Below are 144,179 nucleotides of genomic sequence, written 5' to 3' on the forward strand. Positions count from 1 at the left end.
TCCATTGCCTTTCCAGTTTTCCATTAGCCATAATAAACCAATAAATAACCATCTAGGATTTCTTGCCCCAATATTTCAGCTTGGAATAAGTGTCCCATTCAATCGTGGTTGTTATTTTCTTTTATTAACTTTTATTACATGGAATTTTCACGTGGGTTGTTACAAAACCAATGACCAGGGATAAGTGGTGGAACATAATAGTAGTACATCTCCTTTGTGGTTATTGCAGCAAACATCCTAAGCTTTGGGATGAACACTTACACTACATCCAATTACATGCTTACTATCGTGTCAAGCATTCATTGACTCAAACATCTCCATTTGAGGCATGCTTGGGATGCTTACTAAACTCTCCTTTAGATTTTATCTCTGGGAAATATGTTTATATTGATGGACATAGTGACATTGATCAGCCCAAGTGATTCATTGAACAAATTCAATTGGCACATCAAATGGTTCAATAACAGTTGGAAAAGATTCAATCCAAGTACAAGACAAAGACATGATAAGCATCGTGTTGACCACAGTTTTTAGGTTGGAGATGAAGTTTGGCTTTACATTAGCAAGGAGAGTCTTCAAGGAGAAGGTAAAAATTTAAAACCAATCAGATATGGACCTTTTAATTTTTTAGAAAAAATTGGTAATAATGCCTTCCGGTTGGATTTGCCTCAATATACATAAGTCTATGCAGTTGTTAATGTTGAGAACTTGAGATTATATGAGCCTCCTTTGATTGAAGATCAAGGAGATAATGTTCATATTCCTTAAACAAAGATTACTCTCCTGAATATCTTGCATAATTGCAGCTTGATATTATCCTTGATAGAAAAACAAGAACTTCAGAAGAGGGAACATGGAGTACCTTCTTGTGGGGCTCAAAGGAACAGATCCAAGAAAGGCCAAATGGATTGAGATTGGAAGGGTGAGGGAGCTATATATTCACCTATATGTTGGCTGAAATGATTCTTTTTGTGGTCCAAAAGCTTCCAGTGGGGAGAAGTGATCCAATGGATCAGTAAAGTGCTCAAAATGAAAGTGTTCAAAAGTGCTCGAAATTGGTGCCAAAACGTAGATCTAATCACTCAAAACTGACATCATATTCTTGAGATATCGTGTTCTGGTCATTTTCCTAAATAGGTAAAAAAATCAGATTGAAGTACAAGACTACTCATTAGACAGTTCGTGCTGACTGGGCACCATGGGACCAACCACGGCTGATAAGTGGCCTCATCTGATTGGTATACATTAGTGAATTTTGATTGGCTAACAGTTATGATGTGCTCCAAAGGTTGGGTGCCACGTGGCCCAATCATGGGCTACCACCTGGCTACGACGATGTACAAAGATTTGAAAGGTTGGCCAAAGGCCCAGTAGGATCGAAGCCCTGAACTCAGGATTAAAACTGCAGTGCTCTACCATTGTGCTATTGGTGGTACTTAATAACCATAGTCACAAATTTATATATAAAGTTTGCCGCATTTTCAGTTTGGGGATGGGGTCGGGGCTAAGCCCCTGGCCTCGGGTCACTGCACATCCACAAACCTTGGTGGAGCAACCGAGGGCTCGGGGCTTAGCCCCAGCCCGAGGTCATACCATTGATCATATTACAGAGACAGAGGTGTTAGCGCTGACAAGTGACAGGGTTGGGTCGAGGCCTTAACCCCCAGTCCCATAATGAACCACTAGAATGAGACCATAGAGGAAGATGCTAAGGGTTGGTGTGACAGCCATGAGGGATAAGTTTAAGCCGACCCCAAGGAATGTGGGGTCACACAGGACCATGGGCATGAGTAGAGGGAGCCAAAGCGGGGTGCAAGGATTCGGGAGCCAGCCCTAGGTCTTATGGAGCAGTTGGAACCGTGGCCCGTCAGTTAGGGGCTAAGACAGCAAGGGGGGTGGTTAGCCCTAGCCCCCAGCCGCCATGGCCCCATGTGGCCAGGTTTTTCCCACCCATAGGGTCATTGGGAAATTAAAACAGGACAATTTGCACCACATCTGATGCGAATCTCGCTGGCACCAGGCGAAATTGGTGCTCGGCAGTCTCTAGAACCGACATAATTTGTAGAATGGTTAGACAGAGGAGACAGTTGATAGAGCAGTGAGCAGCAAAACTTCTCTAGAGCATAAGTTTTTCATTTTTGGCCAAATTGACCCAACAAGAGACAAATTTAGGGGCTTTGGCTTTTTGAAGCCATTGGAGACATCATTTTTTCATTTTGAGCATTGTAAATCCATAAAATCACATATTTGAGCACTTAATGAAAGAGGCCCAACATTGGAAGCTAGACTAGGAGATGTATCCTAGGAGGGGTGAATCCTTTATCATTTTGTTGTCTTGTGTTGTTGTGTATGGTATATTTGTCTCTATTTTTTATGCTACAAACTGAGTTAAAAACCATAAATTTATTTACTTTTTCAAATTGATCCATTGCCTAAAAGACATAAAAAATTACTTGTAAATTTTCCATAAACCTTCAAGTTTTTAATATAGATCAGCCTATAAAATTGGTATCTTAACACATAAAATTTTCAATTTCCTAGGAGTTCAACCTCTTTAGGTGTATGTTTTGTTGATTTTCCATGATAATGAAGTCTAGGATATAATCTTAAATCACTAACGCTACCAATCCAAGTATCACAACAAGACTACTTTGCACAACATAATAATATACAATAATAAAACTAGTAATGCACTAATCCAGGTCCAAGTGTGATGAAGGACCCTTCCAAGACCTTTTACTTTCGTGATATGTTAAATTGCATATTTAAAGATCATAAATGAATACATCTGCATATTATAAAGAAGAGTAACATGACAATCGTCAGCACATGAAATAACAAGACGTTGATAGCGGAGTTCGTCCAGGAGGGACTACGTCTCCAGGCCCCGGTGTCGAGATGGTGTAGGCTACTGCATTAAGTGCTATCAATAGTGATGATGTACACAAGAGATGATTGTTGCGATCATACAAGGAAAATGCCCTCATGCGGGAGTGGCTCTAAGAGCTGTTCCACTACAGGAACTCTCAGTCAAAAGACTCCTATCAGTATGACACAAAAACATGCATGATGAAACATCCCACCAACATGGCATAAAGGGATTTCAAAAACATGCATGACGACAACAAGAGTATCCCATCAACATGCAGCAAGGGATCTCAACACATAACATGACGAATCACGACAGCAAGTACATCACATAAAAGATTCTGCATCACATCAAGAAGGAATCATGAGAACATGTAAGAAACAAGATCTTGCATCAACATTAATCAATGATTGTGTGAGCACAATGCATAAAGAAGAAGTACATGAACATAGCATATACCTAACCACCAAGGGCCATCTGAAGAATCAAATGTCAAACTGCTGAAGCTGTTCGGACCATCGATCTCACGGCATCAATCACATGGAAATGGCTACTCACACATGAATGTGAACATCTACACTGGCACTTAGAAAAGTGATGGGAAAATGAAATGAGAGAATGACAAATCTGAATGTACCATCAGATTTGTGGCATCGAGTAGTGCAAAATCGACTCTCCAAAATCTAAATTCTGAGAAGTTGAGAATCTGGGGCTCAAGAAATCTTTTAGATTCCCCTTAGATTCCTCAAAGATTCTGCTCCATGGGTGGACTATAAATCTGCATCTCAGATGGCGAATTTGATCACGCCATTGCGATCCCTGTGGAAAACCGTGAAAAACAAGTATAAACTTGAATATATTCTGACATGGCAGAGTTTTACCTCCTTGGGGAAATTTCAAGGCTCATGGTTCTGCTCCCTGTTTTTGCAGCAATCATGGTTCCACCTTCATCCTGAAATGGCTGAAAAATACTAAACTCTAATGAAGAAACAAACAACGCATTGCGTTCGTGGCGACGAGAGGTGTTGAATCCATATAAAATTTGTCAAATTCTCACAAGGTGAAAATTCAGCGCTCCTACAAAATTCATGGTTCCTACATTAAAAATTAATTAATTCGCCTCAATTTGCGTGCCCACTCCTAGTTCCTCCATCTCCCTCTGTGCACTGAATAAATCTAGTTTATTTAAATTTTTGGGCGGATAAACCAAGGAATTAGTTATGGTGCATTGGTAAAGAGGTTAATTGGTTGAGGAGGGGTCGGATGGTCAAACCCTGCCCCTCCTATTTTTCCACTTTATGTTTTTGTTTTAAACAAAATTTGTTTGAAAATGGGGGTCGGGTCTGCATTGGGCAGCCTGCCCCAAAATCCCCACGCGTGTTTTACTGGTCGTATCACATTTAAGGTGGGCGCATAATGTTATATGGTTTAAGTGTTTCAGTTGGTTATGGGGCTCCCCGATGGGCTGGCCCACATGGCCGGGCGGGTTCAACTCTTGCCGGCCTCACCATTAATAGTATGTAGGTTGGTTGGGGGGGTGGTGGGGTTGGTGGCCACCACCCCCTTTTAATATATATATATATATATTATATATATATCTATATATATATTTATATATATATATATATATATATATATATATATATATATATATATATATTTGTTTTATTAAACAATAAAGTCACATTTTTGAAATTCAAATTTTAAGCCGTAGGAGTCAAATTAACAACCCCACAATTTCGCCCGGAATCCGACCCAGGTTGGCTGGAATCCGGTGGCCGGAAAAAGTCCAAATTGTGGCCTCCTTAAGCCTGCCCAGTCATCAAAAAGTCAACCCAACTTTGATTGCTTCTAACTTCCTCATCCGGACTCGGATTGATGAACCATTTGCACCACTGCGATCAGGACGACGAGATCTACGCTCAGGTCCTAGTTCAAGCATAATACAAACACTTTGATTTTTGAGCTTCCCTGAGTCCTCCTTGTCCTCTATGTGTCTCTGGAGCCACCTGGATCAATCCCCCTCACTTAGGAGCTTTCGGTCCTCCAAAAGCATGAAAAATAATTTGCAACTTCTCTGTACCATGTTTGCATCACGGGCGTCCTGAAAAGGTCTCGCTTCCATCTCCTTCAGCTTTTTTCTTCGGAGCCTTAAGCGACGAGCTGACACTTGCTACCTCTGCAACCTGTAGTACATTGTTTTGCAATTTACATGCTTGTCTTAACTGACCAACTAACGACCCAAACGTCCCACACTTACCACAAGTTTATAACACATACTCGGTGGTCAAGCTTGCGTCAAGATGAATGCAAGACCTCAGTTATGACAACAAGGAAAACCTATCATTGTTGCTTCAACAAGTGATGGAAAACACATCATCACTGCAACACATGATTTACAAAGATAAGGCCAAACACTATTTGCTGGACAAGTGATGGAAACACGACATCATTTTCACAGTTTATCATGCAACTCAAAATAATACCAGACATCATTGTTGCTGAACAAGTGATGGAAAACACATCATCACTTTTACATTTTAAAATGAAACAAATGATTTACAAAAGAACGACCATGAAACAACAACATGTCTAGAATCCAATTTTCACTTATCAATGCGAATGGGTCACCTCCTTATGGTGATTTTGCTTGTCGATCAAATGTTTCATCTGGTTCATGCACCGACGCTTTGTCTTTACGACGCTGCTCTAGATGGAGCCTCCAACGAGTGTCTCTTTGATGGCCACTTCTATCGTAAGGACTACAGTAGGTTTTCTTCCTCCATATTTACTTAACCTGTTTCTTTTCATGCTGTTGAGAGGGTCTTTCACGCCTCATCCTTTTGTATGCTGCCATTCGTTTCCAACACTTAGAAAATGTATGGTTATGTAATCCATAAAAGGTGCATGTTTTTTGATGCCATGTTTTACGCTTATTATTATCAACATGATCATAATCGAAATGAACATTCGAAGATCGAAAGTGGTTATACCTTCCCTTGCTGTCTTTGGTGTAAGTATGGCAATGAGAGCTTGCCTTAGCTCTCTCCTTGCAATGGGCACTACCATGGGATGATGGGGATGCGTTCACATCATTCTCTTTCTTTGACGATTTCAACGATGTCTCAGATGACTCTGACACCTTCGAGCACTATCCTTTAGTGTATCTTGAGCCTGCAAATCGATGTTTGTGCACAGCCTCCAAAGGTTGAGTTATGCCTTGGTTATTAACACCAAGTTCTTCTTTCTCCTCGTGCCTCATCCTTGTAAGGAGCCTCATGTTTGTCCCTGTAATTCGGATCTCCAAATCTCCAACAGACATCATACTATGTGAAGGCGGAATCAAAAGGAAAACAACGTCTTTTACCTCCTCTTTCGATTTAGAAAGAACTGATGAGGGTTTCTTATCATCCGTTGTTGGTGGTTCACTAGTTGTCATGGCGCATTTCCCAACTTCCTTTCTGACATACCCAATTCTTGTTCGACACGGTAATTCCTCTACTTTGATGGGATTAACAATGCCTTGGCCATTAACGCCCAATCCTTTCCCTTCATACCCCATTCTCTTCAACAGTTTGGAGCCAATTCCTGTGGTGTGATTTTCAAAAACAACGAAATCATCATCAGGACACATACATGAAGACGGACAACTACTTTTTACCTCACATGGGTCTCACTGCAACTTTTCCAAGGTCTCGTCCTTTGATTGCAGTTGTCGTAGAAAACTTTGTTTTTCCTCTTTCTCTTCATGTAGACGCATCTTCAATTCAGCATTCTCTATTTGAAGATTATGTTTGTTTTGCTTCAGTTCTCCCATGGCCTCTTTTGTGGCTTGCAACTGAAGTTGTAATCGCTCCTTTTCCTCTGTCTCTTTCTATAGAGTTTCATACATTATCTCTACCCTTTTGGAAACGTTGACCATGGTCTCATACATCGCTTTTTCATCCTCTATCGCTGCACGTTCCATTGTTCATGCTGCAATTCACATCAATGCAAAGACCGCTCTGATACCACTTGATCTAGGTCCGGGTGTGTTGAAGGACCCTTACAAGACCTTTTAATTTCATGATGTGTTAAATTGCATCTTTAAAAGATCATAAATGAATACATCTGCATATTGTAAAGAAGAGGAACATGACAATCGTCAGCACATGAAATAACAAGACGTTGTTAACAGAGTTCGTCCAGGAGGGACTATGTCTCCGGGCCCTAGTGTCAAGAAGGTGTAGGCCGCTGCATTAAGTGTTGTCATTAGTGATGATTTACACAAGAGATGATGTCGCGATCATACAAGGAAAATGCCCTCACGCAAGAGTGGCTCTAAGAACTGTTCCACTACAGGAACTCTCAGTAAAAAGAATCCTATCAGTATGACACAAAAACACGCATGTTGAACATTCCGCCAACATGGCATAAAAGGGATTTCAAAAACATGCATGACGACAACAAGAGTATCCCATCAACATGCAACAAGGGATCTCAACACATAACATGACAAATCATGACAGCAAGTACATCACATAGAAGATTCTTCATCACATCAAGCAAGGAATCATGAGAACATGTAAGAAACAAGATCCTGCATCAACATCAAACAAGGATCTATGTAGCACAATGCATAAAGAAGAAGTACATGAACACAACATATACCTAACCACCAAGGGCCATCTAAAGAAGCAGATGTCAAACTGCTGAAGCTGTTTGGACCATCGATCTCACAGCATCAATCGCATGAAAATGGCTGCTCGCACATGAATGTGGACATCTACACTAGCACTTAGAAAAGTGGCTGGAAAATGAAATGAGAGAATGACAAATCTGAATGTGCCATCAAATTTGTGGCGTTGAGTAGTGAAAAATCAACTGTCCAAGATCTGAATTCTGAAAAGTTGAGAATCTGGGGCTCAAGGAATCTTTTAGATTCCCCCTCTATATTCCTCAAAGATTTTGCTCCATGGGTGGACTGGAAATCTGCAACTCATATGGAAAATATGATCTCGCCATTGCGATCCCTGCGGAAAACCGTGAAAAACAAGTATAAACTTGACTATATTCCGACATGGCAAAATTTTACCTCCTTGGGGAAATTTCAAGGCTCATGGTTCCACTCCTTGTTTTTGCAGCAATCATGGTTCCACCTTCATCCTGAAAATGGCCAAAAATGCAGAACTCTGATGAAGAAATGGACAGTGCCATTGTGTTCATGGTGATGAGAGGTGTTGAATCCATATAAAATTTGTCAAATTCCGACAAAGTGAAAATTTAGCCCTCTTGCAAAATTCATGGTTCCTACATTAAAAATTAATTAATTCGCCTCGATTTGCATGCCCACTCCTCGTTCCTCCATCTCCCTCTATGCACTGAATAAATCTGGTTTATGTAAATTTTTGGGTGCATAAACCAAGGAATTAGTTATGGTGCATTGGTAAAGAGGTTAATTGGTTGAGGAGGGGTCGGGTGGTCAAACCCCACCCATCCTATTTTTCCACTTTATGGTTTTGTTTTAAACAAAATTTATTTGAAAATCGGGGTTGGGTCCACATTGGGCAGCCCGCCCCAAAATCCCCACGCGTGTTTTAATGGCCATGTCACATTTAAGGTGGGTGCATAATGTTATATGGTTTAAGTGTTTCAGTTGTTTATGGGGCCGCCTAGTGGGCCGGCCCACGTGGCCGGGTGGGTTCAACTCCCGTCAGTATCACCATTAATAGTACGTAGGTTGGTTGGGGGGGCTAGTGGGGTTGGTGGCCCCCACCCGCTTTTAATATATATTTTTTTTGTTTTATTAAACAACAAAGCCACATTTTTTAAATTCGAATTTTAAGCTGTAGGAGTCAAATTAACGACCCCACAATTTCGCCCAGAATCTGGCCTAGGTTGGCCAGAATTCGGTGGCCAGAAAAAGTCCAAAGATTGGCCTCCTTAAACCTGCCCAGTAATCAAAAAGTCAACCCAACTTTGTTTGCTTCTAACTTCCTCATCCGGACTCGGATTGACGAACCGTTCACAGCACCTTGATCAGGACGACAAGATCTACGCTCTAGTCCTGGTTCGATCATAATCCAAACACTTTGATTTTTGAGCTTCCCTGAGTCCTCCTTGTCATGTGTGTGTCTCTGGAGCCACCTGGATCATGCACAAAATATACACTAACTTTTACAACAACCCAACTTCGTTATATTACTCAAAATGATAATACAACAATATATGGCTCTCATACTAGGGATAATGGCCCTCATACATCTACTAGGAAAATAATACAAGAACAAGATACATTGATCATATAGCTGATGTTGTGCACCATAACAAATTCTCGATCATAACCTGAACAAATTATGGGTCCTTTGCTTTCGTTTTGAAACATTTCCTCTATCAATGCCCAAACTCCTTTAAGTTACTAAACTCGTCTCTCCAATATGCCCTCTAGTTGATCATAAGTCCATCTACAACCAACACATAGGGTCATCACACTCACTAGTTTCTCTTTCATCCCTCAAGGCCACAACACTTTGAGACTTCTTTCCCACTACTTATCCTAAACTAGTTAGGGACTTCTTCTGACTATAGTCTTCCTGTATTGCTCCAATTAAGACCAACATCAGGAAGTAGGGCTTCGACCTATAACTACAAGATATCCTTATCCTACAATGAACACGTGCTTGTACAACAACTGCTCCTAGCTATCTAGACCTTGAGCTACACTTATATACCTCTTCTAGTTGATCTTAATACATCAAGGTGGTACTCTAGGCCACACTCGGTCCAATCTCACTCTACCCTCCAACAAATCACAACTAACCAATATCAATTTCCAAACTAGGACCTCTACATCCAATAGCAACCAACCATCAAGAATAATTCATCTACAACACATTTTTTTGTCCTCTTTCTTTGGTATTTTTACTTCTAGCAGTCTGGTTAGGGCACACCATCAACCCTAAGTCACTACTCCAAATATTGTGTTTTCACTTCCAAACTAGTTTCCCTGCTTCACTGTCCTATCTATGCCTCCAAAGCATTGTTTTTGGCCTAAGGAACCTCCTTAAGGCACCCTACACCACTCCATCTGACAACAACAAATAATATTACCTTTTCTCAAAGGGAAAACACCCATGTTATGACTGTGCCCTGCTCCTAATGTCTGTGATTGGGTGAGAGAGCCCTCACTAGGCCTCTCACCCTTTAAATTATGCCTCCAACATGTTGTTGTAGTAGCCTTTCCCTGCGGCCTAGAACAAAGTACCAAGACACATTAAAACAAGAATAGAACAATCCCAAACTCACCTCAGATTTTTGGCTTAGCTCTGCAAGAAATTCTCTCCACAAATAGTGCCAAGAACACTCCCAAAACTCATCTTCCTTGCTTCCATGTTAGCCTCAGACTTCGTTGTAATTTTTAGAGGTGTATCTTTGATGTTAGATGCACATTGTATGGGATGGAATACCTCTCACACACCTTATATTTAAATGTTAATATGTGGCTCCATGTGGTGTCATCTAACTTCCCTTATGGCACTCTTAAACCCAAAGCTAATGTATCTTGTGTGCCACAAAAACCACCAACAACATAGAAAAATTAATGTCTCCACTTCTAGATCTCTGATTTGAGTGATTTTTTCTACCCCTTTCTCCTCTATGGGTCCTCTAACACCTCCATGTATAAAATCACCAAACCTCCTCATAGTTTCACGCCCACCATCTTAGGTGAAAAGCCCACATGCTTAGGTTCTAAGTCCATAATTCCATTTTTGGTGCTCCAACCTCCAAACACTGAACCTTAGGGCTTGGAGTACCTCCCAAGCTACCAAATCTCAACACTCCCTCTTATCGAAGGAGGTACTTCCAATACTAGGAAGTAACTCATCATCATCACTAGCATTGCTCGTAACACTTGCCCAACTCCTAACGCCCATAATTGTAGCATGGACTATGTCTCTCTCGAAAGTTTCGTTGTCACTGGAAGCCTCTTGCTTCTTCTTCTTCTCCTAAAATTTCTTCCAATCTTTCCATGAATCCCTCTTGCTAAATGTGGAAGCACCCTTGCTCCCCACTAACACTTTATTTTACTCAAGTCCTTCTTCTGATTTCCCTTCATTCTTGCTACAAGTGCCACATCATCATACGACGCCTTCTTATTTGGATGAAGATCCTTGTTTCATAAATCTTCCTGAGTGAAGTCTTCCCATAACCTATTCCAGTCTGGCAGCTTATCCCTGGAAACAATCCCCTTAATGAAAAACTTCCACTTCGGAGTAAACCATTCAATGTAACCCTCACCATCTCAGAATATTACGATGGCAAGATCATCCCAAACTTGATACAACCTTGTCAGATATGAAGTCACCCCTTGATCTAATTTAAAATATTAGATTGTTGTGCTAAGACCCTCCTCACATTAGAAACAAAATGCTTTCATTGTGCTTAAGGATTCATGAATTTTTTAATTTTTTTTGCAAGTGAAAAATGAGTTTTTATGTTAATTTTATGAGAAATTAAACATAAATAAGAGACTGAACAACAGTATAAACATGTACATAACATCATCAAAAACACATTATCACAGGTACATGATAAAGGAGTTCACCCCTCCTAGGTCACGTCTCCTTGGTCCAGCTTCCAATGGCTTGGGCCTCTCTATTATGCTCAAAATTGTAAAAACATGTGTTTACAATGCTCAAATTCTTCTGAAACCTGCTCCAATGAGTCCAGAATATCCAAAAATGCCCATCTAGCCTCTTTTTGCATCCAATTTGGTGGAAAACTAAAGAAGTTATGACCTCTCCTAGTTTTCCCAATATTCGCTCCACAAATTGCACCATTTCTGGCGTGATCCTACAATTTCGCTCCAAAAATACCTAACTGAGTGAAAATTTTGTCACGTGCCATCCATAAGCTATTGACACCGATAGTTCCATCACAAATCACAATTGGTAAGAACTGGCAAGTCTTATGGTTTGTGAACGCGGTGTGGGTGATATGTGATTGCGATAAACGATGGACCCAACGGAACTATCAACTGAAACCCATAATCTTATCACATCCAGGATCCATCGTAGATTGCAATCGGTGGAGTTGGGGGATAACATATATATGGGACTCTGCATTGTGTGATCTGTGATTTTGATTATCGCATCGCAACCCGAAACACTAAGGGCCGATTTTTGTAGTACTTCCCTTCTAATATGTGCGATTGTTATTATCACATAGCTCCTTGGCTTGTTCTGGGGCCGATTCTTTAATGCCAAACCGCCTACGATATGTCATTTGTGAAATGTGGTGGCCATGGCGGCCTACTGCTTGGCGCTTCCCCATTTGTTGAAGAGTCCTGCCACGTCATCTTCTCCTGCCATCTGTCCAAGTGAAACCTAAACTTTGACTTGATCTAACTTCTTCATATGAGCTTGGATTCGAGTGTCATTCACACCATTCGAATCAAGATGACGAACACTTCGATTTGAAGCTAAGTTTATCGAGATTCTACCACTTTGAGTTTTGAGCCTAATTTTGAGCACATGATCACTCCTCCCCACTAGAAGCCTTTTGGACCCCAAAACATCACTTTCAATTGTCCAACATGTGAGGGTACAGTTCCCTCACCTTTCCAACCTCTATCCATTTGTCTTTTAAAGGATTTGTACCCTTGAGCCCCACTCGAAGATAATTGACACTTCCCCGTTTTGATATCCTTGTTCTTTTATCAAGTATAGTGTCTTCTTGAAGATAATCAAGGAATTCTAGAGAAAGTCTTCAATAGATGGAATTTGAATATTCTCTCCTTGATCTTCAATCAAAGGAGGCTCATACAACCTTAAATTCTCAACATTAACAACACCATAAATTTGCATATATGAAGGCAAATCCAACCTGAAGGCATTGTTACCAATCTTTTCCAAAATTCTGAATGGACCATATCTAATTGGTTTTAGGATTTTACCTTCTCCTTGGAGCCTCTCTTTGTTAATGTGAAGCCAAATTTCATTACCAACTTGGAACTTGTGATCTTGACAATGCTTGTTGTGCCCTGCTTTATACTTTCCTTGGCTTTCCTCAAGTTGTTCTTGAACCTTTTGGTGTACTAATTGGATTTGTTAAATGAACTTTCTTGCTTTGTCTATGTCGCTATGATCTTCAATAGAAACATCTTTGCAAAAAATAAAATCCAAAGGATATTTAGGCAAGTATCCCAAGAATGCCTCAAATGGCGAAGTTTGAGTTGAAGAGTGCTTTGCTCGGTTGTAAGCATGTTGAATATAGTGCCAATGTTCATCCCACAAATTAGGATGCTTGCTACAATACCCACGAAGAAGATGTATCACTGTTCTGTTCACCACTTATGTTTGACCATCTGTTTGTGGATGAAAAGTTGTACTCTTTTTCAATTTGGTGTCCATGAATCCCCACAAGATTGACCAAAAATTTCCAACCAGGTGAGAATCTCTATCACTAACAATGGATGTGGGCAATCCAAAATGCACCCAAACATTCTGAAAGAATAACTAAGCAGTTTTTTTAGCTGTAACTTTCTTTTTACATGGCATCAAAATACACATTTTACTGAACCTATCCACAACTACATACAAATAATCATGACCTCTTTTTGACATTGGAATACCTCCTACAAAATCCATAGAAACAATCTTCCACGGTCGTGAAGGAATCGGAAGTGGTGTGTACAATCATAACTTCCTATTGTTAGGCTTACTGATTACACATAATTGACATCCTTTAATAAATCGAGACACACTTTCAAGCATACAAGGCCAATAACAGTACCTCTGTAGATGTGTCACAATCTTACTTACACCAAAATTACCAGAAATAAGAGAAGTGTGTGCCTCTCTTATGATGTTAACTCTTTCTCCCTGTGGAATGCAAAGCTTTCCAAGATGGTACGAGAAGTTATCATGAAAATGATTCCAATTCCTCTACTTGGTTACCTTGACTCAATCTTGCATAAACATTTTGAAAGTCATTATCTAATGCATATTTCTCAAGATAACTTTCATGTAAAAGATAATTATGCTTGAGTAAAGTAGCTACACTAACAATAGGCCTAGAAAGCATATCAGTGACTTTATTGTAGATACCTTTCCTATACCTAATTACCAAGTGGAATTGTTGAAGAAAACTCATCCACCGGAAGTGCCTTGATTGCTACAACTTTGATTATGATTGCAGGTATTGCAATGGTTGATGATTGGTGTGAATGAATGTTTCCTTACCCATCAAGTAGTGTTTCCATTTTTTCACACTTTGCACCAATGCATACAATTCCTTGCCATATGTAGGATAGTTAATCACTACATCATTAAAATTTTCTGAATGAAAACATATAGGCTTACCATGTTGCATGAGGACTGCACCCATGGTGTAGTCGTTAGCATCAGTCTGAATCTCAAATGACTATCTCAATTCTGGAAGTGCAAGCATTGTATTTGTACTAATCTTTTCCTTCAATGCATCAAAGGCCTTTTGTTGTTTGCCTCCCCACTGAAAAACCTTTTCCACACTTGTCAACGCATGCAAAGGAGAGGCTATAAGAGAAAAATTAGCAATGAAATTCCTCCAATATTGGGCTGCTCCCAAAAAACTTCTTACCTTAGTAACTATCTTGGGCCTTGGCCAATTTACAATTACATCAACATTGGAGGGATATATTTTCAACTCACCTCCTCCAACAATATGACCCAAATAAACTAAAGAAGTGTTTCCAAACTCGCACTTTGACATCTTAAGATACAACTGTTCTTTTTTCAAGACATCAAGTACTTTTCTTACATGCATGACATGTTCATCACGAGATTTACTAAAAATTAAGATGTCATCTAAGTAGACTGTGACAAAGTCATCAAGAAATGGCCTCAACACATAATTCATCACACGCATGAATGTAGCAAGAGCATTACATAAAAAAAATGCATAACTATCCATTCAAACAATCCATGTTTTGTTTTGAATGATGTATTCCAAATGTCTCCTTTAGCTATTCTAATTTGATGGTAGCCACTTCTTAAGTCCATCTTAGTAAAATACTTTTCATATTTCAATTGATAAAGTAAATAATCTATTCTAGGCAGTGGGTAACGGTTCTTTACCGTAATTTTGTTCAATGCACAAAATTCCACACACATTCACTATCTTCCATCCTTCTTTGGAACCAAGACAATAGGTGAACCATATGGCGAGGAAGATGATCTGATGATCCCTTTATTCAACAACTCTTGAATTTTCTTCTTAATTTCTGCGCTTTCCATCACTGACATCCTGTACATGCTAATGTTAGGAAGAGGACATTCTTGCTACAACTGTATCTCATGCTAGATTCCTCTCTTTGGAGGTAATCCCTTTGGTTCCTAAAACATCTCATCATATTGTGTTAGGCCCCTATACTACTAGTGTAACCCCTTATTGTTATTAGTACAACCCACTTATTATATTGATGTACCCATGTAGTGTCCATATTGTTACTATTGTGCCCCATAGAAGCCCATTATTATTATTATTGTGCCCTTACATTATTATTGTTATGTCGGCTCTGATTATGTTATGACCCCTTAGACTCCTATATATAGAAAGGAGGTCTTTTCATTTGTATCATCCAAGAATTGTTCATTTATGTAATGTAAAGGAGGTTTCCCCCTCGAAGAGGCTGAATTTTAAGGCGTTGATCTATCTTTTCTATATTTTTCTTGAGCTGGTTTCATAACATTTGGTATCAGAGCTGATTATCTTTCCCGGTTTCCCTGCAATACCCCTTAATTCAACTTCCTTTCCTTCCACAGAAAATTTCATGAAAAGTTCTTGAAAATTAAAAGCTATTGTACCCAAGGATTGTAGCCATTGGACTCCTAATACAACATCAACACCTCCCATTGGAATGGAAAGCATTGGGCTAGTCAATACATATTCTCCCATGGATAGCTTGATATTATGGCACTTTCCAGAGCAATTTATTGTTCCTCCATTTGCAACCATCACTTGACACTCTGGTGCTGGATATAAGAAGCAATTCAATTCTTTTGCTACCTTACAATGAATAAAATTGTGGGTACTTCCTAAATCAATCAACACTAATACCTTTTTCTTCTTGATTTGTCCTTCTATCTTGATGGTTTGAGGAGTGGTAATTCCCGCCAATGCATTACAAGATATGGTCGGATTCATTTGGTCTTCATCTAGGCTTTGTTCCTGGAGTATATCCTCTTCTTTTGACCTTTCTTGCTCCTTTTCTTCTTCCTCTTCACAATCTATGTAGAATAATTTCTTCTCAGCACACTTATGACCTTTAGTGTATTTGCTATCACAACTGTAACAAAGCCCTTTTGCTCTTTTTTCTTCCAATTGTTGTGGTGTCAACCTTATAGGTTGTGGAAGACTAGCGGCAACAACACTTCCGTCTTTATAGTTGTGAGTGGTATGCTTCCTGGTTGCCATAATTTTGCTTTCCATTTTTCTTGCTAACCTAAATGCCTTCTTTAATGAATTAGGTTCCCAAAGGCGAACATCATGTTGGATATTATCCTTTAAAGACCCTATGAACACATCAATCCTATGCTCCTCTGGAATATTTTTTACCCTTATGTTCAATTTTTGAAACTCCTCAATGTGCTACATTATTGAACCCTTTTGTTTGAGACTTATCAATTGGCTAAAAAAAGTGTTGTTTTTTGTATCCTCATAATGTGCTATCAATTCTTCCGTAAAAATTGCCCAAGTGATAAATTGTTTACGAGCGCAAAGCCATTGATACCATACAAACTGATTTCGTTCCAAATATAAAGTTGCAATACGTACCTTTTGTGTGTTTTGCACATTATTGAGATCGAAAAATTGCTCCATTTGTAATATCCATGTTGCGGGATCCTTGCCATCAAACTTCCTCATATCTATTTTTGGAATATGGTGCGTCTTCAATCCAGCATTAGAGTCTATGAAATCATGATTAACATTTCTTTTTTTCTCATCATGAGTTTCCTTTAGTACCCTTTCACCATTAGTGACCATTTCTTGTAGCAACTTATTCATATTTATCTTCAATTCTTCCATCTTATCATACATGCCATCAATTTTAGCGTCCATGCCATTCACCTTAGCTTCCATGCCATCCATCTTAGATTCTATGCCTTTCTTTAAACAATCCATCTTAGCTTCTACACCTTTCTTTAGACCATCCATCTTAGCTTCTACATCTTTCCTTAAACCATCCATCTTAGATTCTGTTGCTTTTTATGCAAGTGACACTTGTTGCACTTGTTCTTGTAATTTTGATATATCATATAGCATTTCTTCTTCTTCTTCATGAGTCGTGCTAGAGCTTTCAGGTTCCTTACTAGTTGTTTGCATTTTCTTTCCTCGGGGCATCAGTTACCGATAATAATGCTGTACTAGCCCTTTGAATTCCTTCAAAATAAATTTTCAAACCACTCTTAAGCAAAAATTTAAAAGAATCTACACACCTTTTTTTCACTTTGTAGGAGCTCGATATTTCCTTTGATGTATCTCTGTACTTTCAGATCATCCAGTTCTAAAATTTCAACCTGTGGTAGCCCTCTATGTCCTCTTTCCAATGCCACCAATTTGATCCAATTTCGATTCTCCAAGGAAAAGTTATGCGAAATCTCCCACAGTGACCTGATTATAGACTAGTTCAGTAGAGTGAACTTGTACGACATGCCACGAGTCACTGTTTCATCCTTTGGCTCTGAAAAATATACACAAGAAACTACAGTCCGTCCTCGTTCTGCACCTTCTTATGAAATTTCAATCCAATGCTCAGGGAAAAAGCTATGATGATTTTCCCCAGGTCACCTGTTTGGAATGTAATTCAGGAGTCCGCAAAAATACCAACTTCCTCGGATCATATCTCTGAAAATGCAGAGCAAAAAGCTCTGAAATTCAGACCCAAGATTCAGCGTGATGTCTTCTCAAATGGGTTTTTTTTTTAGCTTTTGAAACGTCATAGAAAAAATTTATAGCGAAAATTCCACGATGACCTGTTTGGAGCAGCGAAACCCTAGAATCCAAAGCTCTGATACCAAATGTTATGAAACCAGCTCAAGAAAAGATAGAAAAGATAGATCAACACCTTAGAATTCAGCCTCTTCGAGGGGGCAACCTCCTTTACATTACATAAATGAACAATTCTTGGATGATTCAAATGACAAAACCTCCTTTCTATACATAGGAGTCTAAGGAGTCACAATATAACCCAGCCGACTTAACCATAATAATATAAAGCCACAAAAATAACAATAGAGGGATTCTATGGGGCACATTAATAACAATATGGGGGAAATAGGGGCACAACAATATTAATAAGGGGTATAACTACAATAGTAATTGGTTAATCACTAGCATTATAGGGAACAACAAGATTCCAGCACATCGGATACATTTAGCTGGAAAAATGATTCGTTATGGTACAAAGATCGCTTATACCTCTGTAAGAATTCCCAGCTAAAACAAAATATTCTTATGGAATTGCACACTTCTCCCTTAGGAGGGCACTTGGGATTTTTAAAAACTTTCCACAAGGTTAAGAAGGAATTTTTTTGGGATGGCCTTAAATCAGATATTCAAAAGTTTGTGGCGGAATGTTTGGTTTGCCAACAAAATAAGGTTGAAATAATTAAGACAATGGGTATATTACAACCTTTATCCATTCCAAGCCAATGTTGGGAGGAGGTTTCAATGGATTTTATCACAGGTTTACCCAATTCTGAGGGAAAGAGTGTCATCATGGTGGTAGTTGACAAACTTACCAAGTATGCACACTTTTGTGCATTATCACATCCATTTAAATCCAGTACAATTTCTATTGCATTTATGGAAATAATTCAAAAGCTACATGGAAACCCAAAGATTATTGTAAGTGACAGAGATCCCATTTTCACTGGAAATTTTTGGACAGAATTATTTTCTTGTCTTGGTACTCAGTTAGCTCATAGCTCATCTTATCATCCTCAATCTGATGGGAAAACTGAGATAGTAAACAAGTGTTTGCAAGGATATCTTTGTTGCTTTGTATCTGATAAACAGACAATGGGTCAATGGTTTCCTTTAGCTGAATGGTGGTATAACACTTCCCTCCATACAGCAACAAAAATGACCCCATTTATGGCACTTTATGGGTATCAGCCACCATCCATCACATCATATTTAAGAGAAAATTCTAAGGTTCAAGCAGTGGAACATCACATCGAACATCAACAACAAGTCCTCCAACTCTTAAAGGATAACGCCACTTTGGTGCAAAATCAAACGAAACAACAGGTAGATCAACATCGTAGTGAAAAAAATTTTGATGTAGGTGATTGGGTATTTTTACTGCTACATCTCAAGCAAGCTATTTATGAGAAGGAAATGTTGGCAATACTACATGCAATTAAAAAATGGCGACCTTACCGAATGGGAAGACTCTTCAAGGATGAGGATGTGGAAGCATTGTTTTGTGCTATTTCTATTATCCAACCAGATTGGATAAAAGAAGCAAGGGATGAATGGAAGAAGGATGAAGAAGTATGGCCACTTATTCAAAAGTTGCAAAAGATCCCAATTCAAACAATATTGCCAGAAATTGAAGAGGAAGGAAAAATCATATTGGAACCTGGAGCAGTCACAGAAACAAGAACTCGACAGCTACGAAATCAATCAATTTCAGAGTATCTCATCAAGTGGAAGAACTTACCTGTTGAAGATTCCACATGGGAGGACAAGAATTTTATACAGAAGCATCAAGAACTACTCAAGCATTGAGGACAACGCTTTTTGAAGGAGAGGGGCATGTTAGGCCCCTATACTACTAGTGTAACCCCTTATTGTTATTAGTACAACCCACTTATTATATTGATGTACCCATTTAGTGCCCATATTGTTACTATTGTGCCCCATAGAAGCCCACTGTTGTTATTATGGTGCCCTTACATTATTATTGTTATGTCGGCTCTCATTATGTTATGACCCCTTAGACTCCTATATATAGAAAGGATGTCTTTTCATTTGTATCATCCAAGAATTGTTCATTTATGTAATGTAAAGGAGGTTGCCCCCTCAAAGAGGCTGAATTTTATGGCGTTGATCTATCCTTTCTATCTTTTTCTTGAGCTAGTTTCATAACATATTGGTTAACTACGTCAACCAATTCAGATTTCAAATTTGAATCACAACCTTTAAAAGCTTCATTATCAACATCATTCTTGGGTTTGATCATTAGAAGCACAAAATTCTTTCTCGAATTCACTAGTCTTCTCATCTGCCCTGCATTAACAAGCGAAAGATTTTTTTCTTGCTATGATCTCTCACAATATATTCTACTCCAACTTTGAATAAATGATATGTGTTTTCATGTCTATGGAAGATAGATTTTCTATCATAAAGGTACGGGCTGCCCAAAACTATGCCATAGATATCTAACGGCACAACATCAAGCTCCACTTCATCTATGAAATTTGCAGTAATGGAGAATTTCAGTTTACACTTTCTAGTAACTTGCAATTGCGCATTGTCACACACCCATCCAAGTGGATATGGTTTATGATGTGGAACGGTTTCCAAGTTTAAACTTTTGACAATGTTTTCAGAGATAAGATTGGCTTGAGAGCCACTATCGAAAAGCGTATCAATCTTGTTGTGTTTTGAGATCACCCTTATGTGAAAAATTTCTATTCTCCTCTTTTCATTTGGAGTTTCATTTTGTGAGTTTGAAGAACTAGTGCTAGCAATGGATTATTTTCCTTTTAACCCCATGGCTGTAATTTTAGTTTCATCGCCCGAATCGGATCCCAAATCCTGTTGAGTAGTTGCAATTGTCTTTTGTTTTCCCTTGTTGTTGTTTCTTTTTGGTCTCATTTTGGGATGAAGCTTCCAACAATGAGCTTCGTCGTGACCCTCCCTAGAATAATGTTTGCATGTAACTTTCTCTCCTTCTTTTTTGATAGACACATTTTTCTTTTCCTTCCCTTTGAAAGCCTTTTCCTTTCCTTTACTCTTAAATGGCTTTTTACTACCTTCTTCTGAGGTGTTTTTCCCTCTTGCCTCAAGATGAGTGGCTTGCACACACACATCATCTAGATTATTGGGATTAAACATTAAGATAGTATGCCTAAGCTACCTGTGTAAACCCCCTATGTACTTCAACAATGTGTCTTGTGATTTCAAATCTACACCTAACATCAAAGACCTTTTTCTGAATTCTTGGGTTTAATATTGCACATTTTGACCTTTAAGTTGTCTAAAGTTTTGACAATTCATGATGGATTTATTCATATAAGCTAGAGGGTAGAATTGTATTTTGATTGCAGCAATGAAATCATTCCAAGAAATAGAGATCTTACCTTGTTTTTTAATCTCCTCTTGGATCTTTGATTCCCACCATACTAGTGTTGCACCCTTCATTTTCAAGGAAGCTAAATGAATCTTTATGTCATCCTCTTGAAGGTTTTGAATCTTGCAATAGACATCCAACTGATGAATCCAAGTATCAAGCTTCTCTGCATTCACTTCACCATTATACATGGGCAGCTCAAATTTAACATCAAGTTTTTAAAAAGGTGATTTACCAGTTCCTTTTCAAGTATGATGACGACTCAGTATGAGTAAGCATTGTGTTAGTGGAAGAGGGATAAGATTCTTGTGAATAAGAAGATGAAGAATATGGTGGAGAGGGTGGAGTTTTGTCTCCATTTCCATTACCTCCTCCTGAAAAGCCTACTCCTTTGGGAGGTTTGGAACTTTCCCCTTTCAACCTGGTATTCCTCTCTTCATAAAGGACCTTTACCATCTCTTTCATATCAAAGAAAACTTTTCTGAAGGTCTTCTCATCTTCTATCATGTTTGTAGGATGTCCTTCATGAGACATGATCTTTGGAGTCTCAACTACAACTTGAGGTTGAATTGGTCTTCGAGATTGTGGCATCCTTTCTCTCCTTCCCCTTGACCCAACTTCAGGGCTTCCAACCATCTTCCCTTCTCCTCTTTTGAGCTTTAACCTTGTAAGCATGACATAAACTTGCAAACAGTTAAATACTTCATTCACAAAGCAAAAACCCCTAGCTCTGATACCAAAATGATTTGATTTATAATATTAGATTATTGTGCTAAGATCCTCCTCAGATTAGAAACAAAATGCTTTCATTGTGCTTAAGGATTCATGATTTTTTTTTTTGCAAGTGAAAAATGAGTTTTTACGTTAATTTTATGAGAAATTAAACATAAATAAGAGACTGAACAATAGTATAAACATGTACAGAACATCATCAAAAACACATTACAACAGGAACATGATAAAGGAGTTCACTCCTCCTGGGCTACGTCTCCTTGGTCCAGCTTCCAATGGCTTGGGCCTCTCTATTATGCTCAAAATTGTAAAAAGATGTGTTTACAATGCTAAAATGCTTTTGAAACCTACTCCAATGAGTCCAGAATATCCAAAAATTCCCATCTAGCCTCTTTTTGCATCCAATTTGGTGGAAAACTGAAGAAGTTATGACCTCTCCTAGTTTTTCCAATATTCACTCCACAAATTGCACCATTTTTAGCATTATCCTACAATTTCACTCCAAAAAGTGCTAACAGAGCAGAAATTTTGCCACGTGGTAGCCATAAGCTATCAACACCGAGAGTTCCATCGCAAATTACAGTCGGCAAGAATTGGTGGGTCTTATGGTTTGTGAACGTCACATGGGTGATATGCGATTGAGATAAATGACGGACTTGAGGGAACTATCAACTGAAACCGATAATCTTATCTCATCCAGGATCCATCACAGATCATAATCGATGGAGTCAGGGGATAACATATATATGGGACTCTACACTATGCGATCTGCGATTGTGATTATCGCATCGCAACCCGGTACGCTGGGGGCTGATTTCTGTAGTACTTCCCTTCTGCGATGTGCGCTTGTGATTATCACATTGCACGCTGGCTTGTTCTGCGGTCGATTCGTTAACACCGACCTGCCAGTGATTTGTGATTTGTAAAATGCGAGGCCAATGGTGACCTGCCACTTGGTGCTTCCCCATTATCTGAAGAGTCCTGCCACATCATCTTCTCCTGCCATCGTCCAAGTCAAACCTGAACTTTGCCTTTCTCTAACTTCTTCATATGAGCTCGAATTCGAGTGTCGTTCACACCGTTGGAATCAGGATGATGAGCACTTCGATCTGAACCTAAGTTTATCGAGATTCTGCCATTTTGAATTTTGATCCTAATTTTGAGCACCTGATCACCCCTTCACCTTGTACCATCTTGGTGTCCTTCAACTTATCCTCCAATACCAATACTTAGTTTTCGTTCTTATTCTGGAACAAATTCTGAAGATACTCCCACATTTCACGGGAAGTGTTCTTCTTAGACAAATGAGGTATTAAGGAATCTTTAACCCCATCTAGGATGATCAAATTTTCCTTCATATCCAATTCCTCGTACACTTCCAGATCCTTAGAGTATGTTGGATACTTGATTGTTTTCGTGGAAAATTCCCAGATCTTGTTGACCATCAAAACCAACTTGATTTGTTCCTTCCATGGACTAGCTCATATCTGTGGCCTAGCTCGGGAAAAAATTCTCCGCAAATAGTGCTAAGAACACTCCAAAACTCGTCTTCCTTTCCTCCACACTAGCCTCACACTTCATTGTAATTTAGAGGTGTATATTTGATGTTAGATGTAGATTAGATGTGATGAAATGCCTCTCATGTGCATTATATTTATATTCTAAGATGTGGCTCCATGTGGTGTCATCTAATTTCCCTTGTGGCATCCTTAAATGCCAATCCGACCTGAATTGTGTGCCACAAAAACCACTAGTGACATAGAAAATTTAATTCCTCCACTTCTAGAGCTCCGATTTGAGTTATTTTCACTACCCCTTTCTCCTGTAAGGGTCCTCTATCACCTTCATGTGTCAATTCACTCAGCCTTCTCATGGTTTCACACCCACCAGCTTGGGTGCAAAGCCCACATGCTTGGGTTCTAAGCCCATAAATCCATTTTTGGTGCTCCATCCTCAAAACCCTGAACCTAGGGCTTGGAGTAACTCCCAAGCTACCAAAGCTGAACATGTGTCATTTTAATAGTCAATCTCTCAAGGAAATGAGGAATTTGTTGAAGTGCACGTTTCACTTCTTCCTTCTTTTGTTCTTCTTATAGAGAAGGTTGACAAGGTTCCTATTAGATCTTCCTTGATCTAAGGCTTATCTCTTGAACTTTTAGGGAATAAGTTTGTTAATAATTCTCACCATTATAAATAGGTTGTGTCTGCTTATTATTGGGATTTGGGGTAAGTTGGGCAAGAAGTGGAGGTTGATTTGGTGTAGTAGAATTCTGGGTTGTGATAGTCTATTAAGGAGGAGGCATTAAGGCTAGTTTTTTAGCCATAAGGGACCTCTAACCTTGGGAAGAATTGTTCCATTAAGGAGGTTAATTCTGGAATGGTTGGTAAGGAGAGATAACAATCCATTTCGAGTACTATAATGGAGTAAACATGGACCAAGGTGAGGGACAAGGTGGGAACCAAGACTAAGGTTGGAATTATGTAGGGTAATTATTGAAATACTATGAAGAGTTATAACCCAAACCTTGTTGATAATGCCTTGATGTTGCTGGCCTCTTCTGGTTGATGAAGCATACTAACTCCATGCCCTCCTAAGGTCCTTGGTGGAAAAATTCCAATTCTAGCAAGGAAGGAAAATTGTCAATAGAGTGTTGTTCTTCACAAAGTGCACATATTTCTCTATTATTAAGTGGAAATTCATCCTTAGGGTGCCTTTTTGTGCACTTGGGACAAAATACAACTAATTCCCTCTCCACCTCTTCTTTATTTATCTTGGCCTACAATGTGTCCATATGCAAAGCTAGTGAATGCAAGATTTTTGTTCTCATGTCTTCTAACTTTCCTCCAATTATCCTTGTAAGAACAAGGAAAGAAGTAGAAGGACATACCAAGATTATTCTAGATCTATCTTTCTTCTTATTAGCCCTATTATGAGTTTCGAAAATATTCTTGATAGTAGCATAATCGAACTGATAGATGTACCCATTGGCCACAAGATTCAATGTCTCCATTAAGTCTTTTCTTACTCCTCTTAGTACAAGTTTTAGAGAGTCATCATCTAGAGTGAAGTTGTGTGCTCTTTTGTAGCCCAACTGAAATATGTCATTAGAATCCTCGAAGGATTCATTTTCTCCTTGGGTGATATGAAATATCTCATACCTTGTATCTATGTCTCCATAATAATCTCTATATTTTTTCTGAATTCTTGTTTCATTTGTTCCCAAGTGGTAATTTTGTTCTCTTCAAGGTTGATGAACCACCTTAGAGTTGCATCCTTCAAGGTATAAGGGAAGAGCTTGAGTTTATGTTCATCCATAAGGTATTCATAAGTCCTGCACACCACATCAAACTCAAATACAAAAGTTTCAAGATCCTCAGTGATTAGTCCATAGAAGTGACTAAGTATAGATGGATTGATATTTTTCATTCTACCTTTCCCATTGGTTTCACTGGTAGGAAACTCAAAGACTTGAAGAAGGTCTCCATTTTCATCCAATGCATAACAAGATGGCGAGCTACATCCTTCTAAAATGGTTTCATGTGCTATATCCTACTCTTCTAGATAAGTCTCAAAGATCCTTGTTGTGGAAGGAAATATTTCACAATTAGATGAACAATTCTAATTGCTACTTAAAGGCTCGGAAACAATATTTTTTGGCTAAAAAAATTTGTAAGTTTTCTTTGAGTCTACCAGGCATGCATGCATTAAAATAGAATAAAAATATGTTTTATTTTTTCTTCATGATAAGAGAAGAAAAGATAAATTTCAAATTTTGACACCTCCCTAGCAATGATGCCAAATAGTCATGGCCCTTAGTATTTTAGCAATGATGTTATACGCATATGGGTTTCAACTTTAATATGTCAACTTGGATTCGTACAAACTTAAGAGTTATTGTGCATTGTATATGCAATTCATACTTTTCCTTTTCTCAATACTAGCAATTGATAAGAATTGTTTGTAATAGTCTTCCATTTTGTTTTTTTCCCAATTTGATGTAAGGTTGCACCCCAAACACAAATTTTATATGAATACAAAATATTTTTACGGTTATTTAAATAAATAAATAAATCACATATTTGTATAAAAAAGTGCAATTTTTATTGATTAGGTCTAACTTGGATGGTTGAGAAGAGAAATTACTATCTTTGCCACTTAAGTTCAAATCTCACTTGTAACATTGTTTGCTCATTGTGAACCAATTGTTAATTGACAATTTTTGTAATTCATGAGAAATATCTCACTATTACTTATGGGTTGGAGGGTGAGATAAGAAATTACATGTAAAACACAAACAAGTGCTACATATAGGGAGGGATATCCAAATTGAATTTAAAGAGACAATAATAAAGAAGATGATTGACGATGAATAAGGTCACTATTTTGTTTAAACAAAAATTAATTTATGGTGTCATCATAACCACTAGCAAACTAGTATTGCATAGGTGCTGTGCGGAGTATATATGGGATGATGTGGTGTAGAGCTATATTTTTTATCATCAAGAGAGATACCAACTACTATGTTGCCACATTTTTTTGGAAGATCTCAGCAAACTTATGTCATGTTACAATGCATGAATAGGTTAAACTACACCTGCCATTCAATGAATTGATAAGCTAGTTTCCATGATTTTGAGGTTACAGAATAGTAGCGGCAACAACATATTGATGTCACTAAGCCATCTTCGAAAAAATGGTAAAAGAGAGGTGGAGATGTTGAGAGTTATGTCTATATGTTTCCATTGTTTTCTTTATTGCCACGTTATTTTCCTTATTGCCACATTTTTTTCCTTCTATGTGCAAGTACTATGTATAACACAAAATTTCAAAGTTGTCCCACACACACACACACACACACACACACACACATATATATATATCTGTGTGTGTGTGTGTGTGTGTGTGATATATTTATGCATTATCGTTGTTAAGTAATATGGTTTTAATGAGTTTGTGTAATTACATAACATTTAAGTGTGGTCATCCACTTGGTTGATTAGATGTATAATTTGTTTTATGTATAATTTCAGTGGGTGTAACAGATTTTTTAGACATTTTAAGTTTAAATAGAAAAAAGTAAAACATTTACACATCGATAAACTAAGCAATAAAAAACTTTATATTAAGAAAATATTATCCCATTAAAACAAATATTTTACATAATTTTGATGTTTAACTAGATCATAATCTTATAATTAGACTAGTATTATTATGCATTTTGTAATACACAATTCGAGATTTTATCTTATATTAGTTTGGTATTTGAATAGTTATACAACTTGAAACAATGATCTCCCTAACAGGACAACTTCAACCCCACAAAACGATGATGAACAGGCACATAGACACACAGACTGTGTAGTACAGAACAACAAATTCAATGATAGTGATTCATAGAGAATATATACCCTTAAATCATTTCCTTTGGCATGTAAAAAAAGTATCTAAGACAATGACAAGAGGCTGACAAAAAGAGCTACAAGTTTTGATGCCACACCCTTCAATAAATGCCTTCAGCCTAAAACTAATATGTAAGAAGATGACAACACACAAAAAGAACTAGTATGCATCAAGAACATAGTTTTCACTCCAAAGGAATAGTAATCAATAAGGATACTCATGTGGAACATCAAATAAATGAGGCATGCATCATAGACTACAAGTGGAGTGGCAAAATCCTCTCAATTTATGCCTAGAAAAAGAGTTATAGATGGTAATGTGTTGCAAGTTAGAAGCTTGAAACCTCTTTGATTCTCCGTAATTTTGTTTTTGTCATTTTTCTTTGTTTCTTTTTTTCATAACATAAACTTGGCAATTTAAACTAGATGTCTATGGATGATGGTAAAAACGTGGAGAGTTATGTAGGTCATTTTGATGCAATAGGACAATGATTGACTTATGAGAGTGCCTGAAAAGCATATAATTATGTATATTTTAATTTCCATTTGAAATATGAATATAGACCCTTTTTATGCTTGGGGCAAAGAAAATTACAACTTAGACACTCATCTAAAACCATGAATAAAATTCCTATATATTTCAAATATAGATAATTCACAAGACTCTTCATTAATATAAGTTGATAAACTAGTTTGTGTTTGTAATGATTAAGGGTTTTGCTCACAAGATAAGTACATAGACTAGGCATCCCAAACTTTGTTTTAGTAAAATAGCAAGTTTCATCTATAAATGCAAGAGCTCAACCATTGAGAAGAAAAAATGTCATGATTAACGATAAATCAATATTTGTTGTTTGTTTTTTTATGTTGTGTAAAATGTCTAATTATGAAGTCAAATAAACCAAATATGGTATTGCATTGTAAGAAGGTGATGTGTTTTTTTATTAGATGAAAAAAACACTAGTTTATATAATGTACCAGTACATTCTTTAGCATAAAACATAATTACATAACTTCTATATACCTATATTTGGAAAGGAACAAATCCTTATATACTAATAAGATAGCATGTTCCAACTATGTATCAAAGTTACATCTCCTACATAATATCATAGAAAAATATGTATCCAACAGAAAATCTGTTAATACAAAAAGTTAAAAACGTCTAGGGCAGAATAATGGATCCTTCATATCTTATGTGATTCTCATCCACATATGTATAGTTCATGTGACCCATACCATTAGATAAACCCTTTTTATATTTTCTCTACAACAGTATTGGTGTCCCTGAAAATGTGTTGGAAAGTGATTGGATGGAAAGTCTATCTGAGACCATTGATATGAGAAATCCACCCACTGATATAGAATGTATTATTTTCCATAATCCCATCTATATATGTATGTTATAAATACCTAGTCTTATGGCAAACCACAGTAGACCCCATAGTGTTAGGACCTTTGCCCACATGTTCGTACCCGCACTTGCATTCCAATAAATTTTGTAGTGCATCTTGTGATCCAATCTGAACTATACACCACATCGACAGTGCCTTCGTTTTGTCTCTCCATCGAAGTAACCGGTAGGAAAATTTGTATGAGGAAAGTTATGGATCGATTAATCCTTAACTCTTTGTGAGCCTGATCCGAGAGTATACAACCACTCACCAAATTTGTAAATGATTATGTAAATTTTGACCCCATAATTCTCAAATATAAATCCATTTCTAGCTTTCCATGTTTCCCAAAAGACAAAGAGTGGAATAGCTTATAGTCGTCCACTACGTTCCATCCACCAATTGTGGCATTGTTTGATGGACAGGAAGTGTCTGAAAGGGATGTTATATTCTAGCGTGATATATCTCCAAACCTATAATGAAATTGGACATTCCAAAAGAAGGTGTGTGTTTGTCTCCATTGATGTTTTACAAAGGGAGTATCTACTAGGCCCCTGTAATCCTTTTGTCCTTAGATTCTCCCACGTCAAGGTTTTATTGTACTAAACAAACCATACATAATTATTTTATAGGGTATATTTAACTTCTGTGTTGTATAGAACCAGCATGACTGTGAAAAAGATTTTATGGAAGTAATAATGTACCTATATGTATCTTTTACAATGATCAAGTTGCCTCTCAAAATACCAACCCATGTGATGCAGTCTCCTTCCTCTTTGCGACATATTCTCGTGCAACTCAGGGTCTATATATATGTGCTCCATTCCTCCATGCAATTTCCAATTAAACCCATATCCTTAGCATCTCTCCATATTGGAAATAGACCACGTCATCCACATATGACCTGTGCCAATATAAAATAACCTCTTGCATGTATTATGTCCATAGTATCCTCAGTAAGTATGAGTTCCTCTTCTACGCCCAAGATCTTATCCATACCGATAATGATATTGTTTCCCATGCTAAAATCCCAAGTAATCCTCTTGAGAAACCATTCTATGATCTTGTGAAATTTGTTCCGTATACATCATCCAGCTTTGAGTCCAATGTGCCTGGTTCTCATCCAGTCGTCTGCTGCCCTGTTGTGCAAATATTTGGAAGAGATAATATCTTTCCAAATAGCATCTTGATATAGTGCTCTCCAAAGAGATTTGATGATGAGTGCCCATCCAAAATATTTAATATATAGTAATCCCCATTCGCCAAATTATTTCAGGACTATAATCTTATCCCACTTAATCAGGTGGTACCTATGACTGGACTTCAAACCCACCCATATGAAATGTGCCATAATAATTTTGATTTTATTTACCACATATGATGTAAGGATAAAAATATGTGCCGAATATACCATTAACTGTCGAAGAACTAATTGTGCCAAAATATATATGCTGCCAAGGGTTAACCATCTGTGTGCCCAACTATATTATTTTCTATGGAATTTGTCCAGTAACCACTGCCAATCTGCAATCCTGTATTTATTTCACTTTAGGCGATAACCCAAGTATGTGAATCCTTCCCCCATGGGATGTGTGCAGAAATGGACAAGATTAGAAATGAAATTAATCTCTTCCTATTCACTGAAAGAATATATAATTAATGATTTCTCTTCATTGATCATCATACCTAAAGCTACCTCGAATCTTTGTATAATATAATGCAGTACCATCCATTGCATTCTGGAAACCATCCTGTAGGAGAAAAAATCATCCATGAAGAAGCTATGAGTGATGTAGGAACGTGTTCCCATCTTAATACCCTCACTAGTACAAAATGGCTAATTAGTTACTAAAACAACTACTAAAATTTGCATATAAATCATTATTTTTCAGTCGATGACCAATAGTAGCTAATTTATAGTATCTTATAATGCTACCAACTTTTAATTGTTTTTAACTTAGTCATTAATTGATTGTCTCAATTTTGTCATCTAGGAATATATTTAGTCATAAATTTGGTCATTAATTTAGTTATTGATTTAGTCATTAATTGCCACAATTAATGACCAAATATACAACAAAATATATTACTGTATGATCATTCGAGAAAACAAATTAATGACCAAATAAATATGACCAAAATGTTGGCCGTGTTATAAGATACTGTAAATTAGCTACTAATAGCCATATATATGCAAATTTTAGTTATTGTTTAAAACCAATTAATGACCAAAGAAATATGACTAAATTTTTGTCGTGTTATAAGATACTGTAAATTAGCTACTAATAGTCGTATATATGCAAAATTTAGTTGTCATTTGTAAGAAAAAATTAATCATTTGCAGTAGTCATTTATATTTTTTGGTAGTTTCATATTCATTTTATAAATGACTAATTTAGTAGTTTATATTCATTTCATTTATTTTCATTAATAATCATTGTAAATGACTAATTTAGTCGTATATTCATTTTATTTGTGTTCATCATTAATCAATATAAACTACTAATTTAGTAGTTTTAGATTGATTTTATGTGTTCATTATTAATCACCATAGGTTAATTAGTATGATTTTGCAATTAAATTAAAAAAACATCATACAATGTGCATTGGTTCATCTAATATGAAAATTCAAAATTACATATGTTAGTTAAAATACTAAACAATATCAAGTGCAACTATAAATAATTTCAACTAGAGAAATTATATTATATGAAATGTCGAGTATTACAATATGAGTTTCCAACTTAACATTGGTTGAACTACAATTTACACATGAAATTTTGTTTCATCACTATAAAACATTATCATTATGTTGTCAAGTCATTGCAGGTGAATTCACCAACTATGAAGACTTGAAGATCAATCTCTATGTGTGTCTTTGTGGGATATTGGCTTTAAGGGTACCACTAGACCGGTTCTCTTCTCTCTCTTTTTGCATTTGTCGCTCCAATGTTAGTGTTCTCTTTCTTCAAATCCTGCTACTTACCATCAATACTAAGTTCCTTTTCTGAAAATAAAATAACATAGAATGCAGAGTGTAAGACATGAAAGATGATGAACACAAGAATATAAATGAAATTAGACTATAAAGGATTTATATTACATATACCTCAACATCAACAGTATTAAAGTCATTCTTCCCCATAAAAGCAAGAAACTCGAACAAGTTTTCTTCAGTTGAGCGATAGTGGCCATTATGTGGCTAGATGACCTGTATAAACAAATTAAAGTCACCATATAAAATAACACCTTAGTAACTTAGTATTCAACCTTCAGGGAAAGCTTAGGCACAATCATGCCAACTAAGTTACATACTAAAAAGCTCAAGCTGTAAATAACTTGTTAAAAAAAATAATCTGAGGTGTGATGTCTAATCCTTGTCATTTTATTCGCAACAACAATTTGTTGTCTAATGCATGAACTTGGTCAAGTATATAAACAACATGTGCTCAAATAACAACATGAAAGTAAAGTTTTCTAATAATCATGAAAATATTTCAACACAAAACAGTTAAAAGGATTTCAATCAATATCATGTAATATTAATTTCATCTCTAAGCTTTGGTTGTTGTTTAAATAAACGTTTGAAATACAATCAAACAATAAAGTGAGGATATCGTGGAATGGACATTGCAATTATAAAAAAATTGTTTACGTTTCCATAAATATCTTATCACGCATTCCTAAAACATTTGCTTGCCCAAAATAACCATGAGGTGAAAGAATCAAACATTAAAAACCATAGGAATACTTACTAGAAATATTTCCAAAGTCGATAGCTGAAGTGCCTGAAGGATTTGCAACAACAAATGAGTCATATCCAAGACATGATCTCTATACTGTATCCCCATCCTTTTTCCAATCACATTTCATATAACCTGCCCACACCAGAGTCAAGTAACAATCAAATGAAGGCATTGACATTTATTTTTATCTTTTAATGTATAAAATTTGAATATAATTTGTTTTGGTAACATATTAATTAGTATTTAAAGCCTTCCTGTCATGAGAATGTATCAATCAAGTAGAACATCAGAAAGATTGACCTCAATGAGGTCCTCTAACAATTTCTACAATATCAATATTTGTCTTGCTCTAATATCTTGGATACAAAAAAGAACATATCTGCAAAAGAAAAAGCCATATATTACTTATGTTCAAAATTTGTATGTGTTGTATTCTTAGGTAACTTTTTAAGATGTCTCTCTACCTTTACCAAAGAGGATTGTAGCTTGGTTAAACTCTATATCCTTTTATTTAGCATGAATTTCTGCAAGATAAATGTCATACATTATTCTTTCCTATTTCTCAACATTCTAGATATGATAAATTGAAAGTCACTTAAAAGCAAGAGAAAACCATTTTCTAACCAAAACAAATAAACAAACAATGCCTCTAGTAAAACTTCACACCTTAGACATTACTCTGCCACGTGCTCAGACAAAAGATGATATTCTTTGAGTCATGTTTAGGTCATATTTAATGGGATATTCATATGTTTACCATGATTTCAATATGGTGCTAAAAGAAATATATAGATCCAAGTTATTATTAGTGAACTTCAAGTATAATTCAAAAAAATAATGTCATTATAAGGTGTGCAGAGAGAAACATCTTCATAACTAGGATTCTCTATTTTAGTTTGGTTTGAGTTGAGTTGGTATTTGAATATATAATTTTCTCTAAAGAAGTGAAATAAAAAGATGAGAATTGAAATAACCCTATGAATTTTTAATTAATTCATATTATATATCTCTAAAATAGCTAGGTCATCCTTCTATGCTATTTGATAGAGATTTATTGTCATAGAATAATAATGAATTAACTATCAAACACAATGATGCAATATATTAACCAAGGAAAGAAAAATGACATGGCTTTGGTATTTGTGTGCTCGAAGGAAATCCAACAATGGTTGTGTTCTTTCTTTATAATGAAATAGTATTGAAGACAAATGTTGGTTCAGAAATTGAACTCCATTACCAATAGGAGATGGTTGTGTTGGGTAAGGAAAGGATGAATTGAAGGGCTCAAGGTCTAGCTCCAATACATAGTTATCCTTGTCACTACAAAATACAAAGTTGTCATCATTTTCTTATCCAGGTAAAAAAAAGTGAGTTTGTATTTGTGCACTTGTGATAGTATATGAAAAAGAGAGCACTAGTGGAAATCAAAGTGTGTTGTCCCATCATCCAACCTAACAGAAAACATATATATTTAGTTGTTGACTACAGTGGAAATCAAATGTAAAACCAACTCAACTTGACCTTTACATGACATAGTCATAATGATCTAGTACAATAGAAGCATGCTAACTCATAAACAAGAGATGATAAAAAAGAATAATGGAACATTATTTCCTGCCACATAATTGGCATGAATGAAATTTCCACATAATTCATCCAAAAAATGAGAACTTATGAAAAAATAACATATCATTAGTGTTTTGTACCCTCTTTAACACATGTAGCCTAGGGAAGAAGAGGATGCCAAATGTAGCAGGATTCTAATTGTGTGGGATATAAAAACAAAAATGTGGGAAAACACGCCTACCAATTCATGAAATCTCACTCTAAATAATAGAACATGTTGAGGATAATAATGATGAAAACAAATCATGTATTAAGATCAAGCGCCTTATTGGTCATCAATTAGCAAGGCGGATGGTAATTTTTACTTGTAAAAGAAATATCATAATTAGTGTAATGACTCTATGGATCATTTTGTGAATTTTTTTACATTTGTATTATGGCGTCTTTGCAAGAGAGAGTGATGAAAGTTCTCCAGGTTTGGTCAAATTGGTTTCTCCTTTCAGATGCTTATGTGAATGGATAGAGAGCTACCTTTCTTCGGTTTGGAAATTCAGGTGTACCTCCTTTTCATTCAATATGTGGAGATGCCCCACCATTGAAGGACCTTGATAGTTCTGAATCCAATATTATGGACATAACAGATGGATCTGGTCCAAATGAAGATGTTTCTATGGCGATTGGAGAGGGAGCAACAACTTGAGAATTGCTTAGTATTCCTCTTGTGGAGCTTGAAAGATAGTGTAGGAAAAATGTTTTATCTATTTGTGGGGGTAGGGATGTAATGTTTTTACGATTACTTAGCTTAGAAGAAGCAGAGAATCATAAGAACCAAGATCAAGACTAGGATATCACGTATGGGTATAACTTTGCAATCAGAATGAAGCATGCAAAAGAAATTGATGCTTATATAAAATTGGGAGGGGGAAGGTGGAGCATGGGTGAAGAAATAAAATCTATACTTGATGATGATAAGGATTGTATATCATTATCATCATCTAGGAAAAATGTTCAGGAAGAATCATCTTTACGGTCACGGGTTGAGGAATGTGAATTAGTGGATGCCTCTTTTAGTGGAACTTTACCAAAAAATTGCTAGTGTGGTGATGGTAGTGTCATGTGATGTGCCCCAAAAGTTAAAAATATTCTAGGCAATGTCAAGGAAAATTTATTTCTCTACTCCTTAACTCATATTTCGCCCCATCCACGTTTTGATAGAACAATTATCAAGATCATAGAATGATCGTTTCTTTAATGAGGGAGTCCAAGGGCTAACAATTTAAGGATATGATCAATTTTTTTTTTTAAATGGACAGTCTTGTCTGACTTGCAAGGACTTGGGTGTCAAACTTGTTGTCGAGCCAATGTTATTCACATTTCAAAATTTCGAGTATGACTTGGGGTTGAGTTTGAATGAGAGGATTTTGCTTAATACTATTTAGTCAAGGAAAAGAACCAAATTCAGAGTCCATTTGAATTATGATTCATGAAGCATAGTAACAGAGTTGGTGAGATTAATAGGGCTCATCCTTGTCGTGATGTGTTACATTCGAATGGCATGAATGCATGAATTTCAAAAGGCTAAGATATGATATAAATCTTGGGAAATTTTGACCAAATAAATAACCCAAACCTGACATTTGAGGTATGATATAAATCTTGGGAAATTTTAACCAAATACATAACCCAAACCTTAAACCTAGTAGTGTGAAATCCATTGTTTGAAGTGTGGCTACTGAAGACAAATTTCTTAAATACTTTAAAAAATTAACATACAAATAATTTATAAAAGCATGGAATTTCCTTGTCAATCAAATGTCAAACCGGATAACAGTTCAAGGGATAACGCAAAATGACAATCCAAAATCGATAAGGCGTATTGGAAAATTGTTCAAAACTCATTGGGAACATCCTAATCCTACAGGTTGCTCATCTAAAGCAACCGAAAATATTACCTTACCTCGGAAACATGGAATGTTAATGATATAAATGAAAAACAGATAAATAATTAAAACTAACTATTAGAACCAGCACAAACAATGAATGATAAACAAAATTAAAATGGGGCAAAATGTTGCATACCCACTCCATGAAACTGCCATCCGCTTCCATACTCTATGTTGCCCAAGGCTAAGCAGGTCACTCCATTGGTGTCCACATCCTCATATCCACGGTATAATTCATCCTCGTTTCCACATACAACCTGCATTGGTCATACCCTTTCGTAAAGAAAAAAAATAAAAGAAAATGAAGCCAGAAATCCTTTTCACTAATCAACGGTTTAAAGATTTTGAAGCCTTTATTTAAAAATAAGATTCTCATACCAATATCCTTGCTTTCTTTGAAAATGTATTCAAATACATCACTTCCTCCAAAAACTTTACATATTGTGGATCGTCATAATTCAAGTCATCAATTAAATGAAGTTCTATCATCTTTAAAGCAGGGGTGCTCTGAAGAAAGAAACTTAATACATTGATTTCCCTATCATGAAATTCAGCTATGTCTACATAAACCTGTATCATAGGGAGAGGAGAGAGTGGGGATCTGAGACGTTGAGGTATGGGATATTTTGCAAGTTCTTGCATTGCATTTCAAAACTAGAATAAGCCAACTCTGCACTCATTTACAAGGTAAAAGACATAAATATTCATTATGAACATCATGGAAAGAAACCATGGAAGAATTTTATGGTTTTTTCACATCTTATAGTAGGTTAACGTTTTTAATTTAGGTAGTGTAGATTTTCATTAAGGAATAGATATCATACAAATTCGTTACTTGATTTTGTTTCATATCTATTGGATATACTGAATCTGCAAACAAGTCATAATAATGAAGCAAAACCTAATAGTCAACCTAAGCTACATCAATATATGCTTTGTATAATTTTTTTTATGCTATACTTGACAACTAAGTAGCAAATGCAAACATTCTTAAACATTGAAACATGTTGTTCGTTGCACATGTAAAAAAAAAGTAGAAATTCTATTTTTACCAAGATAAAATTGTCACCCATTAACAAATGTTGGAGATTAGGAAGCCTCTCGAACAAAAAATTGAGAAGACACATATTTCTTTAAGAAAAGGCACAACACATATGACTAGATCCTTTAATGATTTAAAGCTCCCCATCATCTCAATCAATATTTCCACAAAGAAATTGTATGAATTATCGGGACATGAGTCCATTTCCAGTAGGGTCAAATTACTACCACGTTGCATATTGAGTCTCAAGATAGAGCATGAAATCTCTTGAAACAGTATCCCATTCACTCTCAAATCTTTTATCATGTATGCCTGTTGGGTCCCTATAATACTAGTGATTACCCCATTACTATTGTAGTTATACCCCTTATTTATATTGTTGTGCCCCTATTACCCCCATATTGTTATTTCTGTGCCCCATAGAATCCCTCTATTGTTATTTTTGTGGCTTTATATTATTATTGTTAGGTCGGCTGGATTATATTGTGACTCCTTAGACTCCTATATATAGAAAGGAGGTTTTGTCATTTGTATCATCCAAGAATTGTTCATTTATGTAATGTAAAGGAGGTTTCCCCCTCGAAGAGGCTGAATTCTAAGGCGTTGATCTATCTTTTCTATCTTTTCTTGAGCTGGTTTCATAACATTTGGTATCAGAGCTTTGGATTCTAGGGTTTCGCTGCTCCAAACAGGTCATCGTGGCATTTTCGCTATAACTTTTTTCTGTGACGTTTCAGAAGTCGCAAAAAAAAACCCATTTGAGAAGAAATCGTGCTGAACCTTGGGTCCAAATTTCAGAGCTTTTTGCGCGATATTTGCGGAGATATGATCTGAGGAAGTTGGTCTTTTTGCAGACTCCTGAATTACATTCAAAACAGGTGACCTGGGGAAAATCGTCATAACTTTCTCTCTGGGGATCGGATTGAAATTTCGTAAGAAGGTACAAAAAGAGGACGGACTGTAGTTTCTTGTATGTGTGTTTCAGATTCAAAGGTTGAAACAGTGACTCGTGGCACGTCGTACAAGTTCGCTCTACTGAACCAGTCTAAAATCAAGTCACTGTGGGAGATTTCACATAACTCTTCCTTGGAGAATCCAATTTGGCTCAGACTTGTGGCATTGGAAAGAGGACATAGAAGGCTACTACAGGTAGCAATTTCAGAACTGGATGATCCGAAATTACAGAGATACATCAGATTCAATATCAGGCTTCTATAAAGTGAAAAAAAGGTGTGTAGTTTTTTTTTTAATTTTTGTGTAAGCTTGGTTTAACGGAATTCAAAGGGCATAGTAAAGCATTATTATCGGTAACTGATGCCCCGAGGAAAGAAAATGCAAACACCTAGTAAGGAACCTGAAAGCTCTAGCATGACTCATGAAGAAGAGGAAGAAATGCTACATGATATATCAAAATTACAAGAACAAGTGCAACAAATGTCACGCTCACAAAAGCTAACAGAAGCTAAGATAAGTGGCGTGGAATCTAAGATAAATGGTGTGGAATCTAAGATAAAGGGCATGGAAGCTAAGATGGAGGATTCGATGGTAGATTTGAAGATAGATTTGAAGACAGACATGGAAGAATTGAAGAAGTTGCTACAAGAAAGGGTCACTAATGGTGAAAAGGTAGTAAAGGAAACTCATGATGAGAACAAAAGAAATGTTAATCATGATTCCATAGATCTAATGTTGGATCGAAGAATCACCATATTCCAAAAATCGATATGAGGAAGTTTGATGGCAAGGATCCCGCCACATGGATATTACAGATGGAGCAATTCTTCGATCTCAATAATGTGCAAAACACACAAAAGGTACGTATGGCAACTGTATATTTGGAACCAAATCAGTTTGTATGGTATCAATGGCTTTGCTCTCGTAAACAATTTATCACTTGGGCAATTTTTACGGAAGAATTGATAGCACATTATGAAGATACAAAAAGCAACACTTTTTTTAGCCAATTGATAAGTCTCAAACAAAAGGGTTCAATAATGGAGCACATTGAGGAGTTCCAAAAATTGAACATAAGGGTAAAAGATATTCCAGAGGAGCATAGGATTGATGTGTTCATAGGGTCTTTAAAGGATAATATCCAACATGATGTTCGCCTTTGGGAACCTGATTCATTAGAGAAGGCATTCAGGTTAGCAAGAAAAATGGAAAGCAAAATTATGGCAACTAGGAAGCATACCACTCACAACTATAAAGACGGAAGTGTTGTTGCCCCTAGTCTTCCACAACCTATAAGGTTGACACCACAACAATTGGAAGAAAAAAGAGCAAAAGGGCTTTGTTACAGTTGTGATAGCAAATACACTAAAGGTCATAAGTGTGCTGAGAAGAAATTATTCTACATAGATTGTGAAGAGGAAGAAGAAAAGGAGCAAGAAAGGTCAAAAGAAGAAGATATACTCCAGGAACAAAGCCTAGATGAAGAACAAATAAATCCGACCATATCTTGTAATGCATTGGCGGGAATTACCACTCCTCAAACCATCAAGATAGAAGGACAAATCAAGAAGAAAAAGGTAATAGTGTTGATTGATTCAGGAAGCACCCACAATTTTATTCATTGTAGGGTAGCAAAAGAATTGAATTGCTTCCTATATCCAGCACCAGAGTGTCAAGTGATGATTGCAAATGGAGGAACAATAAATTGCTCTGGAAAGTGCCATAATATCAAGCTATCCATGGGAGAATATGTATTGACTAGCCCAATGCTTTCCATTCCAATGGGAGGTGCTGATGTTGTACTAGGAGTCCAATGGCTACAATCCTTGGGTACAATAGCTTTTAATTTTCAAGAACTTTTCATCAAATTTTCTACGGAAGGAAAGGAAGTTGAATTAAGGGGTATTGCAGGGAAACCAGGAAAGATAATCAGCTCTAATGGCATGACAAAGCTTCTAAAAAAGGAGCAAAGAGGTGTAATTGCACAATTATGTTCGCTAGATGTTTCCACATTGGAATCATCTATTTCTCCAGATCTCCAAAAAGTCCTGGACAATCATTCCAAGGTATTTGAGACTCCCAAAGGTCTCCCACCTATGCGTGATCATGATCATGCTATTCATCTGATTCCAGGAAGTGTTCCTCCAAACATCAGGCCGTACAGATATCCCTATGTCCAAAAAAGTGAAATTGAACGTATGGTTGCAGAAATGCTAGAGGCTGGTATAATTCAACCGAGTCAAAGTTCTTTCTCAGCTCCAGTAGTATTGGTGCACAAGAAGGATGGATCATGGCGCATGTGTCCGGATTATAGGGAGCTCAACAAGCTCACTATTAAAGATAAGTTCCCCATTCCTGTTATTGATGAATTACTGGATGAATTGCATGGATCAATTTACTTCACCAAGTTGGATCTTCGTTCGGGATATCATCAAATCAGAATGAAGATTGAAGACATTCCGAAAACGGCATTTAGAACTCATGAGGGTCATTATGAATTTTTGGTCATGCCTTTTGGCCTTACCAATGCACCTTCAACATTTCAAGGTTTGATGAATTCAATTTTCAAACCATTCCTTAGAAAATTTGTGTTAGTATTTTTTGATGATATACTAATCTACAGCAAGTCTTGGAAGGATCATGTTGAACATGTTGACAGGGTGCTACAACTATTGGAGGAGAAACAATTATATGCAAAAAGATCCAAATGTTTCTTTGGAGTCCAGGAGGTGGAATATTTGGGTCATATTGTATCTCATGAAGGAGTTAAGGTAGACCCTAGCAAAATTAAAGCCATTAAGGAATGGAAAATCCCCACATCCATAAAGCATCTGCGAGGATTTCTTGGGTTGACAGGGTATTATCGCAAGTTTGTTAAGAATTATGGGAGAATAGCAGCACCTCTAACAACATTATTGAAGAAAGATTCATTTTCATGGACTCCGGAAGCAACAAAGGCCTTTGAACATCTTAAAGAGGCAATGTGCCAAGCACCGGTCTTAGCTACACCGGACTTCACAAAAACCTTTATTGTGGAATGTGATGCTTCAGGAAATGGAATTGGTGCTGTTCTAATGCAAGATGAAAGACCCATTGCTTTTGAAAGTCGTCCAATCAAGGGAAAGTTTTTAAGCAAAGCTATTTATGAGAAGGAAATGTTGGCAATACTCCATGCACTTAAGAAATGGCGACCCTACCTAATGGGAAGACACTTCAAGGTAAAAACGGATCATGATAGCCTTAAATACTTTTTAGAACAAAGATTATCCTCTGAAGAGCAACAAAAGTGGGTCACAAAGATGTTGGGTTATGACTTTGAAATCATCTACAAAAAAGGGAAGCAAAATGTGGTGGCAGATGCACTCTCAAGAAAGGATGAGGATGTGGAAGCATTGTTGTGTGCCATTTCTATTATCCAACCAGATTGGATAAACGAAGCAAGGGAGGAATGGAAGAATGACGAAGAAGTGTGGGCACTTATTCGAAAGCTACAACAAGATTCCAGTACTTCTGATACATTTAGCTGGCAAAATGATTCGTTATGGTACAAAGATCGCTTATACCTCTGTAAGAATTCCCAGCTAAAACAAAAGATTCTTATGGAATTGCACACTTCTCCCTTAGGAGGGCACTCAGGATTTTTAAAAACTTACCACAGGGTTAAGAAGGAATTTTTTTGGGATGGCCTTAAATCAGATATTCAAAAGTTTGTGGCGGAATGTTTGGTTTGCCAGCAAAATAAAGTTGAAACAATTAAGACACCGGGTCTATTACAACCTTTATCCATTCCAAGCCAACGTTGGGAGGAGGTTTCAATGGATTTTATCACAGGTTTACCCAAGTCTGAGGGAAAGAGTGTCATCATGGTGGTAGTTGACAGACTTACCAAGTATGCACACTTTTGTGCATTATCACATCCATTTAAAGCCAGTACAGTTTCTACTGCATTTATGGAAACAGTTCAAAAGCTACATGGAAACCCAAAGATTATTGTAAGTGACAGAGATCCCATTTTCACTGGAAATTTTTGGACAGAATTATTTTCTTGTCTTGGTACTCAGTTAGCTCATAGCTCATCTTATCATCCTCAATCTGATGGGCAAACTGAGATAGTAAACAAATGTTTGGAAGGATATCTTCGTTGCTTTGTATCTGATAAACAGACACAATGGGTCAAATGGTTGCCTCTGGCTGAATGGTGGTATAACACTTCCTTCCATACAGCAACAAAAATGACCCCATTTATGGCACTTTATGGGTATCAACCACCATCCATCACATCATATTTAAGAGAAAATTCTAAGGTTCAGGCAGTGGAACATCACATCGAACATCAACAACAAGTCCTCCAACTCTTAAAGGATAACCTCGTGTTGGCACAAAATAGAATGAAACAACAGGCAGATCAACATCGCAGTGAAAGAAGTTTTGATGTAGGTGATTGGGTATTCCTACGGCTACAACCATATAAGCAAATGTCCCTAAAGCAAGCTAAGAAGGATAATAAATTATCACCAAAGTATTATGGTCCGTACAAGGTGTTGCAAAAGATTGGTACTATGGCATACAAATTGGAGCTTCCTGCAGCTTCTCGATTGCACCCAGTTTTCCATGTTTCATGTTTAAAGAAGGTTATAGGTGACAAGCTCCCAATTCAAACAATATTGCCAGAACTTGACGAGGAAGGAAAAATTATATTGGAACCGGAAGCAGTCACAGAAACAAGAACTCGACAGCTACGAAATCGATCAATTTCAGAGTATCTTATCAAGTGGAAGAACTTATCCGCTGAAGATTCCACATGGGAGGATGAGAATTTTATGCAGAAGTATCCAGAACTACTCAAGCGTTGAGGACAACACTTTTTTGAAGGAGAGGGGCATGTTGGGTCCCTATAATACTAGTGATTACCCCATTACTATTGTAGTTATACCCCTTATTTATATTGTTGTGCCCCTATTACCCCCATATTGTTATTTCTGTGCCCCATAGAATCCCTCTATTGTAATTTTTGTGGCTTTATATTATTATTGTTAGGTCGGCTGGATTATATTGTGACTCCTTAGACTCCTATATATAGAAAGGAGGTTTTGTCATTTGTATCATCCAAGAATTGTTCATTTATGTAATGTAAAGGAGGTTGCCCCCTCGAAGAGGCTGAATTCTAAGGCGTTGATCTATCTTTTCTATCTTTTCTTGAGCTGGTTTCATAACAATGCCCCTACATACACATACAAGACAACCTGCATTTACAGTGGTTTATATTTTATCCACACACAACCTGCATTTACTTTGTTTTCACTGTAAAGTGTTGAAAGTAATAGTAAAACCCAGACTTACATGGTTGTAGTTTGAAGTAAAGAAATTGAAGAGGTTTTGTCCATATCTAGCAGTTGTTTGACGAAAATTCACTGATTCCTCTACCGAGGACCACAAACGCGGGGAGTGCACAGAAGGTCGAATACTAACGATCAAATATTCTTTATGGTTTGGCTAATTGAGTGGGGTGTCCAATCAAATTGGATGAGCATACAGCTAAGCTTCAAAATGGGTCCTATACAAGTGCTTTTAAATGATATCCCTTGGAAGCTTCAACATAGTACTTTGTATCATCATACAGAGGACCACCCAAAAATAGACCATTTGATCATGTCGAAGTTTGAAGAACCAAGTCACCCTTTTGTAGAAGACCACTGCTACTATCAAGACCTGGGATTGTTGGAAGCACTGACCCTCAATGTACTTTCCTAGGCACCCCACAAAAGCAGGAATAGCATGTTGGCATCCATCATTTTTAACAGGAATGTGATGACTTCTTGGATAAAACAAGACCTTTTCAAAATTAATTTTCTCACTAGCATTCCTTTTATCTCTTAGAACAAAGACCAGTTCATCTTCAATATTGGCCCGGTGAGTGTACTGATATACAACAATGTTGCTTGGTCCATTAGCACTTGAAATGAGTTTGACATTATTGATCATATCTATATATGCACCCTCCTTTTTCCATATGTCTACAATAATGCTTCGAGACAACTCATTTTCTTTGGGATAAGAACTTGAATCAACATGTAGTTCACCACTCAAAAGATATTTTTCACCAATCAAATATATAGGCTTATGGTTCAATACATGGAATTCTAATGAAGACATTCCAAATAAAATGCATGAGTTCAAGAAATGAAGCATGTGCACACGAGAAGATTCTAAGCAGATTTGCTACCATCCTTTCTCAATCAACAAATTCATGGGTTCATTGTTTGGCTATACGATGTAAGAGGCCACAAGATGAGTAGACATAATACGCAACCAATAGCCTTTTTGGATAAACACTATCTCCGAATGATCAAAAACACCAACATTAACATCAATAACCTTTCTCTCCCAACACCAGTCATCATCCCAATCTAACAAATCAGATGAAGGTCCATGCTTTACCTCAAGACACAATGCACCAGGTAGGACTTTCTCAAATATGAAGTCACTGCTCTCATTTGTTAAACTTAAAGAGTAAAACTTTTCTGAACCTAGAGTTCAATAGCCAGAGAAGTAAGTGATATAGAAACTAAGGAGTCACATCCTTCCTTGCATATCACCGATCCACGGATATCAACAAGGGCCTTTATAAATTCAAAGCCAAACATTGGTCTAGTTATTGTCACATCAATATGTGATGGTGAAAATTGAAGACCAAAATCACTGTCTGCTATAGCCAGTGGGGCTATTTGATATTCACCTGGTTGAACCTCGAAGCAGAAGTTTCCCATATCATCAATCCTCTTTAGTTGAGGCTTAACATTGTTTGGCCCATGTGTTAAGCCTACCTGATGCTTTCCAAAATAGCCATCTGTCACTAATTTTATGGAACCACAAATATTATAATGTGTTGCTTCTATCTTTGGAATTGAATCCATTTTTGGCACAACCATGAAATTCTCCAAACTGCTAAACTCGAAGTGATCCTTCTCAACCTTGATTATGTAGCTGGTTGATGTTACATGATCAAGTTTGTAATATCCCTGGACATTTGTTTTAGCTCTTTCTTTTCCATCAACTAATATCTTTACACCTTCAAACCCAACTCCTTCAAATGTCACGATAAGTCCTCCAGCTGAGAAACCTGTGACACCTAAAATGGCTGAGATATATTAAAATGATTGTGCTCAACAAGAACCTCTATAGATGAAAGTGAAACATCAAATATTGTATTCTCACCCTTGTAGAATGGAAACAACCTTTATTTTCCACATGGAATAAAATAAAGAAAATTTCCCATCTGCATCAGATATTGAATGAGAAAGTGCTTGATTTGGCCAAGGAGCTGCTTTGAGGGAACTTCACCTCATGGACATCATCTCAATAAAGGTATACATGAACACCTAAAATAGGGTTACCCTGAGAAACAACTAAGCCATCCATATCATAACGTGGGACAGAAAAGATGTCATCTACTACCAGATTTCCAAAGCCCAACTCGATCTCTAGAGAGCCTCTTTGGACAATTGTTAAGAGAACATGAGAATCACATATTTGAAAGAGAATATTATAGAAAATATACTCTATAAACCTCAATAATTGTACCTCTTGCATAGCGCCATCCTAGTTAGGATCGACATTAGGTATGACCTTGCATCTTCTTCCTCTGTTTAACAATTGGCTCACAAAGCCTACTCTTTCCAGTGCTTCATGTTTGATTTCACGGAGGGCTACTATCCTCTGGACACTCATCCTTAAGGAATAACTCTGAATTATTTTAGGTTGAAAACATTAGGCTACTATACATGATTAAAATTATCACATGCATGCTTCACATACAAATATTTGATCACTGAACTTTATGCAAAGGATTCTTTCTCGAAGGCAAAGAGAGAAAAATATCACGGCCTTTCCTTTTTGAAAAAAAATGTAGTGGGATTTGATATGACCTGATATTTGTATACTGCTCGAGGATTGATGAAATTTATGTATTCATGATGGAAAGAAACCAGCCTATATTTCACTAGAGTAATATTTGTAAACGTGTAACTGCCTCCCATCGACGTAAACACAACAAGAATGAGATCATTGCTGGTGGAAATGAGTTCAACCTTCATATTTCCAGGACCTCCATTTATATCTAGACAACTTTTTGCTCCAACAGTCCCCATCACTCTCCCAGAAATAGTGAACCTAGTGCAATGAAAATTGATGTCTCCATGGCCATTGAAACCATTCTAATCCACTTATACATATTCACCTGTTTAAGACATATTGACGAAGTCAGAGAATATGAATATTTCTTATATAATTTTTCCACTTGATAATCTTAACATCAAATCTAAAATTGTCTCATTCATATCCAGAGAGCTATTGAAACAATTTTTCAGAATTGTATTGAATCTATACAAATATATTAAAAAAATTATTAATATATGCTGCTTGATTACCAATCAAAATGTTTAAAACAATACAACACCAACAAATTTGTATTTCAACTCCATTACACATAATTCACCTTCCTTTGTAGAGTGCATATGGCTCTTAGATCTTTTCCAGGTGCTTCAATTGTTGTAACATATATTTTGTAGATGATCTTGATAACCCTCATATCTGCAATATGGCTATTAGTTTGCAATGATTCATAACCTCCCTATCTGCAATATGGTTAATAGTTTGCAATGATTCATTTTATGTATTTTTTTTTAATTATGGTGAATCCATAATTATTTAGATTAATTAAACTCCTTGAACATAGATTATATGCAAAGTAAAATTTACGTGAATAAATTTTTAACTTTTCAAATTCCACTTATATTCATCAAAATTTATAGTTGGAAACACAGAGTGTTTGGTGAATTAAGTGTTGTGTCCAGAGCCCATAATTCTCCATAGTATTAACGCAGGTCAATTGCTTCAACAATTTTACTAGGTTTCCTTTGCGATCAATGTAGGGATTACATTTAAAATGTGCAAATATTATTTTTAAAAATTCTTGAATTGTTAGGGAATTTACCACCGAAGAAGCAACCTGATAAACCTGTACGCCATGCTTTCCTACTTGTTTGGCCATGGCTGCTAAAGTTTCATTCGCAACCATGTCTGCAAATTGAATTCAACCAAAAAAACTAACACATTTAAGAGAAAAAGGATAATGGTTTTTTGGGTCGAAGTTTTGAAGATATATATGGAAGATCTGATCTCCCAAGAGAAATAAATAATGTGGAAAAGCTCCAGAAAAATCAAATCAATATGATTTAAATAATTAATATAATTTAAATAATTAAAAAATGTGAAATCTAAATTTGAAACCATCCACTGTCATCTTCAAGATATAGATGAAAAACCTAATCTAATAAATAAAGAATTATATAGAAATACTCTAGAAAATCTAAATAAATAATATAGAAATACTCCAAAAAATCTAAAATTAATTACTAAATGCTTTTTCACACTTTATTAAGAGTTACTCACTAGATCTAGCATAGTATCTGATCGGCCAAGAAGCAAGATAATTTACCTTTGCCATAGTGCCTAACTATTGGATCAATCATTCTACAAGATGAATATTTGATTTAGCTCAACAACAATGTGAGAGTAATCGAGCATCAATCATTCTGCAAGATGAATATTTTATTTAGCTCAACAACAATGTGAGAGTAATCGAGCTTCTGATCCGAAGGCTTCCTCAACTTTGTCAAAGACCAAATTTAGATGACCGTCGGCATTAACAACCAGCTGAAGCACCCACCATGTCTTCATTACAAGGAACTTCAAATCTAAAACCCTACTAGTTTTTTTCCAGGTTTCAGTAGCTCACTGCATCCCTCTTTCTCTAGTTCCCAACTAGTTGTGGCTAGTTCAATGCCGATAGAATCTGAAATCACTCTAATGGTTGAGATGGCGGTTTTTAGGGGCCCCAAACAAGTGGCGGTTTTTAGGGGCGCCAAACAAGTGGATCCACTAAAAATCCAGCCCCGTGATCTAGATCGGTTTTATCCTCCCAGAGATTTGGATAGGTGTTACCCTAGTAGAAACAAATGTAAAACAATGTATTTACATAGCCAATTATCAAGGCAAGATGATCTATTACCCATAGGGTTTAGGGAAAAATCACCTAAAACCCCAAATTTAACCCCTAGGGTTTAGGGCAAAATGACCTAAAACCCCAAATTTACTGCCTTTACACTTTAAATGATTAAATTATTAAGTTATTTGTAATTCAAAGTTTAAATAAAATAATTACAAATCTCTTTACTCTCTTTGAAAATAGAAAGCAATTTTTCATTCAAATAATATTATTTTAACTTGTAATTAATTGAAATTTATTTTATTTTAATTAATATAAAATTGTTTTTGGTTATTTATATGTATTTTTCAAAGTTATTTGTAATTTCAAATTAAAAATAAAATAATTATTGCACCCATGGGGTATATCTCACATAAAAATGTAAACATGTAAAAGTAAATGTAAATGTAAACATAAACGTAAATGTAAACATTAATATTTAATATTTAACATTGTTAATCTAATGTAATGTCGGCCCTATTTTAAAATCAATCTAATTATTATTATGTATTAACACAACATAACTTTAAAATATAAAGAGGTTTAGGAATAGTAAAAGAAAGTGTTATGGTAAATAAATAAAAATATAAATAAACCAGAAGTATGGTAAATAAATAAGACATTTTTTGTATTTACTCCAAATGTATGGTAAATAAAAAAATAAATAAATAAACTAGAGGTATGGTAAATAAATAAAACCTCTTTTTATCTTTACTCCATTAACCTCTTTATATTTATGAAAACTCAAAAAAAGAGGTTTTATTTAGGTGGATCATATGGGACACATAATTATTAATACTATGGTCCAATTACCATATTTATAAAAGAGGTGTGACTGATAAATAAATAAATATAAAAGAGGTATAAAGATGTATGATAAATAAATAAAAACATATCAAATATGATTAGAAATCAACATCTAATTATATACCAAGCCTATGGGCCAAATACCATTGTAAATAAAAGAAATGTGATAAATAAATAAAAATATAAATAAACAAGAGGTATGGTAAATAAATAAAACCTCTTTTTATATTTGCTCCATAAACCTCTTTACACTTACTAACACTCAAAAAAGAGGTTTTATTTAGGTGAAGCCTATGGGCCAAATTATTATTAATACCATGAAAAAAAATACCATTCACCATAATAATAATATTATTATGATTATTATTATTATTATTATTAAATCTAATATTCATATTAATATATCATAATATCGATATTATTAAATCTAATAACTTTGTTTTAATCCAATATTAAATTTGTTATATTATAATATATATTAATTTATCACAATATATATTAACTATGTATATATGGGAGGGAAGAACAAAGACATAAAGTGATAGAGGTAGAGAGATAGGGGGAGTGACAAGGGAGAGATGGAGATAAACTGAAGGAGAGGGGAGAGGAGGAATAAAAAGAGAGAGAGATAGAGAAGGGTAAAAGAGGTAGAGGGAGGCACAAATATGGAGGGGGAAGAGAGAGGAAAGTGGGAGGGAGATCGTGAGAGGATTGGAGGATAGAGAGAGAGAGAGAGAGAGAGAGAGAGGGGAAGAGAGATAAACATAGGAGAGAAAGGGTGAGAGAGGAAGGATGAGATAGAGGAGGAGAGAGGGAGGGATAGAGATATGGAGTTGGGCGGGGGGAGAGGGAGGGAAGAAGAAACACACAGAGAGTGAGAAGTGGAGAGAGAGAGGGAGTGACAAGGGAGAGATGGAGGGAAAGAGTGTATGTTTAGGGGTGGGATAAAGAGATAAAGAAGGAGAGAGAGAGAAGGGAGGAGAGAAAGAAACAAAAGGAGAGAGGGAGGGATATAGTAACATAGCTAGAGAGAGAGAGAAAGAGAGAGATGGGGGAAGAGATAGGATTGGAGGGAAAAGAGAGAGAGAGGGGGGGTAGAGAGAGATAGAAAGAGTGAGAGAGTGAGAGCGAGGATGAATGAGAGATAATACTTGAAAGAGAGAAGGAGAGTGATGGGGTAGGAGAGAGTATTAGAGAGAGAGAGAGAGAGAGAGACAGCCAGAGAGAGAGAGAGAGTGATGGGGGAAGAGAGAGGGAGGTAGGAGAGAAAGGGAGAAAGAGGAAGTACGAGAGAGAAGATTTGAGAGAGAGGAGGAGAGAGGGAGGGAGAGAGGAGTAGAGAGGGAGGGATAGGGAGATGCAGTTGGAGGGGGAAAGAGGGAGGGAAGAAGAAATATATAGAGAGTGAGAAGTGGAGAGAGAGAGAGGGAGTGACAAGGGAGATATGGAGAGAGAGTGTTTATTTTTGGGGGTGAGATAAAGAGACAAATAAGGAGAGATGGAGAAAATGGGGGAGAGAAGGAGAGAGGGAGGGATATAGTAATAGAGTTGGAGGAATAAGAGTGAGAGAGAGAGAGGAAGAGAGGAAGGAAGAGAGAGAGGATGTGAGAGAGTGGAGTGAGGGAGGGAAAGAGAGATGGAGTTGAAGGGGGAGAGAGAGAGAGGTAAAAAGAAAGAAATATGGAGAGAAAGGTGAAGAGAGAGAGAGATGGAGCGATAAAGAGGATGGAGAGAGAGGGAGAGAGGAAATAAGTAGGGAAGAGAGATAGAAGCGGGGGAGAGGGAGAGAAGGGAAGAGAGAGAGAGAGACATGGAGAGGAGGAGGGAGGGATAGGTAGATATATTGAAGAAATAGAGTGTATGTTTTGGCAATGATATAGAGAGGCAAATGGAGATGGACATATAGATGGAAATTGAAGAGAGGAAATAAGAGAGAGATCGAGAGAGGGAGGGAGGGACAAAGAGATTGATAGATATGAAGTGAAATAGCATGTGTGTTTGGGGGGTTGAGATAGAGTGGCAAATAAGGAGAGATGGAGGGAGATATAGATATATATGGAGGGGGGAGAGAGGGAAGAATATTTCTTGCACTAGATACATTGATTTTAGTGTAGACGGTGATTCCTAATCCAATTTGATTTCTTGCACTAGATGCATTCATTTTAGTGTAGATGTCAATTTCTAATGATATTTGATTGCTTTCACTAGATGCATTAATTTCAATGTAGATGATTTCTAATCCTGTTTGATTGCTTACACTAAATGCATTGATTTCAATGTAGATGGTGATTTCTATTCCTATTTGGTTACTTGCACTAGATGCATTAATTTCAATGTAGATGTTGATTTCTAATAATGTTTGATTGCTTGCACTAGATGCAATGATTTCAATGTAGATGGTGATTTCTAATCTTATTTGATTGCTTGCACTAAATGAATTAATTTCAATGTAGATGGTGATTTCTTATCCTATTTAATTGCTTGCACTGGATGGATTGATTCCAGTGTATATGTTACTTTATAATCCTATTTGTTTACTTGCACTAGGTGCATTAATTTCAGTGTAGATGTTGGTTTATAATACAATTTTCTTACGTGAATTAGATGAATTGATTTGAGCATAAATGTTGATTTCTAATCTTATTTGATTTCTTTCATTAGATGCAGTGATTTTGGTGTAAATGTTGTTTTCTAATCTTATTTAATTTTTTGCATTAGATTCATTAATTTCAGTGTAAATGTTGATTTCTGTTTTGATGTAATTGGATGTATGATGGTACATTAATTTTAAAGTGATTGGATTAACATTGTGCATTGATTTCAGTGTAAGCACAAAAACTTATTGACAATGTACATTGATTTTTGTGTTATAGTAATTCAACCTATTAATATTGGAGAGAAGGCGAGACAAGGAATGATGTTTACTACAATAGATTGAGCTAAATATTTACATGGTTTGTGGTTTAACATGTCCTTTTCATATAATCGATATGAAAATATGACAATCAATATGAAAAGATGACAAAAGTAACAAGGGTGACAATAGGAAAATAAGAATAATAGAAGAAAATAGTTTTAGATTAACCACAATGAAGACTATTTGTAATTGATTGTATTCTTATTATTCACATTTTCTATCATTCAACACTATTACATTGTCCCTTTACATTCAAAATTTATATTTCATCATTTTTCATCATTAAAGTTATTATCATCACAACAAACTGATGCAACTAAGAAAATTTAAAATTAAAATATACAGATTAATCTGAGACATATTATCATATTTAAAATGATTATATTAATATTAGATGAATTTGCGTATTATTGATAAAATTAATCATATGTTCGTTAGATTTTCTTTGGCCGCACATGAATGAAACCAACCTAGATCCATCTTAACTTTGGATCTATCAAGCGCCGAGAGGGATCAAATCTCTCGAGGTACAAACCTTTCCTCAAGTTTTGTACTAAAAAAAGAGGTTTTCACCTAGAGAGATGTGATCCCTCTCGTCTCTTGATAGATCCGGAGTTAAGATGGAACTATGTTGGCTTTATTTTAAAATTGAGGAAATTACAAATATTTTTGAAATTGACTTTTCACATAAATTGATATAAAACTAGCTTGGATCTATTTTAATTTTGGATCTTAATTTTGGATTTACCAAGGGCAGGGGGGATCAAATCTCTTTTCACTTTAAAAAAGGTTTGTATATGAAGAGATTTTATGCCTCTGGCACTTGGTAAATTAGGAGTAAGATGATTAAATTATTAATTATAATTATAATTATTAATTTTATATTTCATTTTACTTATTTTTATTTCTATAATTCACCCCAACTTTATTTTTCTTAACATTTTTCAGATTAAATTTTATTTTACAGAGTTTCCTCAAATTAGAAGTTAAAATTGATTTTCAAATAAAATAAATTGGGTATATTTTTTAATATTAAAAGTTATTTTTAATTTTCCCCATGGTGTATATTAGTTGATGATAGAATGTGTTGTTAAGGCATTTCTTATGATGTTATTGGTTTAAAATTTGATTAACTCAGTGTGCCATGTGTTAGGCAATGTGGGTACACTTGGAGGTGATTGTGGTAGTGGATAGAATTGATACTTAAGTACAAACTCATTATAGTTGTCTGTTCTCTCATATACAAAAAAATAACAACAATAATAATAATCTTATTTTTTTTAAATTTTATTGAATTAATTATTTATCAAAATTAGATGTTATTAAAAGAACATGATTTTATTGGAAGTAGTTTAGGTCATGGAAATAAAGGAAACTAATTTTCTTGTAAGAATTTTCTAAATTGTATCTCCACTCAAACACTCTTATAGAAAAAAAAAAGTCTTGACCCCACCCATCAAGCAAGCCACCCAATGTCACCTTGGTGGCCTTCTCTCACTCTTTAGACTACAAGAAGGATATCCTTATCTAGAGGGGAATCCTTAAATATCGAGCTAAGCTAGGTGATTGAGTAATGAAAGGAAGTTCCTTAATGAAGACTAGTGATTTGACACTACTCACTCTCAAAGTAAACGGTCAGGGAAAAGTGTACGAATAGACTAACAAAACATGAATTATTAACAAATTTTGAATTATTTTAATTATACAACTATGCTTATTCATGCAAAGAAATTACACTTGAAAAATGAAAGATAAATCTTGCTCAATTAACCATATAACATGAGATGTTAGTGAAGGATATATACAATGGCACAATAAAAATAGAAAATGAATCATAAATTGTCTATACAAGTAAGGCATTAGATCATTCATTCATCGTATTCATGAGCATTGGAGATTGAGAGTTTATTATCATCATCAAGATACCATTCCACAATTAAGAGATTATACACCAACAGTATTAACTATGTTTGGGACAACAAAGAGTTACGTGTTTGCGATGATAAATAAAGGAAATATTCAAACTTGTCATTGTCACTAAGGACAATGAAGAAAACAAAGTTGAATGTGGACTACTTACACATTTGTAACATTCAAATGTAATCCATTTATCATCAATTTATCACCATTTATAGTTGGGTAGTTTGTAACCATAGAATTGTGACCCAAACGATGTGTTTGTAACATTCCAAAGTGTGTAACTACAACTAATGAACCATGAGCAATACCATTGGTGTGTGAGAAAAATAACCACTATGTATTTAGAACAAATTACCATTAAGACTAGAGATCAATGTAAGTTTTAAAGCACCCCTAAACAATAAGAAATTCCATATGTCAACATCAAATATTTAAGAATTGTGTGCATTGTCTAAATTGTGTGCAAAGTGCACCAATAATAGCACTACTAGGCTTTGATCACTATCTCGTTATGTGTGTTAGGATGTGGCATTTCAAATTATAAAGTGATCATACATCTACAAAAAGGCACGCAAGTAAACCATCAAGACAATCTTAAAAATAATGAATTGTTAGCCTTATGAACCAAGTCATTTCACATTCCCATGCATTGATTTGCATGAGGGTGTGGTTAAAATGTCAAATTTGTTCAAAAAATGTAAGAAATAAATGTATCAAGAACAAAATTTGACCATGATGCAAAGTTGTAAACCCTTTTCACAATTATTTATAAAGAGCTTAAATATCAAGGTGTTTCATGCATTCATGTACTCATGTGAAGCTTAAGAGTGTTTACTATGCCATAGATATGTTACCTAGACCTATCAAATCCAACATGAACAAGTAAAAATATGATATTGTGTCCTTACAAGTAAAGTGCTAATCATTTTTAATTTATGTTAATCATTTTTTATTTTGTCACTTATTATCTAGTCATATATTTTAGTCCTAGACTAAATTAGTCATTTAAGTTAGTCACTTTTAGTTGAGTCACTTAATATCTAGTCATATATTTTATCCCTGGACTAAATTAGTCATTTAAGTTAGTCATTTTTAGTTCGATCACTTAAAATTACTCAAATTTAGTAGTAATTCACTTGAAATAATTGTGGTGACTAACGTTTTTATTCATGTAGTCACTAATGTCTCATTTTGTAATAGTGCCTTGAATAGTCCCAAGGAGCAAGCAATATTTATCTTAAGGCTGAGGCCATCCATCACCGGGATAAAAAGCAAAGGCAAGAGGGAGCATCCCTATCGCAATCCTCTTTGATCTTTGAATAAGTTGAATGGGTATTCATTCACAAGAATCGAATATTGGACAGTGGTGACACAACCCAATATGATCCATTAGACCATATTGATTGATATACCAATCTTCGAGAGAATGAGACGAATAAGTGACCAATCGATGCATTCATATGCTTTCTTTAAATCAATCTTCATTACCAATGCCTCCAATTTATTTGTGTGGATAGTACGTAAAGCCTCCTATGCTATAGCTATTGCATCATGTATCAACATGTTCTGAAGAAAACAAAATTTCTCCCAAAAGATATAATTCGAGAGTGTCTCCTTTATTTGCTCTACTATAATATTTGAAATGAGTTTGTAACATGTATTGCATAGAGAAATAGGACGAAAATATGAGAAGGTGGATGTATCTGTGACCTTCAGGATCAAAGCAATAAAAGTTGAATTTATGGCACCTGATACAATACCAATAATTCACACTTCTTCCACCATATCCAGTAGTTCCTTACCCATCGGATCAAATAAGTGAAGAAAGACATCAACCGTCCAGCCTTCCGGACCGGGGAATTTATCTTTTTTAAAGGATTTTAGTACCTGTATTATTTCTTTAGAGAGATAGGGTTATATAATATATTATTTTGCTCCTCATTAAACGTCTGAGGGTATTCCATCATTGCCCAATTCTGATCTACAATGTCTATGCCCATCTTTTCTTGATAGAAATTTTCAAAATAATGTACAACTTCTCTTTGAATCTCCCCAGTCGAAAATACCTTTTCACCAAACATATCAAGAATATGCCAGATAGTGTTGATATTTTTTCGTTGGTTTTCATATTTATGGAAGAAGTGTGTGTTCTTATCTCCCTCCCTTAGCCATATAGCTCTGCTTTTCAAACACCAGGTAGTTCCTTGTATCTGTAGAATCTATCTTCGGCTTTGTTCCATGGATTTCATGACATCCCACATGGAATTTGAAGGGATACCCAACTTCATATCCTTCTGGATACGCGCCATCTCCACCACTATATCACTAAGTTCTTTGGTAAGCGCTTTCTTCTTTATTATTTCCCAGGTTCTGACTCTGCTTTTAAGAAGCTTTAATTTCTCCTATATATTAGTCATGGGCGAAGTAATGCCATCCCTCTTAATATAGAGCCAAGTGGTTTTAATCAATTCATTAAATTATGCCTCCTTCAACTAGACTCAATTGAACTTGAATGGAATGCCCAATCGAGAATGTTCCATTCACCATTGAAGAATGACTCGGAGATGGTCAAGAACAAAAGTATTTTCCACCCAGGATCGCCAATTCCCCAGTCTTTCAATGAGATGCTCATGTACCATGAAGCGGTCCAAATGCTTTCTAGGTGGTTCAAGAAATAGAAGAGGCCTTGAAAAATATCAAAAATAAAATTCATTGGATTGAAGTGAAACTAGGAACAGATCGTAGTGCTCGTCGTCCTGATTCCAATGGTGTGAACAACACTCAAATTCAAGTTTGTATGCTCAAGATATAGCTAGTCAAGTTCTCGTCAAACTAGGCCAAGTGGCAGTCACTAATGAGACAACAATTTGGCAAAGGAACGACACACAGAATATAATGGTCAGAACGGGAAAAAATTTCGCCTCTTTAATTTTCCTAGTGACCCTTAAAAACCACCAAAGAAATTTTGTCCATTATTATTATAAAAATAAAAAAATATATAAATTGGGGTGGCGGGCTGCCACCCCTGCCACCCCCCAACAACATTCTTATATATATATATATATATATATATATATATATAATTTGTTTGCCAGGTAATTATCATAAGGGGTCGGCAGGGTTTGAACCCGCCTGTCCCAGTGGGAAAACCTGCCAAACCGGACGGCCCCATCACCATATAAAACCAACTGCGCACCAAAAAAGATAAGAAGGACTCAAAACGGGAGTCTCGGGGTTTGGAACCTCCGACCTCCCAACCAACAACACTTTAATTTAACACTGCTAGCCAACAAGTCGTTAGGCCTTTGTTGGAATTTGTTAGAGTCAGTATTTTTATACTACCATTAGGGATCAAAACTCCTCTTTTATATCATATTAGTGTCCCATGTTGAAATTTTTATCACTCCACCTAGGTCCTTATGTAAAAATTTACTAACTGATGGTAGCCCAAGTTAAAACCCCATTCCCTCTCAAAAATCAATATTTGTTGGCCCACCTTCATGTGTCTTGTTGAGCATACATTGACTATGAAGGCTCATTTCATCATGTTTTGTGTCATCCAAGTCCAGTTGGAGTCCGGTCATTCAAGGTCCCATTAGGTCACTAGGTTTCATTTTCCAAGGTCCAATAAAACACCATTTCACTGCCTAAGGCCAGCAAAGTATGAGAGCGAACTAAATAATATCCCTTTTTCAGTTAAATAACAATTTACAAGCAAGTAACCATGGTTGCTAAAGTTCTAATTTTGATTTTAAGTAAGAATTTCATTCCAGTTTGTAATTTTATTCCAAAAACATAGATGTAATCCTATATATATATATATATATATATATATATATATATATATATATATATATATATATATATATATATATATATATAGATATAGATATAGATATAGATATAGATATAGATATGTAATTTTATGTCATTATATGTAATAAGTGACTTTTCTCAAGCTGTCAACTCAATTCCAAAATGTCAAAGGACCAAAAGTCAAAGGTCAAAGTATTCCAATGTATATCAAGTGATCAATTAGAAAAGGTCAAATGTAAAGATATAGTTTCCAAGAGTAAATTGAATGACAAAAGGAAGAAAGTGGGTCCCAAGGCCCAAAACATCAATTTCATGAAGTATAAAAGCCACCAAGACATCAAAAGAAAATCCATTTGCACTCTCAAAGGTCGAGCTCACACTCCCTTGGCTCACAAAGTCGGTTTTGCAGGTTCAGAGGAGAAAAATTTCTTGGCGTTGCGCTTAGGAAGAAGGTGTTGCACTTAGAAGCCAAGCGCTACACTTAGAGATTTGGGTGTTGTGTTTTTTAACATTAGTGCTGCGCTTTTCCCCGATAAGCCTCCAAAGCACCAAAAAAACCTCCAAATCCTCTCAAAGCTCAAAAATACTGGTTTTTCCTCCTCTACTAAGTAAGTAACTCTATTTTCCACTCATTTTCTCTTCCAAACAACACTTCTTCTTAGTGTTTGATTCCTAAGCAAAATTGGTCCCTAGGCAAGGGAAAAAACCCTAAATTCATTCCTATCTTAAAAATTGCTGCCCACAAACCCTACAACACCTTCCTACATCACTGTTGAAACCATCCCTACCCTTACACTATCTTTCCTTAGTCCCTAAACACTTTTCCTACAAAACCCTAAGACCTAGGTTTCTAAAAATCCTTAGGCAGCCTCTACCATAAACCTGTAAATTAATTTTCATTTCCAACTCCCTTCACATTTTCACCCCCCATCACCTCCCACAGTTCCATAACCCACCACCTCATCTCCCCAAATTTTTGTAGTCCTATCCCCATTCCCTAGACCTATTCCCACTTCCCATTCTCACCTACCTTATCACTAGGGTCTCTTGAACAAACACTATGGAGGAAGACAAAGATTATATGGAAGAAGAGGACACACAAGAAGAAGAAGATAGAGAATAGAGGAGGCCACACAAAGGAGGTAGAATCCTAAGGCTGGAGCCCACTAGCATAAATGAACTTATGGCTTCACCAATGGCAACCTCATGTTTTTAGTATGTGGGTTGCCTTGACTTTTGCAAATTGATTGAAAGAGTTCAACATCACCCAGTTTTGACCAGACTCTTTGCATCACACCTTAAAGACAATCAAGTAACCCTAGCAAGAGTGACCTTCACTTTGTCTACTTCTATCATTGTTGTTGCCACAGGGATTCCAAACATGGGTGAGAGGTGGTTTAAATCAAAGGATTCGGAGGATCAGTATTATGAACCATTTATCAAACCATTGTACAAGAATGAAAGGAGGAGGGTGTTCCCTTTCACTTACCTTCTTAATAGGTATGCCCCCATGATGAAAATCATCATGAAGTACTTCTCTTGTGAAGGTAGGTTATCTAGGCTCTATACCTACCATATCAGACTGCTTATGCACTTCACAAGGGTCAAATTCCTCAATATCGCATACTATCTATTCAGAAGCATAGATAAAATGGCCCCCATTATGAAAAAAAGAGATTATGACCAGCAGATGAACAACCTTTTCCATCACTCATTGATCAAGATCATTGTCCTTCATCACCTTGATGAGTTGCATATCTCACGGGACAATTTCATTGTCAATGACATTTTCACTGCTCCACTAGATCCACATGCTAAAAGTATGCCTTCTTCATCTCATCCCACTGATCATCATGATGAAGCCATACCCCTTTCATCTCAACCCACTACTTCTATTCCTCCATCTAATCAGTCGCCCTCATTTTCACCGCCATCATCACCATTTCATGATCATGCAGGGTCACCTAGCCGAGTTGAGGTCATTAGGTCTAAGAGGACAGATTTGAGCACATTGGCACATATTTATTAGAGAGGCCACAGGAAGGTGTTTTCCCCATATATTTTGGGAGGGGCCTTACCTTCTTCATCAGCAAAGCAGGTACAAAAGGGAAAGGAGAAGATGACAGAGGCAAAGATCCAGCGGCATGAGGAAGACCTCCATGAGACAGAGCAACATTTTAACTTAGTTGACCTAAGTGAGCATGATGACAATGAAAGCACAAGAATTGTAATCAAAGCAAAGGATGCACTCATAGGGGAGCGCCAAGTCAACTTGCAGAGGGAAAAATACATCATTTCATACTATGAGCATGAAACCAAGCAGTTTGAGACCAAACAAGAGCTCATGGAGATTCAACTCATCAAGGCAAAGAGGGAGGTTAAAAAGGCTAAGGCTTTACTTCATGAAGCACATGGAGAATATGGTGAATAGTTGGAGTAACAGGTGCCAAGAAGAAGGCCAAGGACTAGAGGCCTAAAAAGAGCATTGGAGCTAGAAAAACAGAAAGAGGTTGAACTAGCTTATTAGCTCACCCTAAATGAATAGTTTACCAAAATGATAAATGAGAACTGGGAGCATTGGCTCGAGATGGTAAAAAACCATATTGAAAATCTCCTAGACAAGGCCAAAAGGGATAATGAAATTTAGAAGAAGATAGCATAACATTATGCCTACAAAGAAAGGATTTCCAGGGCAAAACTCAAAGCTGCAAAGGAGAAAATTGAAACCCTAACCAATCAAAGGGAGGAAGATAAACTTGACATCCTTGCTGAGGCATCAATGATGGCTTGAAACACATCATAAACATTCCTCAGGCCAAATTTTGGAAAATTTTGAGCAATTTCGGGAAATTTTTAAGTTTTGTGCATTTTTGGCAATTTGTGCACCAGTCACACTACCAAAAGCGTAGAACCCTAGGCAATGTGCTTTTCCTAGGGACCTCCATTTGCAAAATGGCCACCACCATTAGATTCATAAGGCCAATTAAAGTCAGTAAAACCACTTTGCTAAGATTTTTTGGGTCAGCTGGGCAGTCAAAAATTCATAAAAAAACCTAAAAAATCATGTTTCTGCCCTCTTTTGTAGGCTAGCATTGTGCTTTTGACCAATATTGGGAGAATAAACTTTTTTAGGGTCAAAACTTGACCCTTTTAAAAACTAAGGGTATATCTAGAAACTAGACAGGACATGATTTCCAATGAGCTATCTTGGGCTCAATTTGGACTCTGGAACCCCCTCAATAGCGGAGTTGAAGTTAGAGCTGCACTTAGGACAGTGGCGCTGCGCTTTTGATACAAATTTTCTGAGTTTCTCAATTTTGTAAATTTTCTCAGTTTTGAAAATTTCACCTTGACACATCAAGTTTTACCAATTTAATTTATGGATGTAAATGTAATAATGATGTTTTTACTATTACCTAGGGTAAATACATTAGGTGAAAGCTCCTTTTATGGTGTAATGAATCAGTTTCCTAAAGTGAGGGATGAGTCACTTTGACCACCTTACACTCTAGCTATCAGTTTAGTTTTTGGTGGAACTACTCCTCCTCTCATGGATTCGACCTCTGAGGTTGGGAGGAGTTTGTTTTGAGGTCTATATCTTCCCTTTCTTCACTCTTTTCAGTGGTTGGACTCCATTGGATATTGTATTAGTGTTTCATACTTTGGCATGGAATATATTGGATGAGTTGCAACTATTTTGGTGGGATTCCCGTGGCATGGTATTTTGATATTGTTTCTTCCTCAGTTACATGTGTGTGAATGTTTTGTATCTTCCATGATCCATTTCACTTCTAAATATGTTTGATTTTCAAGGTGTGATAAGCAGAATACATCTCCTATGCTATGTTTTGGGAAAATCATCATAATTTGTTTAATTTATTCAGTTTAAAAAGAATTCATTATCTTCATGATCTTTTTAGCACCTCACTAGTCTAAACCATCTCATCACTATACTACCAATTGTTAAAGTAACTTGCCTACCTTGCCCCATCAAATACCTGTAATTCTGATTCTCTTTTGCCTAACCTAGTTCACTCTCTAACCTAATTCACTCATCCAGTGACTACCCCAACCAAATCAAATCAAACAAACCCTGAGCTACTATATCTAGCCTAAAACCCTAATCTATCCAGCCCTCCTGGCTATGATCCTTTGGAGAGAGCCCTCTACGGCTTGGTAGGGATAGCTACCAAGTCAAAAGGTTGGTCTGTGGTTACCTCAGCTGGACTCCTTCTCAGCCTTGGAGATTCGGAGGAGTGATAACATGTTGGCGTCGTTGCCGAGGAACGATAGGTTTATCTTCCCTGGGTGTACAACTAGTTCTCATTGGAGTTTGGTCCTTTGGATGATGGGACTAAGCTTCATAAAGGCTGATTTCATAACTGCAGTCTCGAGATTGTAGAGCTGGCCTCGAGGAGACAAACAAGACAAAATTCTGCATCCTAATCCAGCCGATTCAGTCGAAGACAATTAGAGCCTGTTCAAAAAGCAAAGAAGGTTACAAATCACAAGTTCGATCAGACTTCATTCCATTGGTAATCTCTCAACCATTACCAATTTAAAACTTCTCTATTGAAGAATTTCCTTTGAAGATATCTTTGTTCAACTCAAAGTCTTAGGTCTTTTACCTCGTATAGTTTGTGACCTTGTTAAGATACTGGCTCCGAAAAGATATACTAGGTCAAACCCTGACCCAAATCCTCTGTCTCTGGTTGATAATCTTGAAATATTGTTAAGAAAATCTAAAGTCCCTTTCCCCAAGACTGAAAGCACAAAATTGGAAAGGACCACTTCCTTGCCAAATCAAATACTTAGTATTGAGGATATTCCTTTTGACATTAAATTCGAGCTATCCCTATTTCGTTCAAAATCTGAGTCTTGTCTTACAGAAGAAGTTTTTGAATCCATAAAGTTCGATTCATACCTTCCCTCCTCAAAGTCTTTGTTTAACCAACCTTCTGCTGCTTCTCAGTCTTCAAAACTTGAACACGAGGTTTGGTCTAATTTTGAGAAACTTCAAAGCCTAGCTGATCAATTACAAATCACTGTTGAAAAGGCCTATATCTAGTATCAAATTGAAAGCTTATCTTCAGCCATACCCTCTACAACACCTCCAAAAACATCCATATCGCCTCCTCCATCTTCATCTCAACCAACACAACCCATTGCAGTTCCCATTCACCATTCTCAAGGAGTTATGGCAAGATTTTCACCCTTAGTGTTCCTGGTCAGTTGGCAGCTTTACCTCAGACCTATGGCCATAGACTTCCTCTTTTTGATGGAAGCCCAGGAGTCACTACACAACAACATATTGATAAGATGGTTGATTTCATTGATTTAGAGGAGGTTGATGAAGATGATGCTAAAATGAGACTAATGACCCAAAGTTTTTCTGGAGATGTGAAAAAATGGTTCCGTGGTTTAGCAACATGCTCTATTTATACTCCTCAAAGGTTAAATGAGTTGTTCTTAGCTAGGTGGCAGGAAAAGAATAATCCATTGCAGATCTTGGCGGAATACAATACATTAAAAAGGAATCCTAACGAGACAGTTTAGGAGTTCACTATAAGGTTTAATCAGATCTACAATTCTATTCTGGATAACATGAAACCTACACCTGATTTGGCACTTCAACATTACCTGGATGCTTTTGATCCGGAGATGGCTTATCAACTAAGGGAAAGAGATCCACCAACTCTAGATGAAATGCAGAATAATGCAGTAAGTGTGGAAGCGAACTTGATGATTAAAAAGTCTCAGTTAAAACATGAGAAACTGGAAAAAAGAGTAACCATTAAAGAAGAACCTTCTTCTTCCACCAATCTTAAACTAGATGCACTGATCAGAACCATGGAGAGAATGGACGAACGGATGATAAATTCAGATAGACCTCGGGAGCCACAAGTTAGAAATCCCAACTTCAGAAACTAGCAGCAACCTCAGTACAGGATAAAACAAAGAGAGCAGAAAGCTTCTGAAGCATCGATATCTCAATAGCCAATTTGGACACCCTTGCAGCAGAATTACGATCAAGGAGAATTTGATGATGAAACAAACCTGATTGTTGAGGAAAATCACTTCTTTAGGGAAGATTACCATCCCATTTTCTTGACTGAAAATGAGAAGTATGTCGAGAAGATGGAGGATCCTAAGGATGAAGACTACATACTGGAAAATGACAATGCATTGGAAACTCAATCTGATAATATCAAAGAGGATACTTGAATGCACTCAGCTCTCAGCATAAGCAATATTCCTTGAGAAATAGAGATGTCACAATCACTCCCATTCAGAAAAGAACATCACAATAGAAGGATACTCAACCAAAAATAAATCCTCAACGAAATCAAAGCAAAGGTAAAGAGTTGGTAGCAACAAACCAAAGCAAAGTAAACAAAGAATCTACAAGCAATCCAAGCAAAGACCCTAACAGTCAGAAGAAGGATCAGAAACCAAGAGATCTACTTGAGAAAAGAGATACCATCCAAAAAGAGGTAGAAAAATCCAGCTCATTCGATTTAGAAACTGAAATTTCAAAGTTGAAAGTGTCAACCCCTCTTAGTGAACTTGTCAAAAATAGCCATTACAAGTTTGATATAGTTAAAATGCTAAAATTTGATCATATGTATGATATGGTTAATATTGAAGATGACCAACCTGAATTAATTTTTGGTCCAACCATAGATGGTCAGTCAGGAGATAGTGATGTTCCTCCATTTTACCTGAGTTTAAGAATCCATCAGTTTATTCTTCACAACTCCATGCTTGTCTTCAGAGCCTCCCATAATCTAATTCCCAAGGCCATCATGGAAAGTTTGGGTCTAGATATAACTCGAGAATACCATGACTTGTACTCTTTTGATTCTGGTAAGGTCCATTGTCTTGGTCTAATCAAAGATTTGGTAGTATCCCTAGACCAAATCCCAGAAAAGAATGTTTTAATGGATGTGGTGGTAGATGATATACCACCACGGTTTGGTATGTTATTGTCAAGATCTTGGGGAGCGAAACTAAGAGGCACACTGCAGTTAGACTTCTCCTATGCCACCATCCCGGTTTTCGGGCAATTGAGGAAGTTGTACCGAGAAACCAAAATGAAATTCATGATAACTAGCAAGGAGAAACCCAATAATCATCCTATAAATGTTGTACATATAGATTTAGAGTCATTTATTTTATATAATGATAGTGGGTTGAACGATGTAGATAGTCATCTTGTGGAAATTAAAGATGTACCTGAGGTTTTCAATTGTATAAGGACAGTTTCATATCATGAGAAAGAAAGGTTGCCAAGTTCATCAAAATAGCCATTGGACAAGGTAAAAAAAGGCTCAGATCAACCATCAGAGAAGGTAATATAAAATTCGGAACATTTTGAAGAGAAATTTCCGAAAATTGACCCAAAATAGAAAGAAGATGTACAACCCTTGGAAGAGGAACATGGCCTTTGGACCATGGACTTTGATGGTGCTCTTGGGAAAGATGGAGTAGGTATTGGCATTTGGATTTGAAGTCCACATCATCAGCAAGGTGAGCTCCCTCAGAATGTTAGATTATGCTCATACAAGTTAGCTTTTGATTGCACTAACAATGAGGCAGAGTATGAAGCGCTGATCACAGGTTTAAAGATCTTGAAAAGGTTAGGTGCACGAAAAATTTTGGTGTATGGTGATTTAGAACTTGTGATCAAGAAAGTTAAAGGTGAATATCAAGATCACCATCCGCGAATGAAACAATATAAAAACATGGTTTTAGATATTCTTAGGATGTTTCTTGAATATACACTTTCAGTTGTACCAAGGAGTCAGAATCTTATCGCAGATTCATTAGCTACAGTTGCAAGCAATTTAAAAATCCCCATTTATTCAAACAAGAAGTTTGAGATTCATGTGAAGCATCAGCCCTCTATTCCTGACAACTTGCGATATTGGCAAGTATTCTGGGATGACAAACAGGTGAATAACTTTCTTCAGAGTGAAGGAAAGTTTGAAAATTGTTCCATGGATGAAGTTTACGACGAGGATGATCAAGTCATTGAGGCAACCCAAGTTGATATATTACAGTTGAAGGACAACAATATTTCGAAAGGTCTTATACCTTTGGAAGACTTGTTTGATCAGGATGATGTAGCAAGGAAGCCTACATTGGTTCCTACAGAGAAAGGTGTTGAAGATGTGAACATCAGAACAACAGACAAACCAAAAATGATAAAGTTGTCCAAAACATTGTCACCCGAGGTAAAAGAGAAATACATTCATTTATTGTCTGAATTTTCTGATGTTTTCGCTTGGGATTATGCAGACTTAAAGGAGTATGACAAGAAAATAATTCAGCACACCATCCCAATCAAGCCTAATCAAAAGCCCTTTAGACAAAAGCTAAGAAGGATCAACCCAAGGCTACTGCCATCCATAGAGAAATAAGTTAATAGACTTTACAAGGTGGGCATCATTGTTCCTATCAGATTTTCCAATTGCATATCAAATCTAGTCCCGACGAGAAACAAGATCGGAGAGATTAGGTTCCGCGTAGACTTCAGAAATTTAAACAAAGTATCTCTAAAAGATAATTATCCACTTCCCAAAATGGACCATATCCTTTAGAGAGTTGTTGGTGCTTCCCGACTATCACTCTTGGATGGCTACTCTGGTTACAATAAAGTTTTAGTGCATGAAGATGATCAGGACAAGAAAGCATTCATCACACCTTCGAGCACATTCAAATATGTAAAAATGCCATTTAGTCTCAAAAATGTCGGGGCCACTTTTCAGCGTGCCATGGACATAGTCTTTTCAGATGAAAAAGATATTTTCTTGGTTGTATACTTAGATGATGTAACCATATTTTCACATTCAGATGATGAACATTTGCATCATTTAAGAGTCATTTTTCAGAAGTGTAGAAAGTTTGGGATCTCTCTCAATCTGAAGAAAAGTTTGTTTGCTATGGAGGAAGGAAAACTTCTCATCCACATCATTTTGAAGGACAACATCTAGATTGATCCTTCATGAGTAGAATCCATTCAGCAAATTGACTTCCCTCGCAGCAAGAAAGAAATCCAAGCATTCAATGGTAAGATGAATTTCTTACGCATATTTATTCCTAATTTGGTTGAACATCTTAGAGAAATGACCAATATGTTGAAAAAGGATAATGAGGTGAAGTGGTCCGAAGAAGCCCACAAGTCCTTTCATGCAGTAAAGCTTGCCTTAACCACTGCCCCTATTTTAATTAGTCCTGATTACACTGATGATTTTATTATATTTTCATTTGCTTCTAAGCATACCATGGCAGCAATACTAATGCAAAAAGGGGATAAAACCGAGCTTCCAATAGCATTTTTCAGTCGCAACATCAGGGATGCAGCCCTTAAGTACAACATCATTGAGAAATAGGCCTTAGCTTTGGTAAAGGTGATCAAAGATTTTAGATTTTACATTTTACATTCACATACTCTTGCTTATGTGCCTAATGCAGCGGTAAAAGAAGTTCCTATGCAGAATGACCCAAAAGGTAGAAGAGGTAGATGGATAGTAGCATTATTAGAATATGATCTTGAGATCAAGCCTACCAAGCTGATCAAGGTTCAAGGCTTAGCCAAACTCATGGCTAAATCAAACCTTCACGCTCTAGATATCAACCTTGTAGCAGCATTATCCGACAATCAAGAAGAAGTGGATCTCATTTAGGTATCTAAAATATTTCTATCATCCCCTAGATATTCTGATATTATTTATGTGCTTCAACATCTAAATCCCCCTCTAGGCATGTCGAAGGCTAAGAGTAGGTCATTGAAGTTGAAGGCTTCCAAATATTGTATCATGGACAGTGCACTTTATTGGAAAGATCCTGGAGGTGTGTTTCTGAACTGTTTGACTAAAGATGAGTCTAAAGAGGTAATAAATGACTTCCACAAAGGAGATTGTGGGGGCCACTTGTATTGGAAGACCACGGCCAACAAAGTACTGAGAGCGGGTTACTATTGGCCTACACTTTTTTCATATATCTATAAGGCAGTGATGAGTTGTCACGAGTGTCAAGTTTTCCAAGGTAAAAGAAAGCTTCTTCCTTTGCCTCTACAATCTATATCAGTTAATGCACCTTTTTAGCAGTGGGGCCTAAATTTCATAGGTTAGATCAATCCATCATCCTCTGCACAACACAAGTGGATATTGACAGCTACAGACTACTTTAATAAGTGGATCGAAGCGATCCCAACTAGGCAAGCAACGGATTCAATTATCATTCAATTTTTAAAAACTAATATCTTGTCCCATTTTGGTTGTCCTAATAAGATTATCACAGACAACGCAGCAACATTCAAGTCCAAAAAGATGACTGAGTTTTGTGACAAATACAACATTAAGTTGAGACATTCTCCATCATACTATCCGCAAGGAAATGGTCTGGCAGAGTCCTCCAATAAATCCTTAATCAACATCATCAAGAAATTGTTGGAGGACAATAAAAAGAATTGGCACAAAAATTTGATCAATGCATTGTGGGAAAATCGGGTGAGTAGTAAGAAATCTCTTGGGCTTTCTCCTTTTCAAATTGTGTATGGAGTAGATATTGTTTTTCCTTCATCATTAGCAGTACCGGTCATGAAATTGTTACAAGAAGAAGGAAGTGAAGAGAATGATATTCAACATCGGATCAATCAAATGATTCACTTAGAGCAGACACGGGATGAGGTACTTCAGAACACCTCTAAGCTTCATGAGAGGACAAAGAGAATCTATGATCAGAAAACAAAGGAATATGACTTCAAAATTGGAGATGTGGTGCTTTGTTGGGATGCCAGAAATGAAGACAAGGGTAAGCATGGTAAATTTGAAAACCTATGGAAAGGCCCTTATCAGATTTCAACTTTCCGAGGACAAAATGCTTTCTTGTTGGATGAGATGAATGGAGAACCATGCTTAGGAGGACCAGTCAATGGTAGGCTCCTTAAGCACTATCTTTTCTGAATTGTCCTGGTTTCATTGTACATACAGTTTAATTTTCTGCAAGTGTGAAGTAGAGAATCACTGGAGTTCGGAGCCCGAAGTGAAGGCCATGGAGCTTCACTAATTTTCTGCCATTTTCAATATTCAGTTGTCAGTTAAAAAAGTCAGTTTTGGGTCAGTTTGTGTTTTATGAGTTGTCAGCATTTACTCATGCATTTCAGTTTAAGTTTTTGACCGTATTGGCCCATATGGTTAGGCACTTGGTCTACAATGTTCTTGACACCTCGAAGGAGCTACCATCCCCGGATAAGGCCAATGTTAGAGTCAGTATTTGCATACTACCATCAGGGATCAAAACTCCTCTTTTATATCATATTAGATTCCCATGTTGAAATTTTTATCATTCCACCTAGGTCCTCATGCAAAAATTTACTCACTGATGGTAGCCCAAGTTAAAACCCCATTCCCTCTCAAAAATCAATATTTGTTGGCCCACCTTCATGTGTCTTGCTGAGCATACATTGACTATGAAGGCTCATTTCATCATGTTTTGTGTCATCCAAGTCCAGCTGGAGTCCGGTCATTCAAGGTCCCATTATGTCACTAGGTTTCATTTTCCAAGGTCCAATAAAACACCATTTCACTACCTAAGGCCAGCAAAGTATGAGAGCGAACTAAATAATATCCCTTTTTCAGTTAAATAAGGGTTTACAAGCATGTAACCATGGTTTCTAAAGTTCTAATTTTGATTTTAGGTAAGAATTTCATTCCAGTTTGTAATTTTATTCCAAAAACATAGATGTAATCCTATATATATATATATATATATATATATATATATATATATATATATATATGTATATATGTATATATGTATATATGTATATATGTATATATATATGTATATATATATATATATATATATATATATATATATATATATGTATATATATATATATATATATATATATATATATATATATATATATATATATATATATATATATATATATATATATAATTTTATGTCATTATATGTAATAAGTGACTTTTCTCAAGCTATCAACTCAATTCCAAAATGCCAAAGGACCAAAAGTCAAAGGTCAAAGAATGTCAATGTATATCAAATGATCAATTTGTACAAGAAAAGGTCAAATGTAAAGATATAGTTTCCAAGAGTAAATCGAATGACAAAAGGAAGAAAGTGGGTCCCAAGGCCCAAAACATCAATTCCATGAAGTATAAAAGCCACCAAGACATCAAAAGCAAATCCATTTTCACTATCAAAGGTCGAGCTCACACTCCCTTGGCTCACAAAGTCGGTTTTGCAGGTTCAGAGGAGAAAAATTTCGTGGTGTTGCGCTTATAAGCCAGGCACTGCGCTTAGATATTTAGGCACTGCATTTTTTAACACTAGCGCTACTCTTTTTCCCAATAAGCCTCCAAAGCTCCAAAAACACCTCCAAATCCTCATAAAGCTTAACAACACTGGGTTTTCCTCCTCTACCAAGTAAGTAACACTATTTTCCACTCATTTTCTCTTCCAAACAACACTTCTTCTTAGTGTTTGATTCCTAAGAAAAATTGGTCCCTAGGCAAGGGAAAAAAACCTAAATTCATTCCTATCTTAAAAATTTCTACCCACAGACCCTACAATACCTTCCTACATCACTGTTGAAACCATCCCTACCTTTACACTATCTTTCCTTAGTCCCTAAACACTTTTCCTACAAAACCATAAGACCTAGGTTTCTAAAAATCCCTAGGTACCCTCTACCATAAACCTATAAATTAATTTTCATTTCCAACTCCCTTCACATTTTCACCCCCCATCACCTCCCACGGTTCCATTACCCACCACCTCATCTCCCCAAATTTTTGTAGTCCTATCCCCATTCCCTAGACCTATTCCCACTTCCCATTCTCACCTACCTTATCACTAGGGTCTCTTGAACAAACACTATGGAGGAAGACATAGATTATATGGAAGAAGAGGATGCACAAGAAGAAGAAGACAGAGAATAGAGGAGGCCACACAAAGGGGGAAAAATCCTAAGGCTAGAGCCCACTAGCATAAATGAACTTATGGCTTCACCAATGGCAGCCTCATGTTTTTAGTATGTGGGTTGCCTTGACTTTTGAAAATTGATTGAAAGAGTTCAGCATCACCTAGTTTTGACCAGACTCTTTGCATCATACCTTAAAGGCAATCAAGTAACCCTAGAAGGAGTGACCTTCACTTTGTCTACTTCTATCATTGTTGCTGCCACAGGGATTCCAAACATGGGTGAGAGGTGGTTTAAATCAAAGGATTTGGAGGATCAGTATTATGAACCATTTATCAAACCACTGTACAAGAATGAAAGGAAGAGGGTGTTCCCTTTCACCTACCTTCTTAATAGGTATGCTCCTATGATGAAAATCATCATTAAGTACTTCTCTTGTGAAGGTAGTTTCTCTAGGCTCTATACCTACCATATTAGACTGCTTATGCACTTCACAAGGATTAAATTCCCCAATATCCCATAATATATGTTCGGAAACATAGATAAAATGGCCTCCATTGTGCAAAAAAGAGATTATGGCCAGCAGATGAACAACCTTTTCCATCACGCATTGATCAAGATCATTGTCCTTCATCACCTTCATGAGTTGCATATTTCATGGGACAATTTCATTGCCAATGACATTTTCACTGCTCCATCAGATCCATGTGCTGAAAGTATGCCTTCTTCATCTCATCCCACTGATCATCATGCTTAAGCCATACCCCCTTCATCTCATCCCACTACTTCTATTCCTCCATCTAATCAACCACCCTCATTTTCACCGCCATCATCACCATTTCATGATCATGCAGGGTCACCTAGTAGAGTTGAGGTCATCAGGCCTAAGAGGAAAGATGTGAGCACATTGGCACATACCTATCAGAGAGGCCACAGACAGGTGTTTTCCCTACAAATTGTGGGAGGGGCTTTGCCTTCTTCATCAGCAAAGCAGGTACAGAAGGACAAAGAGAAGATGACAGAGGCATAGATCCAACAGTAGGAGGTGGACCTCCATGAGACAGAGCAGGATTTTGACTTAGTTTATTTAAGTGAGAATGATGACAGTGAAAGCACAAGCATTGTCATCGAAGAAAAGGATGCACTCATAGGGGAGCTCTAGTTCAACGTGCATAGGGAAAAATACATCATTTCATACTATGAGCAAGAAAACGAACAATTTGAGACCAAACAAGAGCTCATGGAGATTCATCTCATCAATGCAAAGAGGGAGGCTGAAAAGGCTAAGGCTTTACTTGATGAAGCATATGGAGAATATGGTGAATGTCTGGAGGAACAGACACAAAGAAGAAGGGCAAGGACTAGAGGCCTAAAAAGAGCATTGGAGCTAGAAAAACAAAAAGAGGTTGAACTAGCTAATCAACTCACCCTAAATGAACAGTTTTCCAAAATTATCAATGAGAATTGGGAGCATTGGCTTGAGAAGGTAAAAAACCATCTTGAAAAGCTCCTATACAAGGCCAAAATGGATAATGAAATTAAGAAGAAGATGGCAAAACACTATGCCTACAGAGAAAGGATTTCCAGGGCAAAACTCAAAGTTGCAAAGGAGAAAATTGAAACCCTAACCAAGCAAAGGGAGGAAGATAAACTTAACATACTTGTTGAGGAATCACTCATGGCTTGACACACATCATCAGCATTCCTCAAGCCAAAGTTTGGAAAATTTTGAGCAATTTGGGGAAATCTTGAAGTTTTGTGCATTTTTGGCAATTTGTGCACGAGTCACACTGCCAAAAGAGCAGCGCCCTAGGCGTTGCGCTTTTCCTAAGGACCTAAAAATTAAAAATGGACACCACCATTGGATTCAGAAGGCCAATTACAGTCAGGAAAGCCACTTTGCTAAGATTTTTTGGGTGAACTGGGTAGTCAAAATGTCAAAAAATACCCAAAAAATCATGTTTCTGCCTTGTTTTGGAGTCTGGCACTGCGCTTTTGACCCGTCTTGGGAGAATCAACTTTTGGAGGGTCAAAACTTGACAATTTTGGAAACTAAGGGTAGATATGGAAAGTGGATAGGACAGGATTTCCAATGAGCTATCCTAGGCTCAATTTGGACACTGAGAACCTCCTCAAAAGTGAATCTGAAGTTGGTGTTGCGCTTAGGACAGTGGCGGTGCGCTTTTGACACAAATTTTTTGAGTTTCTCAGTTTTGATAGTTTCACCTTGACAAATCATGTTTTACCAATGTAATTAATGGATTTAAATGTAATAATGATGTTTTTATTATTACCTAGGGTAAATACATTAGGTGAAAGCTCCTTTTATGGTGTAATGAATCAGTTTCCTAAAGTGAGGGATGAGTCACTTTGACCACCCTACACTCTAGCTATCAGTTTAGTTTTTGGTGGAACTGCTCCTCCTCTCATGGATTTTACCCCTGACGTTAGGAGGAGTTTGTTTTGAGCTCTATATCTTCCCTTTCTTCACTCTTTTCAGTGTTTGGACTCCATTGGATATTGTATTAGTGCTTCAGACTTTGGCATGGAATATATTGGATGAGTGTAGCTATTTTGGTGGGATTCCTATGGCATGGTATTTTGATATTGTTTCTTCTTTAGTTACATCTGTGTGAATGTTTTGTATCTTCCATGATCCATTTTACTTCTAAATATGTTTGATTTTCAAGGTGTGATAAGAAGAATACATCTCCTATTCTCTGTTTTGGGAAAATCATCATAATTTGTTTAATTTCTTCAGTTTAAAAAGAATTCATGATCTTCATGCTCTTTTTAGCACCTCACTAGTTTAAACCATCTCATCACTATACTACCAATTATTAAAGTAACTTGCCTACCTTGACCCATCAAATGCCTTCAATTCTGATTCTCTTTTTCCCTGACCTAGTTCACTCTCTAACCTAATTCATTCATCCAGTGACTACCCCAACCAAATCAAATCAAACAAACCCTGAGCTACTATATCTAGCCTAAAACCCTAATCTATCTGGCTCTCCTGGCTGTGATCCTTTGGACAGATCCCTCTCTGGCTTGGTAGGGCTTGCTACCAAGTTAAAAGGTTGGTCTGTGGTTACCTCAGCTGGACTCCTTCTCAGCCTTGGAGATCTGGAGGAGTGATAACAGAAGGTCTGCCACTTTTCATTACTTAAACTCACATTTTCGATTCGATCGAATGGAGGTGTGGCAAAACTAAGAAGCAGCGGGATCATTTTGCAAGTGGGACTAGGAGCGCCCAGGTCGGAACCACGCCCAAGAAGGCATGGAAACCAAGAAAGATTCTGAAGGAATATTAGGAGAATCTTTTTCCAAGGAATCTTGAGGGAATCTAAAGATTCCTTGGAACTCTTGAGGTCACTTGCTCAGAATATGGTCAAGTTTATAGTCGTTTGACATGATTTCATGTCGTGAATCCAATGGTGATGTATGCTTTTGCATCTGAGCTTTTCATTTTTTGTCCATGACAAAAATTGGAGGTATAAGGGTCATTTATGTGAAGTGGATTGTAATTCATTTTTTGGTTTCCATTTAATGAAAGAGGCCTCCCCACATTGAGAAGGGCCTGAATACGTAGTCCACACTAGGTGAACTCTGTAATCAAATAATTTTGTGCCTTTGATCTCATGGTTTCTTTATGATTTCCGCTTCGTTTCCATGTGTTTTAAGTTACTTGGTTACATGATCTTTTATATGAAATTTTGTATGCATCCTTGAAGTGAAAAGATATGGATCAAGTTTGGTATTAGAGCAGGTCTTCTTGATGTGAGTTACATGTCAAGTGAATGATAACCAAGAACAAGCTCCAAAGAGGAGAAGGAAAACTTAAATCCTTTGATCTCGAAGCGGGGCATGCACCAAGAAGACGAAACATGGAAGATGAGGAAGCTCAAATGGAGGAAGAACGAAATTATCGCAAGACCTTCTTCACCATGGCAGAGAAAGTTGACAAGTTGTTTGCATAATATGAGAAGACAATAAAGCTTGAGAAGAAAGAACCAGATGATCATGCCCCAGTAAATCATGAAGGTGGAATAGAAGAGCCCCCTAAACCACCCTCTCCATCCTCTAGTGACATTTCTTCTTCTTCTTCTTCTTCTTCTTCTTCTTCTTCTTCTTCTCATCACTCTAACAAGCATCATAGGAAAACATCTAAGAAACCATTTTTCAAGATAGATGTAAAGTTTGATTTGCCCACATATAATGGAGAATGTAATGCATAGAAACTAAACAATTGAATTAGACATATCGAGGTTTATTATTGGATTCATCTGATTGAGGAAGATGAGGCCAAGATCTAATTAGCATCTCTTCGGTTGATCGACACTGCTCTCTTTTGGTGGGAGAGAAAGTTGCAGAAAGGCAGCAAAAACGTAGTTAATCTCATTTCTTCTTGGTCCAATTTTGTTTCTGCATTAAAAGATCAATTTTATCCTTTGGGTTATCGACAAAAGGCTTTAATGGAATGGAAATATTTAAGATAAGGAAAGGGTCAAAATGTACAAAGATTCACAAAAGAGTTTAGAAAACAAACATTGAATCTGGGAATTTCACTTGATTCACCTGAAACTATAACAAAGTATATTGTTGCTTTACATAGTTACATCAAGCATTCTGTGTTGTTATTTGAGCCTACTTCTATTGATGTGACTAGTGTGAAGGCCATTCACCTTGAAAGCTCAAAGGAAAATGCAAGGGAAATGACAAGAAGGTAGCTACAACAAAGAAGGAGGAAGGAGAAAAGCCATCTTGCACACATTGCAAGAAGGAAGGCCATGATGATGAGCATTGTTGGAAGTTGCATCCGGATTCGAAACCAAAGATATTTGGTGGGAAGAACAAGCAAAATATGGTGGAAACCATACAGTAGGACCTTGGATCCGATTCTGGTGACGATATCACAACAGTGGGCATACAAGGTACTCTTTCTCTTCATGTTAATGAAATTTCTGAATTACATGCAAGTACAAATTTTTCAAATGAGTCTCTTGTTAATGAATGAAAGAGGGCTGAATTGTTGCACATTAGAGTCACAATGAAACATACTAAAGTGGAAACCTTGTTTGATACGGGCTCACAAGAAAATTTGATTTCATAATCCTTGGTCAAGAAGCTAGGATTATAAACCAAACCTCATCTGAAACCTTACCCTCTTGGTTGGGTGTGTGATAAAGCCAAATTACATGTAACCAAACAGTGTAGAGCTAGATTTGCGATTGCATCCAAACTAGTAGATGAGGTTGATCTTGATGTTGTACCCTTGGATATATGTGGTATTGTATTGGGGAGTCCATATGTATTGGGGAGTCCATATTTGTGTGACAGGAAAGAAGTTTTCTTTCGCCATGAAAACAAGTATCATCTCACGAAAGATGAGGTGGAATAAATTGTTAGAGCTCATCATGCCAAAAATCAATGCCAGTCTTGTAAGTGCAGTTCAGATGAAGAGATTGATCAATTCCAGAAAAGGATGCATGCTCATGGTTGTGAGAGAAAAAGATGCAGAGACATCTGAAGCTTTCCAAGGTTGTGATCACAATCATAAAAAGGAATTGTATGAAATTGTTTTCTAACTATGATGGGCTTTTTTAGGAACCAAGTGGGTTTCCTCCAAAGCATGAGATCCAACATGAGATTCACTTGCAGCAGGATGCTCCTTTACCCAACATTGGTACATACAAGTTGTCATCCATTGAAATGGAGGAGATAAATAAGTAGGTATAGGAATTGATGAAGCAAGGGTTCATACAGACAAGTTCTTCTCCATGTGGATCACCTATTGTGTTGGTACCCAAGAAGGATGGCACATGGAAGATGTGCATGTACTATAGAGCACTCAACAAAATAATGGTGAAGAATTGGTACCCTCTCCCTCGCATTGATGATTTATTATATCAATTGAAAAATGTTGTCTATTTCACAAAACTAGACTTGTGAAATGGTTATCATCAAGTCAAGATTGTAGAACAGGATGTATGGAAGATTGCATTCAAGACAAAACAAGGGTTTTTTGAATGGTTGGTGATGCCATTCAGACTATGAAATTCTCCAACCACATTCATGAGGGTGATGAATGATATTTTTAGACCTTTTCTTCATGATTTTGTACTTGTGTATCTTGATGACATTCTTGTTTTCAATATGACATGGGAAGATCATGTGAGACATGTTAAAAAGGTACTTGATGTTTTGCAAAAAGAAAAATTGTATGTCAAAATGTTTAAGTGTGAATTTGGTAAGACCTCTTTGGTTTACTTGGGTCACATTGTCAGAGGTGGTCAATTAAAAATAGATCCTTCTAAAATTGATGTGATTGTAAAGTGTCCTAAACCCACTAATGTTACATAGGTTCGTAGTTTTTTGGGTGCAGTACAATATTGGAGAAGGTTCATTGATAACTTCTCTGTCATTGCATCCCCCTTACATGCAATTACGAGTGTGAAGCAAACCTTTTAGTGGAGAGGAAAGCAGTAGAAAGCCTTTGATACACTGAAAGAGAAGATCAGTACTGCATCGGTTTTGGCCTTACCTGACCTCCAGTAGCCTTTTGAGATCAAGATAGATGGCAGTGTCATTTCTTAACCTTTTTTAGCGCAAGAAAAACCTAGATAGGGATTTTTTTAGCATTCTGAATCCATTGGCGACACTATTTTTTCAATTTGAGCACTGTACATTGATGTAATTCCATATTTTAGCATATAATTGAAGAGGCCCAACATTGGAAGTTGGACCCAAAGATGTAGCCCAGGAGGGGTGAACTCCGTTATCAAATTTCTATTTTGTGTTGTTGTTTATGGTTCATTTTTCTCTACTTTATTTATGCAGACTAAGCTAAAAACACTAAGTTTATGTGCTTTTGCTTGATCCATTTCTCACCAAACATAGACTTGCATTTTTTTTAAAGAATCCTTCAAGTTTTTAATTTTAGATCAACTGGTCATTGTATGAGTTAGCGAGAGTGTTTTGGTTGTTGCATGGTATCACTGTCTAACAACATATGAATTTCAAGTACTTTGAGGACTCCACTCTCTCTGATCTAAATTTCTTGTATGTATCATCACATTTTGAATGAATATAAAATATTTGAAGTTTGTTATGATTTCTCGTATGCATGCTTAAGTCACTCTCTATTATGCTTTATGATTTCGTCATTTCAATTCATTTAATACAGTATCCAAAACCAATGGTTGTGGTTGTGCACTTTGTAACAACAATTATGTTTTTTTAATTCATGTTTGTCTACTACAGGACCTTGGATTGTGTCACATCACATAGTCTTTTGAGAATGGAAACATTCCATGCATAAATACTAGATTAGCTATATAAATTTCTCAAAGAAATCTCAACATCAGTGACATGTTTCGTATGATGTGTTTAACCTTCAAATGTATCGTCACTTCCTCTCCAAGCTACAAATCACATACTTTTATTTTTCACTTCCTCTCACCTTGTATCTGATAAGGTGGAAATTGATAGTCAGCTACCAATTTCGAAGTCATATTAATTGAGCTTGAGCCATAGTCAGAACCAAAGGCTAGTAGTCAAAGCCTAGAGCTAGAGTCAACCAAAATGAGAATCTAAGGTGTAGCCAGAGACAAACTCATGTTCCATGAACAAAATTTGGTTTATGGTCATCCCAAAACCACCAATTGGTTTGTGGTCCTCCTTAAACCACCACTTAGTAGAAGACTTATTGCTTCTACTATATAACTTGTGGTCATATTCAAACTACCATTTCAATAGTTTGTGGTTATCTTTAAACCATTATCAGAAAGCACTTACATTTAGTAGAATACACCAACTTTTAGCCAAGTTAAGAATTTCTCTAGGAATTAAATCAACCCAAGTTCTAGAGTTGGTGACTAGCCTTAAACTACTATTGATAGAAGAATTTGGCTTCTAATACCTTTTTTATTTGTGATCTTCCTTCAACCACCACTATTAGAAGACTATGACTTTTTCTACCCCATTTGATTTGTGGTCTACCTTAAACCACTAGATTTATAGATCACATATAGCCATTGGTTGTTATTTACCTTCATATTTTAGCTCTCTTCATGGACTCAAATACACCCTTTGGATTAAGGCAGGGTCATGATGGGGGTGAATGTTGGAAACATAATCCATAGGGGATTATGTAAATTGTAATATTCATTTACGTGGAAATAGAAAATCCACAAGTGAACATGAAGGGTCATGAGAAGTTGAAGAGACCTCTTTGGATATGAAACCAAGGGTCATAATATTACGTATTTAGGTGTATCATGTGACTAATATTTTAATTTCATGTTTATCTAAACTTTCGAAAGGGCCAAATGCAAACATGAAAATGAAACCATCCATGATATTTGGCCCACACAATGACAAATAATTTGAATGGAAATAGATTCATAACCCCGAAGGATCAAGTCAATGAGCAAAGAAAAAAATAATACCCCTCCTCAAATATGATGATAAAGGGAGGGAGATGGTGACATGGAAATTTCAATGTATGCATTGTTATTATAGTGAAGATATACTAAATTGATTTCACTTTTATCATTATTTTTAAAATTTTATATACTCCCCGATGGGGGTGTAAATGTAGAAGGAATGAGGGCCTTGGAGGCTACGCCCACCACCCCGAGTACACACTAATTTTTTAAAGAGGGAGGACACATCCTGCCCTCGCATGCATATGCATGTAGTATCATAGTTTGTGGTGGTTTTATTTAAGGTCTTTGATAGGCGGTGAGACATTATGTGGTGAGTGGAGAGGAACCAAGGTAAGGTCCTTAGCCTCCTAGTGTAGTTCCTTTTGTTGAGAAATGGCAACAAGAAATTCCAGTTTAATTTTTCCTTGAATTAAATTATGAATTAAAATCGAATTCTATTCTCATAGAAAGTTGTAAATAGTTCATTAAGTTTAATTAACTTAATTAGCTTAGGAATTTCGAGTTGGAAGTCTTTCTGTATTCATATATATGTTCTCCCTAATTTTTAGGGGTCCAGGATGAGTTTATTTGAGATGTAATTAGATTAACTCAGTTTACTGAGTTATGGTTAGTTAAATTAGTTCTAATTGTTTGTGGAACTAATAAAGGACTAACAATGAGTTGGTGCATTGGTGCATCCACAAGTGTTACTCTAGTTAACTGAAGATTCCCTCATGAGAAACTCGTGCATGTCAGTTCAGAGAAAGACCTAGTTGAGACTAGAGTGCAAGGACAGTGTACTATCAGTTGTATGATTTACTGAGTTGTAAATATCATGCATGCAATCATAGAAGGGCCTATGTTTGGATTGCACAGTTTTGGAAGCATGAATTCCCTTTAAATACGGGTTATTCATCCTAGAACAACGTAAACTTTGAAATGGAAACTGATACGGTTACCCGTTTGGTAGAGATAACAAAAAAGTGACCCGATTTTGAAAAGGGGCGATGTAGAACACACATATTTTTTTTAGAGCATAGCTTTTGGCACTTTAAATAACTGATACGATTACCCGTTTCGTAGGGGTAGTAAAAAAGTGACCCGATTTTGAAAAGTGGTGATGCAAAATACACTCTTTTTTTTTTAGCATATTTTTGACACTTTAAATTTTCTTATGTATCAAATATAAATATTTGTTTTTAAATGTTAGTGATTTTCATGCTGATTTTGAAACATGTTGATGCAACGTGTTGATGCAGCATACCTTTTTTTAGAGGACTTATTTTTCACACTTTAAAATTTATTATGTCCAATTTTTTTTGAAATTATGATTACTTAACGAATTTTCAAGTTGTTTTATTTTTATTTTTCTTTTTTTGAATGTTGACTACTTAAAAAAACAAATATAGAATATATTAAAAAAAAATATGAAATTATCTCATAAACCATAAAAGAATTTGGAAAACAAAAAAACAAAATTTAAAAATATACATATATAATTAAGTAAAAATTTAAAAAAACATTAACAAAAACTAGAAAAAGATAAAATAAAATAAAATAAATAAAAATAAAAATAAAAATAAAAACAAACTAGATTTAAAAAATAAAAAAATAAAATAAAATAAATTTTAAAAAATTAAAAATTAAAAACTAGTAAAATTAATATTTAAAAAAAAAACAAAACAAAACAAAAATAAATAAATAAATAAATAAAATAAAATAAAATTATATATATATATATATATATATATATATATATATGAAAATTTTAAAAATATATATATCTTTCCAAACAAAAAAAAAGATGTATTTTTTATTTTTATTTTTTGAAATGTTTTTTATTAAGTCCTAGATTTTTTATTTAAACACAAAAAAATAATAATAATAATAATTAAAAAATTTAAACCTTTTTTTAATAATTTTTATTTATTTAATAATAATAATAATAACAATAATAAAAATAATAATAATTGACCCCCACTGTCGCCAGGCTGCCCGTGGTGGCGTGGCCATGAGCAGAGCTGCATGCAGACCCCTCCTCCCAGGTCCACGCCACCACGAGCGGCCAGGCGGCAACAAGGTCAATTTAAAAAACAAAAAAAGGGGTTTAAAATTTTTTAATTTTTAATTTTTTTGTTTTTAAATAAGCTTAATAACCTATTTATTTTGTTTTTAAATAAAAAAAAAGTTTAAAATTTTATTTAAAAATTAGGGTTAATAGTTTATTTATTTTGTTTTAAATAAAAATATTGCTTTTTAAATTGTTTTTTTTAATGTTTTTATTTTTTTTAATAATTAAATATATATTTTGTTTTAAATTTAAATGTTTTTTTTTTTTTTTTTTTTATTTGAAAAGACATATATATTTTTTACCTTTTAATTGCTTCTTCTTTTTTTTTTTGAATTTGAGTATATTTTTAGTTTTTTAGGTTTTCTTTTTAATTTTTTTAATCATAATTTTAGTAGTTTTTAATTTTTGTTTTGTTAATTTTCTTTCTTCTTTTTTTTTTAATCTAGTTTGTTTTTAATTTTCATTTTTTTTTTTTTTTTAGTTTTTTGTTAATGTTTTTTTAAATTTTTCTATTTTTACCTACTTAATTTTATAGTTTATTTTAATTTATTTTTTTTTCTATATTTTTGTTTTTTTTCTTTTACCAAATTTTTTTATGGTTTACAAGATAATTTATTTTTCCTTTTTCTTTTTTTAAATATGCTTTTCTTATTAGTTGTTTGTTTATAATTTTAAGTTTTTTTTTTAGTTTTTTAATTCTTATCTTTTATAGGTTAGTTCTGTTTTTTTTTTACATTTTTATGATTGATTTTTTATTTTTTTGTTGATGTTTGATTTTTTTAATTTTTTTTTTGTCTTTTATATATATATATATATATATATATATATATATATATATATATATATATATATATTATTTTATGTTTTATTTGTAGTATATATTTTAATTTATGTTTTGTTATTTCTTTAACTTTTTTTTGTTTTGTGTTTTTTCATTGTTTTAATTTTTTTAATTTTTAATTTTATTTATGTTTTCATTATTCTTTTGAAATTTTAATGTTTTTAGGGGTCATGATAAAATCTTTTACGCCATTATTTCGAAATGTTGAAATTTTACCTTTGAAAAAAAAAGTGTTATTCTAGTGTCAACACTTTTCGTTTTGAGGGTGTTTTTTGCACAAAATTTACCATTGAAAAAAAAATGTTATTCGAACATCAACACTTTTCTTTTTGAGGGTGTTTTTTGGACAATTTTTTCACAAAAAATTGGTTTTCACCATCATTTTTAAAACATGTTGAAAATTTTCCCTAGAAAAAAAAGGTGTTATTCCAGCATCAACACTTTTCGTTTTTAGCACTGTTTTTTATGTTTTTACGGGGGTTTTTTGGCCAAAGTTCCTTTTTTGAGTTTATAGTTCCCGTTTCAAAGTTTACATTGTTCTAGGAATTGTGCAAAGAAATAGGGGCTTGGAAGGCAGTGGAACTTGGCTAAGTGTTGGCTAAGAGTAGGCTTGTGAGGTAGAGAGTTGAGAATACTTGTGTGGAATTGTTCTTGTGAGACCAAGCTTTGTATCTTCACTCATATTTATGATCTAATGCAATACAGATAGGTGGGGTTTTGAGTTGTGGCTTTACCGAGGAAAACTTACTGTGTTATGCGCCATTGATTTGTCTTCTTCTTGTTCATATTATTTTCTTCGATCTATTGGTTTCCACTGGTTGAAAGTAGAAGTAGACTCTTGTCCTGTGCTTTAGTACATTGCATGAGCCTGTGAATCTACAGGAAATTCTACACCTTTGTTCATTTTGAGTGCGTGACAATCTTGGTGTTGTGGGTTGTAGTGGATTTCAAAGGTTGGAAAGGAGGTCATGCTGGCCAGTGTAAATGAAGTTCGAATGCTTGGGGTTCCTTGGATGCTTGGTCTTGTTCATGGAAGCTAGTAGATTACTTTCTAGAAGAGTTATTGGGGGCTTCTAGTCTCAAGTGTAGCACGAACTCTTGGGTTATTTCTCTGCTATTCTTGGTTTCCTTGTTTATGGATTTCATTGGGTCTAGGTATGTGTGTATAAGGAACAAATCTTTGTGTATGTATTTTCATCTTTGGTCTAGCGATTCTATCCAGAGTGGTCTATTAACTTGGCATTGGGTTTTTTTTTTTTGCAGGGGGGGGGGGGCATTTAAGGGTTAAGTTGGGGTTTGTGAATCTTATTCAAAGTGAATTACGGGGGTCATGAAATGTTGAGTCATTTCCATGGCAAGATGAGCGTTGATTTCTGAATTCTTTGTCTGGTTGTGCAATCCTGGGTTTTGAGGTCTTCTCATCTTTGTGTTGTTTTTCTCTTGTTTAATGGTTAATGGAAAAAGGGTCTTGGTCGATGTAGTTTCATCCTCTATCCCAATTGGTCGGTCTTCTATAAAGATTGAGTCATATGTCTAGATCTTTTTTGATGATTTGGTCTATTGGTATCATGGTATTCTAGGAGGTGGGTCAAATCCATTCTCTTGTTTTTTTGTAGGTAGATGTGTTCATAGCAGTTGGAATAAGTGTGCCCCCCGAGTCTCAATTGTGCCGCAAAGATATAGAATGAGGTGAAAATTGGCGAGAGGTGGCAGAGCTCAGACAGGGAAATGAGGTGTGAGACTTTGTTCCCATGACTTGAATACCACATATTTCAATGTTGTTTCACCAAATACTCAGAAGGAAATTCGTAATCTTGAGACCCAAGTGGGGGAGAAAAGACAATCTCTTTCATATTTTGAGCTTTTGGAGGACATGTCGGCTTGGGTTCCTGACCTTGGGCATACCAGGGGGAGGAAGTAATAACTAAACTCTATGGCTCTTCATTGGAAAATCAAGACCTTGTTGGGTCTGGTTTTGAAGGATAAGAAAGTGGAGAAGTGCAATGTATTTGCATCCCTGGAGGACATCAAGAGGATGCTTATGAATCAGAGGTTTTGCTTGGATAGGATTGACTCCCACCTGGTGCATGTGGAGAGCCATATTGCATGTGATTCAGATGGTGGGGACGTGATGGATCCTCCTAGTTCTAGTGCGAGGACTCCGACAAATATTTCATCCTCAGATAATGATCAGTGAGCATGGATAGTAGGTAGTGCATTATGTTGTTCTTCTAATAGTTATTGGCCCATTTATGTAGGGCACTTGTTATCTCTTTTGGTCTACTTTTTGTGTTGGCATAGGTTGGTCGCGACGTTGTGATCTTTGTGGTAGTTCTGGGCTCGTTTTGTAGAGAGCTTGTTATTTCTTTTGAGATTCTTGTTGTATGGAAATGGTTGGACACGACAATTCAGTCTCAATTTGGTTGTTTGTGTATTGGTCATGGTAATTTTTTTAGGTCTCTTATGTTGAAACTATGGTGGGATATTTTTTTGTTTGAAGGTTTTAGACGACACTTATACTTTCACTACAACAAATCCCTATGATTAGCGTCCCTTTTTACTTCTGTTTTTTGCATCTAGAGCCCATTTTTTGTGCTATTTGCATCCATTTATCAAATATGGTGCAAAACTTGACACAAAATTTGCATCGAGTTTTGCACCAAATCTTACACCAAGTTTAGCACCAAGTATTGCAATAGGTTTTGCACTGAGTTTTGCACCAAATTTTACGCCAAGTTTTGTGTCATCCTTTGCACCAGGTTTTGTTCCAGGTTTTGCATCAAGTTTGGCACCTAATTTTGTTTGACATACTTTTGCATCCTCATTTGCATCCACTGTTTGCACCCACACTTGCATCAACTTTTTCATCCTTTTTTGCATCCTTTTTTAAATCATTTTTTGCATCCCTTTTGCGCCAAGTTTTACATCGAGTTTTGTATCTAGGTTTGCATATAATTTTGCATCTACTTTTGTTGCATCCACTTTTCCATCTTGTTTGGCATCCATATTTACATCCTCTTTTGCATCTATTATTGTGCCCACTATTGCATCTAATATTTTTGTGCCACAATTGGCGCCTAGTTTGGCACCTCCTTTTGCACCCACTTTTGATTATAATTTTGCATCCACGTTTTCATCCTCATTTGCATCTAGGTTCTCATCAACTTCTACATCTATTTTTGCATCCCTTTTTGTATCCACTTTTGGATCAGGATTTGCATCGGGTTTTGTGTCTCGTTTTGTATCTACTTTTGCATCGACTTCTATTGCATCCACCTTTTCATACAATTTTTCATCCATTATTTCACCCATTTTAAATTCCACTTTTTGCATCCCTTTTTACATCTTCATTTACATCATAGTTTGATTATTTTTTTGCATCTATCATTACATCCACTTTTGTTGTGCCACAATTTGCACCATGTTTTTCACTTACTGTTGTACCCACGTTTGCTTCCAACTTTGCATCCATGTTCACATCCTCTTTTGCATCAAATATTGCATCTCTTTTTGCATCCACTTTTGTGTCAGGTTTACGTAATGGGTTTTGCATCTTTTTCTGTATCTACTTTTGCATCTACTTCCACTTTATCCATTTTTTGCATCCAATTTTGTTTCACCTGTTGCATCAATGTTTGCTTCCACTTTTACATCCCTTTTTGCATCTTATTTTGCATATTTTTTTGTCTATTGTTACATCCACTTTTGTTGCACCATATCTTGCGCCTACCATTGCAACCACATTTGCTTCCACTTTTGCATCCACATTTGCACCCTCTTTTGTTTTCAAGTTTTCATCGAATATTGTGTATGTTTTTGCATCCACTTTTGTTTCATCCATTTTTGCATCTAATTTTGTGTCCACTGTTGCACCCATGTTTGTCTCTTTTTTTCATCTAATTTTGTGTCCTTTTCTGCGTCCGTTGTTGCATCCACATTTGTTTCACCACAATTTGTGCCAAATTTTACGCCTACCATTGGACCCATGTTTGCTTCCACTTTTGCATTCATATTTGCATCCAAGTTTGCATTGACAAATTTATCTGCTTTTGCATCCACTTTTGTGTCAAGTTTTTCATGTTGTTATGCATCTACTTATGTTGTATCCACTTTTCATCCAATTTTACTTCTATTGTTGCCCCCATTTCTGTGTTCGCTTTGGCATCCCTTTTCCAACACTCATCATATTTTCTGCATTGATGATATTCCTTATGGCATTGACAATTATGAACAATTGATGACAATGTCAATAGTCTTGACAATGATGAAAATGAAGATGATGGCTGACATGAATTGTGATTATGATGATAAAGACGATAGTAGTTACAATGACAATGATGATGATGGCAATGATTATGATGATGACGATGCTAATGACCTTGGTGAATATTCCCAATTTTTAAATGTTGTCATTATCATAATCATAAGCAGTATCTTTAGTGTCGTCATCCTTGTCATCATCATCATCATTTTCATCTAGGTCATCATCAAAAACAATAATGTCATGAATGATGATGATGGGGATGATAAAAATGACAATGACGATGATAATGGTGGTGATGATCATCATCATCGATCATCTCTCAAAAATAGAGTTGTTATTTCTCTTACGTATATCAATATGTCCTAAAGAACCCTTTTCTAGCACTGATCACATTTTTTGGGTTGATGATATTTCTTACAACATCTATAATTATGAAAAATTGCAAACAATGTCCATAATGATGATGATGACGATGATGATGATGGAGCTAATGATGATGGCATGAATGGTGATTATGATGATAATGTAATGATGGAAATAACGATGACAAGGATGATGGTGATGATGATAACAATGAAGATGATGACAATGATTATGATAATGAGAATGACCTTACAATCTTATGGATTCGTGAACAATTACTAGTTTCAATACCATCTTCTGGATACGTATTACTATCATAATTTTTACATTTTCTGTCTCTCTTGAGGTATCTTACTATAATGGTGTTGTCAACACTAGAAAGCTATCTTGTTGTAATGGTGGTTCTAATGTTAGCACCAACAAAGTTTTTGTTAAATTTTGGTTAAAAAAAATTGATTTATGCAATTATTTTGACAATCTATGTAAAAAAGTAAATAACATACAATTATTTTGACTGTAGTCCCATTGATTATCATGAATTCACCAGTTTGAGGACCATCTTCTACATACATATTATTATTAAACTTTTTTCATAATCATTAAATTTTGGTAAAAAAAAGTTGATAATTTATTTATTTATTTATTTATAATTTGGGAAATTTTTGTTTTTGTTTTTAATTCTATTTTTATGCAGTAATCTTTTTTTGGTTGAATTTTGGTAGTAACTAGTTTTTGGTCGAATCATATGTATTAACCATGTTGTTTGTACTACAAGTCTACTTGTTGGGACAAAATTGCTCTTTCAAATAAGTTGCAAAAAGCATATAAATGGAAGAATAGTGATGGAAACTATTTGTATTGTCCAACTATTCAGGATATCATGTATGAAAATATTCAACATTTTTATAAACAATGGATTAGAGGTGAGTCTGTAATTGTACATAATGTTTGGATGATACATAAAAACAAAGTTGGTTTCATTGATGTGCTTAGGATTTACTTTGGATACGAAACCCTAGGTTTGGAAGTATGCAAATAATTAATTTGGTTTACCTTTGATAACTAATGAAATTTTATTTCTTTTTCCTCGTAAAACCAAGGAAGATATGGCAATAATCCTCATTAGAAAACTACTTCTTGTTGAAGGTTTATAATTGGTTTCAAAATTTCAACAACTGGGTATAGAAGTTTTTAGTTGCTATTAGGGAAACAATGTGATTATAGGTTTTAGTAGACATAGATCATTCTTGGTATTTGATTCACTTTGACGATGGCCTCTTCTGACCAATATATGAGATTGTGAATTTGTTGATATTTTTTAGATTACCAAGTAGAGATAGTTGTTTATAGGAATTTTGTAAAACCTGAAGTATTGACAAATGGTTTTTTCATTGTTAAGCATGTTTAAGTCAAATTGGGTTGCAAAACTTAAGGAGAAAGCAAAAACAATTGTTAGTAGTTGTGAATTGATATAGCCATTAAATGATTCCCAACCATTTTCTTTGTGCTACAAGTCTAATTCTCAAGACAAAATTAATAATTTTGTTCAATTACAAAGAGCATATAAGTAGAATAATATCAACCGTGGAAAATATTTGTATTGTCCATTAACTATTCAGTATATCATGTGTGAAAATATTTAAAATTTTAAAAAACAATGAAAATGAGAGGTGAACTTGTAAATATACAGAATGCTTTGATGATACATCCAAGACAAAGTTGGCTTCATCAATGTGTTCAAGATCTACCTTGGAATAGAAACCATATGTTTTGGGAGTGCGCAAAAAAATAATTTTATCTACCTTTAAAGATAGTCTATGTATGGTAGCCTTTTATGACCAATGATTTTTTTTCTCTTCATCATCATCATCATATATATATATATATATATATATATATATATATATATATATATATATATATATATATATATATATATATATATAGATATAGATATAGATATAGATATAGATATAGATATAGATATAGATATAGATATAGATATATATATATATATATATATATATATATATATATATATATATATATATATATATATATATATATATATATATATATATAGATATAGATATATTAGAAACCAAGGAAGATATGATGATAATCCTCATCAAAAAATGACCTATGATAGTGGTGGCGATGGTGAATATGATGACGATGACAATGGCAATGAGGATGATGATTAAATGATGATAACGACGACAACAATACAATGATAGGGACCCTATGCCATCAGGGATTCCCTATATGGGGAAAATATTACCTGCATGTGGGAAAGTTATTATTGATCACAAAAATGAATAAACTCATTAGACAATTTGAATTCACCTTCATTACCCATCCAAATATCCTTAATAATTCAAATTTTTATTGTAGTGTAGTTTAATATATTTGTGTTAATTAATTCCATAAATTCAACTTAACAAGTTATATTTGTGTGTTAAGTTATATTTTTCTATATGCACAATATGTGACAATTTATACACACATAAATTATTTTCATTTTGTCTTGGTCATAACTTCATATCATTTCTAACCATTTTCAACTAATAGATGAAACTAACCATAGTAACTCTTATCTAACTAACTGAGCTTGTTATTTCCAACCAACAAACCATATTAACTAACATACATTTTAATGACATTAATTGCATCAAGTAATGAGTATACCTATAAGAATATTCAAAACACCAATTTAGATTATGAGTTCTAAACATGGTAATTAAATGACTATTACAACCAAATAACAATGAATCATTTCAAAATGGGACATAATAATTGTCCTTATTTAAATATGAATTACATACCCTGTAAATTATCTAGAAGTCTTCATTTATGTTATCATCTGCATCTATGTCTTCCAATGCTTCCTTGTCAATGTTCATATGTTCTTGCAGGCAATTAATATTACTCTTCCTAAACCATTCTGCTAAAGTCATATTGTGATCATCCTCATCTTCACCTTCGTCATATTCTGTATCAATAAAAGTTGTTTCTAGATCAAAAATATCAATGTTACCAGATCTATTAATTTGATCTTCATTTTGTATATCATCAATATTTCCTTCTTCTATAAGATCATTTGCCTTTGGAAATTGTTGGTTGTCATGGTGAATTGCCTCATCTAATTTATCATTTTGTGAAAATACACCTCTAGCCCCGCTTCTCCATACTGCTAAAGGAATGTTGTCACCATCATCTAGTTCACAGTCTTCTGGTTGAACATCATCATCTTGAACATCATCATTGATGCTATGTTCCCCGATTCTTGAACTATATTTGGTTGGTCATCATCACTTTTCTCTGTATTGATTGAGGCATCTTCGAATATATGCCTTAATCTTGGATCATAATAAATGGCAAATATCCATTTTAGATCCAAAATATCTTCATAGAAAAAAACCTACATGTGAAGAAGATAAATATATTAGATCTCCAGTGGTATGAAATTTTATTATCAATGAGAATGTATATATCCACAATAAAAAATGAATTAGAAAATTACATAACACCATTATTTATTATATTGTTTTAGTGAAAAAATACCTGCTCACAGTGAATTGGTAGAACATAGGGCTCCTTATCCAGTGGTAGGTATTTTGATGAATATATAGAAAAAAATCCACTATGGATATCATGTCTCCGTGTCCTGTTAAATGCTTCATACCATTTACATTTGAAAGAGCGGTAATCTAACTCAATAATTTCTTGTATTTTTCCAACGTATTGAAGATTCCCTTCAATAACATTTTTATCTTTTGAACTTGCTCGACTTGTTTGCTTGAAATCAACCATGACCCCACAATCAAAGGATCGTCTTTTTGCATCTACTCTTTCTACATGATAATGATGACCATATGCCCACATTGCAAGATACTTCCTCACCTGTGACAAGCCATTTACTTGAGTGAAATTAAATATGATTGTGCATAGTTAAATAGTTAACATTGTGATTAATGTATTCAAGCAACATTTTGTAATAATTCAAAATTTACCTTTTTTTCACATCCTCTACACATGTTGATCTCATCTTCTATTATGTTTGCATCTATTCCTTCCTCATCTATTCGATTTTGAATTTGTTTAGAAACCCATTCTATTGTGCATTCTTTTCCCCATTGACTGGAAATATCAGTGGGAAGTGGGGTATTCCTTGGGTTTGATATCTTAAATTATTTCCTTGCTTCTAACACTTCTTTCCTTTTTATATCATACATATCAATCCATTTATTCATGAATTCCATTTGGTAGAGGACAAACTTGTTGAGCACAACACTTTCATCAACACCTATTAAAAATCAACATGTATAATTCAAACTTAAAATATTATTCTTTCAATTCAGGAAGCCCAAAATGATTTAGTAAATGATTCTAAAATAACTATAATAATGAATATGTTACGTACCCATTACTTCTTGAATACCATTAGTTTGATGCTTTTCTCCATCTATAATATCAGATGCGCATTCTTGATCCCAAAATTGTGCACCATATTCAAAATCGTTACCAAGGAATTCACATAGGAAGAAAAATGCTTCATTTAGTACATACCCTTCAGCCATGCAACCCTCTGGATGTGCCTTCTGCCAGACATATATTTTTAGGGTTTTCATGTATCTATCAAAGAAAAACATCCATATTGTTGAAACGATACCTTCCATTTCAATGTCATCAACTAGATGTATAAGTAAATGGACCTATAGGTCCATGAAACCTATAGGGAGCTCCTTTTCAAATACACATGCAATTTCTGTGATTTCTTTCTTCCATCTTGGTGGTTTAGACTCATGGATCTCTTTAGAGGTCACCCACCTAATTAGATATTGACATTAAGTTATTATGAATTTTTAGTGACATTTAGAATGAGATATAATATATCATTGAATCATATAGAGGAACATTTCATACCACGTAAAACCTTGTAAATATCAAGCAACCACATACCTCGTAAAGGCTGACAATTGACATATGGCATTCCTCAAGTCAGTTGTAAGGCATGAATCCCCTCTTATTGCTAGTGGCATGATATGCTATCAAACCAAATTATTATAGTTCATTAGCATTGATTTATCATAATATATCAAAAATAATTTTTAGTAAGTAAATGATAAGAATAACAATTAATTGATGTTAATACCTTCATAAAATTGTGATAATCATGTGTTTTGAATCCTGTGATATGTCCCTCTACTGTAAAAGATTTATTCAATGATGATCCATATCCAGTGGGTGTTCTTATTGAACGAATCACATTTTTTAGTTGATCTAACTCTTTCCTTTTTAGTATCCATGGAGCTTTTGCATATGATTCATTTTCCTTACTTGGCCACAAATGTCTTCTATCAAATTTGGTATGTGAAAGAGCAATATCCTTCCTTAATGATAAAGTGTCTTTATCTTTGCTAGATATATGTCGAAAAATAGAATTAGTGACATTTTTGAAAACATGCATAGGATCTAGTAAATGAGATATTAATAAATCCTTCGAGTAAGGGAGATCATAAAATATGGATTTCCTTTTCATTCCTTTTGGAATTTCAACCATAACTTGTTCTGGTTCCTCAATTGAATGATCATGACAAAAAAAATGGTTCCAAGCTTTTGATTTAGCATCTACATACATTTTAAGCCAATCAGCTGGACCCATAACCTTGGGAGGAGATTTATTTTCAATTTTTCCATCAAATTGATTCTTTAGGCAATTTCTGAACTTATGGTCAGGTGGTAGAAAAACCTTGTTGTTTGCATAAATAACTTTGTGTAGATCTTTAGAATATCGCCCCTCAAATTGTTCTGCACATCTTGGACATGCAAAAATCCCTTTTGTTTGTAGCCCTATAATCAATAACTAGCTTACATAAGAAAACAATAATAATGTAATACTTATATACAACTTGAATTGAAAATAAATTATGATGTACTACGAATATGCAAATTATTTGATCTCTTACCAGAACAAACACCAAGTCCTAGGAAATCATGAATTATCCAACATAGTATGCCATAAAACATGAAGGACCTATTTGATGGAGGACATGATATGTCATACATTCTTATGCCTTTCCATAACAATTGCATCTCATCAATAAAAGGTGCAATGTAAACATCCATTTTTTTCACTTGATGTTTTCCTGGAACGATGAGAGTTAGCATAAGGTGTTCCTTTCTAAAACTCATCCATGGGGGAATATTGTATATTATCAGTCCAACTGGCCAAATACTATAATTTGATTTTAGGAAAGAGAAAGGGCACACTCCATCCATTGCAAGTCCTAACCTAATACTGCGAGGTTCATCTTTGAATTTTCTTGGCCATTTTTCCTCTATATGTTTCATTGCTTTGGAGTCCACATGGATTTGCATGAATCCATATTTACTCCTATTCTTTGCATGCCAATCCATCAATTGTGCAAGAGATTTACAACGAAACATCCGATGTAGTTTAGGAATAATTAGCATGTGCCGTAAAACCTTATTTGGAACTGTAGAACCTTGTACATCCGTATGATATCTTTTTTCTTTGAAAACAGAGAATTCTTCATTGTCTTTATATTCATCTCTATATAAGATTCAATAACTTTTACATGCATGAATTTCCTTACATTTAATCCCCAACTTGACTAACAATTGACGCGCTTCTCTACAAGTTGATGGCAACACATTATCTTCAGGGAATATTTTATCCTTTAGAGCCCTGTAAGTTTTTTTTCCAAACCCACATGTTAGAAATGTCATTTATAACATTGTTTATATACCATAATGTAAAATCCACCTCAAATTAAGTTAAATGAAGTTAGTACTTATATTCTAATTGAGGACACAAATTGACAGTGGAAAACTAGAAAAATAATTCAAATTACTTTAGTAAAGTAGTGAAGCTCTTGTCTGACCAACCAAATAATGACTTGATTTCCAATAATATTAATGTGCATGAAAGCTTGAATGTTCTACTTGCACCTGATTTGAACACCATTGTCTTTGCTGCATGCTTAACTGATTCATTGATGTTGATATCATCATAATTATGTTGGTGGTAATTTCCCTCTATATCAACATCGTCATTATTATGCATAGGATCATCACCCTCATCATTGTTTCCATCCCCAAAGAAACTTGTGAGCATTTCGTTCAATCCTTCTTCATGCATTACATTTCCATCAACATCTCTACTATGAGCAGTGGATGGCATGTCATCAGTGTATGCTAATTTCATCAATTCCTCAAATTTTTCATGTGGTAGTGCTCTCTTCAATGCTTCTCTTCTTCTCCTAGTATGTTTTAAAGGATGAATTGGATCATCTCGTTGCATTCTTAATGGTCTAGCTGGATCTTGATCATTAGTAGGTGTATCATCAACATCGTTTACCTATAATTAAATGTAACCATTATTTAATGTTAGATAGCAATTACTGTATAAAACATGGATCCATTTCAAAGATATACGCAATAAATTACTCAAAAAAACAATATTATACATATATACAATAAATTAAAAATTTTAATTTTGAACACATTATTTTAAAAACAAGCCACATCAATTTCATATTCTTAGATTTTCTACCTTAGGAACATCCAAAAACAACAATTGTCTCAAAGTATTCATCCATGCATGTAGTATCATCATGACCAACTCATTGTTCATTGTGTTGATTTTCTATTGCATTTACAAACTCCATTGTCATATCCTCTTCCACCCATTTCTTTTTGCGTGATTTAATTGTACGGCGTAGGCCACATCCATATGCAGGTATTTGTATTGGTCTATCAAAATGATTAAACATCTCATTTGTTCTGATTCCATTGCCAACCTAAAATAATTGATACATGCATTATTTTTTCCAAGGTTGGAGATTAGACTATATAATGTACTTATATTATCCATTAATTTATAGCTGAACTTATTTATAACACCCACAAAGTATAACAATTGTATCAAAGTATTCATTCCATGTATTATCATCATGACTAACCTCTTGTTCATTGCCACCAATTTCTATTGTATTTGCAGACTCAATTGTCATATCTTCTTCCACCCACTTTCTCATGTGATGTGCTTTAACAGTATGGGATCCACCCTTGTGTACATATTTTGGTTGTTTTACAGTAAAAGGGTTCAACTTTGTATTTGTTGCAAACACAATTTCCACCTAAAATAATCAATGACATGCATTATTTTTTTTCAAGTTTGAATAATAAACCATATAAATTACTAGGTTTAGGAAAACAAGGATCGGAAACTAAATTTCATTTTATTATATTTCATAAATTAATGTAATATTTAAGTACTTGATGCCCTAAATCATGTTGTGTGTCTTCATTGGAAATAAATTCATTTGTTTCCGTGGCCTCTCCTAGCACCTGCAATACACAACAATGATAATGATTTTTATAAAAGTCGTCTATGGAATTGTTATACTCTTATTTCTTATTCCATTATTTTAACCATTCTAATTTTCATGTTAGCTGTTTGCATTTTCAATTATGAAATTCTCCACCATTTTTGTGACACTCTTATGATAAATATTGAACCCGAGTTGAAGTCTTAACTTTTCATGCAGATCTACACTTCTGATTATTAGGGTCATATCTATTGAATTTTGGATACTAGTTTTTAACGTGGATATCAAGTTTCTTATCTAGTTTGAATGTACATTAGGAACATAGCAGTACTCTAGACTCTCATGAAATTGTTTGAATCCTATGGAGATTTCGATATTTACCAAACATTATATGTTGAACATATTGTATTTCCATGTCATACATGTGAAGCATATTTAATATATGTTAGATGATCTAAATTACACCTTTGAATTAATATTAATACACAAATGATATTTTTTTTCTTATTGGAAAAAAATCACTATGGCATTTCCAACCTAAGTCAATAATTACTAAAATAATTATTGCATAAATCAATAAATCCTAAAATGATGCCTAAGTGATCTATTCCTCCCAAAGAGACAGGAGTAAAGTATAAATGGTACAACTATGGGCACTACAATGTAAAAAACACATGTTCAAACCTTTACAGGGGTAGAGCCTTTATGCACACTGTGCATGAGGGAAGGTGTTTGATATCTTATAGTTGGTTTCCCTTCATCACCAAAGTGGATTAGGTTATGAGTGGATTGGCAAAGCAACCCTTATTTGTTCCTTTCAGTTTTTGGGAAATCTCAAGTTCAACTAGTGCTAGTAGATGGTTTCAAAGATGTTTGCTAGGGTCTTTCAACAAGGTCACTAGATCCCAATGCAACATAGATACTTCAGATTTTTTGAAAAGTACAACCCCCACATAGCACCGAATAGATCATTAATGACTACCTAGAGAACTTAGACTAAATTAATCGCAGAAGTAAAAAACTACAACCAAATTAATCATGAAAGTAAAAACTACAATTGAAAAAAAAACATACACTTGGTAATATACTAGAATTCATCCTTGCCCAATCCAAAGTTGATGAATAATATGTTAAATCTTTAATGAAACTCATGAAAAATAATAAGCATGTTATCGATATAAGAGTGCATGAACTTGCTTAATGTATATTTTGTTAATTTGAGATGATGAATATCCAAAGTTGATGAATAATATGTTATATATTTGATGAAACTCATGAAAGATAATAAGCATGTTTATCCATATAGGAATGCGTGAACTTTCTTAATGTGTAGTTGTTAATTGGAGATGATGAATATGTATATATATTTATTTATGTATTTACTAGAGATTATTGTAATTTCAAGAAATAAATATACATGGCCAATAAATAGGTTATTGTTTTTTGGCTTGCCCTAACTACGCTAGAACCTATGGCCCTCATTCCCATGTTCAATGCGTTGACCATAGATCATTCACTCCAGAAAACCCTGATTTCGAATAGGAAAAAATGCGAAAGGAGGGGAATTGGGAGGATAACCCAAAAAAGACGCGATGGGAATGAAAAAGGGCCAACGCTTGAACCTATGGATCTCACTCCCATGTTTGATGCGCTGATCATAGATCATTCACGCCAGAAAACCCCGATTCGCTCCAGAAAACCCTGATTTCGAATAGGAAAAAAGGCAGAAGGAGGGGAATTGGGAGGATAACCAGAAAAAGATGTGGTGGGAACGAAAAAGAGCTAGCATTGGAACCTATGGATCTCGCTCCCGTCTTCAATATGCTAACCATAGATCATTTGCCCTGGGAAAACCCCGATTTGGAATAGGAAAAAAGGTGGAAGGAGGGGACTTGGGAGGATAACCAAAAACAGAAAAAGACGCGGTGGGAACGAAAAAGGGCCAACAATACCAGATCATCTGTAGATTGAAGCTATTGGTGGCAGGAGAGAAGGAAAGTGCACGGGTCGAGGAGGCAGTGGGACAAATCTGTGTGGCTTAGAAAGACACAACACAGAGGTTAGTTGATCCATCTGAACTTACCCTCACCAACTTTGTCATTGTCCACGCTGTTTATACACATTATGTGAAAAACTGATGGAATCCCCTTAACTTTCTATGCGTAGAGTTATTTTTCATTATTGTTAATGAATGGATTATTATAAGCCCTAACTTTCTATTACTAGGTTACCATTATTTTATCCTAGGGCAGAGGAATTGTAGACATTCTATCAGCTAGCCACTTCTAGCAAAAGAAATTTGTGATTATCTGAGACAGTTATTGTATCCTTTAACATTGGAAAATACCTTGGAACCTTTGGCCTCCCATTATACATAGTTATCGGTTGGTTCTTTAATGTTCTTAACTGAACTGAGGGTGAAGGATCCAAAACTTTATCCAAGAAAAGATAAGTATGGTTGCAAGGAGATCCAACATGGAGAAGCTTAGCTTCATTAATGAGTATCCAACTAATTTTTCAAGTCAACCCACTCGCAAGTAGATCCAACATTGGGCATGCCCAAACTAATTTAGCAAGTCGAGTGTTTACCATTTCCAAGCTTGGAAAAGAAATGGGTTAAGAGGAGCCCTATAAAATATACAACCAGTTAAGCAAGAGGTTAATTTCCTCCAAGTGCAAAAAAATTCAAATCTACTAATTGCTCAAAATGAGATGAAAGGATTTGCAATTGCCAAACTAGTGATAAAGATGACTCAATAAATAAATGATGCCTTTAAGAAAAGGAACAAGAGAAACTTACTCAAATAAGTAAATGGATTTGGAATTGCAATAGAGCAAGATACAAACTATAAGAAAATGGAATGCTTAAAATAAATTAAAATAGTTCACAAGACTCATCTAAGTATTTTGCATGTGAAGTTTAGAGCATATGAACTACAGTGCATGAAATGAAAGAAAAAAAGAGAATGAAAATGAAAGTAATTAGTGTTCATTTAATCTACTTAGTGTTAAGTGACAAAAACAAACCACTCAATCAATCACATGGAGACCTTCCGCAAATGAGGAAGAGTGGGATGCCAAGGGGAAAAGGTCACCAAGCTCCCAAGAACAAGTGCCTCTGTATTATATTGGTTCCCTCTTATGAAATGAGGGATGGAAAGGAAGTTGTTTTTGGAGGAAGTTTACAAATGATCCCTCAAAAGGGAGAGATACCTCCTTCCAATAGTTAGAAGTGATTAAAAAATCAAACTAGATGTTAATTGGAAATAGTTACAAAATTTGGTTTGATCTTTCACTCAATGATAAGATCAAAACCCAACAAAACTTAGAACTCCCTTTATGGATGAGAAGAGAAGTCTAAATGAGTTACAAAATAGGGAATCCATGAAGAATCCTTGGAATGTAGAACCACTCTGGAAGGTACAATGAAAGGGTCTAATAGTTAAAGAGTTTGCTTGTTCTTGTTCTCCAAATCCACAAATGTTCTTTCCCTTTTAAAAGCTACCCCAAAATCATCTCCAAATGAAGTTTTAGGTCTTCTAGTACAACTACCAGATATCAATCCAAAAAAGGGCAAATTTGGCCACTCAAATGCAATGAAAATCAGCTTTCTTAGGTAGAGGAAATCTGCCAAGAAGCAAGTTCCTTGCTGCCCAATATCAGTCCAAAAGAGGAGAGACAAATCATGTTATGAAACCAGCTCAAGAAAAGATAGAAAAGATAGATCAACGCCTTAGAATTCAGCCTCTTCGAGGGGGCAACCTCCTTTACATTACATAAATGAACAATTCTTGGATGATACAAATGAAAAGACCTCCTTTCTATATATAGGAGTCTAAGGGGTCATAACATAATCAGAGCCGACATAACAATAACAATGCAAGGGCACAATAATAACAATAGTGGGCTTCTATGGGGCACAATAGTAACAATATGGGCACTACATGGGTACGTCAATATAATAAGTGGGTTATACTAATAACAATAAGGGGTTACACTAGTAGTATAGGGGCCTAACATGCCCCTCTCCTTCAAAAAGCGTTGTCCTCAACGCTTGAGTAGTTCTTGATGCTTCCGTATAAAATTCTTGTCCTCCCATGTGGAATATTCAGCGGGTAAGTTCTTCCACTTGATGAGATACTCTGAAATTGATCGACTTCATAGCTGTTGGGTTCTTGTTTCTGTGACTTCTCCAGGTTCCAATATGATTTTTCCTTCCTCTTTAATTTCTGGCAATATTGTTTGAATTGGGATCTTTTGCAACTTTTGAATAAGTGGCCATACTTCTTCGTCCTTCTTCCATTCATCCCTTGCTTCGTTTATCCAATCTGGTTGGATAATATAAATAGCACAAAACAATGCTTCCACATCCTCATACTTGAAGAGTCTTCCCATTCGATAAGGTCGCCATTTTTTAAGTGCCTGTTGTTTCGTTTGATTTTGCACCGAAGTGGCGTTATCCTTTAAAAGTTGGAGAACTTGTTGTTGATGCTCGATGTGATCTTTCACTGCTTGAACCTTTTTCTTCTTGATATGTCCTTCTATCTCTAGAGTTTGAGGAGTGGTAATTTCTTCCAATCCTTTACAAGATATGGTCGGATTTATTTCTTGATGCTCGATGTGATCTTTCACTTCTTGAACATTTTTCTTCTTTATATGTCCTTCTATCTTGATAGTTTGAGGAGTGGTAATTTTGAACAATGAATTACAAGATATGGTTGGATTCATTTCTTCTTTCTCGATGTGATCTTTCACTTCTTGCACCTTTTTCGTCTTGATATGTCCTTCTATCTTGAGAGTTTGAGGAGTGGTAATTCTTGACAATGCTCTACAAGATATGGTCTGATTCATTTCTTCTTTCTCTGGGGTGGTCCTGGCGTATATCTTCTTCTTTTGTTGTTTCTTGATCATTTTATTCCTCCTCTTCATATTCTATGTAAAATAATTTCTTCTCAGCACACTCATGACCTTTAGTGCATTTTTTATCACAACTGTAACAAAGCCCTTTTTCTCTTTTTTCTTCCAATTGTTGTGGTGTAACCCTTGTAGGTTGTGGAAGGCTAGGAGAAACAACACTTCCATCTTTATAGTTGTGAGGGGTACACTTCCTGGTTTCCATAATTTTGCTTTCCACTATGTCACAAAGCCCTTTTACTCTTTCCAATTGTTGTGGTGTTGCTCTAAAGAAGGTGTTGTTCTTTGTATCCTCATAATGTGCTATCATTTCCTCCATGAAAATTGACCACGTAACAACTTGTTTACGAGAACAAAGCCCTTTGTACCATAAAAATTGATCTGGTTCTAAATATGAAGATGCAATACATACCTTTTGTAATAGTTGTACACCATGTATATCAAAATATTGCTCCATCTGAAGTATCCAATTTACCGGATCCTTGCCATCAAACTTCCTCATCTTGCTTTTTCTTGATTTTAGGATCTCTACCTTGAAACGACTGTAACTCTGTACTTTCGGATCTTTAAGTTTTGAAATAGTGACCTGTAGTATCCCTCTGTGTCCTCTTTCCAATGCCACCAGTCTGATCCAAATTGGATTCTCCAAGAAAGAGTTATGCACAATCTCCCGAGATGACCTGATTATAGACTAGTTCAGTACAGAGAACTTGTATGATGTGCCACGAGTCACTGTTTCAACCTTTGGATCTGAAAAATGCATACAAGAAACTACAGTCCGTCCTCTTTTTGTACCTTCTTACGAAATTTCAATCCGATCCCTAGAGAGAAAGTTATGACGATTTTCCCCAGGTCACCTGTTTTGAATGTAATTCAGGAGTCTGGAAAAAGACAAACTTCCTCAGATCATATCTCCGCAAATATCGCGCAAAAAGCTCTGAAATTCGGACCCAAGGTTCAGCATGATTTCTTCTCAAATGGGTTTTTTTTGTGACTTCTGAAACGTCACATAAAAAAGTTATAGCGAAAATTCCACGATGACCTGTTTGGAGCAGCGAAACCCTAGAATCCAAAGCTCTGATACCAAATGTTATGGAACCAGCTCAAGAAAAGATAGATCAACGCCTTAGAATTCAGCCTCTTCGAGGGGGCAACCTCCTTTACATTACATAAATGAACAATTCTTGGATGATACAAATGAAAAGACCTCCTTTCTATATATAGGAGTCTAAGGGGTCATAACATAATCAGAGCCGACATAACAATAATAATGCAAGGGCACAATAATAACAATAGTGGGCTTCTATGGGGCACAATAGTAACAATATGGGCACTACATGGGTACGTCAATATAATAAGTGGGTTATACTAATAACAATAAGGGGTTACACTAGTAGTATAGGGGCCTAACAAATCAGCGTTAGGAGCACTTGATTCCTGCAAAAAAGGTTAGCAAAAGCCAATGTGAAAGAGGCCAAGCTAGCCACTTGTAGCAGAAGAAATTTGTGATTATCTAAGACAATTATTGTATCCTTTAACATTGAAAAATACCTTGGAACCTTTTGCCTCCTATTAGACATAGTTGCTGGTTGGTTCTTTAGGGTTCTTAACTGAACTGAGGGTGGAGGATCCAAAACTTTATCCAAGAAAAAATAAGGATGGTTGCAAGGAGATCCAACATGGAGAAGCTTAGCTTCATTAATGAGTGTCCAAATAATTTTTCAAGTCAACCCACTCGCAAGTAGATCCAACATTGGGCGTGCCCAAACTAATTTAGCAAGTCGAGTGTTTACCATTTCCAGGCTTGGAAAAGAAATGGATGAAGAGGAGCCCTATAAAACTATACAACCAGTTAAGCTAGAGGTTAATTTCCTTTAAGTGCAAAAAAAATCAAATCTACTAATTGCTCAAAAGAAGATGAAAGGGTTTGCAATTGCCAAACTAGTGATAAATATGCCTCAATAAATAAATGATGCCTTTAAGAAAAGGAACAAGAGAAACTTACGCAAATAAGCAAATGGATTTGGAATTGCAATAGAGCAAGATACAAACTATAAGAAAATGGAATGCTCAAAATAAATTAAAATAGTTCACGAGACTCATCTAAGTATTTTGCATGTGAAGTTTAGAGCATATGAACTACAATGCATGAAATGAAAGAAAAAAAGAGAATGAAAATGAAAGTAATTAGTGTTCATTTAATCTACTTAGTGTTAAGTGACAAAAACAAACCGCTCAATCAATCACATGGAGACCTTCTGCAAATGAGGAAGAGTGGGATGCCAAGGGGAAAGGGTCACCAAGCTCCCAAGAACAAGTGCCTCTGTATTATATTGGTTCCCTCTTATGAAATGAGGGATGGAAAGGGGGTTGTTTTTGGAGGAAGTTTACAAATGATCCCTCAAAAGGGAGAGATACCTCCTTCCAATAGTTAGAAGTGATTAAAAAATCAAACTAGATGTTAATTGGAAATAGTTACAAAATTTGGTTTGATCTTTCACTCAATGATAAGATAAAAAACCAAAAAAACTTAGAACTCCCTTTATGGATGAGAAGAGAAGTCTAAATGAGTTACAAAATAGGGAATCCATGAAGAATCCTTGGAATGTAGAACCACTCTGGAAGGTACAATGAAAGGGTCTAATAGTTAAAGAGTTTGCTTGTCCTTGTTGTCCAAATCCACAAATGTTATTTCCCTTTCAAAATCTGCCCCAAAATCATCTCAAAATGAAGTTTTAGGTCTTCTAGTACAACTACCAGATATCAATCCAAAAAATGGCAAATCTGGCCACTCAAATGCAACGAAAATCAGCTTTCTTAGGTAGAGGAAATCTGCCAAGAAGCAAGTTCCTTTCTGCCCAATATCAGTCCAAAAGAGGAGAGACAAATCAGCTTTAGGAGACACTTGATACCTGCAAAAAAGGTTAGCAAAAGCCAATGTGAAAGAGGCCAAGCTTACTTGGGCATCCACTAGATTAGTCATCAAACTCAATTGGAAAAAAATAACAAATTAACTATCCTAAAACTTGAATAAAACTCTACCCTATGGCAACCAAGAAATGTTGGGTTAAACCAAATCTTCTTGGCTGATTTGTGGCCTTTAGTTCAACCACTAAATAGCCTTCAAATAGCTTAAATTTCCAATGAACTTCAAGGATCATATGAGAACATTCAAGCTTCAGAAGATGAAGTGCATCAAGACAACTTTTCAGACAATGGAAATGAGTTTTATAACCTCAATGAGTTGTATGGTTCAACTCCTCAAAAGGAGGAAGATGTAGTTGAGCAGATCACCAAGAATGTTCAAATTCCCTTAACAGATGGTGATGAAGTAGAACATGGATCTTACAATGTAGCTCTCGAAAAGAATGAAGTTGAAGATGAAGCATATCAGGAAAGCATTAGTATTTTTGATGGCATAACTGATGCAAGTCTAATTAAAGAAAAATTGTTTGATATGGACAACCATGGAAAACATGAGGGATTCATTGCCCCTAACAAAATTGAGGGAAAAGAGGATGACTAGGAAGAACAATCTATACAGAATGGAGCTGAAGAGACATAACCCAACCACTAATGATCTGCTACAATAATTCTAGAACAAATTAAACGAGCCAAGCTTCCAAATAATAATGATATGTTCCCTTGTCTAGGTATAACTAATTCTATTCTTGAAACAGAAGTAGACATTTCAATCGATTTTGTAGACTGTAACAATGTGTTCCCTCATCAAGATATGTATGATTTTGTTCCAGATAAAAGATGGACTATCTCAGTAATGATAGTACTGATGTGTTGTTCCCTCTGATGTAATGACTCTGGTACTCTTTTAAACAAGCCCAAACCTACGGACACTAATGACATGTTTCTTTGTTCAGGAATGGATGATTTTGTACTAGACAAACTCCTAGAGAGTCTTACAAAAGAGGCCTATAAGTAGGAAATGCCCCAGTTAAATACTTCATTGAAGACCCCTGAGGTTACTGATAGATATAATATATCTCCCTATTTAGTCACTTTGTTCGGACTGGAATATAGTACTGCATCCAAAAAGCCAGAGCTTGGACACTATGATGTAGAAGAGAAGATTCTAGTTTCAAATGTAGATTTGGCAAATAGTCCACTGCTAGGAGACATAGATAATGAAGATGAATCACATGATTTGGACATTTCTGAAGAAACTGCCGATGAAGAGCAGATTGCAGATTTAGTTGGAGGTAAGAAAAAAGGTAATTTTTTAGTAGAGGATCAAGTTCTAGAAGGTCCAGTGCAGCAGACATCAAACAGTGAAGCTCAAGCCAATGAAGAATGTAGTAAAGAGTATCTTCAGGAAAATCCCATATCACTTGTTAATGATGAAGGTTTAGAGGATGAATTGAATGATTCAAAAACCACTGAAGGGTATCAAGTCTCTATAGTTGAAAAAGAAGAGCAAATTGAACAGTTTTCCAAGAGTGAAACTCATAATGCTCAAGAAACTATATCTCCTAAGAACTACAATGAGGAAGCTCAAGAGGTTGTGAAGGATGAAGCTCATGAAATCAAGTCTTATTTTTTAGACAAAAGAAAAGTCTGTTTTGGCCTTGATGAGTTGAATGGTCCTCAAAAGGAGGAATATGACAACCAAAAGATTTACGAGAATGAAGCTTATGAAGGTGAATCAATGGATTGTGGCAACACTCCAGAATTAAAAAATAAGCTTCAATTTGATGTAGACAATTTGAATGGTGCTCATCAATTTGAACTCCTGCCAAAGGCTTTGTCTCTAGAAAATTTGTCACAGCTGGCATCATATAGTGAAGGTCAAGCGCCTGGGGAATGCAGTGAAGAGGAGCTTTTAGTTCTAAATGATTTTCGGCAAAGTCACATCTCACTGGTTAATGGTGAATCTCAAGAAGATAAATTGAGTGATCCCAAAACTAGAAAAGGATTTCATGACTCTGTATATCAAAGAAAGGAGCATTATGAACTTGCTTCAATGGCTGAAACTCAGGATGTTGAAGAAACTATATTTCACAAGAAAAATGATGGCTCTCCTAATGCAGTTTGGATGAAAGTGAGAAATCCTGAATAGGTAGATATGTCCAACGAACTTCAAGGAACATATGAGAACATTCAAGCTTCAGAGGATGAAGTGCATCAAGACAACTTTTCAGACAATGGAAATGAGTTTTATAACCTCAATGAGTTGTATGGTTCAACTCCTCAAAAGGAGGAAGATGTAGTTGAGCAGATCACCAAGAATGTTCAAATTCCCTTAACAGATGGTGATCAAGTAGAACGTGGATCTTACAATGTAGCTCTGGAAAAGAATGCAGTTGAAGATGAAGCATATCAGGAAAGCATTAGTATTGTTGATGGCATAACTGATGCAAGTCCAATTAAAGAAAAATTGTTTGATATGGACAACCATGGAAAACATGAGGGATTCATTGCCCCTAACAAAATTGAGGGAAAAGAGGATGACCAGGAAGAACAATCTATACAAAACGGAGCTGAAGAGACAAAACACAGCCACTAATGATTTGTTGCAATAATTCTAGAACAAATTAAATGAGTGAAGCTCCCAGATAATAATGATATGTTCCCTTGTTCAGGTATAACTGATTCTATTCTTGAAACAAAAGCAGACATTTCAATCGATTTTGTAGACTGTAACAATGTGTTCCCTCATCAAGATATGTATGATTTTGTTCCAGATAAAAGATGGATTGTCTCAGTAATGATAGTACTAATGTGTTGTTCCCTCTAATGTAATGACTCTGGTTACAAAGTTTGTAGGTTTTTTTACATGACTCTCGCCACAGGAAGTCTCTCACTCTAAATCTTCATTGTTCTCAAGGGACCTTGTTATTGCTCTCAGTTACAGTCTCCCATCTCTTGTATACTACATTTTACACTTTTCATTCATTCATCAATGATCACATTGACATAGAGACATTGTTCCTCTACGAGCTAGTAGGCTTCACTGCACATATGTGTCTCATTGTCCTCTGTATATATATAGATGTGTCTTTGGATCTACACAGTTCGTATGGCTCACGATGTATAAGACTTTGTTCCTCTGCATTATGTATAACATTAACACACAGGTCGACTGACACGTTCCTCTACAACAAAGTCGGTTTGAATGAATGGCATCAATCTACATTGCTTCTCTGCGACATATTTTGGCACTGATGCATAGTTAATATGGAATCGAAACTCCATATATATGTAATCTAACCAATAGCATTAAATGGCATCATCTGATATGACCATGGAAAGAACTCCTAATGAAGACTGTAATCTTACAAAGACCAGCATAAATAGACATGTTGAATTTAAGATCCACAAGGCACTGTTGAGTTTTTTTTAAGTGACAAGACACCATTGTTGAGAATTCGTTGTTTATATGTAATCTAACCAATAGCATCAAATGGAATCATCTTATATGACCATGGAAAGAACTCCTAATGAAGACTATAATCTTACAGAGACCAGCATAAATAAACTTGTTGAATTTAAGATCCACAAGGCACTGTTGAGTTTTTTTTTAAGTGACAAGACACCATTGTTGACAATTCGCTATTTAGATTCAAGTCTAGGGCATATAGTTGGCATAGTAAGAAAAGATATGTTTCTCCCTCAGAACTCACTGAAGGAACAAAGCTCTATGATACCAAAGATCATCTGACTTCACTTCTAAGGAATGTCAGACTTTTGCAGTGTCTTCAATCTCCATAATAAGTCCAGGAGTATCCACCGACCTTCATTCTCTGAAGCATTGATCTATCTCATTGGTATAATTTCTTTTGCCCATCTTTAATATCATAATCAAGGAAGAGCATATGCATGGGCAGATTGTTCTGGCAGTCAGTGTTGTTGTTGACATCCACTGTCTATACTATTAGCATTTCAAAATCAAAACTATCTTCTACACTTGGGGTTTCAGTCGAAGCAGGGTTTCAAATCATAACCCTACAAAAAGTTTTGAATAACAGTAAGAAGATCTTCATCAAGTTTGAGCTTTATCTAGCAGCATGGTTGCTCCATTTCAGTAGTATGAATGACTTGTTTCAAGTATGGTAATAAGGATAGTATCAGCATCTTAAGACAGATAACAACTTTGCATCATCAGCGTAAAGCATTGTTCAGATTCACTTTGGTCCATCCTGAATATAACAGATAATATTTGGAACAATGCTGACAAGGATCAAACACCTTGGCATAATCAGACTTGAATTTGTTGGTTAAAAAGGGGGACAGAGCAAATAATTCCAATGCAGACTCAAAACAAGTCTCCTGGAGGTAATATCACATACAACATCCTAATGATGAGGAAAGGCTAGGTGATCAACTAGATTATGACTTCTGGGGAGCCATAGAATCCAGGCAGAATTGATATTCATGTGACAAGGTCCACAAGAATATCTACAGGAAAAGTAACCGAATCATAGAAAATCTTCAAGATATTTAAAGGATACTCAATTTGGAAGCACCTTGATTGAAGTCTTCTGAGAGCTTAATCACTAGGCAATCATTTGCATGGCATATATCTTTGTAGTAAGTAAAGAGGTTCATCATTATAAACCTCACAGGGTTAGTTGTCGAGCAAACAACACCTTCATATGTTTACCTTTGCTGGTATGCATTTAGCAAAAGAAGTAGTGGAGTTGTGAACATGAGCTTTGTGGATCGAGTGTAGATACTGGTTATGTTACTAAAAGTTGTTTGTATAAGAATATATGGATGTTGCAAATGTCTATGACACTAACCTAAGATGTGAAAGAGTTTGAAAATTATGTGCAAGTCTGAAGCAATAGCTAGACTGCTTACATTGCTGAGAATATTAGTTTTGCAGTCATTTCTAGATGACACTTTCTGAGCCTACATCAGTAGGATCTACTCTTCACCTGTGATGATTGATTGGATTCCTGAAGTGGCTAAAAGTTTGACATTGCTTAAGATTTATTTTCTAAGCCTGCATCAGTGGGATCTACTCTTCACCTGTGATGATTGATTGGATTCCTGAAGTGGCTAAAAGTTTGACATTGCTTAAGCTTTCTTGACAGAATATAGCTTGACAAGTGCTTGCTAAAAGGTATGACAGTATGCTAAGGTATGATGCACAGAGTTTAAATTACACATTATCATTTAGCAGAGTGTGATTGATGATAAACTGAGTCGACAGAGAGTGATAGATGAGTAACTGATTACAGCTAGACTGAAGTCTGTGGCTCTTGGAACTCCATTAAGACTGAATGAGTAAAGTAGCCAGCATGGCCATTTAAGTAAACTCTATTGTTGTATATTACAAAAGCTGGACTGAAGTCTGTGGCTCTTGGAACTCCATTAAGACTGAATGAGTAAAGCAGCCAGCATGGCCATTTAAGTAAACTCCGTTGTTGTATTTTACAAAGTAGGATCCAGAGAATCCTGAACTTTTCTTATACCACTTTATATGGTATCATGGCATGTTTTATATACAAAGAGGATGGATCTTATGTTGAGCAAGCTGCCAGATGGTCACTATGCACTTTGGAAAGACAAGCATAGGCTTATGATGTGACATCAGAGACTAAATATTTGTCACTGCATGTCCCACTTGGAGACCATGTGTCTATCATGGAGAAGGATGCTATGGTTTTGGAAGGGACAGAGCATTTTGAAAGTATTCTCCTTACAGAAAATCCTGTAGAATCTAGAGAAGTAGCTAAGGGTTCTACTATTTTGGCTGATATGAATGTTCCTAGTAAAGTGGATTCAAAAAGCACCAAACTTGTAGACAGAATACTGACTTTGAGCAATAGATTGCAAACTTTGCAATTGGACTTACAAGGAGAACTTCCAAAGTCATTCTATGCTACACCTTCCAGAAGGCCAATGAATTGAAAACTTAATGGAAGCACAGAGAAAACCATAGATACCATTTCTGTTTACAGGCCAAGGCAATCCATAGGAAGTGATGAGGCTATGCACAGTTCATTAAAGGAGAGTTAGCTGAGCTGGTGGGACAACTTATTTTATGGAAGCTACATAATCTACACAAATAAAATGAAACAACAACAAAGGATTCTAAAAAGGTAAGCTAAATTATGTATGAACTTCATATTTTTCCATCTTCTTTATCAGATTCATCTTAAGGAACATAGTACACAGTTGGTGCACTATATGTATGACATTTTTTCATTTTTTCTTTTCAGGAGATAAGTAAACAATTTGTTTCACAGAATATGTCATCACCTACACTGGAACAGAGGATGGAATCCTTTGACACACCACTGAAGACACTTGGACATACTAAGGGCCATGATATATCTCCTTGCTTGTACACATTATTTGGACCAAAATGTAGTACGCCATTGACAAATCGTGAGCTTACATAAGATAATGATAATGTTGTTATTGGCACACCATTTGAAAATGCTCTGCAGCCACCGTTAGTGACTGAATCAGGGGGAGTTGACAATTTTGGCAATGAATTGTCATGGTTAGTTTATGTATCCCATGAAAAGAGGCCTGGTTTCCAACACCACAAGAAAACCAGAGCAATGAATGCATTGGTATATTCCTAGCTATGTACACATCTCTCTTTTTCTGCTGATTTCCTCATATGAAATTCATTATTGGGCAATCTCTTAGCTATGTATTTCCTGCAAAATTCTGCAAATAAATCATTATCACTCACATAGCGAACAAGTTTTACAACCTTTTCCAATAGGCTCTCAATATTATCATCACTGGACATTTTTGGACTACCACCCTTCTTCAATAAATTATCCCAAAAAGCTACAAACAACTTTGCGCTTGTGGTTCCTGCAACTCTTTTATTGCAAATTACCACCAATGCTTCGTGCAGAGCTTTAGAAATGGAATTATCATTTTGAAATTCATGCTCCAAATAATCCACATACTGGTCATAAATTTCAATGACCTTCTCTAGGAATTCAAGTCCTTGTATTCTTGTATTGTTTCATGAGTTATTGTTCCTAGTAGTGTTTTCTGCCCATTTGACTAAGTCTATTTGTCGGCTAATTATATGTTGTTGAAAAATACTTGCCACTAGTTAGAGACCTTTGGGGATTTTACAAAATAACCTATACATCCTAGAAATATCAATTTTCTTATCATCCCTAAGCAGGGCCTCGAAACCTGAATCATGTTTCCCTAAAAGTTGAATTTCATAACGGTCAAGGAGTTCATTTTGGACTATCTCTAATAACCCATGCTTGCTGCGAGAGTGCAAATAATTGTCAACTCTGTGCTCCTCATTCTGCAAGCACTCTTCAACTTTTACCATATATTCTGGACAAGAATAATCTGAAATCCATAAAGCAGCGTTTTGAGCATAGTAAAGTCGAGTATCCTCCAAATTTCCACTTTGCAGGTGGCTCAAATTTAACACATTCATTGATTCAACAGTTTATGGAAGGTATCTTGAGCCTTGGTTGTTATTTACTCCTACCTCCTAATTCTTCCCCTCTGCCCCTGTAGAAGACATCAGGTCTTGACAATACAAACTTATTTTATAATATTTCACTAGGAAAAAAGCCATCGGATCATAGCACTGATTACCAGCTCAGTGAAGGTGTTGAAGTGGCCAACCTTCTATTTATAGAAACATGTTTGGATAATAAGAGAAAAGTTGCTAATGAAGGATCATGCTTGCCAATTACTATCAACTGTTAATGGCAATTTGGATTGTAAATGTCTTTTAGTCTTCTTTCCTAACAAAGTTCTAGATATTTAATTCCTTTCTTAATTTGAGAAAATGTTTAACTTTATTCTGTGCAGGAATGAATGTTGACGAAAATAAATCAACTTTGCAGCAAGGGGAGGGAGAATATCCTTCAAATGCAATTGTTGGTAGATGTTTAGGAACTTCTGCAAGTGCACCAAGGCAATCAATTTCTATGGAAAGTGGAAGTGGTGTATCAAGAGGTAGTGATGCAGCAATTGCAACACCTTCCAGAAACAATCATATGGCAAGGGTACAATGTTTAGATATTCATCAGTAGGACTTAGATTCTTCAGATACTGCAGGGTGAGTCTCATTCATTACTCTATGTTGTTGGCTTCTTGGGGTTGTGTATTTGTCATGTTTGAGATAGAGCATTACTGATCAGTTGTACCTTTGCACTTGAACAACACAAAGAAGAGAAAAAGAGTTCCTAGAGTCAATGGTGGGGAGAAGGGTGAGAGGGGACTTTGACAGTTCAGCATGAAAGGTGTATCCTCACAATTCACCTATTCTCTTTCTTTTTCTGACTGAAATTTTCTTTTGGTACATGTTGATGGATGGACGTCTTTATGTTGCTGGAGGTAATGGAATTGATATAAATCGATAGTAGATTCGTATGTGTTTGTTCTCGTAATGGCAGTCATGGGGCACAGAGGGAGGTCAAATGCAAGCCAGGTGTGGACCTCTTAGCCATGGAGAGAACGTGGGTAGCTAATATGTGTGGAGTTCTATTTAATCCCTGTGGTTGACTAGCTCAAAAAAAATCTTGATCCACTAGCAAATAATGTTTCTGTTTGTTATACATGGTGTCCTTAGGGCATGCTTGTAATTATATTTGTATTACACATTGGCCTCGGGGGTTTGTTTCACTTACTATCGATTGTTTAACTATGTCCAGTCAGTCAGAAGGTTGAGAGCAAGTGTCAGACCACATATAATGAGGTAACAACATGACCATAGAGACTGCTTATTATTTAGCAATTGTTCCTTGTTTATTTGTTAAGTATGACTCCCATTTTTTTCTCATCATCTTATCTTAATTAAATATTGAAATTCTAATATGTAGCATTTTTTAGCAAGCAATGCAGAAGGCATCTCTGAATTTTTTTACCATTGCATATAAAATGCTACATTGTAGTAATGATTGACACATAGTACAATCAATGGGAATTGTTACATCCCCAAATCTCTGAAATCGATCAATATGACTGAATCAATGATGATATAGCCTGGTAAGTAAAATGAATATTGGTTCAAGTGAAAGTTCTGGAAATGATCTGCTGAGAACACCCCCTAGGCACATACTCCAGCAGGCAGTAGAAATGGATTCAATGAACCAATGGCATGTAGAAAGTGTTAAACGAGACTCATCTCTAAGAGGAATAGTGAACATGGATTCTCAAGGGAAAAAAGGCTCTTGAATAGGAAAACTTTGCGCAGTCAAAGGTGGTTAGGACATGCTCACAAAACAGTACTATGAATGTGAGAGAGGTATTAAATTTATTCACTCTATTTGGACTTGAAAGAAATATTTAATCTATGAAAACTATGGATCCTTGTAAGAAGTTCAATTTGTCAGTATTGTGTGTCCTTTTATCTCAATTGAAAATACTTCATGCTTAGATTGTTGATATCATATGCTTGATTTGTTTGTAGCCCTTTTGTAGTAAGTAATTGTTTCTTTTGCAGGACGTTCTGAATTCAAATTTACAAACGAATTTAAGAGAAAAATTGGGAGGAGGAGATCCTAAATGCTTTTCTATAGGTTATGCTTCTGCAAACTCATTTGTATTTGATAGTGCCACAAACATGTCTAAGTGTCTTGTTCAAACAAACCAACATATTTATCAAGGTAAGGTTTTGGTTCAAGTTTTTTTATTAAGTAATTTATCTATTTGTTGGTCCACCAGCTTTTACTAGTTTTTTATATTATAATGTACTGAGATGTTCAATTTCTACTTATAAATTGTTTCTGTTGAGCCAAAAAGTTCTTGACCTTCTAAGCAAGTCAGATAATCCAAAAGAAAGTGACGCATTAAAGCACACTATATTAGGAACTTCAATGTAGCTAGCTATAGTTTTCCCACAACATGCAACAAGCTACCCCTAGTCTTATCTCACCATACCTCTGCTAGGAGAGATTCTATTGGCCTTCAATTGGTGGCTCAAATTTCATGGCATGCTAGTAAGCAAGCAAGTTTTCCCTAAAGTTGTGGATCCATAAGGCAATCCTTCATCAATTAATCAATGCAGCTAGCCATAGTTTGCCCACAACATGCAACAGGCTACCCCTAGTCTTATCTCACCATACCCTTGCTAGGAGATTCTATTGGCCTTCAACTGGTGGCTCAAATTTCATGGCACGCTAGTAAGCAAGCAAGTTTTCCCTAAAGTTGTGGATCCATAAGGCAATCCTTCATTAACTAATCCATTTTAAATAATTATTTTTTAACAATTTATTCAACACATTAGCAAAACATGTTTCTCCACACATTATTGTAATAATATTACAAGAACAAAGTCAAAGTGAGAGATTCCATTTCTCTCCAAGAGTGTTGAGGTTTGATATAAATCATTGATCATTTTACAAACCATGGATGTAGTACTATTTCTGTAGGATGAGATATCAATTATATTTCATCTAATAAAGAAACAATAAGTGACCTACAAATCGCAAATAAATAAGTACTTCCTGCAATTTATGGAAATTGTTAGCCAAACATAAACGGGAATTACAGTATGCTTGGTTTTCTATCATTCAATGCATCACCTTTTTGCAAAACAAAGGGTTGGCCTTCAATATGTTTAGAAAAACAACTCCCGATCACCCAGTATTGGACCATGAATATTTGGTGCAAACTACTCAAGACACAGTGGAGAGTAGATAAGAAAGCCTACCCTACTGAGGTCATGCTCCCCACCAGCGACAGAGGCTCAATTTCCCCATGCATGTGAATCAGAAACAACTGAATCAAATTGCAACTCATAACACCATTGATGGGCTATTGACACCCACAACCTGTGGAAAAAATTCCTAATAATCCATATTGATGAGATATGCATAACAACTAGCATTGTGTTGGGAAACTCCAATACCAACATCATTGGCATAGCTGGATACCAACATCATTGGCAAGGATGGAGAGAGGAAATTTTATAACCCCAGAAAGGATTGTAAAATATTACAAAATTTATATGTTTAACTATAGGCAAAGACACAACTATGTCATTTCAGCATCAAGATCCAAACATTAATTCAAGTCATAATGGGCAGATATTACAGCATTAAGGTTTTCACATGGGTAGATTTCCTAGGAATCCTAATGCAAATAATAAACTCATATAAGTTTCATGTAATTTTAGATACCGCAACAATAATTTGACAAAAATAACCTTGTTGTGAAAACAAACCAATATACCACTTCAAAATAAGCTTAGGTTTGTTATTAAGCACAAATAAGAACTTACAAATTCCTTTGGGAAATATATGTGAGAGTGCTTGTTCCTCCCAACCAACACGCAGGCACCACCAACTCCTCTCGAGCATAGACTTCTTCCTCCTAGGAATAACACCTTCTTATTCCCTTAGTAATATTTTATAAATTTTTACTAGTAGATTTTTCCTAGCAACTGCTTTTAGGGTCTGCCTTTTACCAGGCTTTTTCTTTTAACTAGGATGGGTGATGCTAGGGCTTTATTAGAAATTAGATTTTTATTAAATTAGAAATGATATTTTTATCAAATTATAGATTAGATTTCTATCTAATTTCTAATTGGTAAAGATCTAGTGCTTTTCTTTTAAATGGGATGGGTGAAGCCACGACATCATTTTTATCTAATTTCTAATTAGATTGTTATCAAATTAGAAATTAGATTTTTATCAAATTTCTAATTAAAAATTAGATTTGTATCAAATTTCTAATTAAAAATTAGATTTTATCTAATTTTTAATTGGTAAAAGTTTGTTGTTGTTTGTATTATGTAATTATATAAAAATATGTTGATGTTTACATTTTGTAATTATGTAAAAAGAGAAATGTTTTTTTTTTAGAAAAAAACATGAAGTGGGAAAAACAATGGCATGAAGTCTTTTATAAACAACAATAGATTTTTACCAATTAGAAATTCTATTTACCAAATTTCTAAATGTTTTTTATCTAATTACAAAACATAAACAGCAGCAGATTGTTTGTATTATGTAATTATGTAAAAATTTGTTGCTATTTATGTTTTGTAATTATATAAAAAACATTTAGAAATTTGGTAAATCTAATTTCTAATTGGTAAAAATCTATTGTTGTTTGTATTATGTAAGTATGTAAAATTCCGCTGCTGTTTATATTTTGTAATTATGTAAAAAGGGTAATGTTTTATTAGGAAAAAACATGAAGGGGGGGAACAATAGCATGAGGTCCTTTATAAACATGACAACATAAGAGCTGAACCATTCTATCATCTAGGACTAGAGAATATGATTCCAAGAAAGGAACAAATTGTCACTTGGATTTTTAACTAAGTTGTCTGCAAATTCCGCCCTAGAGAGCCATTCTGAGATTATTCACCTTCAATCCTTTGTTTTTTTAGGGAGAACATCCTTTCTTATTGATCTCTTCTACTTTGGGGAAACGGCAATTGGAGAAGGAGGTGCAAGTGGATCAGAAAAGGTAAGCTTACTTTGTTTTTATAGAATAATTACATAATATAATATGTTTTATTTTTTGTTTTAGGTTTGAAGTTAGAATTATAATTTTATAATTATACTTTGTGGTAAATCATTGAAACTTGGACAGGGAAAGAATCTGATAACGGAGTCCTTGCTTGAAGATGTTTTTGGGACATAAGGACTTAAAAAACTTCATGCTTTGGATGTTGAATCCCTAATCCATTTTCTTAAGACAAAATCCCTTGAAGCTAATCAACTAGGTCCAGGTAATCAACAAGCTTTACGGGAATCGATAAATTCCCCATCCTCTCTTCGATCAAGAAAAAAATCGAAAAAAGTGTCATTAACATCAAACACCAATAATGAAGAACATTGTGTTGAGACATCTTGTGTGATGGCAACTCTCGGGGCCGCAAATTCTTGTTCATCCTTAGCTTATGCATCATCTATTGGTAGTTTAGGTACCAAGATAGAGTATGACCCTGTCTCAGGGGAGATAAGAATGATAGATGCAGGAAAATAATTCTTAAATAGGCTAAAGGACTCATGCCTTCAACGATTTAGAGATCATCTTCACTTCACATTCTCCAAGATTCCACTTCACCTAAAAAAGATGGTGGTACAAGACATAGAGAATGAATTTGGTACAGATTGGTAGGTTAAGAAGATAAAATTGCAAATGTCGCTCAACTGTAAGAGGTTTCGTTGCAACCAAACAAGAAAAATTAAAATAATGCCTCAAGATCAAAGACTGAAACAAAGACCATTTGACATACCTTTTAAAGTATGGAAAGAACTTGTAAAATCATATGAGTGTTGGGTTGTGTTATATTCTTTCCACGTAGTTAATAGGGGGTTTGAAGGACACCCGTAACCCCACTTTATGGGGTCCGGGGCAGCGCCCCGGAAAATTTTGGTTTTGGACCATATGTTAGGTTGGGCGGACCCACCTATGGTTTTGTGCATGATTTTCGCACATGTTTTTGGACGCGATGGTTTTTCGGTCCATGGTATTGGACGTGATGGTTTTCGGTCCATGGTATTGGACGCGATGGTTTTCGATCCATGGTATTGGATGCTTCGGCATGTATAAATATGTATTGTAACATTGAAAGGAATATAATGAAAAATCAAGTTGGTAGTCCCAGTTTTGGGATCCAGGGAAAAATCTCTGTGCATATGTGTTTTATGGGTTATGCTCTCGCATTGTTTATTTTCTTTGTTTAAGAATTCGTATGCAGGTAATTTCTGTACAGGGTTAAAACCTACATTTGGTATCGGAGCTGTTTTGGCTTCAAGGGGACGCCTTTGTTGCTGAGGGGTTTCGCTCGGGCCTGTGGTAGACCCTGTTCAGTGGGAGATCTGCGAGATCGATTCTGGTGGTGAAAGAAGATGGCGAGCAGTGGAAAGATAGAGATTGAGAAGTTCAATGGTCAGAATTTTTAGTTGTGGAAACTCAAGATGGAGGATCTGTTGGTGGATAAAGATCAGTGGATCGCGGTAGATCCGGGTACTAAACCATCGGGAGTGACCGATGAAGAATGGAAGAAGTTGGATCGGAAGGCAAAGAGCACAATACGATTATGTGTCTCGGATTCAGTATTGCTGAATGTATCAGGGGAAGCTACGGCAAAGGCTTTGTGGGTCAAGTTAGGGACTTTGTACCAATCTAAGTCTCTGGTGAATAAACTGTTCCTGCGGAAAAAGTTGTATAACCTGAGGATGAAAGATGGAGACTCGGTGACAGAGCATCTGAATGCGTTTAATACTGTGGTAAGTCAGTTATTATCTGTTGATATTAAAATTTCAGATGAAGATAAGTGCATCAGTCTGTTGTGTTCTCTACCAGATTCGTGGGATAGTCTGGTTATTGCAATAGGTAGCAATGCAACTGCTTTGCAATTTGATGAAATAGTCTCAGCCTTGCTGATGGAGGAGATGAGACGGAAAAATATGGACAACCAGAATGGTGATGCCTTGTCTGTATGAGGACGGTCCCAGAACAGAAACAAAAATAAGTCATCGAGTGGGAGATCTAAATCTAGAGGGAGATCTAAATCTCCAGGAAAACCTACAAAGGTGGTGTGCTGGAAATGCGGAAAGGAAGGGCACTTCAGAAGGGATTGTAAATATAAAGCTCCTGATAAAGGAAAGGGATCTGATGATGCTCCTTCTGCAGAGGCGAAAACCACCTCAGATGAAGGTGGGGATGTGTACTTGGCTTCTTCAAGTACACATGTAGATCATGAGGCATGGTTGATTGACTCAGGTGCATCCTTTCACTTCACTCCCCATAGAGAGTGGTTCTGCAAGTATGAGAAATACGATGGTGGTGATGTCTTCTTAGGAGATGATAGGAAGGCTAGAATCATTGGTCGGGGAAAAGTAAAGTTGAAGTTGCAAGGTGGAAGGGTTAGAACACTTCTGGGTGTTCTACATATTCCTGCATTGGCCAGAAATCTGATTTCTGTAAGCAAGTTGGATGATGCAGGTGTAAAGACGGTGTTTGAGAAAGATACCTGCAAGATGGTTCGAGGAGCACTGATATTAATGCGGGGAGTTCGGATTGGAACTCTGTACAAGCTGCAAGGTAGCACTGTTGTTGATGGGTGCAATAGTTTTATGGTTCTTGAAAATGGAGTAGAGAATCTAGTGGTCTCTGGAGAGAAGACCATGTTGTGGCATCAAAGGCTTGGACATATTGGAGAGAAGGGCCTTCGAATACTTCATGGTAAAGGTATGGTAGAAGGTATGAATAATAGCTCTCTGGATTTTGATTTCTGTGAAAATTGTGTATATGGGAAGCAGAATCGGGTGAGTTTCCCCTCTGGTGGTAAGAGGACGAAACAGATATTAGAGCTTGTGCACAGTGATGTGTTTGGACCTGTGAATGTTCCATCACTGGGTAAGTTTGTGTACTATGTATCATTCATAGATGACTTCTCAAGGAATACATGGATATATTTTCTTAAGAAGAAATCTGAAGTCTTTGACAGGTTTAAAGAACTTAAGGCTCCGGTGGAAAATCAGACAGAGAAGAAGATAAAGGTGCTGAGGACAGATAATGGTGGAGAATTTTGCAGCAAGGAATTTGAAGAATTTTGTAAGAAATGTGGTATAGCACGGCAGAAGACTACTCCATATACACCTCAGCAAAATGGAGTCGCAGAAAGAATGAACAAGACGTTGATGGAAAGGGCAAGAAGCATGCTCAGTGGTGCCAGGTTAGGACAGGAATTTTGGGCAGAGGCGGTGGATACTGCATGTTACCTGATCAACAGATCACCTTCATCAGCGTTGGAGGATAAGACTCCACAAGAAGTATGGACTGGTAAGAAACCCTCTCTTTCACATCTAAGGGTATTTGGATGTGATGCATATGTACATGTTCCAAAGGAGAAACGAACCAAGTTGGATAGTAAATCTGAAAAGTGCATCTTTATTGGGTATAAGGATGGTTTAAAGGGTTATAAGCTTTGGAACCCAGTCACACGGAAGGTTGTGTATAGCCGAGATGTGTTGTTCAGAGAGGTAAAAGATGTTATTCAACATGAAGTCCAACCAAAGGAACCTGAGAAGATAGAGTTTGAGCCAAAGGAGGAAGAATCAGACTTTGCAGCAGAGGAGGAATCAGAAGATGAAGAGCCACAAACTCCGGCTGTGAGAAGATCAGTTCGAGAAAGAAGGCAGCCAGAAAGGTATAGTCCATCTGCTTTCAGTTCAAATTTTGCTTTGTCTGTTACTGATAATGATCCCAGAACTGTGAAGGAAGCAGTGGATTCAGAGGATGGAAAACTCTGGAAAGAGGCCATGGTCGATGAAATGGCATCTTTGCACAAAAATGAGGCTTGGGATCTGGTGGAGTTGCCGGCTGGAAGGAAACCCATTGGCAGCAAATGGGTGCTCAAGAAGAAGACAAATGCAGAAGGAAAGGTGGAGAAATACAAAGCTCGGTTGGTAGCAAAAGGTTATTCCCAGGTGCCGGGAATTGATTTTGGTGATATTTTTTCTCCTGTTGCGAAGGTAACTTCTATTAGATTACTTTTATCTGTTGCTGCTGCTTTTGATTTTGAGGTAGAACAAATGGATGTGAAGACAGCATTTCTTCACGGGGATTTGGAAGAGGAAATCTACATGAAGCAACCTGAAGGCTTTGCGGTGAAGGGTAAGTAAGAACTGGTATGCAAGTTAAAGAAGTCTCTGTATGGGTTAAAACAGTCACCAAGGATGTGGTATCAGAAATTTGATACATTTATACGGGGACTTGGCTTCACCAGAAGCAAAGCAGATCATTGTGTGTATTTTAAATTAATTGGTGACCGTATTATTTATCTGGTCTTGTATGTGGATGATATGTTGCTGGTTGGAAATGTCAAAGAAATTATCCAGGATTTGAAGACCCAATTGTCCTCCAAATTCGACATGAAAGATCTTGGTGCTGCAAACTCTATTTTGGGCATGGAAATTAAAAGAGATCGGTCAAAGAGGAAGCTCTGGTTAAACCAGAGGAAGTATGTCGAGACAATACTCCAGAGGTTTAATATGCAGGATAGTAAACCGGTGAAGGTTCCTATTCCTGTAGGTGTGAGGTTATCTGTTGAACAGTGTCCCAAGACACAAGAAGAGGAAGAGGACATGTCCCGTGTTCCATACGCAAGTGCAGTGGGTAGCCTGATGTATGAAATGGTCTGTACTAGACCAGACATTGCACATGCAGTGGGAGTATTGAGCAGGTTTATGTCAAAACCTGGGAAGGAGCACTGGACAGTAATGAAGCGGGTTTTCAGGTATTTGCGTGGCACTAGTGATTATGGTTTGTGCTACCAAGGAAGACCAGGATTGGACAGAGTGTTGGATATTCATGGCTTTGTTGATGCAGACTGGGCTGGAGATCTGGATCAGAGAAGATCTACAAGTGGGTATGTGTTTAACCTATTTGGAGGTGCAGTCAGTTGGATGAGTAAGAAACAATCTGTAGTGGCACTATCAACTACAGAGGCAGAATACATGGCAGCCACTCATGCAAGCAAGGAAGCAGTTTGGTTGCAGAGATTGTGTTCAAGTATGGGGTTCGTACAGGGAGCTATAAGAATAGACTGTGACAGCCAAAGTGCAATTTTCTTGGCAAAGAACCCTGCTTATCATTCAAAGACAAAGCACATTGATGTTCAGTATCACTTTGTGAGGGATATGATAGAAGACAGAAAGGTGTTGCTGGTAAAGGTGGACACTTTGAAGAATACTGCAGATGCATTGACAAAATCTGTGAGCTCTGAGAAGTTCTCTTGGTGTAGAGAAGCAATGGGAATCTCAGGGCTGAAAAATGACTAAGCTCTCCTGTGGCCCCCTGTGGAAAGAAAACAACAAGTGGGAGATTGTTGGGTTGTGTTATATTCTTTCCACGTAGTTAATAGGGGGTTTGAAGGACACCCGTAACCCCACTTTATGGGGTCGGGGCAGCGCCCCGGAAAATTTTGGTTTTGGACCATATGTTAGGTTGGGCGGACCCACCTATGGTTTTGTGCATGATTTTCGCACATGTTTTTTGGACACGATGGTTTTTTGGTCCATGGTATTGGACGCGATGGTTTTCAGTCCATGGTATTGGATGCTTCGGCATGTATAAATATGTATTGTAACATTGAAAGGAATATAATGAAAAATCAAGCTGGTAGTCCCGGTTTTGGGATCCAGGGAAAAATCTCTATGCATATGTGTTTTATGGGTTATGCTCTCGCATTGTTTATTTTCTTTGTTTAAGAATTCGTATGCAGGTAATTTCTGTACAGGGTTAAAACCTACAATGAGAAGTTGGATGCACAAAGAAAGGCCGGCGATGAGAGCATTCAGGTATTGAATTTTTCATTAAACGTTATTTAGAATGTATTAATACTTATAAGTATCTTAGATGTGTATTTGTGTGAAAACAAATTGAATTGGTCTATGTTTAAGGACAAGGCATCCAAGGCGAGGTTAACCAAGACAAAAGTCACTCATCGTAGTGGCCAGAAAGGTTTAAAAGAACTGATAACAACCTTTGTAAGTATATTAAACATGTGATATTTTTTTAATAAAATTTGTACTAGAAGAAAGTCATTGTTATCTAATTTCTCCATATTTACTAATTGACAGGAACTAAAATATGGAAGACCTCCAAATCATTTGGAAAAGGAGGTGCTGCAGCAAAAGAGATGGGTTGAACTTTTTGTTTGGATGGACTCTATGGTATGTAATCTTAGTTGGATTTCCAATATACTTTTGAACCGTATTTTCATTTTATTTTTTATTACTATTGGATATTATATCTTACCTCATTTTATGGTTAGCATTGTATAACAAAAACATGCGTTGTGTTATGTAATTAATACTAACATGTAATAATGATTTTTTTTGTCAAAATGCTATAGGTAATGATTGCCAAGACGATGATCATGATGATGATCCAAACTATGTTCAACATATATCAGGAGATGATGAGGATGAGGATGAGGATGATGGTGGTGAAGGAGGAGATGATGATGATAGTTGTGATGTTGGTGATGATGTGGATGAGACTAATGAGGATGGTCAAGATGATCATGAGGATGATCTCGGTGGTGGTAGCTAGGCATGCACATGCTTTTTTTTTTATGAAGAAATTATTGTGTAGAATGACATTGTTATGTTTAGATGGGTGTTGTGAATTTACCCTATATCAATGAAACATTTTGATTTTGTAATCATCTGATGAGTTTGATTTGATTAAAGATGATGATGATATTATCATTATTATATTTTTATTTGATTTATATATTGGAAAGTATCATCGTTATTTTGATAGAGAATTATAATGTATGGTGATATTACCATCTTTGGATGTATGTTGTTAATTTATCGTAGAATAATGATATTCATGAAATATTTTGATTTGTTAATCATATTTGAATTTTAATTGTTTTGATTAAAAATAATACTGATCTTATTAGTATTATGTTTTTATTTAATACGTATGTGTTGAAAATTGTCAATGACATATTGTTATTTTTTTGGATGGATGTTGTCAATTTCCCTTAAATTTCTTTACAAATGATTTTGAATTGTGATATCTTCTTTAATGATATTTAGAAACTCTGATATATTTCACTATGCAATTGAAATTAGTAAAATGAATCTATAAAGGGGGTCATATATGTAAAGAAAAATATACTCTACATAAGAAGTCAAATGCGGATGTAACCATGGATGCAAAATTGAAAGTAAAATTGGATGTTAAACTAGGTATTAATACAAAATGCAAACAATGACATACAAAGTGTTTTAAAATAGAAGTGAAAAATTGTGCAATAGTTGACACAAAGAAGGGAACAAAACATGGCATACAAAAGGATATCAAATTGGGCAAAAACAAGAACACATAAATGGACACCAAATTAGATGAAAAAAAAAGACAGACAACTAGATGTAAAATAAGATGCAAAGTTGAGTGCTAAAAAGAAGAAAAAAATGTTACAAATTGAGATGCCACATGATGATGCAAATAATGGTGTAAATTTGGGATGCAAACTTGGGCGAAAAAAAAAAAAAAAGAGATGCAAAAGGGGTCTGGGGAGGAAAAAAAAAAAAGATGCAAAATGGGTCTGGGGAGGAAAAAATAAGAAGAAGATGCAAAATGGTGCTGGAAAAAGGTGAAACCAAGGATGCCATATTGGATGTAAAAAATGATGCCTAATCAGATGCAAATTTAGGCTCAAACCTAGACACAAAATTATATGCAAATGTGGACACAAAATGAGGCAGAAAAAGATGCAAATTTGGATGGTGGAAACGATGCAAAACTAGAAGAAAGATGCAAAAAAAAAAAAGGATGCAAAATGGGGCTGGGGGAAAAAAAATAAAAATAAAGATGCAAAATGGGGCTGGAAAAAGGTGAAACCAAGGATGCCATATTGGATGTAAAAAATGATGCCTAATCAGATGCAAATTTGGATGATGAAAACGATGTAAAACTAGACACTAAAAAAAATGCAAGATTAGATGAAAAAGTGGGCGTAAATAATGGTGCAACATTGGACACATAAGTAGACACAAAAAATGGTACAAAAATGGGTATAAAAATAGCTCAAAATTGGATGCAAAACTTGGTGCAAAAACAAACACAAAAGTAGACGTAAAAAATGGCTCTAAATTGAATGTACCAATAGCCAAAAAATAAGATGCAAAGGTGGACACAACACATGATTCAACATAAGATGCAAATAGAAATGCAAATTTGGATGCTCAAAATGATGTAACATTGGATGCAAGAAATGGTGTTAAAAACGATGCAAAATTGGATGCAACAAATGATGCAAAATATGGTGCAAAATGGGATGGGAAAAATGGAGACAAATCAAACATAAAAGTGGATGTAAAAAATGGTCCAAAAAAATATGCAAAAATGGGCACAAAAATGGATGCAAATTTTGGTGCTAAATCGAATTCAACGCATGGTGCAAAGATAGGCACCAACGCTGGTGCAAAAATAGAAGCAAAAAGTGTAAGACTAGATGCAAAACCTGACGTAAGACTAGATGCAAAAACTGACACAAAATGGATGCAGAAAAATACGTTAAATTGGATGCAAAATATAGTGTAAACTTGATGCAAATGATGGTGCAAAAATGCAAGCAAAGAATGACACAAAATAGGAAGCAAAAGATAATGAAATATAGATGCAAAAAATGACACAAAACTAGAAGCAAAACCTGTCATAAAATAAAATTCAAATCTTGGTTCAAAATTTGACGCAAAAAAATGATGCATAGTTTGGTGTAAAAAATGATGCAAAATCTAGCGTGAAAAAGGATGCAAAATCAGGCGCAAAAAAGGACGCTTTAAAAATTGTACAATAGAGCTAGATTTAGCACCAGGTTGCTCATCACAATTACAAAAAAATGCACTAAAATCTGGCAAAAAATCTGGCGCAAATCGTTGGTTTTGTTGTAGTGTTGGGTAATCTATTTGTTATGTATGTATGGGATAGATGGGTAGTGATACAATCCAATGCTAGCGTTGGCCTTAATGTAACCTGGTTATGGGAGTCTTTTGGTCCTCTGGTCGTAAGTGACAACAAGATGAGGAGAGGTTTTATCCTCCATGGTCACTTTTGAAATCCATGTAAGTTTGTTTTCTAAGTAATATCAAAGAATTAATTCTCATATATATAGATATATATGATCATGAAAGCTTCTTAAAATGAAGAAAGAAAGAGTTTAAATTAATCTTAACAAAATTAATATAATCAATTCAACCTTAAAAATTCATTGTGTCTAGCTCAAACTGTTGAAAGGATAAATTGTTATGATCTCTATCCAAGCTCATATCTTGTTTATGACATGATTAATCTTCATGATGACCTCATAAATTAAGAATTTAAAAGATTGAGAATTAAAAACATTAAAAGAAAAAGAATTATGGGAATTGCAAATATCAATTATTGAGATACCTTGTGGTTGAAAGGACAAATTGTTATGATCTTTATCCAAGTTCAAATCTTATTTATGACATGATTACTTTTCGTGATGACCTAGTAAATTAATAATTTAAAAGATTAAGAATTAAAAATATTAAAAGAAAATATATTATAGGAATTGCATATATCAATTGTTGAGATACCTAATTAGGTTCAATTGCAAATTTCACCAAAAATTATTACGTCATAAGGTGTTCTCCTTTGAAAACAACTCTCCCAGCTGACTTCTCCTTTGAAAACAACTCTCCCAGCTGACTTCTCCTTTGAAAACAACTCTCTCAGCTGCTACTGTGTACCCTTATGCACCATCAGATCAAATGTTAGATGATTAAAATGTTTTAGACCATTAGATCCATTGTCTCCTTCATTTACCTTGCTAACTACCTAACTAACTCACTAAGCACTACATCTCTCTTTCACCTTGCTATGAAATACGACCCACACTCATGTCTCTCTCAGAATGCAAACTACAATGGTGCTAACCTACAAAATTTGAGAAAGGATCAAGTATTGCAAATGATCGAGCAAATTCTATATCACAAGATAAGGGATGCAGCTCCCAATTCCAGGACACGAAGGAACTTTTCAATCATTTCGAGTAGCAAAGCATTGATACAATTGAGGTCAGATGTACTGTGCATACTTTCAAGAATTACACTAAACTAGGCATCGTTGGATCCAAAGACTGCAACGGGAGCGCCAAACTTATCTTCATTGTAGGTTGCTTAGATTTATTGGTGTGGCTCACTCGCCCCTCTGTTTCGGTTATCGTTTTGGTTTAATCGAACTGTTGTATAGAAGTCATTAAGATTTTGCACATCAGGTGGCATGCATACATGGAACATCTAGTAACTACCCTATGGAACATAAAGAATCCATGAGCATCTTGTTGCTCTGGTCCTATCAAATGATCGTCACTGTCACATAAGCATCCATGGAGCATCTCTGGAGATGCGGTCCCGCCCATTTGAAATTTGAAACTCCCACTTATTTGAAATTTGAAAATCATAAATACCTGTGGGGATATTCTTGGGCATTACAAATAGTTTGTTCCTTCTTGTTTTCTTGCAGGGATATTCTTGGGTATTACAAACAGTTTGCTCCTGCTTGTTTGTTCCTTTCGTGCAGGGATATTCTTGGGTATTACAAACAGTTTGTTCCTGCTTGTTTTCTTGATGGTATTTTAAATAGTAAATACCTTATTTCTATTTTTAGTTTTTGTTTTTCAGAGTTATTGGCTACGGTTATTGCGGAGCTACTCCTTAGCTTATTTCTCTCCTCGGTTTTTCTTTTTCTTACGATTATGTTTCAAATCCGGGTTTTGCAATGCCACCATGCTCTTATTCGGGTGAGCTTGATTGATTGCCATTGATTATAATCTACCCAACTTATTTTTCTTTTTAGGTTTTTTTTTTCCTACGACAATTGGTTACGGTTATTTAGTTACTCGATGCTTTTTATTTAGGGGATATATCAATGTGTAAATAAATATTGGAAGATCAGAAGAGGTTAAAGTTTAAATTTGTTTTTATTTATAGAAGGTTGAAGTTTAGATTTGTCTTTTATTTGTAGAAGATTTGTTAATAATTTATTTTATTGGCAAATTCATGTCTTACTGTCAATTTCCTAACCACAGATAGTAAATTAGATTAGGGAGCTTCTGCTTTTTGAATTTTAAGTATACTTTATTTAAGAAGTAAAGATTTAATTTTTTAATGATTTATTTTTATGTGGGAAATTAAAGCAAACAATTATGATGATATGTATCTATGCAAAAAAGTAACCAAAGAAATATAATAATTCTCTTTTTTTGCTAAAGCAAGAGTGTTTTCTTCTCATTCATTAACTAAAAAGTTACAAAACTATGTTACAAGTCCCAGCACAAATGCCTACAGGAGCCGCCATTGTCCTCCATGCTTCAAAAATCGGGCCTCGGGCCCGCATAACTCTACGACCGTAGGATCGGATTATAAAGATCACACGGTCGAGGGGTGAAATCAGAAACCCAATAAGCCTACATTTTAAAAAACACCATGGACCTCAAGGGAAATTAAACCCAATTCAAGGGTTCAATCGGGTCCGCCCAGGGAGATAAATCCCGAGCTACTTTGACGTTTGAAACCCAAGAGCCACCATAATGATCACAATAAGCTCAGAGGATAATGCTATCAACAAGCTTGATGAATTGTGGCCGTAGATCTTCACCCACCGAATCTTACGGTTGAGGTGAATATCGGGCGGAGAAGAAGCTCGAGGAAACCCCGCCCGATATAGGTGGTTTTCTCTCTCCACCCGCCGCCACGTGGTGATTGATGAATGGCATCGGAGGCAAACCATGAAAAACCACTTGGGAGCTTGGGGGTGCCCGATAAACCACTAAACCGCTTAACCTCTGTCTTCTTTGAAAAAGAAAACCGCTCTTTCTCCGCATCCTTCCATCCATCTGAAAGCTCCCCTCGCATCAATGCTGAGGTCTTCTGCTTGATGAACCCTTGTCCTCCATTTGTTTAATTGCCCAATTGCTGCTTCTCCTTCATATAGTGAATGCTCAATGTTTGCGTACGCCAGACTGTGGCATTCATCATGAAAATTCCCTGCAGGTGCTAGCTCCCACCTGTATATATTGTGATCCTTTTACAGAGCACCCCTTCATTTGCCAGCCGGTCCACTAATCTGTTGGCTTTTCTGCGCACATGTACGAAACTTAGGGTTCTCAGGATTCTTAGATGTGATTGAGTACGATGATAGAATTGCAAAAGTCGCCAGTGGTTCGAGACTTTCTCTGGTGCTGAGCCATTTGCTATTTTTTTTATTGAATTAATTGTTAATTCAGAGTCAGCCTCTATGATAGTGTTCGACATATTGAGATCTCTTAGAATCTCTAAGCACTGCTCTATGGCCATTAGTTCTGCCATATTGTTGGTAGCATTCCCTAAATGACTATGGAAGATAACTATTATATTCCCCTTGTCATCTCTTATAGCTCCACCATAACCCGCAACCCCTGGGTTTCCTTTCGAGGCTCCGTCTATATTGAATTTCAAGAAGCCAGGGGGGGTGGTTGCCAGTAATCCTGCCCCATTGTAGAGTGTGTTGCAATCCTAATTGTGCCCTGGGGGACAAGCTTCTGGAGGCCCAAAAGCAAAAGAATGCGAGCCTCCTGGTGAGATGGAGGATACTCAGGAGGTTGCTTCTGAAGGGTATTTATAGTTTCTTTGAGTTGCCTTAGGAGTTGAGCTATTATGTTTTGGGTTGAGCCAGATTTATCATTGAAAATTCTGTTATTGCGTTCTTTCCAGACATTCCAGATTAAAAAACCTGGTATCAATGTCCAAGCTGTGTTGACTGTCTCATTCTCAGATAGTTTTTTCCTCCAATTCTTTAAGGTTTTAGAGATGTCGTTTTCATCCCTGTCAGTTTGCCTGAAGATAGAGGCAACCCAGTTCCATAAGGTTGAGGTGAAGGTGCAGAGGTTAAGAAGGTGATCCCTCGTTTCTTCCTAAATACCACATAACTGGCATCTAGATGGTCCCGCAAAACCTTTTTTTCTAGGATTTTCCCAAGTCAGAATCTTTTTGTGTTGCACCATCCACATAAACAGCTTGATTTTCATCTAGTGATGGTGCTTCCATAGGTCCTTCCAAATTTTATCCGGGTTTGAAAAATTGTGTCCAGTGGCAATTTCTTTGGCTTCTTTAAGGTTGGAGTTGCCCTCATTGATTCTTCCCCATCTAAGTTGATCTATGAAAGTTGAGATCAAAATTTTCCTCTTTTCCAGGATTGTTGTAAGAGCTTCAGCCTGGGTCTTCAAAGGAGTCTCTTCACTGTAAACTGGTACTTTCCATGTTCTCCATTTATTATTATTCCTTGTCTGATCCCAATAGTTACTGAACTTTTTTAGTCCTTTGTTGACAGTGTCATCTTTGAGAATATCCAGTCCTTCTCTACTTAAGTTGGGTTCCTGCTGCCAACTATCCTCCCAAAACTAGGCTACGTTCCCATTTCTGATCTCCCAGAAGCTATGTTTCTGAACTAATGCTCTTTTCTCCCAAGCATTGTTCCAAATATGGGAGCCCCTGATATGTTCGGTCATTCTAATCTAGTCTCATTCTTTTCAGTCCTTTGCATATTTCTGTTTCCATAGTTTGGCCCATGGGTTTCTTTTTTCCTTTAGCCATCACCACCAAAGTTTGGCCCCGAAAACTTTGTTGAGAGTTTCCGGGTCATGGAGACCTAGACCCCCATGAGGTTTGGGTTTGCAAAGTTTGTCCCAAGCTACCAAAGCCTATTTATTTTTTTTCCTCCCCTTTTCCCCAAAGAAAATCTCTTTGAATGTTCCTGATTTGTTGTGCTACTCCTCTAGGGACAGGAAGAGCTGAAAACATGTAGATTGGAATAGTTTGCAGGATTGTCTTTGTGAGAACGAGCCTGCCTGCTAGATATAAAGATCTACTTGTCCATTTGTTGATTTTGTCCTTCAGTTTATTAGTCAATGGCTCCCAAACTTCCTTGCTCAGAGGCTTGTCAGTGAGAGGTATTCCCAGATATTTGGAGGGAAGATGGTCTCTCTGAAATCTGAGAATTTTGGAGAGGTTTCTCTGAATGGCAATATTAGTATTGAAAAAGAATACTTTTGATTTTGTGAGATTTACCTCTGTACTAGCTGCCATAGCAAAATCTTGCAGAATTTGTTTGAAAGCTTTGGATTCTTTGACTGTTGGTATGCCCTGTAGCATGGTGTCATCTACAAATTGTTGATGAGTCAAAGAGTCTCCATCCTGGGTAAGCTTGAGACCCTAGATTCAGCCTTCCCCTTTGGCTGAAATGATCGCTTTGCCTAATCCTTCCATCATAAGGATAAAGAGAAAGGGAGAGAGCAGATCTCCTTGCCTGAGTCCCCTCAAGGGATGAAAGGATCTGGATGGAGAACCATTGAGAAGGATAGAAAAGCTAGCAGATGTTACCAGAGCCATTACCCATCTTATCCAATTATGGTCAAAGCCATATGCTTTTAGAACTTCTCTGATGTATAACCAACTTAGCTTGTCATAAGCTTTCGCTAGGTCAAGTTGTATGATCATACCTGCTTGCTTATTATTCTTGAGAGAGTGCACTATTTCATGAGCTTGAATGATGTTATTGATAATTTGCCTTCCTTCCACATATCCAGTTTTCTCCTCCGACACGAGAGTTGGAAGAAGGGGCTTGAGTCTATTTGCAATAACTTTAGAGATGATTTTGTATATTACATTACAGAGGGCTATGGGTCTAAATTGATCTAGAGTCATTGCTTTATCCTGTTTAGGAATTAGGGCTATGAAGGATGCATTTAGCGCTTTTAGGATTGTTTTTGAAATTCTTGAATCCTCCACCACCTCTAGAATGTCACGTTTGACTATTTCCCAGCCTGCCTTGAAGAAGTCTACGTTGAAACTATCCGGTCCAGGAGCTTTCCCATTTTGCATCTCTTTTATTACTTCTTTTACCTCCTCTCCATCACTGGTCTGTTGAGATTATAATTATCTTCCCCGATCACCAGTTTTGGAAAGTGCTGTGTAAATATTTTAATAGCTAGCGATCTGTCTAAGATAGGCTCCTCTGCTATATTTTGAAAATTTTGTACCAGAATGGATTCCATATCTTTGTGCGTGCTCAGCTCTTTCCCTTGAGGATCTATGAGCTTTGTGATCTGATTATGAGCCCGATTTTCCATGGTTGATTTGTGGAAAAACCTTGTATTTCTTTCTCCTTCTTTAAGCCATTGCACTCTTGATTTCTGCTTCTAGAAGATTTCTTCCTGCTGACATCTGATGTCCCACTCCTGTTGGAGAGAGTCAGCTTGCAATTTCCTATCCTCAGTAAAACCTTCCTTGATGAGAATTTGGTTAATTTTCTATAACTTTTGCTCCACTTCTCTTTTGGCTTTAAAAATGTTGCCGAACTCACTTTTGTTCCATTCTTTGAGTTTGACCTTAATGTGTTTGAGTCTTTGTTGCAGAAGGAACATTTTCGTGCCTTGTGTTAGCACTTGAGATTTCACCCTAGGCTGAGGAAGGTAAACCTTCAAGGCAACATCAAACCATTTCACCTCGTAGCTAGCCCTACGGGGTATGAGAAGGCTCTCTCGGGTCAGATTCGGTAGATCTTTCAATATGATAAGCTGACCAATTAGGAATAAAGATTTTAGGCTAGTAAATTGATAAGGGGGGTTGATTTAAAGATTTTTGGGGTTTTTGGTGGCAATTGGAGGGAGTGCAATTCAGTGTGCGGGGATTGGGCTCAGTTTTTGCAGGGGGGTCTTTGGGGCAAGGTAGGAGTTTGTGCTGATGCCTTAAGCTGAGATGGATGATCAAGGAAGAAAGAGAGGGAGCTAAAGAGGGCAAACAATGACTTTGAATCCTCTCTAGACGGTGGAAAACATAAACATTAAACAAATTTGAAAGCTGAGCATGGCAAGCATGAATTCAAACTTTATCACTTCATTTGTTTAATTAGCAGCAATAGAATAAGAGATGGAACACATAAACACACTTACAATAACATGTAGAGAACACACCATCAACACAACAATCCGCAAGAATCCACAATGATGTCTGCAAAACCCTGGCCTTCCTTTTCCTTAAATTGCAGTAATAGATGTACAATATACAATAATGCTTCTCCCACAAGAGTCCAACCATGAAAATGAGCAAGAGAAGGCATAATATAGACCATCTAACTCCTTTCCCCACCTCTAGGGGTCGAGCTCAGCTTCCTAGGAGCAGTTTGAACTAATTCTAAACTAAGCACTAGATAATAGGCAGTCAAAACAACTTGCCTCTAAAACTTAGGTAACCCATTCATGCATTAAATATTCACTATTTACATCAAGGAAGCTTCTAGAAGGGTTAAGAGAGATTAAATCTATCAATGTGCCATGAAAATTATCCATACATCCATCATTTACAGGTACAAATGATCAACCAAGGTAAAAACAGAGTTTGCAGGCCTGAAAAGTCAAAACTGGCAATTTTAGCTCGAGTGGTCGCGCCCCCTGCTCGAGTGGTCACGCCCATTTGCAGCACTTTTTGAATGGGTTCTAGTTGTCCAAATCAAGTACAAGATGGCTCATTGGAAAGCTCTGTGTGTCTACTTTCCATCCCAAGTGGAATTTCTGGATTTGGAGTTGATCTGACCCCTCAAAAGTCAATTCTCCCAAGGTCACTTTCTGCAACTCAAAAAGTGGGCAGAAAGTCAAAATTTAGATGTATTTTGAGCTTTTGGAGGCCCAAATCTCAAAATCAAGTTGACCCCAAGTATAGGTAATTCAAGTTTTTGCATGCCCTTTCCAAAAATGTCAAATTTTTGTGATTCTGAGCAATCCTCCCGAGTGGTCGCGCGGGGGGTGAGACCACTCCACAGGCAAAAACCTGTAAATTTCCAAAAAATTTCACAAATGACAAAATTTTCTCCAAATTTCTTGAAATTTGGGCTGGGAGTCCCCAATCAAGTACCATGCTCAGTCAAAGAGGCTTTGGCCAAAATTTGGAGTGGATCGGGCGTTTTCCTTCGTTTTTGTGCTTTGGCCAACCGTCCTTGGAGCACCTTCGTTCTCGCCGGTATTTTTGACATTTCTCTCAAACCATGACACCTGTGTAAAAAGTGAAAGAGGTTTTTCTTCCTTGGCATGTTTTGGACAAAAACCTCTCTCAGTTTTGCAAAATTCATCTTTGATTGCTCAGAAACAGCTTTTGAGTTAAACTTGTCCCGATGTGTGAAACAAGGGATTTTGTCGAAATGGAGCGAAATGAAGGGGATAGGGGGCTTCTAAATTCTTGGGGAAATTTTTGGGAGTAGGGAGGGATGTTAGGAAGTAGGGGAAAGTGGAATCTCAGAGATTGAGTGAGAGGAAGGGGTTCAAAAGAGTGAAACACAGGCCCAACCTAGAAAATTGCCAGGTTGTAGCTAGAAACTAGGGTTTGTGCAAAAATGAGGAATTTGGGGGATCTGAGTGTCGGGAAGTGTTTGATAAGGTACATTAAGGATAGGGGAAGGTGTATGAACATCAGGAAACAAGTTTTGCCGATGATTTGTCCGCCCAAGAGAAACTGCCTTCAAAACCCTAAGAGAGGGAAATGACCTTGCCTGGGCGCAACTGAAGCATGAACAAGGTATCAAATGACCCATTAGACACTGACATGATAATGACAACCCTATGAATGATGATAGACTCAGCTGGATAGTGACATAGACTGACATTTGGGCAAACCCTAGACCTAGTGGCTAGTGACCAAATTTTGCTTGAAGACTCACTGAAATGACAAAATTTGACCTTTACACTTCAAAATCACTATGTAAGAGCACATTTGATCACTGGAGGAAGGCTGTAAAGACTGACACTAACATTGGCTCCAATGGGGATGGTAGCTCCTTGGAGGTGCCAAGAACCTTAGACCTCTGGGAGAGCAGACCAGTGCTTTATTCATTGGGAAATGGAGTCAAAAACTCAAGCTGAAATGCATGACTGAAAACAGAGAACTTAACAACTCAAATTGACTCTCACTCAACTAAAAACTGACTCGATACTTAAACACAACCGACAAACTGAAAATGATGCTCAAAGTGGAGCTTATTCAACACAACCTACCCTAACAATTTCATTCATCACCTGATCAAGTGAAATGAAACAACCAGTGCAACCATGTAAGTATCCCGTCTGCTGTTCGAATTCTCTACAAGTGCTTGTTAATGAACAACAAGAGAGAACTACTGAAAGGCAACTCTGATGGCAACTTAGAAACAGATCCGTTGAATGATACGAACTCTCTATCCGCCTCCAAAAACACTGCATAAGGATCTCGAAATGCAAGCACACTGCAACTTAGCTCATCCAATGGATTACTCCTCTTTTCCTCATACCATGCATGCAAACTTCGATCGGAGCCTTGTGATGAGACCCCTGCTGAAAATGACAAAGAAACCGGCTGCCGGATCAAATTCATATCAGCACATGTTTCAAGCTCACATGTGGTCAATGGAGATAGATTTTGACTGCAAAACTCATCCAAAACATCAGCTATGGGATCATGAAAAACTTGAAAAGACTGCTGCAACGTATCCATTGAAGATGTATGACATCCTTCTAGCTGTTCATCTTTTTCTTAAGAGATTTTACGAAGATTCTGCCTTATAAACTGAAATGCTTCGAAACAAAAGGGTATAGAATCTTCCTGCATCATCAAATCATGTATTTCGGCTGCTATACCTTCATCCATAATCTGCCCTTCAATTTCATTTGGTGGCTGCAAATCTGATGCTACAGGCTGCTCAAGCATTTTGTTATCTGTCTCATCCTCAACATTAAACGATTTACTATGCAATCTACCCTTCAAAAACTGAATTGATTCAAAACAAAATGGTACAGAGTCACCCTGAATCATTAAATCATGTGTGTCCACTTCCAAGTCTTCAGCTGCAACTGGACAATCAATGGCTTTCGGAGGTTGCAAATCTGAATATGAGAAGTCTTGAACAAAATTTTCATTGCCCTCAAGATGATCTAAATCAAGACTTGTTGACATTTGATTTCTGATTGCATGGTAGTTATCTCTGATGAACTGACATGAATCAAAACAAAAAGGCAAAGATCCTTCACTTACTTCAAAATTTGCTGCACTTTCCTCGTCACTGTCATAGCTGATATATGATGGTTGAACATTGTATTCAAGCTGCTGAAAATGAACTTCTTCCTCCCACAAACGAGCTGCTGATTTGTCTGCAAGATTAGCTTCTGTTTGGAGAACATAATCATCATCATACTGATCATAATGAGGCAAATCATCATCAAACATATACATCATATCAACAGCTCTCTCTTCTCCTAGATGATCTACAAAACAATCACTATGAGTGCTACGACAACTAGGATGGGAAACAAAATGTTTTGGATCAGCAACTTGTTCTTCTTCAATCAGCGAGCCATGAACATCATAATCATTCCTTGCGGTGATCTTGTCCATCATCTCTTCTACTGCACTTACCAAAACGTCAAGCTTTACCTCTAGAGATTCGGCCGGATCTATGTTTTTCATCTCTTCTTCCTTCATCCTTGCCCTTTGGATCAACAGATGAGCCTCTACACTTACTGCACTGTTTTGCATCTCGTGAAGTGTTGCAATATTCCTTTCTCTCAGCTGAAACTCCATCTCCGGATCAAAGGCACCCGGATAGTGCAAGAGAGCAGATCTAGGAGTAGGCCTTATATCAGCCGGCATCGAATAATAAACTTGGTTAAATCTGGCTGAAAACTGTTGTACTGTCTCCCCAGGCAATCTTTTCAGCCGGTTATACTCTTCTACAATCAAGAAAAGGTTCTGCCCGATCATCCACCTATCGAGAAAAACTTTGACGAACTGCTGGAAATCTGAGATGCTTGCATCAGGCAGGGTTTTGAACCAACTCTTAACTTCAGCTTGCAAAGAAAGAGCAAAAAGCCTCATACTAACATCTTCATCATCGACTTCAAAAAGGTCAAGAAATAACTCAAAATTCTGCACATGTTGCTCAGCGTTGACATTCTTACATTCACCATCAAACCTCGGCAAGTATAGATCATAGCTTTTGGGGAAAGCATGAAGAACAGAAGGTAAAACAAGAGGTTTATACCGATCTGGAATTTTACAAGGTGTAGGGTTATGTACAGCAGATATAGAATCAGTCTTGGTTTCTTGAGATTCATCAATTTGAAGATGGTCATCACAAAATTCGGAAAAAGGATCTTGATTAAGCTCAAAGGCATGCAAATCTTTGGTATTCACAATCTTCGAAGGGAAAGAATCAACTGCAGACCGAGGATCTCTTCTCAAATACAATATGCTTTGCAAAACAGTCTTGACATTCTCGGGAAAAGAGAAGAAATAATTTACAACAAAGAACAAAATGTCCTGGATGAAATTACAACTTGAGTACCTGATCTTGCTATATTCTCCTTTCATGTTTCTGCTGGTCGGGATCATCCTCCAGTGGAGTCTTTGGATCTGATCTTCAAAACTGATTTAGAGTCGCCAAGTGAATGATTTCAGCCTTTCAAGTGTCTGATCGCTGTTCACCATCAACAATCAGATCTGAACTTGATGCATGTACTGGGGTGAAATGTCAATGAAGTGTTGTATCCACAAGCTCACGGAGATTGACTGAAGCAGCGTTTATCTACTAACGCTGATGTAAAACAAGAGCGTTTTCGAAGGCTTCTGGCGTAACTTCAGGCTCCGTCTAAGACTTACGAAACAAACACATCAATCAACAAACAATTTAGTTCTCCCCAGTATGGTCGCCACTATGTTAGCGCTTGAGATTTCACCCTAGGCTGAGGAAGGTAAACCTTCAAGGCAACATCAAACCATTTCACCTCGTAGCTAGCCCTACGGGGTATGAGAAGGCTCTCTCGGGTCAGATTCGGTAGATCTTTCAATATGATAAGCTGACCAATTAGGAATAAAGATTTTAGGCTAGTAAATTGATAAGGGGGGTTGATTTAAAGATTTTTGGGGTTTTTGGTGGCAATTGGAGGGAGTGCAATTCAGGGTGCGGGGATTGGGCTCAATTTTTGCAGGGGGATCTTTGGGGCAAGGTAGGAGTTTGTGCTGATGCCTTAAGCTGAGATGGATGATCAAGGAAGAAAGAGAGGGAGCTAAAGAGGGCAAACAATGACTTTGAATCCTCTCTAGACGGTGGAAAACATAAACATTAAACAAATTTGAAAGTTGAGCATGGCAAGCATGAATTCAAACTTTATCACTTCATTTGTTTAATTAGCAGCAATAGAATAAGAGATGGAACACATAAACACACTTACAATAACATGTAGAGAACACACCATCAACACAACAATCCGCAAGAATCCACAATGATGTCTGCAAAACCCTGGCCTTCCTTTTCCTTAAATTGCAGTAATAGATGTACAATATACAATAATGCTTCTCCCACAAGAGTCCAACCATGAAAATGAGCAAGAGAAGGCATAATATAGACCATCTAGCTCCTTTCCCCACCTCTAGGGGTCGAGCTCAGCTTCCTAGGAGCAGTTTGAACTAATTCTAAACTAAGCACTAGATAATAGGCAGTCAAAACAACTTGCCTCTAAAACTTAGGTAACCCATTCATGCATTAAATATTCACTATTTACATCAAGGAAGCTTCTAGAAGGGTTAAGAGAGATTAAATCTATCAATGTGCCATGAAAATTATCCATACATCCATCATTTACAGGTACAAATGATCAACCAAGGTAAAAACAGAGTTTGCAGGCCTGAAAAGTCAAAACTGGCAATTTTAGCTCGAGTGGTCGCGCCCCCTGCTCGAGTGGTCGCGCCCCTTTGCAGCACTTTTTGAATGGGTTCCAGTTGTCCAAATCAAGTACAAGATGGCTCATTGGAAAGCTCTGTGTGTCTACTTTCCATCCCAAGTGGAATTTATGGATTTGGAGTTGATCTGACCCCTCAAAAGTCAATTCTCCCAAGGTCACTTTCTGCAACTCAAAAAGTGGGCAGAAAGTCAAAATTTAGATGTATTTTGAGCTTTTGGAGGCCCAAATCTCAAAATCAAGTTGACCCCAAGTATAGGTAATTCTAGTTTTTGCATGCCCTTTCCAAAAATGTCAAATTTTTGTGATTCTGAGCAATCCTCCCGAGTGGTCGCGCGGGGGGTGAGACCACTCCACAGGCAAAAACCTGTAAATTTCCAAAAAATTTCACAAATGACAAAATTTTCTCCAAATTTCTTGAAATTTGGGCTGGGAGTCCCCAATCAAGTACCATGCTCAGTCAAAGAGGCTTTGGCCAAAATTTGGAGTGGATCGGGCGTTTTCCTTCGTTTTTGTGCTTTGGCCAACCGTCCTTGGAGCACCTTCGTTCTCGCCGGTATTTTTGACATTTCTCTCAAACCATGACACCTGTGTAAAAAGTGAAAGAGGTTTTTCTTCCTTGGCATGTTTTGGACAAAAACCTCTCTCAGTTTTGCAAAATTCATCTTTGATTGCTCAGAAACAGCTTTTGAGTGAAACTTGTCCCGATGTGTGAAACAAGGGATTTTGTCGAAATGGAGCGAAATGAAGGGGATAGGGGGCTTCTAAATTCTTGGGGAAATTTTTGGGAGTAGGGAGGGATGTTAGGAAGTAGGGGAAAGTGGAATCTCAGAGATTGAGTGAGAGGAAGGGGTTCAAAAGAGTGAAACACAGGCCCAACCTAGAAAATTGCCAGGTTGTAGCTAGAAACTAGGGTTTGTGCAAAAATGAGGAATTTGGGGGATCTGAGTGTCGGGAAGTGTTTGATAAGGTACATTAAGGATAGGGGAAGGTGTATGAACATCAGGAAACAAGTTTTGCCGATGATTTGTCCGCCCAAGAGAAACTGCCTTCAAAACCCTAAGAGAGGGAAATGACCTTGCCTGGGCGCAACTGAAGCATGAACAAGGTATCAAATGACCCATTAGACACTGACATGATAATGAAAACCCTATGAATGATGATAGACTCAGTTGGATAGTGACATAGACTGACATTTGGGCAAACCCTAGACCTAGTGGCTAGTGACCAAATTTTGCTTGAAGACTCACTGAAATGACAAAATTTGACCTTTACACTTCAAAATCACTATGTAAGAGCACATTTGATCACTGGAGGAAGGCTGTAAAGACTGACACTAACATTGGCTCCAATGGGGATGGTAGCTCCTTGGAGGTGCCAAGAACCTTAGACCTCTGGGAGAGCAGACCAGTGCTTTATTCATTGGGCAATGGAGTCAAAAACTCAAGCTGAAATGCATGACTGAAAACAGAGAACTTAACAACTCAAATTGACTCTCACTCAACTAAAAACTGACTCGATACTTAAACACAACCGACAAACTGAAAATGATGCTCAAAGTGGAGCTTATTCAACACAACCTACCCTAACAATTTCATTCATCACCTGATCAAGTGAAATGAAACAACCAGTGCAACCATGTAAGTATCCCGTCTGCTGTTCGAATTCTCCACAAGTGCTTGTTAATGAACAACAAGAGAGAACTACTGAAAGGCAACTCTGATGGCAACTTAGAAACAGATCTGTTGAATGATACGAACTCTCTATCCGCCTCCAAAAACACTGCATAAGGATCTCGAAATGCAAGCACACTGCAACTTAGCTCATCCAATGGATTACTCCTCTTTTCCTCATACCATGCATGCAAACTTCGATCGGAGCCTTGTGATGAGACCCCTGCTGAAAATGACAAAGAAAACGGCTGCCGGATCAAATTCATATCAGCACATGTTTCAAGCTCACATGTGGTCAATGGAGATAGATTTTGACTGCAAAACTCATCCAAAACATCAGCTATGGGATCATGAAACACTTGAAAAGACTGCTGCAACGTATCCATTGAAGATGTATGACATCCTTCTAGCTGTTCATCTTTTTCTTAAGAGATTTTACGAAGATTCTGCCTTATAAACTGAAATGCTTCGAAACAAAAGGGTATAGAATCTTCCTGCATCATCAAATCATGTATTTCGGCTGCTATACCTTCATCCATAATCTGCCCTTCAATTTCATTTGGTGGCTGCAAATCTGATGCTACAGGCTGCTCAAGCATTTTGTTATCTGTCTCATCCTCAACATTAAACGATTTACTATGCAATCTACCCTTCAAAAACTAAATTGATTCAAAAAAAAATGGTACAGAGTCACCCTGAATCATTAAATCATGTGTGTCCACTTCCAAGTCTTCAGCTGCAACTGGACAATCAATGGCTTTCGGAGGTTGCAAATCTGAATATGAGAAGTCTTGAACAAAATTTTCATTGCCCTCAAGATGATCTAAATCAAGACTTGTTGACATTTGATTTCTGATTGCATGGTAGTTATCTCTGATGAACTGACATGAATCAAAACAAAAAGGCAAAGATCCTTCACTTACTTCAAAATTTGCTGCACTTTCCTCGTCACTGTCATAGCTGATATATGATGGTTGAACATTGTATTCAAGCTGCTGAAAATGAACTTCTTCCTCCCACAAACGAGCTGCTGATTTGTCTGCAAGATTAGCTTCTGTTTGGAGAACATAATCATCATCATACTGATCATAATGAGGCAAATCATCATCAAACATATACATCATATCAACAGCTCTCTCTTCTCCTAGATGATCTACAAAACAATCACTATGAGTGCTACGACAACTAGGATGGGAAACAAAATGTTTTGGATCAGCAACTTGTTCTTCTTCAATCAGCGAGCCATGAACATCATAATCATTCCTTGCGGTGATCTTGTCCATCATCTCTTCTACTGCACTTACCAAAACGTCAAGCTTTACCTCTAGAGATTCGGCCGGATCTATGTTTTTCATCTCTTCTTCCTTCATCCTTGCCCTTCGGATCAACAGATGAGCCTCTACACTTACTGCACTGTTTTGCATCTCGTGAAGTGTTGCAATATTCCTTTCTCTCAGCTGAAACTCCATCTCCGGATCAAAGGCACCCGGATAGTGTAAGAGAGCAGATCTAGGAGTAGGCCTTATATCAGCCGGCATCGAATAATAAACTTGGTTAAATCTGGCTGAAAACTGTTGTACTGTCTCCCCAGGCAATCTTTTCAGCTGGTTATACTCTTCTACAATCAAGAAAAGGTTCTGCCCGATCATCCACCTATCGAGAAAAACTTTGACGAACTGCTGGAAATCTGAGATGCTTGCATCAGGCAGGGTTTTGAACCAACTCTTTGTTGGAAATAATACTGAGAGGGGGGGTGAATCAGTATTATCAGATTAATCAAACTTTTCAAATGCCCAGAAACATATACGCTACTTCAGTTAAGTGAACCAGCGTGTACACGCTACTGTGACGAAGTAAAACAGCGTATAAGCAGAAAACTCACAATTTAGTTAGCTTATTCTTCAATTAAGTGCATCAGGACATTATTCATCATATTAACAGTAAACATGTGCAGTATAACAGAACAGATAAAAAGCCACACACATGAACACCAAGATATAAGGTGGAAACCCAATGTGGGTGAAAACCACCTGCTGCAAGTTGTCTCTATCTTTCTTAATATGAAACTTCAGTTTACAATCTTTTGTACTGGTGCAGCCTTATACCAGTACGCAGGCTACAACCTGCAGAAGGCTTCAACCTTCTCTCGTTCTCCAAACTTCCTTGGAAGGGAGCTCCAACCCCCTTTGCTCTTGTACTAGCCAAGATACTAGTACGTAGGTGCTGACCTACAATCTTCCTTCTTCCAGGTATCACTTTTCATACATTTTCAGACTTGGATATTCCTGAAGCACAACATTACAATCTGAAAACCACAATTCATTCAATTTCCACAACAGATCATTGAAGCATAAAACAACCAAACTTTGAATCACTGAACCACTGAACCCTGTCAATCACCAGTTACCAGAACACAGAGCAGACTACAGAACTCTGCAATAACAGTCAGACCCCACTGTAAACCCAAATCAAGCTTCAAAAGATATACGCTACTTTAATGAGCAGAACTCGCGTATACACGCTCTTTTACCGAAGCCAACCTGCGTACAGATCTAAAAATAAACTTTCTCAATTTGCAGCTGTACCAGACATTAGTTAGACTCAGAACGTAACATTGCGACAATATGCAGATCTAGAAATACGCATAATCAACCATATCATGATAGTGCATTTCAAACCATTAGATCCCAATCTATCCTTAGATCTAGTCTTCCATTAACCGATGTGATCTCTCCTTGGCTTAGATCATGCAACTCAGAACCTGCATATCAGATCTCTTTCTCTCTTAGATATTCATGCCTTGTCGAAAGATGATTTTGCCTAATGATCTTCTTCTCCTTATATAGCCTTAGGCCTTTCTCAATACCAAGAGCCAAAACCATAGTAACACAATACCATCAACTTTAAAACTAGGGATCGACACGCCCGTCGAGACATAATGGTCCGAAATCATAGGCACAACTTCCAAGGACTAATCACCATGAACCAAAGGAACCTTTCCACATACACGCGCTTTTTCTGAATCGAACTAGCGTGTACACGCGACTTGGGCTTAACGAAACAGCGTGTATGAGCTTCCTTGGCATGCTGTACTGAGATCTGTCTTCTGATTAAGATGCCATCACCTGTACTAACCTCTGAGCACCTGTACCATCCACTGAGTGAGTTGCCATCAAGGACAACACTTGAATCATAATGCCAACAATCTCCCCCTTTGAACTTGATGGCAACCACCACACCAAGTCACTCTCCCCCTTTGACATCAAGGGCAAAGGGCTATGCTCCCCCTGAGGACATGCTGATACCTCTGCTTGGCTGTGCTGACTCGTGCTCCCCCTGACAGTAGGCCAGATCTGCAAAAGATGTTCTTCAACAAGAACCAAGACTTATACACCATATGGGACCTTTCTATCACCAAAGGACTCAATACATACAACCATAACATATCAGAAACAACCAATTATATTACAGCATTCATCCCAGGCATAGTGGGGAAACCAACAAAGGCCGTTACATGACCTTGACACCATAAAAGAGACAAGAGAGATACATGACATAGAGACAACAGATCTAGACCAAGACTTAGGAAAGACATCAGCAGCATCTGATAAACATCTTGTTAGATCAGCAACTAGAATTTCTTTCTGAGCTCCTTCTCCTGAAACCAACAACCAAAAACATCTGAATGCCAACAATGCTTTATGAGACTTTTGAGCTGCTCCCCCTGAACCTGTGCCTGAATAATTCTGACATTCCTATTGCTGTTCAGAACTTCAGAGTTTTCCCTTGCTGTTCAGAACTTCATATACGCGTTTTATCCTGTATAAAACAGCGTATGTACGCGGATATTCTTTCTGCAACAAGCGTCCAGCATACACGCGACTTACCCAGCATGAATCCGCGTGTATACGCTCATATCCCTTCCGTAACCTGCGTATACCAACTTTTCTGTAGAACAAACAAATTTCAACAACAGGATGAAGCATTAACTACTCCCAGCTTTTGTCTGAGATATTCAAAAGTTTCCCTGGGCAGTGGTTTTGTGAGAATATCAGCAACTTGCTCCTTAGAAGGAACATACTCCAACTTGACCTTCTGCTCAAGCACTTGTTCCCGAAGAAAATGGTACTTGATTGGTATGTGCTTGGTCTTTGAGTGCATGACTGGATTCTTTGAAATGCTGATTGCACTTGTATTATCACATAAGATAGAGACAGGTGGAGTGCAAGTGATTTGAAAGTCCTGCAAGGTCTGCATCATCCAAAGAAGTTGTGTGCAACAAGATGCTGCAGCCACATATTCTGCTTCAGCTGTAGATAAGGCAATCGAACTTTGTTTCTTGCTGAACCAAGATACTAATCTGGAACCCATGAAGAAAGCACCTCCACTTGTGCTTTTCCTATCATCCACACTTCCAGCCCAATCTGCATCTGTGTAAGCATGAAGAGTGAGATCTGTATTTCTAGGATACCATAAGCCATAGTTTTGGGTCCCTTGAAGATATTTGAAGATTCTTTTGACTGCCTGAAGATGAGTTTCCTTTGGGTTGGCTTGAAATCTTCCAACCATTCCTACTGCATGTGTAATATCTGGTCGAGTACCTGTCAAATAAAGCAAACTCCCAATCATGGATCTATAAGTGGGTTGGTGAACTGCTGCTGATTCATCATTTGCACTGAGGCTGCATCCTGTAACCATGGGTGTACATACTGGTTTTGACTCTTCCATGCCATACTTCTTCAAGATCTGCTTGAGGTATTTGGTTTGAGACAAGAAGATACCTCCTTCATTTTGTTGGATTTGCAATCCAAGAAAATATGTCAATTCTCCAAGAAGTGACATTTCGAATTCTTTCTGCATAACCAAGGCAAAGTTTTGACTCATAGTCTCTTCATTGCTGCCAAAAATAATATCATCTACATAAACAACAAGAATTAGCAATTTGTTATTTTCAACTTTTATATAGAGATTGCTATCTGCTGATCCTTTTGAAAAGCCTTGTTGGTGAAGATATTTGTCCAACCGATAGTACCAAGCCCTTGGAGCTTGTTTGAGCCCATAGAGAGCCTTTTTCAATCTGCATACAAGGTTTGGATCATTCCCAAGAATGAACCCATCTGGCTGCTCAATATATACTTCTTCTTCTAAGTCTCCATTCAGGAAGGCTGATTTCACGTCCATTTGAAATACCTTGAAGTTTTGAAAGCTTGAGAGAGCAAGGAACATTCGGATGGCCTCTAGTCTTGCCACAGGAGCAAAGGTCTCTTCAAAATCTATTCCTTCTTGCTGTGCATACCCTTTACAAACAAGTCTGGCCTTGTTTCTAATTACTTCTCCATTTTCATTTAACTTATTCTTGAAGACCCATTTTGTTCCTATTACATTCTTATCTTTTGGTCTAGGAACTAATTCCCAAGTGTTGTTCCTTTCGATTTGCTCAAGTTCTTCATCCATTGCTTTGACCCAACATTCATCTTTGCATGCTTCTTTCACATTTTGTGGTTCAATGGAGGAGAGTAGAGCCAAGTAGCTTGAAGCTTCTGCAAGTGTCCTTCTTGTTTGTACTCCTGCTTCTTTCTGCCCCACAATCTGAGTTTCTGGATGATTCTTTTGGACATATCTG

This window comes from Pinus tabuliformis, chromosome 2_1, assembly GCF_031772625.1.
Source record: "Pinus tabuliformis cultivar Carrire ecotype Pingquan chromosome 2_1, CPIR1, whole genome shotgun sequence".
Taxonomy (NCBI): Eukaryota; Viridiplantae; Streptophyta; class Pinopsida; order Pinales; family Pinaceae; genus Pinus; species Pinus tabuliformis.